Raw genomic sequence first — 144,179 nt, 5'->3', positions numbered from 1 at the left:
AGGGTGTACTCATCTCTCTCCCCCTCTGCTGCCTACTCTGCATCTCCTGGTAGGTAGGGATTTTTCCCAAGTGCAGGGAAACCCTGAAAGGTTTGGGAGCGGGATTTTTTTGCTTTTATAGGCGCACTGAACTCCACAGAGGGGAGGGCTGAGCAGCAGTGCCACGCTGTGCCACAGCCCCTCCAGGGCTCGGTGGGTACCGGCGGCACACGGCTTCGGCAGGGGCAGCATCCCGCGTGCCGCGGGACGTGTCTGCTCCGACGGGGTGAGGTGCTGCCGCCTCAGGAGCCGCCTTCAGCCCCCGCTCTCTGCCCCGCAGGTCTGGGCGGCGTGGCGGCGGCCAGCAGTCCCTGCAAGAAGGCCTGCAACCCTCGGATGGGCAACCTGGCGCACGGGCGGGCGCTGCGCACCGAGACGTCCTGCGGCCGGCACGCCGCCGAACCCTTCTGCAGCTACAGCGAGGACGAGCAGCGGCGCTGCCGGCGCCCGTCGTGCGGCCGCTGCAGCGGGGCCCAGGCGGGGCTGGCGCACCCCCCCGCCGCCATGGCAGACTCCCCGTTCCGCCTGCCCCGCACCTGGTGGCAGGCGGCCCAGGATGCCCCCCGCGAGACCATCCGCCTGGACCTGGAAGCCGCCTTCTACTTCACTCACTTGATTATGGTCTTCAAGTCGCCCAGGCCGGCTGCCATGGTGCTGGAGCGTTCCCAGGACTTCGGCGAGACGTGGAAGCCTTACAAATACTTTGCTGCTAACTGTTCGGCCACCTTCGGGCTGGAGGATGATGTGAGGCAGAGAGGAGCCATTTGCACTTCCAGATATTCGAGCCCCTTCCCCTGCACTGGAGGAGAGGTAAGTCTGCCCGGGATGGGACAAGAAAGCTCCTACTCCAGCTCCCTTTCTCTCTGCAATCTCTGCACCCGTGTTTACGCTTCATATTTCACTGCACCAGCATCTCTTGTCGCACGTATTTCACAAGGTAGGTTAACGTAATTCATTCCTAGGTGATGCAAGCACCGCCCTACCTCTTGCTTTGCTGCGTTCGTAGTCCCTCTCTTTTCCAAAAAATTCCTTTCCTTTCGCCTGGTGAACCCCGCTACACAACTGCAACTTAGGCACGTGCTGCTAATTCCTCAGGAATGCCAAAGAGAACGTCACTCTAGACAGCTGTCTCCGCATCTTGCAGTCATGTGGTTTAAGGTGAATCAAATCAGTCTGACCAAAATGTAACTATGTTAAAATTAGTAGTCACCAGATGGACTTTTAATAGTGACTGCCTTCAATGAGAAGTAGGCGTGTAACCAAAGTAGCTGCTCACCACATACTGAAGTATGGTTCCCATAAACCAGGTTAGCCAGGTAATTTTAGAACTTACACCTTCTCTTCTTTTTTCCTGTGCACACTTATGTGAAAAAAACTTGAAGAAAAGGAAGAAAGACATATTTGCTAAGAAGAAAAATACACATGAAAGTCGGACGATGATCAGAAACAGCAGATAACAAGTGGTGCATTTGGAGGCACTCCCAATAATACTCTTCCCAATGTACAATTGTGTCCTCCAGTGCTGGGGAGCTTCCCCTGGGAGCTGTGGCCATGGGGCCGCCCTCCTGTGTCCCCCCACCCGTGGGGTCGCGTCTCCGCTGACCAGCTCTGGACTTTAAAGGCTGCTCCCTCTAGTGGCCTAATTTAATGAAATTGCCTGAAAGCTTAATCAAAATTTCCCGCTGGACGAACACAGAGAAAGGATAAAATCTGGTTAGTGAATCGGGAGATCACTTACAGCATTCTAGTGTCTGCTGAGAATTGGTTTTGAGGTGAAAGTGCAATCCTTGAAGGTCAGCATTCACGTTAAGAAAAATCATGTATTCAGACCCCTTTACAATCATTTGTGGTTACCTCCAGCCATGCTCTGGCTAGGAAGCCGCTCTCTGCAGAAGTATTGAGAGCTGTTTGTTCTCTAAAGTGCATCTGTTAGCTGTGTCTCAGGAGGCAGCCAGTGTCTTGCTCTAGGAGAAGCTGTTCCATGCGCTCATCAGCTGAGAAACGAGGATCTCCAGACCCGTCAGACAGACCCAGGGTGACTATTCCATTACATTTTAAATCAAGTGGCTGGTGAGAAAATGTGCTATCTTTATTTTCCTGACAGCCTTTGCTTGTGCCCCTGAAAAGCTGCCTAAACTTCCTTTCAGAGTGCAATATAGGGGCTTACAAGAAAGGTGGGAAAAGACTTTTCAACACAGCCTTTTCTGACAGGACAAGAGGCAACAGATTTATATTGAAATTGATTTAGATTGGAAATAAGACATTCTTTGATTATGAGGGTCATGAGGCACTGAAACAGGTTGCCCAGAGAAGCTGGCGATGGCTCATCCCTGGAAGTGTTGAAGGCCAGGTTGGATGGAGCTTTGAGCAAGCTGCTCTATTGAAATATGTCCCTACCCATGGCAGGGATGTTGGACTCGATTTCATCTTTGAAGGTCTTTTCCCAGCCAAATAATTTCTGTGGTTCTGAATCAGGGCTAACTACAGAGTAAGACCTACAAAAGGAAGGATGTATGTACACCAGTGGGAATTTCTCAGGCCCTCAGTACTTGTGTCCAACCACCTGAATCATAAAGTTATGCCAGCCTGTGATGGAGGGCAGGGAGAAATCCACAGCTCTTAGGCCAGCCAGTGGGACTTCTCTTGGGTATATGACTTGTGTGCTCCTTTTTTAGCTTTCCAGGGATTTTTACTCAGGGATGAGAAAGCCAGGGCATCCTACTAGGCAGTATTTGCCTCACTGGTATTGGGTCCTGTGTTGCACCATCCTGGTGCAGTTTTCATTGTGGTCACTGCCCACCAGGATGTGCTGTCCCTGTACACAGGATGGTGTCTGTGTCTGGAGAGAACCTATACAAATCCTGTCCTTGGACAGACTCCTCTCTGGTATAGTGCAATGTGGGGACAGTACAATCAAGGTCTTGTGTGTAGAAACCAGTGCCTGTCTCAAGAAGAAAAGTAATTTGGTGGTGTTTGATGCATCTGCAGTAGCATGCTGCAAAGCGAGGCTATGTACTGAGCATGCTCTTGTGGGACCTCTTCTTTTGGCATCACTTTAGTCTGTGTTATTGCAAAGAAGCTATGAAAGTCAAGAGCATTTAATTGTTCCAAGTTTTAAACAAATATTGCATCCAAGGAGCTGGAGCATAGAAGATTTTGTTCACATGGTACACTTCAGTTCCTGCACTTAAACACCACTTCTTACCTGCAAAGTAATAGCAGCAGGTCTCCAGATGGCAAGCCTGCATGCTTAGCAAATATCACATTTAATTTACTACAGTGTGCCGCATTCCAGCAATTACTAGTAGCTGCCAATAGCAACATGTATCTGACCTAAAGAAACATCAGAGTTTTGTGTTCTGTTTGGAGTTATGTTGTGCTTTACTCCCACTTTGGTAGCACCTAATTTCAGACATATGGAAACAGTAATTTTGCTTGAAACAGTGGTTTCAAATATGCAGTCATCCAACATGTCAGCGTCTGAAGGGTATTACTCATTACTCTGAAGGGTATTACTCATTTTCTTTAAAGCACAGCCACAGATTATGTGAGTGCCACTGGATTTCTTTTTTAACTTTTTAGATTTTTTTAAGCTGTGATGCAACAACTGTAACCCCTGATCCAAACCATGTGTCACACTGTCTGTATACTGCTTTCTCACACTTCAGACATGTCAACGCCACTTGTGCATTTCTGGGCACAGCGTTAAGGGCTTACAGGATTTTGCAGGATGCTGGGGTCTCTCTACATGCTGTTGGCAGCTCACTCACGACTGTCTATCCCCTTAGATGAGTAGTTTGTCTCACGTGAGGCCTCAGGTGATGGTGACTCACCTCAAGTATCACTGGAGTTTGGCACAGACCTATGGCTTGTTGGGCTGGTGGTTTCTGGTTTTACCCTCTGTAAAGAACAGGCAGTGCTGATCCACCTGCATGTGTGCTGATGGTTATGGTGCCAGCAAGCCCCGATTCAAGGCAGCAGTATGCAGAACCCCACAGCACTCAGGGGCTTAGGGGCTTTTTTCGCTGTATCACCTGTCTTAATTTGGGTCAAAGGTGTATCTGCTTCCCTTTTTATTAAAAAGAAATATCAGGCGTTTTGCATTCTGCCCTCATCATCATGAGTCATTCCTTAGATGCCTACTTCAATTCTTATGACAAAAATCCTCCCTCATCAGAATTTGCCATGTTGCTGTTCTTGAGGAGATTTATGATAGTGTAGAAAACAAGCTGACAAGCCTCTAGGTTCATTTCAAAGACCCAGGCCTCAGAAATGCTGAAATGGCTCTGGGACATGCCTTTCATCCTTCTGTAGCAGTGTGGCTCTGGGCTTGCCTTTGCAGTGGTGGGACTGGGGTGCTGAAGAGCACTGGGGGAGCGATACTTTTGGAAGGCGGCACCACACTGCAGTCACCTCAACTGGGTGCCACCTCAGCAGTGGGAACCGGATGAGGTAATTAGGTCACACACCATGTGTGACACTTGGATGGTCTATTGATGGGCAGAATCCCCTCATCAGGGACTTGGCAGGTCCCTGCTCTTCTTTGCTACCTGTCCCTAATGCTGCAAGTCCATCGGACATGGTTATCTCTGATGTGGATGCGGCTCCAGCCTGAGGCAGGCAAGAGATGGAGGATCAACAACAGCCCAGTGGTGTGAGTAGGAAGGAAAGGACAAATTTAGGCAGAACTGCCAAGCAAAGAGCTTGGAAGCTGTACTGATATCAGGAACACTGCACTTAAATTCCCTGGGTTTGATCTAAATGGTTTTCTTGGTGGAAGTAAGCCTGAGTTCAGAGGTCAGCATGTGGCCAGAGACCTCAGGGGATCTGCTGAGCTGAGCCCATACCAGGGCAGCCTGGCTGCAGTCTGACCTCGTACAAAGAAGAGCCACTGTTTCAACAACCAAAGTAGTCAGTGATTTCTCTGCAGGTATACAGAAGCCAAACAAACCAACTGAGCCTCTCCTCAGTAGGGAACAGGAAAGGAGGCAGAAAGTGGGTACCCACCTCCTGCCCTGGCATCCCAACCTTGGTACAGCCAACCTGGGTTTCCAGCTAGCTTCAAGCATCTGCCTGTTTGAGGAGCTGGATTTGCAACATTGTGAAGGGAACACATTCCCTTGCAGGGAATAATTTCAAATCAGCTGCATGCAGTGAGGTCATTGTAGACTTCCCCTCTCTTATATAGTGCATTAATTGTTTCACAACAGCAGTTTGTTAGCATAGGCAGAAACCTCTAAATGTTAGCCTTGCATCCACCAGTGTTTTAAGAGAAAGGCTATGGCCAAGTTTTAGCCTGAATCATACAAAAGTGCTACAAGTGCTGAGTATTTTTAGTTTTTCAGGGTGTAACCCTTCAGCCACGTTATTGCAAGGGAAATCAGAACTGGATTCACCAGCCAAACACAATCTGATCTAAGTAAACAAGATGCAGAAATAAACTCTTTCAGCTTCATGCTCAGACAGGAATACTAATTTTACTAGTATGCATAAAAGGCTATCTTCCCTCCCATAGTTCAGATCATATTAAAATTTCCTTTTCAACACACTAATCTTAAAATTATCCTTGGCTAGGGATCATTATTGAGGGCTCATCCACAAGGGCCCCTTAGCAGATGTTAATTCTTTAACTGTGAGTGAGAGTGACTGTCCACTCTGCAATGCAATTATCTCATTCACTTTACATTCCCATCTGTGGTCAATTCAGATTAGCTCGCCTGAGTGTCCCCATTTAGACAAGTTCCAGGATAAAAGGGCTTACTGAAGCAGAGTCTCCTTGACAAGATTTTAGTAAATTAGTAACTTATTTTAGTGTTCATCGATTCAGAATACTGCTAATAAATCTCTTGGAGACCTCAGCTATTGTTGCTGTTTGCTATTTATAGAAGAGGCATATTTGCAGTTTGACTATATTCCAGCAACAAATTCTAACATGCTTTTAACTTTTGAAACGTCACGTTACCACTGTTTTGCTGTGGGATGCGTGTCTTACTGAGCATTTTATTGATCTTGTGCCTTCCATAGCGGAAAAACCTTTGTATGTTTTGCCTTGCTCTGTTACTGCATGCAGCCTGCTTCTCTTCCATGAGGATTTGGACACCAGTCCTACTGGTTTTACCTGAAATTAGCTGCGTAGAGCAGAAGTAAATTGCGTATTTCTACTCAGAAGTCTGACCACGACAGACAGCGAGTGGTTTTAACGCTCACTGCTGAAACAAATAGGAGTTAAAGATGGTCAGTAACTTTTATTTTCGAGTCCTGGTTTTGGGTTGTAGAAAATTCTGGTTGGGTTTTTTTTTACATTCTCGGCCGAATAAGCTCGGGTTTCAAGCTTATCATTGTTGTCTTTAACTAAAGCTACATTTTAATTGTGCTGAGGTCCTTCAAGGACCTTGTGGGTAACAGTTTTGAGTTCAGCCACTTGCAGGTCTTTGCAAAGAACCTGGGCAAATATGCGAGAATAACCACAAAACAGCCTGGGATGTCAACCCATTAGAGGGCTGCAAACATCTTTAATTGTCCTGTGCCACTGCCATCTGCACAGAGAGAAAACAAAGGCCCAAACTGATGAGAAGGAAAGAGGGATCCTGGCAGGCGCTGAGCAGTGCTCAGGATGTGTGAGGACATGCTTAAGGAAGTATGTTTTCAAGTCCCATCTCTACACTTTGTAGAAGTGCACTTTGTAGGAAAAAGACCTCTTTATCAGCGTCTTCCTGATCATCCTATTTTTGGAGAAACAGAAATTGTTGGGCCCTGTTCAGAAATGCCATGTTCAAAGGAGAGTCTGTTCAGCTTGGCGTGGTTGGGGTGATGGCCAAATCCTGTCCAGCTCTTTGCATTATTTCACTAAATCTAGCAAGACATGGGGACTGTTGTTTCATAAGCTCAAGCATAATGATTTCTAGGGGAATAGGTAATGAGATGATGTAAACGAGGCTAGGCTGGGGTCAATAAAATTATGTAGGAGCCTAGAAATCCCAGGCTGTGACAGCTGGCAGTAGCAGCACACCAGCAGAACACCATCTCACACCAGTCACCTTGCTGATGGCTGTGGTGAAGTGCATCCCTTGGTTTGGTCCTCAAGTTTTCCTTCCTGCAGGGAAGCCCATCTTCCCAAGCACTGTGGGGAGTTTCCAAGCTGGTGCAAGTTTCCAACAGTGGAGAAGAGGAGATTTGCCCTTTAAATAATGGGGCAGGAACAAGCAAATCAGGGGGAAAGGGGAAACTTTAGCTTAGTTTCCACCTGTGCCTGGGAGGACAAGAGAAAAGGGCCATTCTGGGCATGTGTGGAGGTGAACCTTTGGTCTCTGACAAATTTTACCATGAAAGATACTTTAGAGTTCGGTCATAACAGGGCTGGCAAAGCAGCCAGCACCTTCCTTTCAAGTTTTCTCTATGTGGAGTACCAGGCATGATACTGCCAGATCTGTGGGCCAGGTTGTGACAAATACCTCCCCCTCTCCCACGGGCCATCCTAGAGGAGTGACACGTCCCCTTATGAGGGCTTCTGGATGCTCAGCATCTCGGAAGGACTAGGGCATGTGAAGAGCAACCTGCCCAATGATCCCCTGCATGATTTTGCCCATTGCAACTAGCCCATAGGATTGTCTCCGTCCTGAATTTCCCAGTGCTTTTGGCACTTGGGTGTTGGCCCTTTGCTTGGCCAGTTCTTGAAATGCAACCGCCTCTGGGATGGAGCATAGCCAGTGTTTAGCAGTGTATATCGGCAGTCCCCTGTTTGGAACAGCAAGTTTCTAACAACTGCTTCTGGATCGACCTCCAATTACGGCTAAAACAAATTATTCTTTGAAGGGAACTTGACCAGTCTGTGAAAGGGGGGATATTGTAGGCTGCCAACAGCAGGAACGAATGGGTCCCAGGGCTCCAGGAGACCCTTTCCAAACTTCTTATGTAGGACGTGAAGAGCACTGTACCCACATGAAACAAGAGGAGTTTGGATAGGCAGAGTTTAATTCTCTAAATTGGCATCTGGCCTTGTTAGCAGGACTATTGCTTCCCTTGAGAAAAGCGCCATGGGATTTTAACGGTGCCTCCGGAGCCTCTCTTCAGGCACTGCACCCCACTGCTTCATTTCACAGTTCATTTTTGGCATGAAGAGAAGGCTAGCTCACTTATTCAGCTCCCAGTTCTCTGGCTGGAAAGTAGGGCTGCCATGTTTCTCTTTGGGATTCCTGGATACAACTGGTTACATGGGAAGCACGTAACCTAAAGCAGTGTATTGACATGTCTCAGAAGTTTTGGATCAAAAGCTCATTTGAGATTAATTGCCATGCAACAGTGGGTGTCGGTGTGAGATATCCACTCTAACAACATTCAAAATCCTACGCAAATGGTGAAGTTCTCAAATTGTCCATGGGTAACATTTCACAGGAAGAAAAGAGGTTAATGTCCAGAACCCAGTTTACTAGATGCATATTCTATGAGTCTTTTGCCACCAGTCTCTCTGCAGCATCCCTCATTCCAGTAATCAAAATCTATAGCTATGGTTTGAAAGAAGGGTGCTGTTTCTTGTGATCTTTTTGACCATGTGTAGTTACATATAATTCCAACAGGTGTTCTTTTTCCTGGAATGAAGTGTAGCTCATGGTAGCTGGGTAGTTCAAGTCAGTCCTATAGACAATCCTATAGACACAAAGCCTTTTCATTATAAACAAGAGCAATTGAAAAATATTCATGGAATTTTGTTACTCTTAGGCTGAAAGAAATCCCCTTGATCCTTAGGACCATTGCAGATACTGAAACACTAACCTGCTGCCTTTCAGGCTTTTGCAGTGGTGTCTTGTGCTCAGAAGCTGTTAAAGAGGTTATTCTGCAGCTCTGGGGAGTGAGCCAGCTTTTCTTACAGCCCTGCCAATGAAGAAGCAAGTCCAGTCCTTTGTTTGGCTCTTTGGAGGTAGCTCCAGGTTTTGGGGGTCTTCCATATGCATAACAGGTACTGCTGGCAGGCCAAGGCTGAGAACATAAATCTTTTATGGGGATAGGGAAAGGAGGGGAATTGGTAGAAGAAAGAGTACTAAAATATCATCTTTCTTGCTGATGGGTCAAAGGACTTCATATCATCAGCTGAGATGGGCTGGTTCAGTTTCCTGACTGGGCACAGCCTTGGAAACGGTGATTCTAAAGATGAGAAAAAGGCAAGACTTGTTTTCCTTGATAGTTCACAGCCAATGATATCATGCATCTGGAGGGTTTTGTGAACCAAGAAACTGAGTGTTCCTGTCTGTTTGATGAGCAAAAGTAGTGGTTAAGCAAAATGAAGCCATTATGGAATAAATTATCAATTATTGAAGAAGCAGTATTAACCGGAGATGAAGAAGTCTAAGAGGTTTGAGCTGTAGTGGGATTTTTCTGATGAAAAGTAAGAATAATACTTTTGTGATCGTTGACTGCATGAAGACAGGAATGACTGAGCAGTGTTTCATTTTCATCTAATGAAATCGTGTAGTTGAATGTTGAAGAAAAGCTGAGAAGGTGGCTCTCATCTGGCTGATGATTGCCAGAGATTTCAAGGATCCTGGAGAAATCCCAAGGCTCTTCCCTAGCTTTCTTTGTACCTTTTCCAACCCCTCACTTGTCAGCTGCTGCATGTGAATTGGAGCTCTTCCTGCACAGCTCCTCACTCTTGAGAGTGGCAGAAGAATGCTTTGAGTTTCCCAAAAGATAAAAGTTACCTTGGTATAAATTAATTTGCAAGGACTGATTATTTGAAATAGTTGGATTTTCCTCCTGAAGTCTTTGTAAGATTGCATAACTTTTGAATGGTGAGGCAAGGGATGATTTGCCTCGATTTATGTCCTGAAAACACTGCAGAAGGGCTGGAGGCATGGGCTAAATGCTGGCTTGTGTCAAATTATATGAAGGAGACTTGTTAAGGCTGCTGCAGGAGTGCCATTTCTCCAGCATCGCAGGGACTGCTGGTGGTGGTACACAGTGGGTTTCTGTCATGGTTGCCTGGGGATGTTGATCAAGTGCCAAACACTGTGGTCTGCAAGATTCCAGTGTGATCTTACTATCTCTGATGGTCTCCGCTCTGCAGTGGCAAGGCAGGTTTTCCAGTTTCTATTGCTGTTTCACCTCATCCAGGTGATGCTGAAGTGTGCACCAGGGAGGCAGTCAGAGCTCTCCACTAGAAAAAGAGGCTCTTCTTCCCTGCAGTCCACTTGGTCTGACAGGCAGAAAAACAAAGAAGTCTTTCAGAGGATCTAGTGGGTAATACCTGCTCAGCTCAGGCTGGTGAACTTTCCACACCATGTGATTTATATGCAGCATCTGCCAAAAGCAGATTTGTCCTTTTTTAGCCTAGAGTCATTGCAATGAACATAGCACAGAGATGCACATTGGTTTCTCTCCTAAAATCTTGTTGCTTGGTGTGGTAATATATGAAATAAGTCTGTTTTGTCACTAGAAAGTACTAGCATTGTGGCTCTATCAGCCTTCTTCACAGGGGGTAGTAGTAGTTGAAAAGGCTTGATTTTGTGAAGCAGTGAGATTGTTTTCTTAAAACTTTCAGGAGCTTAACGCCTTTAAGGTGTATCTCCAAAAGGTGGTTGAAGTTCGACAGTGGTTTCAGGGGTTTTTAGAATGGACTGATGGGCAGGGACATGGATACACATGCAGTGCAATGGCACAGGGCCTGTTTCTGTAGGGAGCTGACTTTGCAAGCAAAATGTTCCTCTGCAGACACAGCTCTTCTCTCCAGGACAAGCCAAGGAGAGCCAGGCAGATTTACACCACATTGATGCAGAAAATCCCAGAAAGTAAAATACTGACCAGGAGGATAAATGCTAGTGTAGAGTTGCACCCTTGATACTGAAAGTGGAAGACAAAAGAAGCTACCTGCAGAGTATGTGTCTCTCTCAGAAGGCATATGAGGGCAGGGAATCTGCTGGCTGCTGCCAGCACTAGGTCTGGTGTTCAGACCATGCATTTGACTGAAGGTGTGCCTGAGCTGCTCCTGCTGAGAGAGCCCTGTTAAACCAGGCAGCTTCTGTGCCTGAGGCTTCACACTGTAAAAAGAAAAAAGATCCCCAAAGGTGTCAGGGCAAGTAGGACTATCCCTGTTCCCCAAAGGTACCAAATTAGAGTCATTGCTGCAGCTTGAGTCTCGCTGCATGGCACAGCACAGCTTGGAAGTCAAGACATCCTCATAGCAACAGGAAGACAGTCTCACCTCAGCCTTCCCTGCATGTTTGTGGTGTGAGAAGCCAAATTATTCTTTCCTGGGAAGGCAAGGGGGGACAAGCACAGAACAGTCTTAGCTCCAAGGTTCCTCTGCAGCACTGAGGGTGACTAAGCAGGGGTGTGGAAAAGAGGTGTGAGAACACTCTCTTTGAAGGGGGAGTACCTGACTGGCATTGCATTTCTGCAGTTAAATTTACATCCAGCTCCATCAGTCAGGCTTCTGTGGTGATGATGAGCTTTTTGCTTCCAGTACATTTCTTGGGCGGAAGTTGAAAGCAGACACTGTGGCAGGTTGACAGTTGGCCCACAAGTTGCATCATAATTATTAATATTTTCAGTTACACATTTCTACAAACCAGTCTTATTGCTCCCTGGGAGCTTTCCATAATGTTTACCAAGAGAATTGACTACTTATAACTTTAACATCTATTGAGCAGGAAAACTTAATTGCCACAATAAAATTTCCCTACTAAGCTTCTCTGAACAAGACCAGCCAAGGCTGAAAGGAGTTGCCACCTTTGGGTGGTGCCTACAGGAGAGTTCCTGGGCTTTTGGATGGGCTGGGCTGGCTGTGGAGGGAGGTGCAGGAGGACGGGGTGCAAGCAGGCAGTGGCTGGGGGATGGCAGAAGTGTACCACGCAGCAGATATAGAATGGACTATCTCAGCTTGTGCCATTGTTTGAAGTGACAGCCAAGGTGTGTGAGCACAAGCAGTTGTGAGGCAATGCTGGGCACACAGCTGGGAATCCCAGGACCAGGATGTCAGAGACAAGGGCTCACTTTCACCTCAGCCCCAGCACCAGGCAAGTAGTGCCTAGCCTCAGCTGCTTGTTGTGCTTGAGGGAAATTTTTCAGGAGGCAAAGGGCTGATGTTCTGGACGTGCTGGCGGAGCTCCACCACTGCATTTACTGCCTACATATTCAGAGCCTTGTCCAGGCACTAAATAAATCAGATCACTTCCACTGACGTGGAGATTCCACGAGGCCCCAGAATACAGGCCAATTAAGCACTGCAGACTCCTAATGCAAACTTTAACTTTTCTGTTAGACACTTACTTAGACATCATACGCCCTTTTGTAAAGTGGTGCACATCCCTCATTGCTTTTGCTGTCTATCTGGATAAGACAACAAACTTTGCATTTTTTTAATTCATACTGTTTTTTCTTTTGTTCCTGTAAAATGCATTGGAAGGGATAAATCTACCAACAAAAATCAAATAAATCAGTACTGACTTTATCAAATGCTCCTGAGCTAATTACATAAATCACTAATATGGATATGTCCTTATTGTAGAGTACTTTTAGATACGTTTTCATGCATCCAGGTCAGACAATACAGGATAGAGTTCATCAGTCTCTTTTGGAAAGAAACCACGTCTCACTTCATGCACCCTGGTTTTCATTTACAACCAAGTAAAAATATGGTTATGTTTTTATTACTTGTTTATTGCTTTTATTTCTGCTGTGTTCCTGTTTGTTGGCTTGTTCCCACGTGTGTATGATTCTTGACTCTTCTATCCATTTGTTCTCTCTGTAATTTATGGATGTTGCCGCTTCATGAACCATCTCCTGCTGCCTTCCTGACTAAGGCCAGGCTCCCAGTTGGAGGTTGGAACGTGGCAGCTCTGGCCAGGCGCAGGGACCCAGGGAAGGGGCACATGTACAGCAGCTGCAAGACCCTGTGCAAAGCTTCTGTAATTGTGCCCGTTTCTGAAGGTCTGTGAGGAAGAAACTTTTTTGGGATCACCCATGTCTCTTCAATGTCACAGGCATTTGTATCCCAAAGGGTCCCACTCCATTGCTCTGGACATTTGCATCTTGACAAAAGTCCAGACCCTTGCAGCTGCATTCAGTGGAGGTGGGCCGGTGACTCATTGAGAAACCTTTGCTCCTGGCAGTCTTTCATTGGTTTTGTTGACTTCCTCAGGCAACTTTGATTTCACAGCCTATTTTTTTACTGTCAGAATCATTCCTTAGCGTTTTCCTTCCCACTGAGGAGACATATATATAAATATGTCCTTTCATTGCCTCTCACTTGTAAACATATTAGGGTACTTCTTGCAAAGGGACTTCTTGTATTTATATATCAAGGTCATTGTGGTGCAAGTGGTTACTTGAGTGCACCACATCCATGGCTGCTGCTTTATTTATATACAGGGCTACATTACTGCATCAGTGCAATGGTGAGGAGCTCAGGTTCCTTCTGCCACTAGAACTTGTGAAATAATCAACAGAGCAAGAGTTGCTCATGACAACCCATAAGGAAATCAAAACCCTGTGGAAATTTATTAGAGACTGTCTATGTAAAGATGTGACCAGTGGTCTGGTTGAAGGGCAGAGCATTTTTACTCCATGGCACATGCAAGGTACTGTGGGACAGCTTGTCCACTCCTGCTCCCTTGGAATGGATTAGGCTTCCCCTGGGAATGGAGTGGGCTCCCTCCTGCCACCAACATGCATCACACTAAGAGGGTCAGGTGAACCTGACCCTCTTGAGGCATAGCAGTGACATTCCTCACTTAGAGACTGCAGACTACAGCTCCTGTTTGGCTGTGTAGAGAGACTACCACCATGCCAAAAAAAAAATCTCTTTGCAACTTTTAAACCACTCCTCAATTGATGTTGCTTCATGCAAAGGTTGCTTTTATAGCACATGGGATCCAACAGCATCATTCCACATGTCACAGAAGGAAGATTACCCCAAGGACTAGATATTTTGTTTCTTAGCGGTTCTGTTTGCCTCCTGGTTTGTGACATGAGTTATTGCTAGATACTTAATTTTAAATGGAAGCTGAGATAAAGATTCGGTTCCTGAGACTGTATATAAGAAAAATCCCAAATATTGTAACATTTTTTGTGAGCTAGCAACATTGGGAATGAAAACATCTTTCAGATAGGATATAATATGGATGTAAAACACAGAAATGCAGGAGTGCTTCAATGTATTACTTCTGACTTGTTTTACAAAATATAGTATTTTAATTAGTGCATACATTTCAGAACTGCTGATGGAAAGATCAGGGCCTCCCACACTGCTGTCATACATGGGGCTGACCACTGCATAAGTCACATCATCTGCCCAACACTGGCTGTGGTGCTGGGTTTTGATGTTTTGTTAGAAGGCCTCATACACAGAGACAGACTTGAGTGGGAAAGACAGAAGTCTGGTGACCCTGGGATAATTACTGGTGAGGCTTGCTGCTGACAGAGTGGCTGGGGGCCACTGTGCAACAGAGTTCTGGCTGGACAGTGGCACCAGGGAGATAATGTGTGTTGTAAAACCACATCATCAGATGCACACACATGTTGACAAACTGGAAAAATTCTTTTCCAATTCTTCCTACACCCTTTCCCTACACTGCTAAAACTAAACAATATTTTGGTTGAGGAGACCTCTGACTGCAGTAGCTGGGAGTTGCCACCAGAACCAGAGGTGTGAAAACCTGGTCAGGTCTGCTCTGCAAACCATGGTTCATTAGTAGAGAGGATGCTGAAGCCCTGTGCCCATCCTATTGGTGGGACAATTGCATGGAAAAAGCTCAAGAAGAGGTAAAAGCAGGAAATCTGGCACTGCAAATATGTGTTCGTATGGCTGGGCTGCTGGAAAGCACAGGGGTGCAAACCCATGACGGCTGTGTAAGACCAGTGTGGCCCCAGTGACGTGCAGACTCCTGAGACCAGCTGGGATGAATTAGTGATGTTAATGACTGAACAGAGAAATCTTGCTGGTAAACACATCCTTATCCTTATTATGCAGTGTCTGAGGGCTTGTAGAATCCCAGCTGAATCTGCTGTGTCAGAGCAGAAGATTGCAATTTGTATGATACCCTACGTATTATAATGACCAGTTAGTATTTCGTTAAAGCAGGGCTGCCAGGGGATGGAGGGATGGGGATGTTCACTGTCCTGGCAGCACTGAGACCAGGCTCACTCTGTTACATGGCTGCAGGGCACAGTGTAGATCCCCAGGCCAGGGCTGCTGGGCACAGCCAGACCAATACAGGACAGCCAGGGGGGAGCAGCTGAGAGCTCGAAGCCCCTGGGAATTACAGATAGAGCTCATGTTTAGCATCACTGTTTTCAAGTAGCCATAAAAAGAAATGTTTGTAGCATTTTAGGGTCTGAGCAGGAATACTGGCTCCATTGAAATCAGCAGCATAACTCCCCCTGAATTCCACACAGACAAGATTTAAGTCTGTCAGCGCAGAGGCACTCAGGGTTATTGATTTCCTTGCTGCGATTGTCTTTACTAGAATCACAAACATCAGTCACATGCATTAAACAGGGATAGATAAACAAGGAAAACTGAAAACATGAAAGTCTGCAGCTCCATCTAGCATAAATTGTTCCCATTTATATAGTTTCTTTCCTGCTCTCATCTGAATTAGGACAAAGAATTCTCTGAGATGCAATTTATGTAATATCAAGAAACCCAAAATGCTAGTTTTTACCAAAAATTCTTGACCCAGCATTTTCTATCAACTCCACTCAAAGGAAATCAATGTCTCCAGTTTGGATTTTTTCCAAAGAATTTTCTTTCCATATATGAAAGCATCTTGTGTTCACAAAACCATTAGCAAGTAAATGTGATCAGAATGGCATTGATCTAAATTTGGGTAAATAGCAAGCCTTGGGTAGAGGTGCAGGACTTGATAGTTGGGGTTCAGTTTGGTTTCTGTTGATATCCGGTTTATATTTTTATTTTAGAGAAGAACAAAAAACTCTGTATATCCATGAAAGAGAGGGGGGAAAAGACCTCCTTTGAAATGTGCTACTGTTTATTAATACCCCTCACCGAATTCAACACTTTTGCACGAGGAGCATGCTCACCAGCCCTGTCCTCTGACCACCTTTCCTGGTTAATGTTCTGCCTTATCTGTGTCTTTCTGGCAGAAGATGCTCAGATACCTTTGGGAGGGAGTGTTTGCAGGAGAGCAGTGCAGAACTGCAGCCATGGTGTGTTTGCCAGCATGCAACGCCCAGCTCGAGGGCGGCCGAGCCCTGCCCCAGCGTGGCCAAGCCCGGCTGTCACCAGCATGCTGGGGGCAACTGTGCTTGGCAGGCTGGCGGGGCACGCAAAAGCATGCTGCCACCATTCAGCTCCAAAACAAGGGCTATGTCTCCTTCCAGGCCGACACAAAGCTTCCTCTGGCTGGATTCTGGCAGCTCTGGAGAAAAGCCAGGTCCCAGCCGGGAGCAGTGCCAGCAGCGGTAGGGCTGATGGAGGCAGCAGCTGGTAGGCAAAGCCTGTGGGCAGGCCAGCTGGCAGCACTGTGGTCATTATTTCCAGGATCTGTGGATCCTGGTCAAATAAAAGGGAAGCTTTCATCAGCTGAAGCGTATCAGCCACTTTCTTTGGAAGGAGTGGATTTAGGGGTAGGAGGCTGTGATCCCTGATAGCGACAGCAGCAAGTTGGTGCCCTGCCTCTCGCAGGGCAGGAAACAACGGTCACCTCCTTGCTGCCTGCAAGAGGCTGGCCAGCATTTTGGGTGGCATGGATGGTTTCAATGGGGCAGCACTGTAGTTTGAGGAGGTCTTAAGTCACTGCTGGGAGTAGTGCATTGAGTCGTTAGGCTGCATCACACCTTCAAGCACTAAAGTGACTTGGTAAAATGTTGTCTATAATTATTGTAGTTCATCAAGCTGTTGATGACTGTTCAGTGAAAAATTACTTAACTATTCAGAAAGTGTCACTGTAGATTGAATGTACCAGTAACTAATACATGTCATAGTTGTTTTATGTCAGTGGTAGTCATATAAAGTATATACTGTTTCTTATTTCTCATTGTAGACAAAAGATAGACCAAAAACTTTAAAATAAGCCTTTTCAAGAAAATTGGTTATTTTTATCTAGTGCTCTCAATATTCAGCTTGAGCCAATATTTACCTATTCAATCAGACTGAAGTTAAAATAAAGAATGAAAGATAAGTATTTGTTTAAACTTTGGAAGCCCTCCTCTTTCTTTTCTTTCTTATCTCGGTTTTCTTGATAATCAGCTTGCTGTCACTAATTGCCACACCTAATTACTTTTCCACTAGGAAGCAGCCTGGGACTGATAGGAATCAAATATTTGGAAATGTGAGCTATATTTGCTTAAAAATACACCCATTCTGGGACAGGGAATGTTAATGAAGAGTCCCCCACATGCGCATCACCCGGCAGAGTGCTGATCCCTGTGCTGGGCCACACCACATAGCAGGGGCGCCCACCTCTGATTTGAGTTAATGGCAAAAAGTCACTTGACGCCCATAAGGTCCTTACTTTTTGTGGTGAGGAATGTAAGGGATCATGGGGGGGTCACCCTGTGCACACTGATTTGGAGGTGGATTTGCTGCTCCCGCCCCTTGCAGAGGGGGAAGAGCACCATGAGAGCCTGGTGCCTGCCCCCAGAGGGTGCTGTCAATGCCATTCCACCCCATGGCCCACCCTGGGGCTAGCTGACATCTTCCTTTCTGCTTCACCCACTGTGTTTCTCTGCCCAGGTGATCTTCCGAGCGCTGTCACCACCTTACTCCGCGGAGAACCCGTACAGCGCGGAGGCGCAGGCCCTGCTGAGGATCACCAACCTGCGGGTGCGGCTGCTGGAGCGGCAGGGCTGTCCCTGCCTGCCGGCCAGCCCGGCCCCACCGCCCCCGCCCGCCCTGCACTACGCCATCTACGACTTCATCGTCAAGGGCAGCTGCTTCTGCAATGGCCATGCTGACCACTGTGTCCCCGTCGCTGGATTCAAGCCCGTCAGGGCGGCTGGTGTTTTCCATGTGGTATGTACATGCATTGTGGGAAAGCAGAATTTTAAAAATAGTGAAGAGTATATATGGTATGGAGTATGGTGTAGATCCAAGTATGTGGTATTTGACGTGTGATGCCCTGGATTCCAAAAACAGTGAGCAGAAATGGTCTTTACAAAGGAGGTGGTCTCCATGTGGGGCTGAAGTGCTGAACTTCCTTTATGTCTTGGTGTGGGACTCTCATTCTTCAAAGGTGCTCCGCAGTAATTTATTTATTTCAGCTAAATCTTTAAAAATAATTAAATTGCCATCTTTCCCCAAATGCTAACGTGCAATAACACAATATCTAAAGGATAAAAAATGCAAGGCATTTTGGCAACAAAGAAGGAGGAGAGCTTCTCTGAAGATATGAGGCATCATGTGACTACCATTGCTTCTGGAGGATCCAAGGATATTGGGTTGGGTCTTGAACCAAGGGGATAGAGACGGGTTTTGACTTATGGGCTCATGGGCTCATGGGCTTTCGATTGCACTTTGCGATACCCTTCTCTGGATAAAAACCCTCTGCTCTGGTTTCAAGGGGACTGCCATCACAAGACCTCTGAGCTCAAATTCCTAAGGACCCACCAAGACTTAAACTCCAGGGAAGCAAGAGCTGCTAATCCATAGGGCAGGTGATGGTCACAGTAGTGACCAGCACATTGGATGTCTGTGGCGTGGTATGCCTGCACCCAGCCAGTCCAGGGACACTTGCTGCCCCCAGCACATCTTATCCTTTCTGCTCATCTAGGCTGGCTCTGAAAGCTCTGGCTTTGCTGGCAGAGGAGCAGTAGGGAAAGACGGAGCAGCCAAACATACTGCACTGGATAATGTTAGAAAGAGAAAGATAAAGAAAAAAAGAAGGCAATTAGTCAAGGTAAAGAGTCCAGCTCTTTGAGGAGCTCTCATTTCGCTTAAATTACAGCCTCAGACATGAAGCAGACAGGATGTTTCCCTTCTAATAGAGCTAGCCTTGCAACATCTTGAAAATATACCAGTTTGAAAACATGCAGCGCTGTGATTTATAAGACTGTTTCAAGTAGCACTGCTCTGCTTTCTGCAGATGTCCCCTGAGTGAAAGTCTTTGAAAGGAGCTGATTGCTCAGGATTATTTTAGTGGGATACAATTGCATGAGAGCGTGGCCTGGAGCACCACTGAGAGCTGCAACAGAGCCTGCAGCCTAACAGGCTTCCTGTACAGCGACCGCCTATGGCAACCATAGTGTGCAGGTAACAGGCAGTGCTGTGGGAAGGAAACAAGTGCCAAAATCACACTGAAAACAGAGCAAGAAATAGCAGCAAACCTCTGCACTGACCCTGAGGGGGAAATTCAACTCCGGTTATAAATGTTTATGTGGCAGGAGTCCCAAAGGTGACGTTTCTACAGAGAGGCTGATTCATTTTGCTGTGTCATACTGTGTTTTACTTACACTTCATCCTGCATGTCCCGTGAGGGATGTGCCAGTGTAGGGGTGACATAGCCCCATGGTTTGCAGGGAGGGTCAAGGCATGGTAAGAGCTTTCTTCTCCCAATACCACTTTTTCCATCATAGACCTGGGGCAGTTTTGGCTGAGCCTAATCCGTGCCAGGCTCCTGTGGCATGAGGCTACTGCTATTTGGGGACTGCAGTATCACCTGCCTTGTGCAACCCAGCCTGGGGTTTGCCAGTGCATTGTGTCAAGATTGGAAGAGAGAATTATATCCAAGATGATAGGAAGAATTCATCACACACGTGAATGAACAGAAAAGGGATGAAAGATTGAGATGTCAATGGCTGTTTAGGTGGTAGAAGTCAGAAAACTTCTGAAAAGAGAGTAGGATTTCAGAGAGTAAGCATTTTTATACATTTCAGCTGAAAAACTCACAGAAAATATGATTCTGAAGAATTATGCCCAGTCATTCAAGAGGAAGATGGATACTTCTGTATGGTCTTACTGTAACTCTGTCTACCCAGAGTTTTATCAGAACCATCAGTGTAAAATTGAAGTCAACAAAAGCAGGGAAGCACAGCATCATTTCACAATGTGATTATATAATCTGGCTCTGTTTTTATGCTTGTGTGGACAAGAGCACTCCTGAAGAATATGCTCTAAGTTAGAGAGTTAACATCAAAATTTAAGCATGTTTAAGATCATTTAATTAAAAAAACCAAACAACTTTTCCAAAAAATCTATATGCAAGTTTTCTTAACTCCCCACTTGTTTTTAGCCTACAGGCAAAATCCTAACTGCAGCCTTAGTTTCAGTCCCTGCTTGGCCAGCAGAAGATCCAGATGTGATATATTTATTTTTCTCTTGGGCTGCTCTGAGCAGTAAGCCAGAGTATCCCAGCAGCACTGGGCACAGCTGCCAGGTCTCAGCCAGATCTCACAAAGTGACCAGAAGCATTTCAGCCACCTCACTCAGAGACGATCTGACCAAAGAGCATGGGTATGTGATAATGCTGGGGGCTGCTGCTCTGGCAGGTTTGATGTAGGATCCTGACCCAAGGGGCCAGCATGGTCAGCTTGGGACATGGGCCCAGCCTGCTGCCACTGGATTCCTCCCTGTGTGTTTTTTTCTTGCGATCTCGGCAAATAGTGTGTTTATAAGGTGACAGTTTTGAAGGTAAATATTGTGAATGGCTGAAATGAGGCTACAAGTCCACTTGGCCATGAGATAATACTTACCTGGGACACCCTCAGGGTATGGGGTTGGAATGCAAACAGTGTGGCTTCATGAGCAGAGGGGCTTCTTCTGCCCTGGCAGAAGCAGCTCTAGCTTCATCTTCTGGGGTGGGGAAACCTCCGTCTGCAATCTGTCTGAGTCAAAGTTAAATTTTACAGCGTCTGAGAAGAGATTTGTTTCTGTGTCCTCATCAGTGTCTAGCTGCAAAACTCTCCATGATGCTCCTCTCTTCCTGGCAATTCCCACACCTACTGTTTCTCCTAAAAGAGAATGGAATTTGTGTGGGAAAACCCTGGTTTTGTTTGAGTGTCAGAAATGCCATGTCAGCCTTTAGATGAATTCTGAATATAGAGATGGAACTTTGGCTCTAGCGGAAGGTATATTTCCATGAGCTCCCCAGAGAAGACCTGGCTGCCTAGGATGGCAAGGGCTGCTCCTCATGGGTATTGTGATCCTGACTGTCCCTTGTTGTGCACCTGTTTGCAACAGAGAACTGTGAGGTTGATACAGATACACTTTTTCTCTTTCATACTTCTCCAAATTTATTGAAAGGGTCACTACTCAAATCTCATCAGCAACAGCCCAATGCATACCCAGGAAAAGATATAAGTGTACAAACAGACCTCCTACGTTACCATGCTAAGCAGTTGATCACTTTGTGAGCTGCATTACATGGCAAACCACAAATATGAGCAAACAAATGAATTCAGATATATAGGAAATCCCTCCAGATCTTCAGTGGCCATGAGAAAACTGTTTTTTCCTCTGATCTGTGGCAGAGAAGCTTCTCACCCTTTGCCAGTACTTCTGCATGTGGAGCCATTGCACTGCATGCTTGGCCTCTTCCCAGCTAAAGCATCCCCATGGCCTGCTTGCAGCTATGGCAAGTGGCAGGCAAGAGGAGAGGCAAGCATCGTGCAAGCCTGGAGATAAGTAGGATCTTGCAATTTAGGACTCCAAGGTGGGGAAAGCAAACCCAGAGATACCTCACCTAGGCTGTGCAGTTCTGTCTCAAGGTGAGAGCTGGAGTTCATCCATCTCAGAGACTCCTTGGCCCTCCCTGAATGCGGATTCCTGCAAGATAGCCAGCTGATCTCTCCAGACTTCCTCCATAGTTATGAAGGTTGGGATCCTGGGTGGACTAAGATACTCGGCTAAAGCACTTCTGTGTAGTTAGGCAGGCTGAATATTCCCCCCCGCTTCCCATGTGGCCAACCCAGTGACTGTTGTAAATTGTTATCATGCTACTGACATCAAAAGATGTTCAAGGTCTTCCAGAGCAACGCTGACAGAAGCCTATTGTACAAGGAACTAAAAAACCCCACCGCACAGCCCCCACACCCTGGACAACAAGCTTTGTATTCTTTCACAAGAACGAGATAGGATATGAGAATTTTCTCATGCATAAATTTGGTTGTCTGGTGCTTTGGGAAAAGAATACCTCCCCATGTGCTGACAGCCGCCAGTAGGCATTGGTTCTAAAACAGGCACAGCAGTTCGAGCACAACACAGTTTAAAAGCTATGGTTAGAGACTCAGTGTAAATGCTGCCATTTTCCCTCAGGCTAGTATCATGCCTGTTTTCCATGAAAGTTAAAAAAAAAAAAAAAAAGAGAGAGAGAGAGAGAAAAGAACACAGTTTTAGCGGTTGCAAAAAGGAAATTCTATTAAAAGCAGTTGCCCCTCCCAGCTATTTAGACTGTTTATGCTATCAGGTCTTTGGGACATCAATTTTCTTTTAGTGGGCACTTGTGTTGGACTCCATATAGTGGGTGAGTTCTTACAATAAAAATCAATTCATAACAGGTGACTGAAAGCATTTTTACCCCAATGCAGCATTCTTTATCACTGTCCAACATTTTGGAACATGATAAATATGGGGAAAAGGATTTTATAGGATTCAACTAAAGAAAAGGCCCTATGTATTTGCGATGTGAAAGGAAGCACTGGAAGGTTATAATTTGGCAACAAAAGACCCTGGAAGGAAGCATGCCCTAGCAACTGTCTTTGTATAGAGAAATCAGTTGCTCGTTTATCTTACAGAAGGCAACTTTTGTAACACTGTTTGCATTGTGCCTTCTAATGACTGACATTGTGACAGGGCTGTCAAGCTAAGAAGGGGAACAGTGTGAAAGTGAACTGGGATATAAAGACCCCATGACAAAATGAAAAATGTTATAAGAAGGCCTTGCTGCTTAAATGAGTCAGGAGCCGTGTGAATGCTTAAAGGAGTGAGACATACTGGGAATTGTGTTTGTGTACTTAGTGATGCTCCATAATGATCCTAGTGGGTACGCCTTACAACTATCTATAAGTTGAGGCAAATGAAAAGGGAAGAAAATATGTGCTCTTTCTCCTGTCAATGCACAGGGATCACATTCTGCCTTCAGAAAGGTGCTGAGATGCTGGAGAAATCCTGAAGGCCAGGTATGTCATTTCTCCAGACTACCTTGTGTCCTGGCAGAGCTGCTGGGCTGGTTTCTCAGCCCCGTCTCCCATCTGCTCCGTGGCATGACAGGGTATTTGCATGGCAGACCAGTCTTGTGAGTGGCCCTCCTACAGCTCTTACAGACATTAATTTTGCCCAGTGTAGACAGGCTGTTGGCTGTTTTTCACCTGCTGCCACTTTTCCTTGTATTACCCCTTCTTGTCCTATCTTTCTCATATTTCTAGCTCTCATTGTATTTCTTTATAACTAAAAAAAATGCATGTCTACCTGTGAGCTGCAAGAAAGGGCTTGCTAGTATCCACTTTTTTTTTGTTGTTTCCAATGCATAAAAATGTTTGCTGTCATGCTGGAATTATGTAAAAGAAAGAAAATATTTTCTTCAGTGAGATAAAGCCAGGCTGGAGAAACATTTTATAGCAGAGCTGTTTTGGGTGGTAGTCATTGTAAAGCTATTCTAAGAGAACAGATACATCAGCCTGAGGCAAGGTTCTTGAATCACCTAGGTGTGACTTTTCATTAAACTTCTGTGAAAAAAGGATATGGAAAAGAAGGTACTAACTAAATGGTTGCACTGAGAAGCAAGCTGTTAAAGACTCTGTTTCTCTCTGCTCCCTCGGTTTGACTGCCCATTTAGCTGTTTAGCTGCTTCGTTAGTGGGTCTGCACCCCACACTCTGCCTGGCTGAGAGGAACTGGGGCCACCGTGAGACCTGAGGGGACCTTGGAGAGACAAAGTTTCCTCAGCCCATTTAAGTAGCAGTGCCATAAAGGCACAGCACCATTGGAACTGGGAAACCTGCTGCCTTATCCAAAGCTTACTCCCAAAGGTTGGAGTCTGGATAGCTGCTTCTGAAACAGAAGCGGGGTCAACCAGGCCATTGCATCCCAAGCCTCTGCAGGTGTTCGCCCAAACATGAATCCCACTGAGATTATGAGTCCCCAGCCCTGCAGCAAGCAGGGGCACACAGGTTTGCAAAGTGTACATTGCAGGCTGGGCTACTGAACAGCCATGCTAGCCCTGCCCAGGTGAGCAGAGGGCATGTGGGATCCACAGTGGGATCTGCCCTTGGGAGGGAGCAGCTGGTGGAGGCTGGTTGTGATAAACCCTGAGGAAAGGAAACTGCAAAGCAACATCCTTATGATAAGAATGGGAAACATGTTCCTCCTGGCCAGGACAGGACAGCACCTACTGGGTCAGGCAAGAGCCCAGGCCTGCAGGGCCTCTGTGCTGGTCCTGTGCTTGCCTTTACGCAGACGTCAGAATCGTGCTATTCTGTTATTTTTTAAGCTTTTCAGCCAGACCATTTGTTTCCTTTCACCCAGGTGCATGGCACCTTTACGAGCAATCAATACCAGGACTGTCATGCCATGCTCTGCCTCTGAGTCTATCTAGATAAACACCAGCTGGCTTGATTTGCATCATATTCAACTTGGCTCTTTTGCAGCTCTCCTTACCACAGCATGAGAGACCACAAGCCTTCCATTGCTGCAACAGTTTTTTAATTATATACAACCTCTTTCCTTAGAGTTCACATGCAGATTAATATTAATATGTTGGTGCACAGCTATTCAGTGGTTTACTTATTAGCTCTGCATGCCAAATTATTGGTGGCACAGCAGATTCTTGGGATAACATCCTATTCTGTTTTATTTTCACCCACCTTCCTTATTTCAGCAATGCAGCATGCTCTATTATAAAGTACTTGGGCTTTCAGACAGTCCAAGTTCCTGCTCTTTGGAACCACGAATGCTCCTTGGTGGGGAATTTTGCTTTGCTCTCTGCTGGTGTCTTGGGATGCTTAATTCTTTGAGGGTTTCTCAGGTGCTGCTGAGTTTTGGATGAGTTTTTGGATTATTAATGCTGAGCAGCCTCTGGATGATTGATTGGGTCCCCACTGATTCCTTGTGTGGCTTTGGCAAGGAGCAAACTGAATTTGGATGGCGAGGCTACAGAAAGGGGGAGCACACATCGCCACAGTAATCCCAAGTGTTCCCATGTCTGAGAAAATTTGTGTTTGCAATTCTTCTCCCATGTCCTTCTCACTTTGGCGTCATGATTGCAAAAGCCCCAAAGGACCCCCTGGTTTTGACCATGGCACCCTCTGACTCCTTCTGGTCACTTTCCCTTCCTGATCATATATTATGTAAGGTTCCTCTACCCTTACAGCTGGGACAGTCCTGTGAGGAAGGATTTCTGGAGGATATCTCTGGTCACAGATGTGGTTCAAGCTAATACAACATGTCTAGCCCTAAACACTCAGTGGCCAAAGGGCTTGCAAGAAACTCCTACCAAAACTGGCATGAAAGAGTTCCAGCACACTTTTAGTCATCTTCTGTTTCCATGCAGCTGTGTGTGCTTTTAAATGTGTGTGAAGAGATCCTGTAACATTGGTTTGTGTGTGGACCTTGCCTAAAAAATATGAGAGGCAGAAATTTATTGACAAGTGGTAATTTAGGAAAGGGAGGTATCTGAGAGTTTGAAGAACATTTTATTGGTGGTAGCAAAAATGAAAATATGAAAACACATGACACACTTTGAGAACTAAATATACCCTCTGGAAATTTGTTGTTTCTTTCCTATATTTACTTCTCATTCTTTTTAGACATTGGCACATATTTAAGCTTATATCAATACAGTAAGCCAGACAGACCAAGTAGTATCTGCAGCGAGACCAACTAATACCTGTGATGAGGCTAGATAGCACTGAAAACATTGTTAGCTTAGTATTTTCACTTTAGCTTAGATGCTTGTGCATTCTGTCTCCATCTGTATCTATCCATGGCTTACAAAGCCCTGAAGTTGCTTGTCAGCATTTTTTGATGATCTGACATTTTAATAGGGCAGGAATGAATTCAAGACATTTTTGAAAGATCTTGCTAATTTCATTTCTGCTTAAAAGTCTTGGAAGGACTTTCCAGGTCAGTTTTGAAATTTTATCTGTACTGGTTACATTTGACTCCTGCGAGATAGCAGCTGAAATCTATTCATTACAAATGAATAAATCAAAAAGTCGTCATTAGCCAGGAGTGTGTGTGGTGTGTGTGTGCACCTAGGTAACAAGCAGAAGCTGTTTACAACATGTTCAAGGTCCTCTTCTGTTTTGTTTACTGTTCAAGCTTTTCACAGGAACCTTTTTGTGGCAGCCTCGGCAGCAAGTCATGCAGTTAGGAACAGCACACTTGTAAAACCACAAGTTAAACTGTGTGGAAGGCAGCATTTTCCAGTAGCAGTTAAAGCCATAGCCCAGCTCCAGGCTGGATCAGCAGGCACCCCAACCACCCTGTGTTCCTTTTGATGCCAAAAGCAGCTGGCAGCTGGTGCAGCTCTGTTGGTTTTATGGCCAACTTGTGGCATGAGCACAGGGCCATGCTGGCAGGACAGACTGAGGCCCCCGGCTCGATCATGAACTGCAGGGGAAGCCGAACCATGTATTTAAAAGCAAAATGTGGAGCAGAGTAAAGCTGCAAGCACAGGCACATATCAAAATAGCTACAGTAGGTAGCTACCTGCCATGCTTCATGGGAATAGGGCAGGGCCTTCAGTCTTGCCAGCAGAGCCATGCTGCTGCAGAGCTTGATCTTGTTGCATCCAGGCACTGCCGGGCTGCTCGTGCCCTCTGGCTACATCCTGTTTTCTTTGCATTTGCCAACAGGGTGAGTAATGCCAGCCACTGACAGGGCAGCTGGCACCAAGTGTGCTGTGCTGGCTTTTCATCTCTAATTACCCTCTTCCACTGGGCTGTCTAGCTATTAAATTATCTGTCATGAACATGTCCGAGTATAGTCAGTCACGGGCCTTGTGCTATCCTTGATTCTTCCTTTGTGGGGCAAAAATTCTGCCTAGCATGAGTAGATATTTATGTTTCAGGGGGTTGATTTTCTTTTCTCTCATACTTATTCATGCTGGAGATAGCTGGACACACAGAGCTGGATGCTGAGATTGTAGGTGCTATTCCTGCAGTAGTGCAAAGGTGTATTCATGTTTATGAGAGAGAAAAAGCGAAAGGTTTTACAGTGTTTCCCAAGAATGCTTTGAATCCTGGAATTTTTTAATCTCTCCTGGAAATTCATGCTGCATCTGGAAACTGCTACAGACCCTTTAGATTTCAAAAAAAAAAGGTATGACTATACAATACCACGACACGCAGATCTATACGTACGAACCTAACTGAAAGTGTAACGACAGAATATTTGCCCTTGGCTGAACTGGGCATCATGCTATATCCCTCCTTCTAGTCAATGCAATAGCATGTAGCTGGCATGCTATTTCCTGTGCGTGGGCATTGCTTGTGCCCTGGAGACTCTGGCCTTTGCTGTGGGTGATCCTTGCTCTCTTTCCCCTCCTAGGTGCATGGGAAATGCATGTGCAAGCACAACACCGCGGGGTCCCACTGCCAGCACTGTGCCCCGCTCTACAACGACCAGCCCTGGCAGGCTGCCGACGGCAAAACCGGAGCCCCCAGAGAGTGTCAGTGTAAGTAGCCAGTCAAGAACGGTATCCAATAGGCAGCGCATCCTGAGGTGGGGGGGAGGTGCTTTCCAAGCAGCTCAGTGAGTGAAGAACCACTGCCATGTCCCTGCCCAGCACCCACCACATGTTTGTGTGGCAAGGACAGCCCTGTTTGCACAGCCCCTCACTTGGAAATCCTCATGAGACCATGATGTCTGTTGGTTTTGCCTTTCTCTGGGACCCAAGTGCATCTCCTGGGGATGAGGTCTGCTGCTGTGGGCAGACTGCAGCCTGCCAGGGTACCTTGGTTGTGACAAGGGGCCAGACTTGTCCTCTCCATGGACACCACTGACAAACACGTTTGCAGGAGGTATGACTTTCTGCAGCTGGATGTGGGCTCTGCTCACCCCTGGGCATTGAGGGCAGAAGGAGCCATGGGCTCTGGAGATTTGAAAACCAGTTCTGCAGTGCCAGGGAGGACGCTTAGGGTGAGTGCTGGAAGTAGGGGAATACAGAGGTCATGGGGCCATCTGCTTCAGTAAGAGCAGCAGTCTAGTCAGCAGGGTGCTGAGGACTAACCACACCACCCAGGAAGGTTTGCAGGCCTGCTGGGTGCCATCCTGCCTTGCTGCAATGCTATCCACACATAAGCTACCATCAGCCTGCCTCTGTGGGCTATGGTCATGCTCACTGCAGTATGAATGATCCCTGAGGCAATGACAGTGAATTCCTACTTCCACCAGCAGCATTTGATGAGCAGGGATTGGCATAGGTCTCACTTGACCCCTGACTTCAGTCGTGTGGGCATGCAGACTTCCTCCACAGCCAGCACAGGGTAAGGAGGATGCTTGTCCTCTCTCACACACTTCTCCTCCACCTGCCTTTTTCCTCCATCAACTGCAGGGAACATCCTGACAGCACCCCCATGGCAGATGTTGTATAGGGAAGTACTGATTTCTAAAGCTGGGAGGGAGGTAGGACCAATGAATGTGGGTCTCTCGGTTCTGGCCTGACCACCTGTGGCTGTTCATGTACTGGAAAACCTGTATTGGAAATAAAGAGTTAAAGAAAATACATTTTCTTAAATGTTATCTCCAGAGCTTGGGAAGTGTAGATGAAAATGTAGTGATACCTCTTGTATTTGAAGGAATAACAGGTTCATAGGTCAGGTCCCCATTCCAAAACGTGGTTTGAGGTTTTGTGTCTCTTTTCTATAAATCAGTATCTTTCACTGCCTTAATGAGTCTTTCTGTTCCCTTTGGCTTCGCCTCAGCATGCAAGTGTAATGGGCATGCCGACACCTGTCATTTTGACATGGATGCGTGGCTGGCATCGGGCAATCGCAGTGGCGGTGTCTGTGACAACTGTCAGCACAACACGGAGGGCCAGCACTGCCAGCGCTGCAAGCTGGGCTTCTACCGCGACCTCAGGAAGCCCTTCTCTGCCCCAGACGCCTGCAAACGTAAGTCAGTCACCTTGGACTAGTGAAGGGCTTATCAAGTGGGAAAGTGTCAAATGAAAGGTGAGATCTTCTTGCTCCTCCTTGGAGCAATCTTCTTGCTTCAGTGCAGGACAGGGAGCTCTTTGAATCCTCTTTGTGATACTGCTTGCAAAAAGCAGTGGTGATATTTGCAGGGTGAAAATCTGCAGATGCTGTTGACAAATCTGTCCCAAGGATCCCTTTAGCCTCAGGGCAGGGGAAGAGAGATGATTCATTCACTTTCTCCTATTGCTATTTTTGGAGAGGAAAAGCTGCCTCTTGTTTTCATGTTCTCCTTGTTTGGTGATTGTTGCAACCTCAGAATCAGGTTCCTCAGCCAGTGGGGGTGAATCCGATAAATAGTATCACCCACCAGTTCGTGTTTGCAGAGCAGCAGGTGGGTATGGAAGGACAGACAGGAACACCAGTTAAGTGATATTCCAGAAGGTGGAACACTGAGGAGGCAAAACTAAAAGCAATGATTCAGGCACATGTGAAATTAAATCTTTCCCAAGCAAAGAAGCAATCCAAAAGCCATGCTCCCCAGGGACCACTGGTGACTCACCATGGGGAACTCCGAATCCCCAAATTATGCTGAGAACATTATACTGGTCAGCTAAATATGAGGTGCAGACATGCCCTCCTCTCTGAGCCTACACCTGCCCACTGGCTTCACCACATTTCTTCTAGCTGACTCACTTACTATGAGGGGGACCTTCACAAGTGACAGAAAGAAATCCAGCTGACACCCTGCCTGTGTCTTTTGAGGAGACACTGAGCACATCTCTCGCCTCTCAAGGAGAAGCACCTGCACATAAAGGAAGAGGGAACCCTCCTGTGGTGGGGAGCTGCAGCCCAGGCTGGGAGGCTGTGTGAGGTTTCAGTTTGTTCGTTGAGGTCTGCTGGGGAGCAGCTGCTTTTGTCCTGCTCCCTTGCTGCACATTATCCTCATGAGATTCCCGGCAGCCCCACCAGTCTGTTGCAGAGGTCCTCCTCCTCTCCACCTTTCACTCATTGCAAGGAGGGGCAGCAACAGCTGAACTGCCTGTTTTACAACCCTAGTTCTCTTTATGGAAACGGAATTGACCACAGTTCTCCATTTGTTGTGTAAATAATTACTTCACTGCTGTAGTATGTACACAATAATTCTTTTGAACAGTGAATTTAATGACTTTAAAAAGTTTCACTACCTACTTGTATACATCAAAATTCTAAGTCTCCTCTGTAACATCAGATACTTTCCCTCCTTAATTATTGGCAGAACTTAGGCAATGAACTTTAGTTTTGGAGTCTCATTAGGAAAAAAACAGGTTTAAATCGTGCATTTAGACCCAGAGCAGGGGCTATATGTTTTTTTCTAACTCAATGATTCATCCTTGCTGATTAAAAAAAGAATGATTAGTATGAATTGACTGCTGGTAGATAATGCAGGACAGAAGACTGAAATAAATGCTGCATGGGTCCCTCAAGCTCTGAAACATCATTGTACTGTGGTTCTGGTACCTTTGCTAGGGTTGTAATTCCTGATATTCTTTACATCCCAGCTCCCATCAGGGAAGAAAATGCAGTTTTCTGAGGCCATCAAAGACAAGTGAAGCTTTGGCACTGAGTTGAGTGTGGTTTTCTGGACACCTAAAAACACCACCCTTCACCTTGGAAGCAGTAAAAGTGGCCTCTATCTCCTTTGTCACCTCATTTCAGTCCATTGAGGGGGTGGAGTTTCATGAGGGATTCATTGTAGGTTTGTGCCAGAATGCCCTGTCCATAATCTGTGGCTGTTTGCAGGGTCCAAGAGGAAGTCAAATGGCACCTCCTGGGCTGGACAGCACAGAGTTCCATTCCTTGCAAAGCCAGATGGAAACAAGAGGTCTCAGGACATATTGCTGCAAAGCAGCCCCAGCTCGAAGGGAAGGCTGCCAGCCCTGTGCACGTGCCTGTGTGCAAGTTAGACCATTGCTAATGAAGTCAGGCAGTACATCACATCTTTAACTATGTGTTAGCCAAATTCCAGGGTTCTTGATTAAAACGTTTCTCCCTGCCTTTATGAGCCAGAGGAAGCTGTGGATATTAGATGATTAATGGGTATTTTTGTTGACATATGCCAGTGCTTGTTTCTCTTGGCTTTCTGCATTCATCTCTGAATCACTGGCCCATGGCATTCCACTTTCCACATTCAAAAAAAGAAAAAGTATGCCTCCATTACTCCCTAATGCAGTAATCCGGCTTTATGGACCACTAGATGTTCATGAACTCTGGTATTTAAAAGCCAAAGATAACATATATTTACAAGAACTGTAAGACACTCTTGAGTATAGTGAGAAAAAGTTTACATTTATTGAGAAAAAGTTTACATTTATTTACCTTCTGCATTAAGTACATCCACTTCATCACTCTTTTTTTTTTTTTCTACATTTATGAATTGCAGAGCGTGATACTCCCTCAAGTATCTGAGGAAGAAAACTTTTCCTAGCACAAACTGAATTCCACAAATATAGGGATTATCTGAATGCTTTCTTTTCAGAGACCTTCTTACTGCAAACTCCCAGATGATTTCTCTCTGGGCTTTTCAAACCCTCACAAATACATTCCTCCCTAAGACCCCTTCACCTCTTCACTTCTGGTCTCCTGCTGCCAGGAATGCTCCATGCACCCAGGGACCCAGCACCTCAAGGGGGAGATGGCAGCTGCAGGCCTGTAGAAAATGACTAATGGCTGTTAAATTAAATTATATAAGATCAATTACAGCCTATGCCTGGAACATTTCCAAGGACCATGCCATAGTCTGCAATAACAAGGGACGTGCATGGAACCCTATTATTCTTTCTTGGGAAGGCCATGGCATTGCCTGCTTGTTTCTGGCTCAAGACACCATTATTGTTCAAACACTGAAAATTTAAAAATACCTAAGTCAAAGTAAATAAAAGAGTTGTTAAACCATAATCTTTAAGGATACTTTAAAGATTCTTGTAGGCAAAGTGTGTATATAATATTTGCTCAGGGGTAGGCGTGTACCTGATAAAATGAAACATTCTGATGTTTAAAACACCAACCTGATTACTCTTTCCCCCCGTCATACCTATGAGTCCTTTTCTTTCCATCTTCATGAGTTTTTAAGCCTCAGCTACAGTATAATTGCAGACAATAAAACTGAGTATTATAATAGCCAAATTTATTTTGCTTTTCAGCTGTAGAGTTTTGAGAGTAAGTATTTGTCATTTCCAAAGGTTAGCTGGCAGCCAAGAAAACCACAACAGTATCACCAATCCAGGGTAGGGAAATCCAGTTCTGCTGGCATCCCACTCACTGAATTTCCCTCCCAGTCAGCATATGCAATTCCAGGACAGGCAGCTGTTAATTCATATGTGCATGGAAGTCACATGCAGAATACTGCTATGTAGTACTGGCTAGTAAATTGGCATTTTTAGCAATGCTGCTTACAAATCAAAAAACAAAAGGATCCAGCTTGTGGAGGGTTTCTCTTGATCCAAGGCTGGGGCCCAGCTATTCCTTCTGTTGCAGGAGCTCCCTTGGCTGTGGAGACTCCCAGCCTCCCTGGTGGAGCAGCCACGGTGCAGGAGACAGGCACCTCACACTGAGGGAAGCCTCACTCTGAGAGTCTTACACTCTGCACCTGTGCATCCACAATGAAATGCTATCCAACACTGTCTGTAGCTACTTTTTCTGCTGCTCAGCTGCTCCTCTCACCTTCTTGGATGTGGGTCTTCTACTACCTGTGCTACAGTGAGGTGCAGATTGTGTGGAAGGAGGAAAATGGGGTCTAAAACCAACACAGCACAACTGCCAAGGAGGGACCAATAGCTCCCGCTTTCAAACATTGTATAATCAGTCCTGCAATCTTTTCCTTCCTGCCCTTGCCATAGTATGGAAGCACTCCATCCTTTTCCCATGCATTTCTTTCAAATGTGGTATAACACACTCACATTTGAGCTCTAGAGCCTCATTTCTGTTCTTGGTGCATAGCAACGGGTTTCACTTTATGTCTGCATTGCTCAGCAAGTTCCCACTGCAGCCCATCACAAACATTTACTGTGTTGAAAATTTGGCCCCCAAACCATTCAGAATAATGCCCTTTAGTGTCATCTTGAGCCTTCACCCAATACCCAAGAGCAAAAACCTTCAATTTGCCAGCCACCATTAGAAAGCAGATTGGCACCTTGGTGGCTCATTGAGGAGCAGCCAGGAAGGATGGGATCCCTGGAACTGAATATGCAGGTCTGTTAAAAATTACCAGCCTTTACAACACATCTCTTTTTGTGGCTTTTATTAAAAAGTATAGCCAACTACATTCTCATTTTTAGTTGTCTTTTTAATTGCCTATGAGCTTGCTGCTCTTTTTCATAACAGCTTTTGTAAATTTAATATTCTTGTTTCACCGAAATGTTGCCACTGATGTTAAATTTTGTATTTGAAAAAAGAAGTGTGTAAAAGAATTGTCTGAAACATAAAAGCTCCAGCCCCAATGGGGTTGTAGGTAAAATTCAGCTGAAACCTGACCAAAACAGGACCAAATCTCTGGCTGAGCAGTGGGTTTATCTCATTAACTGGAGGAGAATAGAAGAGCCTTAAGTGCCTGATATTTCCCCTGAAGGGCCTGAGGAATGCCAGAAATACCCTCCTCATCTAGTAGGAAAAGAGAGCATTTGGCTATATGCATCATGTGTAAAACACTTCACAGACTTCAGGAGAAAGGTATGCAAGTTTCAGTGCACGCTGTTGAAAACTATGCTATTAAAGGTACCAGAGTTCACTGCCTGCAGCTACTTACACAGTTTGTGGAGAGGCTTTCTAATCTTTTAATTTTATATAATTATATTTGTTTGCGAGTGGAAGGGTTGGGGAAAATTTGGGGATTACTTTGGCAAAGATGTTGGAATCATAATCGCCTCTAAGTTAACTGCCAATATTAATCTATCCTTTAATATTTTGAAACTATACTCCAGGTATGTCAGATTCCTGAAACCACAAAAATGTTGTCAGAGCAAAATTAAATGTATGCGTGCAGCAATAAGTATTTTAAGAGAAAGAAATATGTTGCCTGTAGTGGCTTTCCTGCTCTATTGCCTTCACAGTTGCAAAACAGAAAGACTGATATTACAGTTTAGTGAAAATCAGGATTTTCAGGAAAAATCCTGAAAAATTTTCAGGAAATTCAATTTTATGTACATGAAGCTTTGGGCAAAGGTCTTTCAGCAGGGAATTTTTTGCCATGATGTGTAAGGCTGACTGTACCATGTCCTGGTCAGAGAACCAAACCCTGAGGTGGGAAGAGCACAAGTAATCCAGTTACTGGTCCTTTGGGCCACAGCATCACCTGCTGACCTGGCCATATGGTCAGGTTTGGCTCATGCTTTTGATAACTGTATTTCTGTTCTTGGAAAACATTAACATCTTTGGGGGAAAGTAGCCTTGCAACAGACATAAAATATGTTTGTGTTAAAGAAACAACCCCTAAGGAGTAGGTAAGGAAAACTTCACACCACCTATTTTAGGGCATCCTTTCTGAGAACCCAGTATGTCCCAGCACACTTCTAGTGCATTGTTCTGATGCAAGGGGCTGTGAGGGAGAAAATAAAGCAGCTGGCATTTCTGATGTGCACTCTGCAAACCTGTGTCCTGGAGAATATGCAAAAGCCTATCTCTGAGCTGTCAGTTTCCTCATTCTTTTTTTCCTAATGTTTTTAATTGATGGTTTTAAAAATCAGACAGAGACAGAGACAGAGGGGTACTTTTTGCTCAGCCTTCACTTTAATTAAAATGACGGTTCTGAGGGGTTTTTTAACCTCCTGGATGCAAGACAGTTGTTATTACTTTAAAAAGCAATTATGACCTGATTCATTTTTTGCAATGAAGCACCCACAGCCACTTAAACATCACAACGAGGCAGGCACATCCCTCGGTACTTGGCCGGATTAGAATCCAGATGCTGCAAGGAAAGTAATGAAGGTCTGTTTGGCAAAACTTAACACGACACCAGGGTAGGTTGACTAATTAAAAACTAGCTCACAGAAGTTAAAATCCTACAGATTGCAAAGGGAGACTCTGGTCAGATTTGTATGGATGAGGGATAAAAAAGCCCAGAAGCCCCAGAGGTGTCCCTAGGCAGAGAGGTAGTTTTTTTCCTGTGCCTTTGTGATGCAGAGGTTGTGCACTCAGAGATGCTCTGTCCCTCACGGTGTCTCTCCCCTGCAGCTTGCTCCTGCCACCCTGTGGGATCGGCCGTGCTCCCCCTGGGCCCCCGCACCTTCTGTGACCCCAGCACCGGCGACTGTCCCTGCAAGCCCGGCGTGGCCGGGCCCCGCTGTGACCACTGCCTCCCTGGCTACTGGGGCTTCGGTGCCTACGGCTGCCGGCCCTGCGACTGCGCCCGCAGCTGCGACCCCCACACCGGGGACTGCCACAGCAGCAGGTGAGCCGGGGGGGGGTCTCACCATACCTCACCAAACCTCTGTGAACGCAGTTCCAGGGAAGCCTCTATTTACACATGGCAAGCAGTCTAAAAAGTATCCATTATATAAAATACTTGGGGTTTGGTATGGCCAAGAAGTGGGGATAGAGTGGGAGCTGAGGCTGTGGCTCCCTTGACTACCTGGCACACCATGGCAGGGCACCAGCGATGTTGGAATTTTTGCTCTCAGTGCTGGTGTTAATGTATTGGGTATTTTCCATAATCTTCACAGTTGTTTCCTTTCCACAAGTGAAATGTGGGTCTCAGGGACATCTGAATAAGAGGAGACCGAAGGCTTAATTTTTCTGTTGTAACTCAGCTTATGTTGACTGTGGCTTGCAGTCAAGCTCTGACTTATAGAAAAAAGCACATTTTAATAATACCCCACTCTCCAAATCTGACATGTTGCTTTTTTTTAACCAGACTGAAGGTATTTGTGGTATATAAATCCCTATAACATAGTTTAAACCCAAAATGTATCCATGATCCTCTCTGACAACACTCAACCTGTTCACCTTCCAAAACTTCCTCTTGCATTTACCGTCATGAAGACACGCAGTCACATTCTGTCTGAAGGATGGGCTGGTAGTGGCCCTGCTTTCCACTGGCTCCCAGAAGAAGGCTGATCATCTCCCTTTCCCCTCAACAGCTCAGATGTGACCTGGCACAATGAAGCACCTCCTTTCCAGCCAGTGCTCAATGAGAGCGAGCCCACCTGGGGCTGGGAGGATGAGCAGGGCTTCTCAGCACTCCGGCACTCTGGTAGGACTGCAGCTTTGTACTCTGTGTTCCTCCTGCCCAATCCCTTCCACCAGCAGCCACTGCAGACCTAGTATTCTTAACTGACTTGTAGCTAGCACCCTGGCAGTTGCAGGGGCAATGGACATTCCCTCACTAACATGTGGAGGAATGTCCTTGTGGCCACCTCCTTCCCCTCCAAGAGCCAAAAGGAGCCTTATGGTTCATCCCATCAATGCAAGGATGTGCAAACCCATTAGGTAGATGCTCCATGCTGAATGCCTGTACCCAGCATTTAGCTGTTGTAAGGCAAGAATTTGCAGTCCTGGCTCTGAATTTCAAGGCTGAAGGCCCTCATGTTTTACTTGACCATCATGTTTTAAAGGTATCCTTATATTCCCTAAAACTCAACAAACTAGCAACTTTATTCAAATGGTGGGGTTTGCCACTTCACTGGCAGGCAGTTAGGGGATTTCTAACTCAGAATTTATTTCCCCAGTACCCACAACAATTTTGGCATCACTTGCAGCTTATGATGTGATTTGAGATGGTCTAGCATGCAGCTGGGGAAGTTATTTCCCTCCTGTGTTCCCAGTCTGGGGGAGGTGGGTGCTACATGAAGGTTGGCGCAAGGCAGGCTGGCCCCCTGGGGCAGCATCAAGCTGTCCTCCCTTGCAGCTGCTGCATGCAAGCAGGCAAGCGTCATTTCCTCCATTTTCAGAGAGTGGCTTGATAACATCTTGAAGATACAATAATTGAGTTAATTGAGGGGAAAGCTCCATCGTTTGTCTAGGCGATTTCATTTTAAACGTAAATAAGTATATCATGTTATTCTTTGTTCTAAGATCACGGAAGTCATTAATCTGCCTTAACCTCTGCAACATTTCCTTTTAAAATTTTGTCTGGTACATTATGGTGTGGAAAATACCACAGGGAAAGATAGGCATGTTATTTGCATCCCAAGGCAAAATAATAAGGCCTTTGTTTTCCTTCTCTTCTGATTGTAAACAAGGAGTAATTGCCCTTGGACTAAGAGTCTATATTCACTCTCAATCTGAAAACAGTTGCAAATTTCTTTTTTTTGCATGAGGCTTGTGGGCCACTTGAAAAACCTCTGGCAGTTCCTGGGCTCTGCCGGCAAATGCTCCTGGTTTTCAAGCACAACTCACAGCCAGTTGCTTCCTTCTTTTTCCCCAGGTAAATGTGAATGTAAAGAGCAAGTGTTAGGGAATCCCAAGGTCTTCTGCGGGATGAAGTACACGTATGGTGAGTTGTGGGTGAGGGGGCTGTAAAGGGAGGTGCTGCAAGGCAGTGCAAAAGTGTATATAAAGCATGAGAGGTGCTGTGTGTGCACTGCTCCATCCTGGCAAACCCACAGGTTACTTAGTCTAAAGGCAGATCTTCAACCAAGATGTATAGGTATCATGGTAACAAGTCAAGGTGGGTGAAGCATCTCGTTCTGTTACCCATCTCTCTTGCTATCAAAACACCCTTGTACGAAAATCACAGGAGGACAAGAGCTGGAAGTGTCCCTGGGAGGTTGTGTAGGTCCAAGACAGACTATAGACCACTGTTAACAAAAATGGGTCACTGAGACACTGTAGATGAGGTGCCCTAATCGGAATCCAGAAATGACTGAATCTGAACGATACTGAATGTAAGGAGGGACCATGATCACCACTCCATGGATGAAACAATTCCAGCAGCTGCTGGGAATTTCCCCCGTCAACAAAGTTCAGCTGTTGCAATGGGATGATGTATATTGTCTATGTGGCTCTTGGATTTAAAGGAATGAGAAGAGGCACTTTGTTTCCCAAGACCTCCCTGGTGTGTGCCACTGAACTGCCTCCTTCATTCTGTGGCAGAGCAAGGAATGCTCTGTGCAGCACTCCCAAGGAATCTCTTGCAGGGGTCTCTTGCACCTGTTTCGTCTCACACTGAAGTCAAAAATGCACAGAGATAGCCCATACCTCTGCAGGCTGCAGAGCAACCCACAAAGTGGAGTTCAAGGGGCTGCCAGTTGTTGAAATGTAACCCTGGCTTAGTGATATTAGGAAAAAATTTGATTCTGCTCTGTTTTGCTTCCCAGCCATGATAGTAACTGTGTTTAATCTCGCAAAAGATAAGAAACTTGAAAAAAAAAGTCACAAAACCTTCATAAATCTTATCTAAAGTGCACTTATGCTTCCCCCCCCTTTCATCAGTCAATATGTGAAGGTGTCAGCTAGAGTAGAGAGAGAGATGAATTACGGGGCTCATCGTGAGCTTCAGGAGGCCACACTGTGAGAGGCTGCCCTGAGCTTCCCAACATGACTGTTGAATAAAGCACCACCAAATGGGGATACCCACCAGTATAGGTCGGGGGGAGGAACTGAGCCCTGAGCCTCCACCACGCAGGGGCCTAGCAGTGGAATGCCAGGTGGTGAAAATGTGCCTGTGGGTATGAGTGAGCTCAAAATACTCCCTGATTTGCCCAGTCCCCACCAGTGTCTCACTCTCCTCCACTGGATTTGACAGTTCTGCAAAGCAGCAGGTCTGGCACCAGGGTGGGATGAGGCTGAAGCCAGCAAAGCCTCCTGGTCCATCCCTAAATCCAATTGATTTCCAGAAGTACTAAGGAACAAAAAGGGTTTGCTGAGCTCTGGGGGAAAATTGGACTTCGTGCCCTCATGGCAGTTCCAGGGCCCATGGCCAAAACAACTAGCAGCATTTCTGCCCATGGGGGTGGGGATGTATGTGCTCCCCAGCAGCTGCTCTGATCCTGGGCTCCACAGCAAGGAGCACTGGGCTAACTCTGCTGTAACAAAGCAATTGTCCTCACTGCTTCACCCAGACACCAGCACTAGACCAGGATTAAAAAAAAAGAGAGTCCTGTAAATAGTTTGTATATTCCTGGTTTTGAATTCCTGTGATTCCAGTGATCAAGACGAAGATTTTGTCAGCTCATGACAAAGGCTCACATGCAGAAGTCAGTGTGAAGATCAAGAAAGTCTTGAAATCTACAAAGCTGAAGATCCTCCGGGGCAAGAGGACACTCTACCCTGAATCCTGGACTAACAGAGGCTGCACTTGTCCCATCCTCAATCCTGGTAAGTTTGACTCCCTGAACAGTACATCCCCACCACATATACACAGATTTCATTCCTGACCCTCTATATCCCCTCATGCCAATGGGCTGAGATTGCAGCCCAGTGCTGATTAAAAATTATTGGCTGTTACATCACTTGGATTCCAACAGCAATCTCCATCAAATTGAAATTTCGTAGAGAAAAGTTTGGTTCATCCTATTGACTTTAAAACATACAGTTGTCTTTATATAGCATAGTAACAGGCCTTCAGGTTTACCAGTCTCTGTTCCCAGAGGGAGGGAGGTGCACGTCATGCCGCAATTGCATGATATATCTTTCAAAGCTAAAGCTAATTTGAATCCATAAAAACACATTTAAATCTAATTTGAGTCATGATACTGCACTGAAGTTCTAATCTAAACTCCAGGGAAGATTTCTCTTTGAAAGTAACACAAATTTACATCTACATTTACATTTCATTTACATCTAAGATTTGGAAGAAATTTTCTTATTCAGTGAGGGGAGACCTCCACAGTTTTTTCCCTTCTTCTTTCACTGCAATGGAGTATAACCAGTGGTGGCTAAACAGTGCATATTCTTTCCACAAGGTGTATACCCCACTGGGAAATTGGCAATGGAAGCATTGATGTAGGTGCCGAGACGTCCCTTTCATGTGCAGCACTAGGAACCAGGGGGTACAGGGCTGTCTGTGAGGCTGGGTAGTGCAGGAAGGTTATTCACTGATGAGGTGTTTGCAGTCTTCTCTCGTGCACAGGAGTGACTTTCTGGTTTTGAAGGAAAGCTGCTGGGATGGCACAGCTGTAGCTAGGAAGTCTTGTCTGGTGCAAAGGTCAGATGAATCAGCAGCATTAGGTAGGGCTCTACTGTTTAAGGCCAGTAAGACTTTGGATATTGCTGGAACACCATAAATGACTAATCAAATAGCTATAGCTGTTTTGTTTTTCCATATGCAATGAAAACACAAGCAAGAAAGCCCAGACGTAGCTGCCTTAATATGAACCCGAAGAAATGCAATGGAAGCTGTCCAAAACTGAGCCTGCAGGGCAGCCCCACACCTGACACCCAGATTTACCACTCGACTAACTTCAGAGGAGCTTCACTGATTTTCCCCAACAGATGAAAAGACAGCATTAATCACAGAATCAATGGAGGTCTCTTAGGCAACAACAGAAAGGTGGATATGCAACTATCTTTAGCGACAGTCCAGGTGTCTGACACATATGGTGTTACTCCCTTGTTACTTACTTGCCAGCTCTCATGATATACTCGGCAAAGCTTGGTACGGTTTTGAAATGCAGCTGCTGGTCCCATGAATATAAATTAGTCTCAGCCTTCATGTTGAAAAGAAGTTGTGAAGTTTGTTGCTAATAGGAAACTTGAAAACATCCATTGAGTGATTCTTAAAAATTCAATAATGTCAAAGAGGGGGAAAAAGGATCCCAGATATCTCTTTTTAAATTCATTATTTTCTTTAGCTACCACATTCATTTCTGAGTGGCTTGCAATACAATATTAGCAGATTCAACCCTCTATCACAGTAAGAGCTTATGGCCTACACGTGAATAAACCAAAACCAGCTGGATAAAAAGTCAAGCTGACGTAAAACAATTTTCTGACATACAGCTATAATGGAAATCACAGCCTCAAAAATATAGAGGAGTTTAAAGATAAACATAAAAGTAAGACAGATGTGTTTTTATAGTATTTTACAGAAGTAAAGGGATATTAAAAGAAGACTAGGCTCTTAAAGACTCTGACAAGAAAAAAAAAACAACCTCCAAGCATTTATCAAATCTCAGTGGGCTATTTTCAGATGAAAAACATCCTTAAGTTCCTACAAGGGGAACCCTTCCACCACCCTTGCACACCTTCTGCTCCACACACACACAGAGGCAGATTTTGCTTTTGGGGGCACAATGAGCAGAAAGATTTAAAGGTCTTGCCTGTTTGCAAGGTAAGAAGAGCCCATCTCTTCCATGGCTCTGCCAAGCACAGTCTCAGAGAGGCAGAGAGCATCCTGCCAGGGCAAACTGCACAGCCTCAAGTCCTGGCTTGTGGCATCTCAGTCATTTGACTCATTTTAATTTTTCAGTTCTGTAGCATCAGGTTGAAAATCTAGAAAGCCCTACACATTGAACAACCACAGCAATATTTGCTTGCCCTCTGAGTGTGCATAGCATATTTCTCTCTCAAGGGAAATAAATCTGGGAACCCTTGAAAAGTGATGTTTATAACAGCAAGATTGACTTGGCCAAAATTAACGTCTTGTGAAGGGTGATGCTGCCACACGTATATCCTGTGTTTGCTTGGCAGAAGAAGAGGATGTGGGTGCCCAAAACTTCAGATAAAGTAGAAAGCAAATTGTATTGCTTGACCTTTAACTGAGAGGCCCCCTCCCTTTGTTCTGGACCGCAAAATGAAAACCCAAGATAACACAAGCTGTAGCCAGGATGGAGTGGGATGACTGAGAGCGCCGGGGAAGGCCCATCTCCTGTGCCTGGTTTGCACATTGTGCTCCCCAGATTGATGCTAGAAGGAGTGGGTACAGGAGGGGCCTAATGCTGGCTGTACCCTAAATGTGCTGCAGTAGGGTGCTGACCCTGGCAGGAAGCTTCTCCTGCCTTGAAAGGGATTATCCTCCTTATTACCCCATTTATGGCACATTTGTGGCCCATTTAGGCTGTTTGGATCTGTGGCAGTGTTTCTTTAGATAATTCGAACCAAAGGCTTAACTTTTTCCCCCTCTTTAGCAGTTGTTACCTGGTTTCAAGCACTGTTTTGAGCTGTGTCCTGAAAATCAAGTGCAGACTTGGATGCCTGAGGAAAGACCTGCAGCAGGGCACTGCAGGGACACACTCCTGCCCTTTCTATCTGTTTCTGGACAACCAGTTAAGGCTTTGTCAGACCCTGCTGTCATGTCTCTAAAACATCCGGCAGAGGCAGAAATTAGCAGTTCTTTTCAGTGTGACAGCCACTCCTTCGGGCTCTTCTTGGGTATTGGTGCCAGCAAATTTAGTGTTGCCTCTCATTGGGGTCTGGCATGCCTTTGCCTCCAAGGGGTCACTGGCCACTCTGAGCAAGATACCAAGCACTGGACCATCCTGCGCTGTTCCATTCCTTGAATTTGCTGAACTGATTTCCAGACCCAGATTTATTCAGGGAGAAGTGAGTCAGGTGGCAGCCAAATGAAGGTAATAGCAGTTCCCAGAAGAGGTATAAAAACTTGCAGTGCCTCTGCCAGAGTTCAGCTTTCATTTTATATTTAGAAGCTAACAAAATCAAGTTTGTGTGCTGCATCTCACTGACAGGTAGCCACAGAGGTTGTTTTGCCATAGATACAGATAGAGCAATAGATACACAGATATATGTGAGAGTCAATATATATAAGTATTTCTTTGTGTAAGTGCTTTTTTACAAGGGACTAGATATCCAGGCTGACTTTGCAGCTCAATAAGCCTCTTAAGCATGGTACTGTGGAGTCCCTGACCTCTTTGCTGGTTTGCAGGCTTGGAGTATCTTGTGGCAGGACACGAGGACGTCCGAACGGGCAGACTCATTGTCAACATGAAAAGTTTTGTCCATCAATGGAAGTCGGCTCTCGGAAGAAAGGTCTTGGAGATTTTGAAAAGGGACTGTAACTAGAGGTGTGCAACTGCCTAGGGCATTTCTTTGTGCAAAAAATGCAACAGCCTCCACAGAGAGAAGACCTCTAGCATGAAAACTGGAATGTAAGAAAATAGTGCCAACACATGTAGTCAGGCATTCAGAGTTGTAGGCACTGTCTAATTTAACCCTTTCTGGCCAATGTTCTTTCACCTGCCTATAGCTTCCTTGTCAGGGCCTCACCCTGAGCCCTGCTTACCATTATGTTGAGGGAAACAAAAGGAGGGGTGGTGGATGCTTGTCTCCCTCCAGTGCAATGTTGGAGCAACTCCCATGAAGCCACTGATCACCCAAGACTAAACTGCCACCCTAGAAGAGCTACTGCTGAGAAGTAAAACATTGCCAGTGCCACTAGTGTGGATCCTGAGTGAACTTCCAGGGGCTCCCAGGGGATGCTGTGGGGAAGGCAATGGCCACAGCGGTGGTTAGGTGCTGGCACCAGCGTGGCAATGAGAACTACTCTTTAGAAATACCCCCTTAAAGGTTAGGACATGGCAACCATCAAAGAGAATTGGGTGCCACTTGCTTTTAACCTGTTTGCCCTGCTGAAGGTTTCAGGGGCTAGATTCTCTGCTGATGCTGTTGAGGAGAGAGCTGCTAGAGTGAATTGAATCCCTCTGCCTTGTCACAGGTGTGATGCAGAGGCCAGCTCTTCACCCACTGCATGGCTGCAAAGAAGAGCCTGCTGCAGAGGGTGCAGCGTCTCTGAGCTTTTGTCCTTGAAGTGTTAAAAAATGAACCTAGCCCTAATGTAAATATTTCATTGTATAAAGCACTTTACTACCTGCCACTTCACGGTGTGGGAAGTCTAATCGTGTTGGGGAAAGAAGAATTTGAAGGTGGCACATGAAAAAAAAACTCCCTGAAACAGAAGCACTCCTGAAGACCCCGCAGTTGGACAGCATTAACAGTATAAAGGGAATGGCCAGCCTGGCACTGGCCACTCAGAATATCTGAGAATGCAATCTGAAAGATAAAGTATTTGCACTGAAGTCCCAGCTTTAGACCAGCACTTGGACCCTGTGGGCAGGACTCCGGCATGACTTTGCAAACAGAGTGAGGAGGAGAGACTTTGAGATAAAAATGCAATTGCTGGAGGAGAAGAAACTCCGACTGCAGGAAATGGAGTGGATGCAGAGAACGGAAAGGACTTGCATTCACATATCACAACCCAACGATTCATGGTGGGCCTGGAGTTTATTTTATTTTTATGTTAGTATTTAAAACTGAACATTTTATTTGTTTTCTTCTGTGTTATTGTTTGCAATAAATACAGCCATTATACTTCCTCATTAACACCAGTATGAAATATAGCACAGTTTACTGCAGTTTTCAGCACTAAAATACATCTTTTCTGCAAAGCATCTTTAAACCACATTGCATAGAGCGTATTTTGTTCGTGAGTGTGAGGGGAAAGAAGACATACAACACCAGAAAAGTTACTAGTCTACCAATCCACTTTACATATGTATTTTTCTTTCAAGGTCCTGTGGACTCACAAAAAAAAAGGATACTATTTTGGTAATTTGTTTTTGTATCTCATGTATGTAATAAATATAATATGATTTCAACATCTTCTTCTCCTGTTACTGTTTATGCCAATGGCAGCAGGGTCCTCATACCTGCACTAAACAGCACAAGCAAAGATTGCACTGCATGAGGAGAAGCTGCCATGGGGGATATTTTTCTCTCTGGCTGGGGGGTAAAATGCAACACGTGGTAGAAAGCAAAATAGTATGGACAGTTCACAAAAATCCCATTTCACCTCTTGTTTTGGGAGGTTTATCAGCTCTTCTCATAAGAAGGGGAATTATACCAAAATACTTTCAAAGCTGGCCAGATTCTTGCCTCCACACAGGCTTGAAGGATGAGCTGCAGAGCAGGTACTTAGGAGAAGCAAGTTGGGGATGGCAGAAATAAGGTTTGTTCCCTACATTTGAAACTACTAAGGGGAAACAAAAGGCTGTGGGAAACAAATGCTGTGGCAAAAGGTCTACAAAAACACTGCAGAGTGAAGTCAAGCATCAGAAATTAGTGGCCAGGGGGTCAAGACATAATCCGCAGTGTGGGCAGCAGCTCCCTGGGTGGGTGGTTAATCAGTGACTACGGCAGCACCCATCTCCCTGGTGGAGGAGAGTGCAGGGACAGGCTCTCCTATGGAGGCACTCAAGAGACCGAGGGCCTCCAATAGCTGTTTTGATTTAAAACTCTGCATTTACCTGCTTGACATATTTTTAGCTTCATTTTATTTTAATGCCACTAAAAATACATTCGCAATGGATAGCTGATTCATGTGACCTTGTGAAAGCTGGAGGGTGCGATCTCACCGTCCCAAGGCAGCACTGTAGGAAACCAGGATGGCTTTGTCAGCAGTGCTCCTTACAGCATCTTGTCTGACTCCTGTCCTAGCCTTGGAGCTGGGCACTGATGGCTTTATGGAAGAAAGGGGTTAACTTCTGTGGAGCAAATCTGCCCATGAGAAATTTCTGTCAGGGGATTTTAGCTGTCAGAAGTGTCCCATTACCAGGAGTGGGTGAGCTGGATATCAAAGAACCACAGAATTGGTTGGGTTGGAAAAGACCACTGATATTGAATTCAAGCTTTGACCAAACACCACCTGATCAGCTAGACCGTGGCACTAAGTGCCATGTCCAGATGTTTCTTGAACACCTCCAGGGATGGTGACTCCACTAGCTCCCTGGGCAGCCCATTACAGTGCTTACCTCCTTCCTGTGAAGGAATTCCTCCTGATATCCAACCTGAACCTCCCCTGGCACAGCTTGAGACTATGTCCTCTTGTCTTGTCTTTTCTTGTCTCCTTTCAGGTTGTAGAGAGATAAGGTCTCCCCTGAGCTTCCTTCTCTCCAGGCTGAAAAATTTGAACTCCCTCAGCCACTCCTCACAGGATTTACCCTCTAGACCTTTTCTATCCCTCTATTCATATGAGATCACAAGATGGCAAGCCAGGCCCTCCTTAGCAAGAAAAGCTTCCTTGGACACTAAATCTTTGCAGCTCAGTGAGTTAATGGAAGCAGCCTGCCTGATAAGCTGTTTAATGCCTGGTTTGTCTGTTTTATCCCCTCTGGTATGTGAATGAGAAGAGGATGTGTGTCTCTGCCCACCTGAAGAGTAGATGTATTGCTTGATGATTCCAGGAGTAGCAATGCCTTAACCAGTCCTTCTGCGTGACAAAAATCTGTAGCGGGAAAACCAGCCCAGTCATAATCAAAGCTGGCAACAGCACCCACAGAAGGGTCCTTTCTTCCAGAGTTGCCCCACTGATGCAGACAAAGCTGGCAGCTGAGGCCAGGCTGCCCTTTCTGGGATGTACTGCTTCTGTCAAGAGGTGAGTGCTGGATTTTCAGGAGCCAAAGATGGGAATTGCCACAGTTCTCCCTAGAGCATCCTCATGCTGTCCTTACGCCTCACCTACACCTAAAGAACAAGTACCCCCCGGTGCTGAAGGAAGCATGATGGAGTCTTCCTTTTTCCAAGGCTGGAGGCCAGATGTAAACAGTGGCCAGGGGTCAGTGATAGGGGCTGGGGCTGCCTGCCAGAGCCCCCATGCTCCTGGTTGTCTGTCAGCACTGCAGGAGTGAGTCATGCTGGTAACCTGTGCTTGGCTGGAGGAGGTAAGGCAGGTGTGTTGGAACCAGCTGCCCCCACAACACTGACCCTGGCTATACACAACAATACAGCCCCTCCAGCACAGCAACTTTTGATCCAAACCTGAACTCCTCCAAGGCACTCACAGGACACCTCTTTCGCACTTTCTGGTGGGCATGAGCACTCCACTCTCCAGCATATGAGCTCTCACCAGATGCTTTGGCACAGAGAAGGAAACACCTGGCTCCAACTAGTTTTCAGTGCCTCCTTGCAGTCTCCGAGGCAAATCCTGTGCTGTATGTACTGTCAAGAGCAGGCCCTGTGCAGAGCCTTTGTGACGGATACCTCTGCCCAACTCATTCATCAGGAAGCAGGAGGCAATTAGGTGAAGCATCTGCTTTTATTCAGTTAAAGACCATTCTTCTCTTTGGATGGCCTCAACAGACATTACCCACGCCTATGGCTCTGAGTGCAAGGAGGGCCAGTGGAGAAGCCACCTGCAGGCCTAGCCACATCCATCCCTGCAGCAGCAGCTGGCCATGGATCCCCAGCAGCATGCGCCCCTCTCCTAGGAAGTGCTACTGATGGGAGCCTCCTCAACCCAGACCAAGCCCTGTTGGGCTACAGAAGTGCTCCTGCCATGGTGCGAGGCTGGAGAGGACTCAGGGCTGTGCTGCCTGCATGTGCACAGGGCCTGTCCAATCAGCAATTGCTCACCCCTGAGGAATGCAATCTTGCAGTTACAGTGGAAAATTACAGGCGTGTTTAGTATAGTTGCTCCAGCAGGCTAAATCTTATGGGATATGATCATGTTGTTGAAAATGACTGAACATCTGGGACTACAAGCCTGCCTAAATGGAAATCTGGGCTGGTATGGGTAAACATAACAATTCAGGAACAACTAGCTGCAGTATGGGGTTTTTTTTTTTAATCTTTATTTTTAGTTATAGTATTGACTTCAGTTATCAACACAGGATAGAATAAACATCTCAAAAATGTCCGGTAGCAGCTGCCTCAGCATCCACAGGAGCTCTCTCTCTGATAAGGCTGGAGGGGATCAGCTGTCTGTGGGCCTTGTGGGCTGATGTGTTGATTTTTAGATGACGGTGTTTCCAAAGCATGCTCTTACCCAGGGGTCACAGCTTATTGCCGCTCTTTTCCCACAGTTCAGCACAGAAACTTCATGAATGCCTTGTATTGCTTCAAGGGAAGGCAATGATGCCTCAGCAAGGCTCAAAGGCTGGGAAATACACTATATATGGGAAACTTGTAGGCATATGGAAAATGTTAGCATGGCCAAGAGGCCAGTGTGCTGCAGCAGGCATTGGGAGAGCCACTCTCTGTGTCTAGCTCATCTCCTCACTTCCCCATCACTCTCAGGGGTTCTCTGGAGCCAAACTAATGTTGAACATGAGATGTATCACTGGTGTGATGCACTCCTGGGAACACTTAAGCCCAGTCGAGTCCTGCAGCCCATGTCATCATGCCCAAGTTCTGTTGCAATGCCATAAGCAGTTCTACGTATGTCCAAGTACTACCTGGACACTTTCTCAGCTGCAGAAGATACGTAAAAGAAGTTTGCCAGGCCACTGAAAGGTCTAGGGGGATTGTGGGCATGGATGAAAGTGTGTGTGTGCATCCCCATGCTCACTTCTTCATTTCCAAGATGGTGCTTTCTCTGCTCATGTCTCTGAGCTCCCCCTGACTAGGCATGTTGCTCATACTGACTGCATTTCTTTCCTTGACCTCTTGTCTCAGACTTGTACATACACATTTAGTATCGTTAATTAGCACAGGACATGGCTTTTAAGCCATCTGGAAATGGGGGCTAGCAAAAGGCCCTCAGATCTGTATGAAAATTGCTGGGAAGAATAAAGTTCCTTCCTAAAGCAAACATTAGTGAAATTTCCCTGAACTGACTTGCCATGGACATGGATATACGCATCCCTTCTAGCAGGTGCAAAATGCAGCCCAGCTCCAGGCTCAGGACACATGCCAAGGTATATGAACAGGTGAAAAAAGATCAAAACCAACAACCATCCATTAGGCTGGTATTAACCTGGAGGAAAGGGCATTCCTCACTGCATTTCCTGTGGCAGATTGACACATGACCTCTACCTGGATCAGTGGGAGATATTTCTCACATTATTACCTCCAGATGTATAGGTTTAAAAAATACGTTTGCTTTCTGACTCTGCTGCTCATCAGAGCTTTCCTTGATTTGCATCAGGATCAACTTGCATCTGGACCTCAAGCATTTGTGAAGCCTCTGTGTGGTCAAATCTGCCACGTAATCTCTGCTTGGGCTTTCTGAATAGCACCTGTAAGAGATCAGAAAATATTTCATATACACAAATAAGGAGAGATTCACCTCATCTAACATGAGGTGCTGGTGGCAGATGGTGGTTGGGACAGGATCCCCCAATCCCCCCAGGGTTGCAGAAGAGACCCAGGAGCACCCTGAGGGGTCATTACAGTTCTCAACTGCCCCACAGGGTCAGGCGAGAGGGCAGAAAGATGCACAGATACTTGCATAGCTTGAGGAGCATCAGCAAGATCCTCTTGGCATTGAAGCAGGGAATTAAACTAAGCTTAAGGGAAGTTAGAAGGAACAGAGGTCCAAGCAGGGACACTGTCACCTCTGCAGCTGTGGGCACATACAGTGACAAGGGACCCCAGCCACAGGAGACAAGGAAGCCTCAGCATTTGTCCCTTGCTGGGCATGGCTGCCTGGACCTGAGCAGCTTCTTTCCCTAGAGATCTACAAGAAGAGGTCATTCCTTGACCTGCAAAGCAGGTCCTCAGAAAGGCCCCCAGAGCTGCTGGTGTGACTGGAACAGGGAGGCCAATTCAAGGGAGTTTGAATCTGGTCATGGCAACACATGCAGCCTGCAGTTGCCTAAGGGGGTTGAAAATGCTCATGTGGAGCTGTGTGTGAAAAATAAACGTGCCCAGAGCCACTCTGCAATGTAAGCACCCCCATCTGTGCCATCAAACACCTCTGACACAGACATTTTGGGTAGGATGCTGCCCCTGGGCAGCCCCCAGGCCAGGGGCTCAGGCGGGATGCAATGGTGCAGGCCGATGCCACGAGCCGACAACTCTGCGCTACAGATTCTCTCACCTTCAGCGCCCGGAGAAGTTCCAGCAAACTGTGTCATTTATTGGCATGTCTGTACCTCCGCAGAAGCAGCACATCCTGCCCCGTGACTTGGCCCTGGCCGCAGCCAACATCTACAAAGGCAGGAGGAAAAAAAACAACAACAAGAAAACAGAAGCCAAGTTATGCAGCAGAAGGGAAATAAAAATATTTCCCTGGTCGCAGCGGGTGACCGGCAGAAACCCCGAAAGGCACAGTAAATACAATGTGCCGCGGCTCGGACAAACAGCCCGGCCTCGACGCTCCGAGGAGCGGCGGCGGCGGCGGCGCTCCAGGGACCAGGGGCAGCGGCGGTGCCGGCGGGACGGGCCAGCGCTCCCAGCCCCGCTCGGGGACATAAACAGGACGCCCCACCTCTGGCTGATACCGATCAGCCGGACAAGGCAGAAGAGGGAAGAGGCCGGTGCCTCGCTGCGCCCCGGTCACCTCTGAAATGACAAAGCGTTATTGCAAATGACAAAATACAAGCAACGTTGCCAAGAGCTTCCACACGGACGGGCCAGAGGAGGAGGCGATCCGTGGGAGCTCTGCCGCAGACTGCAGTGGGGTCTGCTCCCTTGCCTGTGCTCCATGCTGGCGACTATTTAGCACATTAAAAGCAGTAACGACCGAACTCTTCTGAGCAAAAAGCATTTATAATTGGATAATGGCCGCTGAGCATCAGTAGGTGGGTTGCCTAAAGCCTGAAGAAAACCGTGAGGATTTTTTTCCACCCACAGCACTATTATGAAGCTGACAAGGTCCTGCTCTCTGCAATTCCCATTAATTTTACTGCCTGACCTTCAAGATTTACGACAGCTTTGTCTGACATTCACAGGGCAGACAGGTATTGTTACATGCCGACGTAACCCAGGTAGCAGCCACGGGTTGTTCTCCACAAATGACTGCACTCCAGTCATCTTTGGAAAACTCCCTACGTTTGTACAGGGAAATACTAAATAAATGAGAATCGCTTTAAATTCCAGCGTCCCTTTCCACCCTCAGGGAAACACAACACATGCCAGAGAACAGAAATCACTGCTCATCCTGTATTCAAACAACAGGCTAGCTTAAATCCTTAAAAATCCTTGAATACCCAGCAGATGATGAAATATGCTGAGACCATACCATACCTGTCATTTAAACCCTCTATGACTTGAAAAAATCAAGTACACTGCAGTTACACTAGCCAGGGGCAAAGGAGGAGTGACCAGCTGGCATCCTCATTGTTTTCCTTCCAGGACTCTGATTTCTCCGGCAGAGTCTTTTTTTATCCTCTATGTTACATCCAAAATAGAGAGAAATCAAAAAGAACTAAAATAGCAACAGTACAAGAAAAAACATCATCAGGAGTTCCTGTTCACAAGGCCATCCTGGCATTCATCTGGGGCTGTTGACATATTTAATAGTCATCCAGTCTCTGCCAGCTGGATGCCAGCTTCAAACTCGACCCCGCAGCTGTGATAACTTCTTGCTTCATGCTACAATTCATGCACTGCTATTTTTCCTGCGGTGTGTTAGCAGCGCAGCTTGTTCTGAGGATCAGGTTATCTGAAGGCGTCCTGAAAAACAGACCTACATGGGTAATCTCCAAGTTTCCCTCACCTGGGGAAGCAAGGAGTTTGCTTCCATGTTATGTTAAGGAAGGTTTTTTTCTGAGTGACTGGTAGCAAAGAAAGTCTATTGCTTTGCTGGTGAAAGAATATGAGTGTCACCATCATTTTAGTACAACTTCTGTAATGTTATGAATGTTTCTTCATTAAACTGAAGAAATATTTTAATTTTTATTATCTACAGTCCATGGAGATACGTCTTCCCAATTCCCCCTCTCAAGCTGGTGCAGAATTGCACTCTGCTGGTGGATGCTGGTGCTGGGTTATACTAATTGCTGTCCAAAGAAGTTTTCTCCCAAAAGACTGCAATGTCTGAGGGCTCCAGGGAAACCAGAGTTTGGGGGAGAAATGTTGTCCACTTTGTCTTCTTTGGAGGATTTTGTTTTCCTTCCTTGGCATTACTTGGGAGCAGTGTGAAGCTGGGCCTTCATGGCTAGCAGTGCTCACGTGGTAAGACCACCACCCCTTCCACTTTCCACAGACAGAGGCTTTGCAGCCCGTCCCCTCTACCAGCAGGCCACTGTCAAGCAGCAGGTGCCACAGGGTGGAGGCAGAACTCACTGTCTGGCTGCAGAAGCCCCCGGCCCTGGGAACATGTGCTAGCTCACAGCCTGCCGGTGACAGCTTATCTACCATGGAACAAGCCTGCTGGGAACCAGTAATATACGGCACTTCAAATTCTCTGGTTTGAATCCACCCACCTTCCCATCCTTGGAAATGTTCAAGGCCAGGTTGGATGGCACTGTGAGCTGCCTGGTGTAGTGGGAAGTGTCCCTGCTCATGGCAGGGGGGGTTGCAACCAAATAATCTTCAAGGTCACTTCTACTCCCAAACCATCATGTAATTCTGTTTTCCAGCACACATGAAAGCTGTCACAAAACATAAAGTGTGGCTTTGGAGCCCACCAAATGCCACTTCTTCTAGGCTTGGGGCAGGGGGACATCCCTCGGTGAGGGTGCAGACATCTGAGAGTCAGTAAGGGTCAGATTTTGCAAACCAGAGGTGCTACAGACCTCACTCACTGCCGCCAAGTGGGTTTATCCTAATGACTCACAAGTTGCTAAAAGTACCACTCCCACTGCAATTTTCTCCTTGCCACTCACTGATTAAACATTATTTTAATAATAAGCCATAAAGATTACTGACTCTTCCTTTCTCTTACCATTAAGGAAATGGTCAATTGGTCAATTATATTAAGCATCACGAAACTCAAAAGAAATGAGATTCCTGTTAAAGGATCAACTGTTTTGCCCTTCATAAACTGAGAAACAACCTTCAGGTATCGATTCCCAGCCAACACAACATTTGCATGTGTTATAAATAGATACTAGTTTTGCTGCTCCTCAAGGCTGCAGTTACAGCACTTTCCACTGCAAACCCGCTTGAGCTGTGGGATTTGGCCAATGATTCTCCAAACCTTTTCTCATCAATGAAACACAAGGGTTTTTTGAGAGACCTGGTGCCTCCACATACTTTTTTTCCCTTGATGCTGCCATGCATCCATGATAACTTTATTAAGCAGAGAAGGAAATAATAAAAGTGACTTATTGTAGCATACACTGGGAAGGATTTTTTTTAATGCAAATGGTACACAATAAAATCCATTTTGACACTGTATTACATTGTGTGACAAGAGAATGAACAAACTGAGATAGCAACTGTTCTGAGCAAACAGACACAAAATAACACTGTTAATAAATTTTTTTCTTGACTTTGCCTCCCTCACATTCACAGCCTTGGAGCCCTCCAGTATCTTTAGCTGCTGATACACTGGCTGTTGTGTTTGGTGTGACAGTGAATTCCAGATCCCTGTGCTGTGCCTGTCCCTCCAACCCTCGCTGCCCTGGGAACGTCCTTCCTGGCACTGGCTTCTGTCACATCCTTCATGCAGAGCAGCACAGGGGCACCTTTTCTCCCACGTTCATGGCAGTTCAGCACACATTTTGGGGGACACTTGCATGAGCAGCAGCTGTGCTGGGGCAACATCCCTGCAGGCAGCAGGGGCTGCTGGCTGCCATGGTTTTTGGGTGCCAGGGCAGTACTGCTGCTGAGAGTGAGCACAGGGAGCTTTTCCAAACAAGTGACTGCACAAAACAGAGACAGGAAAGGAGATGAAGTGACAATAATGTCCAAATGGAACTGAGATGGTTGCTGCAGGCAGAAATGTCCCCACTGTGCATGAGTACCATGCATGGGCACTGTGAGTTTCTCAGAACAGAGCATCTAAAAATATCCTTTTACAAAGAGAAATGGCTAACATTAGTTGGTGGCAAGGAAGAATCTGCATGAAGACATCAAGTATGGCAAAAACCTGGAAGTGAGCAAAAAAGACAACCATTAAAATAATAATGACCACCTCAAATAACCTAGCACGAGCTGGCAGTCAAGGGCTTGAGAGAGCTGAGTATTTGTGTCTTGTTTTCTTTTCCAATACAAATCATCCAGGCACATTACAAAACACTGAAAGCTTGCAGTTCATGTTTAGTAAGCATTTTCATTGGCAGGTATGGGGATGCATGTTGGGCAATCTCTGAGCAGCAGTCTCAGCATGGGTGCTCAAAGACTTGCCCTTTTTCAGCTATGCCTCTTGGTTTAGTAAAAAGTGTCACTCCTTGATGAGTACCTTTTTTCACCTCTTCCTTTAGACTATCACGGACACAAGGCTGACTTGATGGCAGTCCAAACCTCAGCTCCCTAAAGGCAGAGATGAATTTGTCCCCACCAACGCCTGACCCCACCTGGGCCAGGGGCTGACTCCCGCCCACAGCCAGCCAGGCGCCAGCTGGGAGCAATGTCTGCATTGGGAATGGCTCCTGGCTGGCACCTCGCCGGCCCTGCTGCGGGCAGCCGAGGGCAGAGCTCAGTTCCTCGGGTAGATTGCTGCACCAAAGGTCTGCAGGGCAAATTGCACCACACTACCAGGCACTCTGCAGGAGGCATGGATGTGCACCCATGGGCCTGCAATTTACATTTAAAGAATTAATAAAAATTCCAGGCTAGAGAGCTTCTGTGGAGTTTATAACCTTGACATTTTTTTATCACCCCCTGCCTTGTTTCTTTTCCCCTTTTTAACCAAACCAACCCACACAAATTAGTATTTGAAAGTATGCAATTAGCAAGCTGCTCCTGCAGCTATGCAGTTCTCCTGCCACCCAGTTTCCCAATGGGGGGAAATCAACAATAAAGAACAAAGAAAAGAATTTGCTGCCTCATATTAATGACTGCTGTTTGAGGACAGCATTTGTATTTTAAATGAATAGCTTGCTGAGGACAAAAAGGTCAGAACTGCATTTTATGGTAGCGATAGAATAGCAGGAGGACAGAAGAAAGGCGAAAGCTGTGAGCAGACAGGCGGAACAACACGCTCAGCTTGCTGGAGAGGCTGGGAGCAGCACCCGGCCACGCTGAGGCCACGCGTTCAGCAGTCAGAATCCGGGCGTGGTCCTGCAAGGTGGGAGAGGAGAACGCGCATCCCAGCCAGCTCACTGAGGTCTGAGGCGTATGGCATGGTTCAGGCGTACAGCTCAGCCCAGTGATCCCCCCCAAATCCTTCCCTTCTGCAAAGCCATATGCATCCATCTCCTTGGAAATGGATTTTTTTCATGAGCTCTGAAGCCCTGATTGTGCATTGTACTTCAAGAAGCTGCCTATGGATACAACAAGGCCCTGCCAACATCCAGCAAGAAAACCTGTGCCTTTGAGTGCAGCTACCTGGGAATGTAGCCTTAACATCTTCAAATTGTCTGAAGTTAAATCTAAATTGAGAAACCCAAATAGAACCTGATGTTGATTCAAGTATACTGCAGAACTCCAGACCGTATCCATGGGTATTGATCAGCACCTTCCTGAGAGCTGAGCCTGCTGGCTCTTTGAGGCTTCAGGAAAAGGTGAGCCAGTACGGGACAATTTTAACTAATAATATGCAATCACAATGAAATAGTCACACCACAGCTGATGACAAAGCTAGCCAGAAAGGAAACACAAAGTCACCCAAGGAACCCTGAGATGGACACTCCACTGGGGTGTTACCTGAGCAGCCAACTTACAGCCACTTTCTGCGAAGCTGTTGAGAGCAGTTAGAAGCTTCTCCAAGCACATGGGCTTGTGCCACTAACCTTTCCTGGTGTGAAGCAGCCCATGGTCCCACTGGGCCACAGAGACTAACTGCATCCCTGCAGGCTGTGTCTGGGATGTATGGCTCCCTGCCAGACCCCTGGGTGAGAGGTGCCACACTTGGCACCTGCAGGACACCTGCCCTTCCTTTGCCCAGGAACATCCCCAGCCTCCTGAGCAGCCTCCCTGCTGCTCTGAACTGTGGCACTGTGACTCTGCAGCTCCAGAAAGGACCAAACAGCAAAATCATATTGGTACACAGTCAGAGAGAGGGCAAAATCTGGCGCCTTGCCTCCACCATCCCTTATTTCCAGTGGTTTTATTCCTGGTGCTCTACAGTGCCCTCTTCTCTTTGGGGTCGTTCCTGTTGCTGCCATCACCTCCTGCTCAGTGCACATCTCCTGGCTGCATTAGCAGGAGCCCACAGTGGCCAGTCTGGTCCTGGAGTGTTTGCACCCATTTAGGGCCTTCCTCAAAGGAAAGATGGACCTCTTGCCTCAGCGTCAGGGCAGCTCTGACTCCAGAGCAAAGCTTTTGAGGAAAATGTAGGGTGTGTTAAAGCTGAGTGGCTGCTGAGCTCTCTTACTGACTATAATAGGACAGTGAATAACTTTTCATTAAGTGCATGTTTCTGGCAGTGTAACAAGCCCTTACCTGCAATCGTGTGTGAAGCAGAAATGGCCTAAAGGCATCACACCTGAAGGGAAAATTCCAGGCCCTTCAATAATGTATTAACATTTTTAGCATACATTCAGAATGTTTAGTGCAGTAGGAGAAACATGTGTTCGTGTCTCTGGTGCCTTGGTAGTCCCTGAGAGACAAGAAAGAAGGCTGCAGCTTTCCAGCAATGACTTCCCAGCATGCATCCTTCTTTTAAATATTCAAGCCAGGACAGAAATCAGAAAATGGGCTGGAAAGCAATGATGGCTGTGCAAAGAAATGCACTTTGTGAACCAGAGTAGTTAGGAATGTGTTCCTGGAAAGAGTGACTGTAAATCTCTGAGCCAGATAAAACTGATCCTCTGCCATTCTGACTCCCCTACCCATGATTCTCCTACAGCAGCTCAGAGATGCCTGAGAATCACTGAATTGCCCAGCAGCTCAGAGATGCCTGAGAATCACTCTTGGCCTTTCTCCAGGCACTTTGGCTATGAAAAGAAACAGCTAAAAAAGTATCTCTTTAAATAGGTGTTCCCATGGTGTAGGTTAGTCCTTACATTGATTAGAGCTCACAAAAAAACACACTCCAGGCAAGGAGGGGTGGGAAAAGGTGTTATTTCAGGAATCATCACCCAGTAGGATTGACAGGCTGTTAATTGACTATTTTTGCCTGTTATGGAGCTGGAGAGAAAGAGGTGCTGGTGTTGGACAGGATGCAGAAGCAGCAAAGGCTTTACTGATTTGTCCTTCCACAATGGCACCCGAGGCACAGCGTGGAGTCCTGGCTCAAGAATCCATAGCAACAGTGGCCAAGCATGACTGGGGCACGTTGCTCTGGGCTTCTGCATGGCACCAAATGCACCTGCAAGAGCAGCTAAGAGGTTGTCACAGCTTCATCAGGATTTGCTGAATGACCCCAGGTGCTGGGAGGGGCTGGTGAGCCCTGGCCATGACCCTGGGGCAGGATTTCCACAGCACTTCCAGCTGCTGGAGTGCCCCCGAGAATAGGTGGCACCCTGATATGCAGCATTCCTTCCCCAGTTCTGCCACAGGCTTCTGGTGGAAAAGAAGCTATTTTGGCCTTGGCTTTCAACTCACCTTAAAAACCCAGTTTGTTTCTGGCTTACAGGTATCAAAAGGACAAAGATGCATGGATACGGGAAAACAACTTCAGAGATGCACCTTGCAAAGATGATTTCTGTTTTTGCCATTTTTCAGTGCTTGTACCAAGGTTTCACCAACATACAGCCCAAAAATCTGCCTGGAAATGTTCTGCATAAACTGTGCCAAAGTTCAGCAAAACAAGTTTGCCTGGCACGAGCAAGAGACTGGGAGCAGGAATTCTTCAAAAACGCTAATAATGTCTCAAACTATTTTTTTCCTTAGCTGGGAAATCATTCTGCTTGAAATAGAACAGGCAGGAAGATGGTGGAGAATTTTTATAGCAGTCCCTGAGCCACAGAACATGAGCCAATTTGGTTCTGTTTGGGATGGCTTAGAAAACACTTTCAGCCCTCTTGTGTAGATGAGTTTTCCATTTAGTGGAAGGGGAAATAGCAATATTACTGGCCTCTGCTTGCACTGTCAGCCTCTGTACTTCCATAGAGATGGAGACACAGAATTTGCATCCCTTTTCCATCACATCGCATTAATGTGAATGAAACACATTCGCAGTATGTAAATAGAGGACTTAGCGCAGCAACTCTGCTTGCATGAATAAGTCTTTTAAGCTCCTCTGCCCTTTCTGCTCCATGGCTGCATAGATAAATAAAGAAAAGGCCTTATTATATTTGTGGTGGCTAAAATTAAAGGTCTATGCTAAACAAAGTAAACTAAGCCTTCGCACTCGTCCCCTATCACTTGCTTGCTGCTCCTTAAATCCCTTTACTTAGGTTCTATTAACTTGGTGGGAGAACACCATTCTGGGAGAGTGTTAAAGCTGGAGGTGCAGTTGTGTACTGACAATAGTGGGGTCCTTGCCAGATATGAAACCCAAAGGCACACAACTGATGTGCTGCATCCCCCATGTTCACATAGAGAGTGCTTTATCCACATTATTTTTATTGCTACTGAGATTATGTTAAAAGGGAGAGAGAATCTGTGACAAATTTTCAGACTTGAAAGCCCATCTAGTTTTATATCCCAAATATAAATACATTATATTGGGATATAACTGTCTGGGTAATCTGGAAGAGGATGAACCAGCCACCCCTTGTCAATTATGTATCCATCCATTCCTACAAGCATGCATCCATTCAGGTGATGGCTGACATGTTTTTTGGAAGCAGAAAAAGAAAGGAGAGAGTGAGGAAAGGCTCCAACCCAACACTGCATCCCACATGCTGCAAAGCACAATTCTGCCCTTCACATGTGCCTCCATTCCCCTCAAGGTATCATCCCAGTCTTGTCCACAGCCAACTGGAGCACTGTATTGTGCACCCCCACTTTTCCCAGAGCCCTCCCAAAGCTCCTGCAGTCACATCAGAACTTTCCTTCTCTCCAGATGTCCCCACTTCTCCTCCTTCAGGTCTTGGCCATCACTCACCTTTCTCCTCCACACCTCCTTAGTCCTCCTGACCTCTCTCCCAGTCCTGCTCCCCAGGTGTTTGGGAAACATGGCTGTTGTCCCCTCAACTCCCTTGTCGTCCCATAACACTGTTCCTGCCACGGCTGGCAGAGTCACCTGGTCCGTCCCTTGGTGGGCTCACAGATCCTGTGTGAGTGGGTGAAATCCCAGGGTATGGCACCATGCATCTTCCAGGCAGCTCCACAAGACCATGGTCCCACCTAAGTGGAGTCAAAGTTTCTAGGGGATGCAGAACTAGAGCTGGGATGCTGAAAGTCCCAAATTGCTAACACTTACAGACATGAGAGACCTTTCCTAACATTTGCCTGACCTCTCCACCACGGCCTTACTCCTTTGTGCCATGACAGTCCTCTCCTCAGGAAAGCATGTGGCTTTCTTTCAAGGAGTGGGAGAAATTGCAGGGTCTGTGCCTCCAACCCTGTGCCTTCAGTCACCTGTAAAAGGAGTAAAATTAGAGGCTGAAGGTCATGACAAAAAAGATGCTGGGAATGGGTGGGATGAACATCTTCAGCATGCCTCAGAAAATCACTGAAAAACATACAGCTTCCCTGGGATGCTTCAAATGTTATTACTCTTCAAAGAGAGGAACCCAACAACTAAACCAGGGTCTTAGTGTTTTCTGCAGAAGGTGGGTGCCACCCCTGGGTAGCAACCAGCATCTTTCTCTCCTTACTCCTGCTGCCTTTCAGCTTACTGCCTGCTCCCAGCAAAACCTCCCACTTGGCAAACCTTTGGATTTGCAGACTCAGAGCAACTACCATTTACTGCTCACACATGGCTCATATCACAATCCTCCTCACAGAAATAGCCCTGTAGCCACAAGCTTTGCTGTGTCTTCAAGGTGGTCAGGTCCCCATCAGACCAGGATGTGCAGCACAAAAGAAAATTCAGTCCATGTTTTTATCATTCCAGTAATTCCTCAGGGAAAGAGAGCCATCTCAGTGTGTGGGCAGCCAAAGAGTCAGCACTCGAACCGGCTGAAAGGACTTCATCCTTTCCACACTTGCTGTCCTTGCAGCAGAAATATTCCTGCTGTGCTAAGGGGATTAAAAAGATGGGTAGCCAGGCACTAACAATTAAGAGAATTTGAGTTCAAAACACCTTTGAGTTTTCTTTTGAAAGGGCCATGTAAATTCACAAATGATTAGCATATAGAGATCAAAACTTCCACATTAGTAAACACAAAAAATGGACTTGGCACTTTTTCTTAAACAAAAATGTTATGAATGTAGTGGAGTTTATTTGTAGGCCAATGCATTATGGTAACAGAACATAAACTTTTAGGGCAGACAGTTATCTGGCATAATAATTCTGTCTTTATTCATTAACAAACATCATTAAATGTGTGCTGTAGACACCAATATAGGCAAGTGTCGGGTACAGTGGCTTCTTTGTGAATGAATCGTCTTTCTCTGAGAACTAGACCGCCGATAATTAATTATCTCAATGTCTTTGATCTATTTACTTTGCACATATTTCATCTGTTTTGGTTTGTTACTTGCATTTCAATGACCTCTCACATTACGGAGCAATTCCTTCTGTTGGGAAAATTGCCTTTCCCTTTCCCATGGGAGCAGAGCAGTGGACTAACTGCTTCTCAGAGATGACAGGTCCATTTTTTACTTCTGTGAGGATGACTGCACTGATTTAAGGAATCTGCCCATATACAGCTGAGGAGTTCACTTTGATCCTGTGAAGCCTGTGCGTGCATATATAGCAAACTGCAAACCCTCTTTGGACTGTGAAGCTGTTTGCCTGTTCCCTCAGTTTTAAAGTTTAAATGTGAACAGAAATGGCAAAGGATCACTTTCGTTAAAGATCTGTCTCCTACTCATAAAAAGCAAGATCATCTCTATTTCTAACTACTAGTTAAACACTTCATTGTATTTAACATGGTAATGACAGTGCGATGGGGTGTGTATTGATTTGCCATAGATTTTCCCAGGAGCAGTTTTATTAAGTATTACATATTGTGAACTTGAATTTTAAAAAAAGTATCCTTCCTTCCTTCCTTCCTTCCTTCCTTCCTTCCTTCCTTCCTTCCTTCCTTCCTTCCTTCCTTCCTTCCTTCCTTCCTTCCTTCCTTCCTTCCTTCCTTCCTTCCTTCCTTCCTTCCTTCCTTCCTTCCTTCCTTCCTTCCTTCCTTCCTTCCTTCCTTCCTTCCTTCCTTCCTTCCTTCCTTCCTTCCTCAGTACATCCATAGAATCCATGTGGGATTTTTTTTCAGATTATTGGGATTGAAACATCTTGAGGAGTTTCCAATTCCTTCCTCCCACAGGCTGTTATTTCTGACTATCTGGTGTTTTACTTTTAACAATTTATGCCATGCATTATATGCTATAGTAAAGCAGACCTGAGGAGAGACTAGCAAATATTTTACATACTTTTGGTTTCCACTCTTGGAAATCAACATTGAAAAATGTACATCAAGCAACTTTAACTGGAATTACTGAAATCAAATCAGAGTTAATTTGGCATCTGAAAGCTAGGGTCGAGTCCAGTTGTAGTTTGCTATAACCTTGCCCATTCTTATACAAAACAGTATTTCAGACAAAATTAGTTCTAGGTTGATCTGTACTGGACAGATTGAGCTCAAGACAAGAACAGTATATTGCCAGAAGACAAGTTATATCACCTCATCACTGCAGGAGAGGGACAGCAGGGGTCTGCCAAGGACACTGGAGTGCCATTCACACCCTGTGTTGGAAGGCCAGGGATTCAACCTCCCACCCTTGAATGCTGCTGTGGTTTGAATGTAACCTGCGTCTGTGCTCCAGCATCATACTGTCACCAGCCCTCACTGGTGTTTGCCTCCCTTCATGGTTCTTCTTGCAGGAAGGGCCAAGTTTGATTGGTTTTGCCTTGCAGGGTGATACTAGGGCATAAACAACATTTGCTCTCTTTTAGGTTGTTTTTTTTTATTGACTGAACAGCTGCCCTTGAGCAGCACCATGAAGCAAATTAATTTGTCTGAGCTGATAAAGTGTAAAATGTATTGGACAAAGAGTGCAGCAAAAGGATGTTTTAACAAAAGCTGTTTTGTACTTGCTTTGAGCCACCATTATACCCAGGCAGAGAAAGGAAGAAGAGGTGGCATCCCACTAGCACTCCCAGCTCTGGACCTGAGATGCTTGCAGCCAGACTTGGGGTTGTCCTATCTGCCACTGCCCCACTAGTCCCTCAGCATTACCTTGAGAGGCAGCAGCCCCTGCAGTTCTAATCCCCTTTTCTTCCACTTTTTGTGCCAGGGAGTGGCCAACAACCAAGGGCTGGAATGCCAGTGCATTATATATCTGACATGGAAGAGCAGTGCTGGCAGCATTTTAAGGCACTCTGCAAGAGGCAGTCTTTGAACAACGCTGTGGGAAGTATCCTGCCTCCATTCATCAGGGGCTCATGCTTAGGGCACACAAGTGCCTTGCCCAGAACCACAGAAAGATAAGTTGGGGCTTAAAGAGGGCGAGATTTTGTCTTCCAGACCCCAGCAATCAGACTAGCAGCAGGCAACCTTTCGAAGTCCTGTACCATGCTGGCATCTTCAGACTATGTGCACTGGGAAAAACTCAGCAGGAACTAGGAGGGTCATGGCTTTTGGCACGACCTAGCCTTCTCAACAGCAAGACCTCAGAGCCCCTTATAAACACTTCTCCAAAGATGCCATAGTGCCCCATCCCTGTCTTGCAGTTACTCTGCTCTTTCACCATGAGCATGTGCTGCTATGATTTACTTCACACATTAGACCACACAGCTTTTCCACTGAAAGGAAAATTTAAAATCTGTGTTCCTAGTAGGAGAATACAGCTGTGCAAAGAGGAAATCTCATCCCCCTGACTCCTCAGCTCAGAACTCAGACAACATTTTATGTCTCTTCCAGGAAAACAGAAATTTGTGTTTACTGCAAATGCTTCCTTTTACACTCATTCTATGTCGTCAGTTGCAAAAATCCCTTCTAAAGTTTAATATAAGACCTCAGCTTGAGACAATTCATTAACTCCTATCAGTCTTCCTTTTTTTTTTTTTAGGAAGAAAAACTCAGGCCCTTGCAAGGTAACTTGCTTATGTGGTTATCTCAGACTGCCCTCTTATGGCAAAAATTTTAAACTGTAAGTTTTCTTAGGCTTTTCAAAGGTTTTGCAAGTTCAGTTACTGAAAAGTCTAGTCTTAAAAATTACTGAACAATGAGAGGGAAGAAACCATGGTTGCCTGAATGATTTCTGTCCCACACAGGTCCTGTGACAGAGTCATCCTGCCAGTCCCAAGCACTGCCAATCCCCTGATCAGCAGCTTGGCCAAGACCGGTACCCTTGTATTTGCCCATCCTTCCTCCTCGTGCAGGAGTATGTCCAGCCGGTACGTGTCTTCAGGAAGTTTTCTAACACGCTTGTGCTTTACACAAACATACACACTGCTCTTCATGTATATTAGAGAAGGCCCGACTTCTTGGAAGTGTGGCTTTCATGCAGGATGAAGGCTCTCAATGGTCTCCAAATCCCTACAAATGGAAGGATTTTCTGAAAACCAGGGCCAGCTGTGACAAGGTTTTGCTGAAGCCATCGAGGAGCTCTGCCACGCTACGGACAGCTCCAGAAAACCCGGACTGAATTACTGGCCACCAAAGTGATCCTAAAGGCCGCCTCAGCTGGCTATGGACAAATGTGTGAATGTTGCAGAGCTCTGCATGGAAATGAGTGGAAATGAGCAAGCAGGCAGGGTAATCTGCAGCCTCCACCCCAGCTCTTTGATGCTGCTTTGACCACTTTGGTCCTGGCTGCACCTCTGCAGGGAACTCATCTTGCCCCATACACGTTGGCCTCTTCTGTGATTGAAGAAAGACACATGCAAAGGAGCTTCTCGCCATTTTAGAGCAAGGGTGGGGAGGAGTCGACCTAATCTGTGCATTCACGTTATCTATTCAATGTACAAATGCCTTAAAAAACCAGCAGTCACTTCAAACATGCAGTGTATACAAACAGTAGAGAACCGGAGAGCGCACTTTCACTGCCCCCTCAGCCTTCACGGTCCTCGCTGCGGTGACTGGCGGGACCCTCGGAGCCTTGCTGTGTGGCACTGACCACGTCCAGCCGTGATTCTTCCCCGATGTTCCCAGCCGGCCTGGGGCGCTGCAGCGCGCTCGAGCCCTTCTCCATCCACCCACTAGAGGCCAGCAGGAGGGTGTCCCAAAGCCAGCTGCTTGTCCCAGCCCGCAGGCACGGCGCATGCATCCGCCCGGGGATAAACACATCGAAGTCAGCAGAAAGCAGTCCGTACACATGAGAGCAAGGAACTGATAGCTCAGGTGACGTTTTGGTAGCAAGGTCTGGCTCGGGAAGGAAGCCAAAAGAAACTGCTCTGCTCCCAGGTACTGTAGGCTTAAGCCACCTACTGCTTTCTTCAGTGCCCTTCAGTGCCCTTGGTTTTTTATAGCTGTGTGACAAGGAAAAACACCAAGGATGTCACCTGCGGTGTAGAGACCCTTGCCAATTGCTCGAATTGCCAGGCAGAGAGAGGAAATTATAGAGTCAGCATTGCTTGTTCTAACAGTGACCTGGAGAAAAACTGTCTTTCATTTCCAGCCATGCAGAACCAGAGATTATTTAATCCACAGATCTATTTACATTCTCCCTCCAGCACCAGTGTGTCGGAGGAACAGCCCTCTCCTGATGGCAGCAACTTACAGGCTGGGGAAGGGACATACATCACCTCTATGATCATACAGTCCTCTGGAAGAAGTTACTTCCTCTTACAGCTGATTTATAGACAGCCAGGTAAGTGGAGTACAGGAACAGATACTTGACTCATCAACATTTTTTTCAGTCCCATTTGGCTCCCAGCTCTCAGTGTATGTTACTTTGCCTGAAGTTATGAAGCCTCGGTGTGACCTCTTTTATTTAGATATTCAATCTGGAAAGTCAATACCCTGTGCTTTTGATTGCAAAACCAGGAATCACACCTGGTTAATGCATTACAGTCCTGCATGGACTGAGAAGGGAGCCCATTAATAAGCACAAAACAGCAGCTTCAAAACTTTTCTATGGATTTGACATGAGAAACAGTTATATTGTGTGAATGTCAGCAAAATACCTTCCCTCAAAATTAGAAGATTATAAACAAGAAAGCACTGAGTTACCCCAAGACCAAAATTCAATGCATGAAACCAGTGAGGAAGCAAAATAAATAAAGTCTGGTTCCTTTCTAATGAGCAGGTGCTCCTGCTGTGAAAACTCTTTTCCCCCAGGAGACACTCGCTTACCTGCTAATTCTGCTTGGGAAATGGGGCTGCATTCCCTGTAGTGACTTATTCTAAGTCATTTCTCTCTCTCAGCCATCTGCTTCCCTGTGTGCTAAGTGGAGATGATCATCATTGTGTTTACTGCCTTACCTATCTTGGATGATGGATTGCATGAGCCTGAGAACTTTTACAGGCTCCATTTCACTTGTACAGGGAAGGTAACATTTGAGGTTCTACTTTCCAGGCTGCCAGCTTCAGTCCATGAAGCCCAGAATCCAGTCCCCAAATGAGTAAGTTTGAACATGACACAGTAAAGAACAGCTGTGTCAGTGCTGAAAGACACTCTGCATAGTCCTGTGTGGTTCTCTTTCCAGTTGTTTCCTCCAGAGCCACTGTGAGTGGAGCTTGCCTCTTGGTCCTTGTCCTCAGGCACCCTGAGATTCAGCAAACCCTGATGTTTGCACACAGGTCCCAAACACCTTTTTGCCCCAGTCCCTGAGCCAGGCCCTCTCCCCAATCCATGACTGCCTCAGTGAACCTTTAAAAAGCTCCCTACTGCCCTTGGGATCTTGCAGGCTGAGGCACAGATTCTGTGTTTTCATTTTTCCCAGCTGTTTTCCCTCACATGTGGTTGCAGACAGGCAGCAGGATGTATATCTTCCTTCATCCTTGACAGAGCAGCTTGGAGCCTCTGACAGCCCTCTGTGGAGGGCATGCAGCATCCCATGCCTCCTGCTGTTTCAGAGAGGGAGAGGAAGCTGTGCATAAGGTGTCCTGGGTAAAGAAAGTTTGTAAAAGGACCTTTAAATCATCCAAACTATTAAATATGTGACAATTACTTTGACTACATAATTCATTTATCTTCATTCTCTCCCAGTAATAAAGTGGGTGTGGCGCAAGCAGGGAAACCCCATGCAAAATTCTTAAATTGAGGACAGCCAATTCAATGCAGTGTAATTGCCACTCATAGTGAGGATGAGGAGTTGCCTTTGCTCCAGATTAACCTCTCATCTGGACCAGCTAGGTTAAACCTGTCTTTGCTCAGCCTCACCCAGCAATGCTTGGGTTTATTCAACTTTTTCACACACGCTGACATCCAAGACATCTGAATCATGAGATGTTGTCAGAGCTCCAAATGAAAACACACCAGAAAGACAGCATCCTTCCCCCATGAGGTAAGAGGAAAATGTCTGCTTAAGCTGTCTCAGAGGAGCCTGTACAGATCTGGCCCTTGGTCTTCCACACCAGGGAGTAGCAGAGGTATCTGCGGACCCTTAGAGGTTAGTTTATAACCGAATGAAAGCAAAGTCTGGACTTCCTGAAAAATGTTGGTCAGTATTTAACAAAATTACAAGGAAAAAAAAATTGCAAGCTTTTTTCAGTTTTAAAAATAGCTCTGTTAACTGAGGACATGGATAAAAATGGGCACTTTCTGCAGCCTCAGTGACTGCCTTGTTTTCCCTACAACAGTCTAGATGTCTTTGCAAATGCTCACAGACTCCTGCTGGTTTTACCTTTTGTTATAAATGACAATTTGAAAGCTCTTCCCTGTGGTTGCCGTCCTTCTGACCACAAACTACCTACAGTGGTTACTACTGGAAAGCCCCAGTTCTTATCACCAGTGACCACACCATTTAAGGCCTGGACATCGCAATTTGCTGCACAGCAGCAGTCTGGCAAGTCCATGTGATGCCCCTTGTGTCATGCCCAAGTCACCACAGGATTTATAATTAGAGCAGGACATGCCTGTGGCATTGTGGTGAACACTATCTACAACTTCCTTTCTGCTGCTACTTGCAAGAGGCTGCTGCTGACATAACCAAGGACTATAAGCCTAGCTGAGATGCAAGAGCAGTGTTATTTTCTCCATCTTCCTACTTCCCTGTCTGTACTGATGTTTATTTCCCTTGCTTCTGATTTGCTCTAAGTGTCTCAGTGGAGGGACCATCTTTTCATCCTGCTGCAGCAGCATCCGTGACTGTGAGGCCCCAGCCCCTGCTGGACACAGTGGTAAGACAACAGTTCTGTGTCAGTGACGAGCATTCTGCCCGTGAGTCTGGAGAACAAGCACTCTCCAACACAAAAAGATGTTTGAAATAGGGTTCATGAGGTGTACAGGAGGACCTAGTTCAGTGCTGTATTCCCAGGTCAGTGTATGCCCCAAGGAGGGGCCTACCAAAAAGATTAATTGTGGTGAAAAGCCTGGGAAGTCAGAAAGACAGCCTTGAAATCTAGTCACTTTTAAAAAATCAAAGTGGTTTCTGAAGTCATGCCTGCCAAATGCCCTTTACAACAAGCAGTGATTTCACAATCTTGTTCTCCTATTTTATTGCAATTTTTTTCACCTTTATTTCATAAAAAGCTTGCGTGTGTGGTGGGGCACAAAAAAACCCAAACAGCCAGAGAAAGGATACACACAGAAAGTCCACAAGGTTGTTGAAGGTTTGAAGTAAACAAACAGGAAAGACATTTCCTTGAATTGCTTCAGGCTCTAGTACACTAAGGAGGTAGTTTTGCCCATATTAGGTGAAATTTTTTTCAGAACTGAGTTTTCTACTGTAGTTTCTTAAAGAGACAGCTTGAACTTCTCACTGCCCACAAAGAGCACAACTTAGTCTGCAGTGAGTCCTGGTTCCTGATTAATCTGGCAGTAGAACCACAAAAATTACATCATCTCCTCCTCTACATAAACTAGAGTGTCACATCTGTTTTGTAATCGCAATTGCAGTTTTACGAAACTTTGCCGCAGCAGCACTGGGTGACTGTGCGGTAAACTGTGCTAAATGTCAGCATTGGATAACTAGAAGTTGTCATAATCCTAGGTTAGGCTCAAAAGTCAACACTTTGTTTTTACATTTTTCCCTGTAAGCAACAAAAAATTGAGGAAAAAGAAGCCTCCAAAAAGTTTACAAAAAGTGAAACATAAATGTGAATTATTCTATTGCCATTATTATTAAAATAGCATCAGGTATTAAAAAAAAAAAAAAAAAAAAAGTTGTTACAGGAAGGAAGAAGTGTGCCTTTACGTACAGACCCGTGGGAGCAGGTATTACAGCCAGGGGCTACCCTAGGGGCTGAGGGAGCACCCCTGCTCCTGGATCTGACCACTCTTCCCCTTCCCTCCTCTTGTTCACAGCCAAGGCTTGGGTGAGCAAAGAGGTGGATTTCTGAGCTCCTTCCATGGGGAAGTCCAGCCTTCACTCTGTTTTCCTGGCTCCTCCCTGACATCTGTGGAGGGAACTTCCACCCTCTGAGAAAACATCAATAATTTTCCACCATGTTTCCAGATGTTCATTATTTTTCTTTCGTCTTTATGTAAGGGCTTTCTGAATGACACGTCAAGGTTTGGCAAGCCAGCCAGAAGAACTTACTGGTACTTAACCCCATGCAGGTGAAGCAGCCCAAGAAGCATGACAAGTATAGTAAATGAATATGATACACTTCCTCTCCTATCCCCTGTGTCTATATCATCCATTTGAATGCAGTCTCTTCACTCTAGGAACTTCCTCTTGCTGTGCATTTTTGCCATGCCTAAAGGAGCAGGATGCTGCTGTCAGTCTGTCATCTTGTGGGGGACAAACGTGTACATGTACATGGGCACGCACTGATCTTCCATCCAAACCTGTGAATGTTTCCAAATACACAAATACTAAGGGAAAATAAATATATGAAGCATAAATCATCCTTCAAGACCAGGTCTGTAGTTCTTGCAGATCCTCAAGCTCCCACTGAAGTCAGGGGAAATACTGTAAGCACAAAGAGTGCGTGCTTCATTCTTTGCTGTGTGATGGGCTCAGGTGAGGCAGCTGTTGGCTCTCTGCCCCCAGTGTTTCAGCAGTAACAGAAGGGAAACAAAACAAAATGTGGTCTAAGCCCCTGGAAATGCACAAGTAGATATTAAGAGCTGAGGTGGAAGAAACACTTTTTTTTTTTTCTATGCCTCTGTAAGGTTTTATGGTCTTTTATGGTCACAGAGTGGTTTCTAGGTAAGAGTTATCTCAGCCATGACACATTTGAATTATTTGAAAGTTGGTAAGTCTGGTGACATTTTTATACAAAACTGTTTAATTCTTGCAACTAAGAAGCTGAAACTTTCCTGGTTGTTTTTATTGTTTTTTTTTTTTTTTTTTCCCGCCTTCTACTGCAACTGTTTTTTTCCTGTCCCGAAGCCCACATTTAAACATGCATGAGGAGCAATGTCTGGCAGAGAATTGACTGATCACACTGCAAACATGTCACCAGGTTTCCACTGGTTTATTTGGGGAAACTGTTTTCGGGGGGACTGTGTCAATAGCAGACCTCTTGCTGTCTCATACGGGAAGGGTTTTTGTCTGACGCTACTGTGGGAAGGGACCAGGGGAACCAGAGGGCCCCCATAAACACCCTAATCCAACCCGATGGCAAATTCTTATTTCCTGGTCTCCCCTTATCTCTATCATCCTCTTCATATGCTTGTCTCACCATCTCTGAATTGTGGATACCATTTAATCTGCTGTTCTACAGGCAGGAAATGACAACAAATTTTGGTTTTACAGGTAGTTATCAAAAAGCAACTGCTTTTACAGCAAAACTGTCCTTATTTAATGTGCCACTTTGGCATTCTGGTTTTGTTTCCTCTCTGTAATTTTGTCAGCAGGGGAGAGACATATAAATTTCCTGTGCATACTGCCAAAAGTTTTTGTCCTCGAAAGCTCAGATCAGCAGGTAGCAAGCTGAAGCTGCTCGGGATCCACACAGGAGCGGCAAAATCAGCGCCGGGATCTGTACGAAGCAATGAAATAGTATTAACTTGGTAGAGATGTGATTTAGGAAATGCCTCGTCGTTACATATCTTAGAAGATAACAACCACAAGACCCGCAATAAAAAAAAAAACCAAAACGTAATAACAGCAATAGTGTCATCTTTACATTTTAAGTTTAAAAAAAAAAAATAAAAGCCCAAAACAATCTTTCATTGTTTCGCAGGCCAGGTCTCTTGCAAGTTGAAATAAAGTACTGGAGCAATATACTGTTCTCTAGGGGTTAATGTTACATTAATCAGAACTGACAAGCATGAAAATCATTCTTTGTTGTCTTTAAATTGCTAATTTAAGATTGAAATCTAAAACGCTTGAGCACTGATCGTTAACACTGACGCTCAAACAAAACCCAAGTAAAATCTTCTCTCCTATGGGCCACTAAACAATTGTTTTACATTTGGTTGAGAAAGCAAATGCAAAGTCTGTAACTAAATCCTAATGTATCGTTTAAGTGTTTCAATTCACAGGCTTTCTTTGGCTAAACTTCAACGAATTGTACTACAGTTTAATTGAAAAGCAGCATTTGCACAGGCATTTACATCTGAAGGCAGAAATAGTGGCATTGTACCATGTGGTGCAGTGGCAGCAAGAATTCCCCCAAATCCAATTTTTTTCAGTTTTTTTGTTGTTTTTTTTTGTTTGTTTGTTTGTTTTTTGTTTTGTTTTTTGTTTTTTTTTTCCAGTTGCAGAAGTATTGCAAAGAGCTGATTCTCAATTGAGATACTGAGCAAAATCCGAGATACTTAGTAACAAGAAGCTTATTTAATAAGCTCAATAAAGTTTTGAAAATGTATTAAAGGGTCCGACCTCAGTGTAATGGAGACGGACACCAGATAAAATCCAGGGGAATAACACACCATCAACTCTACGGCTACAAAACTAACTAAAAAAAAGGTATGTAGCAGTAAAACAAATAGACAAGCATGTCCTTTTTCTGCTTATTTAATGGAATTACAGGCTGTGTTAGGGGCCAAATCAAGTCCAGTTTCTTTTGCCAGTTTGAGTATTTGAAGGTTCAGATCTATTTGCAGACACACAGCTCCCACCGAAGTCCTTGGACATAGGCATTCGCCGCTGGAATAAGCTGAAGCTGAATCTCCAGGTCGGTTGAAGCAAACTCTCTGGCTTAAATCCATTTAAGTCCAAATCAGTGCATCTGTTTTGACCTGTTCCCTTGTGATGAGGAGGGCGGAATAAAGACATCTGTGACAGAGTCACTCTCTGTGTGACTGTACAGATGCTCCAACGAGAGGATGAGAGCAGGAGAAGGGCTGGGGGGGAAAGCAAGCTGTGCCCTCAGTCTCTCTGAGGAGCCAGAGAGCTACAGTAGCTGTGATAGCCAGCATCCAGAGTGAAGAATGTCACATTTATCACATCTGAGCACTTCGCCTTTCTTTGCAATTACAGTAAAGCAGGGTTGAGCTATGCAGACATACTTCCCACATCCATTGACCTCGATGGGAGATCCATAGCAAATCTTAGGGCAGAACCTGCTACACAAAAGACGTGTTAAAGACAGAAGCACTGTCATGCAGAACAAGCTCTTAGAGTAGAAGAAAAGGACTCAGCATTTGGCCAAGGAGAGGGGTCATGCACTGAGGGTGCTTTGTATTCTGGGAAGGACGTGGGACGGTGACTCTCCAGGCTCATGGGGAGCAAAGGCAGAGGAATATAGGATTGAAGGAAAGTGAAAATGCAAGACATTCTGAGCACTCTCTCATCTGCCAGCCAAATCCACAATATGAAGGTTTTTGGAGAGGAGAGCACTTATCTTTCCTTCTGGTTGATAGGAGTGTAACATTGTCCTTGAATTAAGAATTAATTGGAGCAACATTCCTCTCTTTGTTAACCCCAACATCACTAAGAAATCTCCTTCTGCTGTCTAGACTCAAAGTCAGCTCAAATCGAAGTATAACCAAATCAGATATCCATCATGTGATATGCTCCTAGAGCAGGACTCAGTGGAGCAGGTGAAGAAAATACTGACAAAGGTGTTTTCACCAGTATACTTTGGATTCGTAGCCATAAGAGATAACTCCTGAGTCTGAAATTTAAAAACGTTTTACCCTGTACACTTATTTTTACAAGCAGTGGGAAGATTTGATTTATATAATTCTGTTGCATTTAATTCTACCTCTTGACACTTCCAATGCATTTTTAGCTGTTTTCTATGAAAGATTGGCAGAAAGAGGACCGATCTGATTACTTTTAGTAACAATATTTGTGTTACAGTTGGAACTCAGAAGCTCACCAGCAGCACAAGGAGAACAAGCCAAATAGTTAATAATGAAAAGGAACTTTAAGAGTCTCACACCTTCCAACTAAAATCAACGGCAGATACCTAAACAACTGTTTGTTAAATGTTCATTTCTATTTCAAGCTCTTTAAAAATGAGAAATAATAAGCAAAAAAACCCCTACCCTAAAAAGTCATTCATTATTTTCATGTATTTAACATTGTTAATAGGCCTTCAAAGCCCTGGGTCCAAATACATCCATACTGTTTAATAATTTTACCCATGGAGATAGGTTTGGCTGCATTTGTCTGGCAAAGCAAATATGAAGAAGTAAAGGGAAACCAAATGGGAGGAAGAAGGATGGAATAAGCATGGCATTAACCTTGACAATGACAATTTTCACTCAAATAAGTATTAAAGTTAGTATTTTCTGTTTCCTTTATTCTTATGATGAAAAGTATGGAAAGTCTTGGAAAAAATTCTAGTGATTCGTAACATCATATGTACACTTTACAATTTTTGTTTCGCTTTTAAATCTGAGTATTATTTGAAAGCTCAGGAATCATCACAAACTTTCACCCCATTTTTGAAAAATGCGTATTTGCAAAATACTTCTGTGTTTGGACCCAGCTGAAGTTTGCCAAAATGAGTAGGGGTGGGATCCAGTATGCAGTCAGACACCCAAACACAAGTGTCCCCACACAGGCTAAGTGCAGGATTCAATTGCCTAAGGATAAATAAGGCATCTGTCACCCCTGAGGCATCTGGGCTGGGGAGAGACACCCAGGCCCACAAGCAGCTCCAGGAAGATTTGGTTCTTCTCAGACTCTCCCTCTTACCAGTCAGCCTCCAAGGATGCCTCTGAGCAGCAAAAGTGGTGTCTCCAGCTGCTGCTCCAGAAGGACATTACAGTCCTGCAGGTTACATCCCAGGTGGGTTAGCCCTGAACATCTCACTCCACAGAAGTATATCAGATATGCCTTACACAAGCTCCCCAGCCCCCACCCCCAGCCCTACTGGGAAATAAAATACTTAGTTCATATGTAAACACCAACATGTACGAGTCTTCATCTTGAACTGAACTGCAGCCCAAAAGCTTCACAGGCGCTGGAGAAAATCCTGTTATTTTCAGGGTTACATGCAGAATTTCTCTTTGAGCCCTGAATCTGCTTATAGATAAATTGAAGTGTTTTTTTTTTTTTTTTGGTATCAATAAACATGGCAAGACAACGAATTCCCACTGCAGATGTTGCATGAAGGTAAGCATGCAAATGTTCCCCAGACAGGCAAATACTGGTGCATATATGTATTGAGCTTTTAGATACGCTTTCCAAGATTCACCTTCTTTTGCACTGTTTTAAAATGCTCCCACTGTTTAAGAAAATAAAAGTTTTCTATTTATCATCTAGACTGAACTAGAAAGCACCAAGCTGCTCATATTAACATATGTAAATTTGTGATTTATTATCACTCCCCTCATGTCATCTCTTTTCTGTGCCTTGGATGTGCAATTAATTCCATGTAGTTAATCTACAGGCCCATCTGCCAACATCTACACAGGACACGACTGTACTGTTGTAAAAGTAACAGAACAAATTTCCTGATCACCAATATTGCCTTGTGCTTCAAGGAAGCGGGCTGGCTCTCTGGCTCTACAGGAGGAGAAATGTCATACAGGAGTGCGGGTGCAGGCAGAGTAAAAGCAGAGCAGAGACCTCACATGCGAGCACTGTGGCTGCCAGGATGACATCACACCCTGCATTACCCTGCAAGCACGGGGACACACATGAACACCACTCCTAAATGGGGAGCTGCAAACAAGTAAGTGTTGACACCAGCAAGAGCAAAAGATGACTCTGTGTTTGTTTAAAGCTCGCTTTCCTTTCTTGGTTTCACACATCACAGGAGGTTACTGATTCCTTAAAGTAATTTATTACATTTGCTTGCTTCTTGACAATATATTCTGTATCTGTCATCCATTTTTATAAATACCCAATGAATTTTAAATTAAACTACATTTGGGAAATCAATTTCAGTCTATCTCAATAAATCACAACATTCTAGCTGTAATGTCTGGGTGGTGGAAATGACTTGAGTCTTATTAAGTGTCCCTAAGGCTCAGGAATTCTCTTATCAGCCTTGAATGTTTTTAAGGTGGATGTTACTGAGAAGAATAAATACATGACTCAGAGGAAGGCTAAAGGGAGGTGAAAAATTTTAAGTGGAATGACACTAAAGACACACATGAAGCAGGGCAGATATTGTAAGAGCAGCACATAGCAATTCAGTGATTTATTTGTTCTGCCAAAGCCAAATCCCAGCTCCAAAACCATGTTTTCCAATGGATTAGCCAACATGGCAGGAATGGAGATTGAAGTCTGCCTTAACCCAGCAAGGGTATGAAATGTGCTTAGTGAGTATCAGCTGAAATGTTGTCCATTAACACAGGGAAACCACACACAAACATGAAGAAAAAAATTCTAACTTTATTTTGCATTAGATCAGGTACTTGCAGAGATAGCAGAGACATGGCAAATCTCTGTTATCACTGGAACGGGGTTTGGACACACGGGCACTATTTGATGAAGGAGAAAGGGGTGCTAGAGAGATGATTAGACTACAAAATTTCAAATTGGCATAAATAAAAACGAATTTTTGAGGATCATAATCACTTTGGGAATAGCTGCTTAAAGCAGCCATTTAGGATATAAAGGGAACCGGTGACAAGGCCTTAGGCTGTGTCTGAGTGAGCCACCGGCTGGGAGTGGGGGTAAGTATGTGCATGGCTGAGAGCCACCACTTTCCATGTGCATTGCCGGCCTCAGCCCTCCTGTGAGCAGCCCAGATCAAAGTCTCCGCAGGATGCTTAGGAAAAACAGGATGTGGGATTCTTTCTCAGTGCCCTGGATGGTAATACCCTGAGCCTCACCTACACTTCATTCACCCGGACAAGACCTCCAAAGTGTGCGGAGGCAGCAGGAACTTGAATTCCCTCTCGAGGCTCCCGGAGCTGAGGAGCCTGGGTGAAGGCAGCCTGCAAAGGCAGCTGAAGAGGTCGCAGTAGGGATGGCGAGTCAGTCTGGTCTTGAGAGCAGATCCAACATCCACTTAACCAATGCACAGACACACACAACTGCATTGACAACATGAGTGTGAGAATAGTGTAATAGGATTCCAGCAAGAAAAAGCATGGAGGGGTTAGTTTGCCAACCATGACTCAAGAAGAAACTGCTACTGTTAAAGATAGGAGATAAGAAAATAGTTGACAATTTGACAAAAATAGTTATTTGAAAATTGTTAAAGTTGTCTTAAAACCCCTAATAGGGATATGCAAATACATGGAATCACTAAGCATGAACAATTCCCATAAATATTTTGATTAGGCAACAGTATTTCTCACTTTAAAGTTAGAAGTTTGAAACAGATTTGAAGCGTGGTGACTTTATCTATATACATTTTTTATGAGCTTCTGAAAGCACCATGATAAAGTGACCCTGCAGACAAATGGAATTGTGCCTCTTGGCCACATCCTGCTAATACCATCTCAGCAGCCTCATCAGAAACAGAAAGAACGGGAATGCACCACTGGAGCACTGAGGCAACCAGGGCCTATAGTTTTAAACGTTTAAACTGAAACACATTTTCTCTGATGATACAACTAGAAACACAGAAACAGATGTGCAAGATTTTGATGCTGTCATTAAAACATCCTAATGCATAACTGATCCAAAATATGGGGGGGGGGGGGAATCTGAAATGCTCACACTCTGCATCAGACCACTACTTATTTACTGTGACTAAGCAGCACCACACACATCACAAACATGTTCTGCAAAGGCCAGCAGCACCACGAACCGACCTTGTGAGCAGGTTCACATACACCACAAGCCAGCCTGCTTCAGCACGGATGCAGAAAGTGATGCTGCCCAGCCAGGAGGGGGTTTTCACCAGATTCCACTTGTCCCAAACACAGCGTGCCTGTACACAAGCCAGAGCAGAAGGCATGCACAAGTGTAAATTAATTCAGTGCTGGCAGAACTGGAAGGCAGCTAAAACCAGTTGGCTGCACTTCAGAAACTTTAGTTTTAAAAGTATCAGGGTAAAGAGGCATCAAACGTAAAAACCAGGACATCTGTAGGACGTGAGTTTACAAGTCCTTTCCTATTTAAGTTTCTGTAATGAAACCTGAGACTGCAAAAGTACTCAATAGATGGGTAAGAGGGCCCTGATAAGAGATTGGGGTTTTTTTATCAGGTGAGCTGCCTTGCAGAAGTTTCCACAAACAACATGCACAGAGATATGGTATGAAGGTGTTTCATGGGCTAAGATCCCCGGTACGGTGTGTGACTGTCACGTCCAGGCGGCGCCCAGGCCAGAGATGGCTCCTGGCGGCACCTGCGAGCCACTGGGCGAGGCCTGGGGCGCAGGGCAGCGCTCAGCCCACAGGGCTCCCGCTGTGCTGTGCTCGGACAACGACGCCACCGGTGACAAATTACGGGTGAAAATGTAGGAAGGAAATCTGGACACCCACTCCTGGGGGGCCCGAGACGCCGCTTCTTCCCGGCCGGGTACAGACCCACCTCAGGGCAAACAGGTGCCCCGCGGGCACAGGCCGGGGCAGCGGCAGCTCCTCGGCACCTCGGGAACTGGCTCCCGGCGGCCCCCGGCGCTCCGCACCAGGCTTCCCGCGCCCGGCCCGGCGGGACCGGCCCGCTCGGCCCGGCGGGCGGAGGAGGTGGGAGGAGACGTGGGAAGGACTTCGGTTGCCACTACAAATCTGGTGACAGACCCGCCGGCGGCACATGGCGATGGGCAGGTGGGTGCGGGGCGGCGGCAGGGCCCGGGGCGGCCGCGGGGATGCGGCTGCCGGGATGTCGGCGGCGCTGCCCCGCCGCCGCCGTGCGGTTCCCCGCGGCCCCCCCGCCGCCGTGCGCTCCCCGCGGGGGTGTGGGGCGGGCGGGGGCGGCCCGCGCGGCACTGACGTCGCGGAGGGGCCGCTCCGAGGCGGCGGCGGCTCGGGGCGCCCAAGATGGCGGCGGGTGAAGGGTGCGTGCGGGACCGGCGGGCGGGAGCGGCAGCGGCGCGGCGGCGCTGCCAGCCCGCCCGGGGCCGGCCTGCGGGCAGCAGGTGCCCGGCGGAGGGGAGCGTGGGGCGGGAGACAGCGGCGCCTTTTTCCCGGGGAGGGACAGTAGCGGCGGCGCGGTGCCTGCGGAGGGGCACCTGAGGAGGGGGCGCTCGTTGTCGCGGGGGCGAGCCGGGCACGGCACGGCGTGGGGTCGGGGGAGCGGGACCCTGGGACCGGCCACCTCCTCTGGGCAGCTGGGGTTCTGCCGCCTTCCCGCCGCGCTCGGTGTGCGGCGGGGAAGCCCTGCGTGGGGCCCGCTCCCTTACACGTCCCTGAGGGGCCGGGAGGACGTCGCGGTGAGGGAGAGCGCGGGCAGGAGCGGAGGGCGGCGGGGAGCAGGGCCGGCTGCTCTCGGCTCCTGCCCGCTGCGGCCAGAGGCGAAGTCGCGCCATGTCACGGAGCGCCGGGAAGCGCCGGACCTTGTGCGGGAACGGCACCGCGGCACCGAGCCCTGGGCCGGCCCGGCCGAGTGTCTGTACGTGCCGGGGCTGTCAGAACACGAGCTGTCAGAGCAGTCAGAGATGCTCCTTTCTCTAAACGGGAAGAAATGTCAAGTGTAACTTCAGATCAGTAAGAAGTGCTTTGTTTTTCGTGCTTGTGTTAAAGTGCTTCAGTCTGTGTTGTATGTTTATCGTGAAGTCTCCACTGCAGGAAACGCGCGGTTATTTGCAGTAGTAGACGTCGAGTGTAAAGCTGTACCGCTGGCTGTGGTGTCCTCGGGTAAATGGCCACTTCTGGGCAGCACGCTGCATGTCCATTCTTTAGCTGGTTAAAAAAAAAAAAAAAAATCGAGCAAAAACAGTTAAATGGCGATCTGCACGGCTCCAAAGAAGGGGGACTGGAGGGTTTCTTGTCAAAGGCTGTTCTGTTGGAAATAGGAAATAATTCACAGAATTTCTTTTTGAAGTGCTACTTTGATTTCAAGTCTAAATAGTTACGCCTGCAGGACTGTACTGCAGCTGGAAGTTACACACATAAATGTGTCGTTAAATTGTTTTCTTAAAGAAAACTCGTTTAAAAAAGCAGTACATCTGCCCTCTAGTAGTGTATTTGTTATCTAAAACTTTAAGTACCCATGATTCCTGTGTTTTCAGATATTCAACAGGTATTCTGAAACTGATGAAAATCAGTTGGTAAACTAAAAGCCGGAATATAAATGGGGCACAAGAGCACACACACGTGTATATATAATTGTAAAATTCTGTACTGCATTTCTGGTCTATTATTTGAGACTTCTCATTTATGTGTCAGGGATTATTTACACAGGTCGTGACTAAAATACATTCTTCTGTTTGTAGTTACGTTTTATAAATTTATCAGCTGTGAACATGACCCTTTAATTGTTAAAATAATGGAATTTTTTTTTTACATGGAACAGAAATGAAGGAAAACATCAATTTTCATGACTTTTGAGTTGGTTTTGGCATCAAGTACATTTTCAGCTCATGAATTATCCAAAAATATACATTTTGCCAGCCATTCTTGAGTGGAACAAAAGGAATGAGTGTGTCAGTAAGGTTGAAATATGGTACAATAAAAAAAAAAATCCTTTTCTGTATATCTTTGTTTCTAGCTTGTGAAACTTCGGTGCAAGAAAAAACTTCTGTGTACCTCTCTGTTTCCAGACAACTTAATGCTTTCAATAGTACTATTCTATATGCTAGTAGTTGTTATTTTGCTTACTACTTCAGCTCAGGTCTGTGGTAAGAACACAGAGGGGGGCTTGATCTCTGAAGTGCTGGTCAACTAATTCAAAGTTTCTTTGTGTGTGTGCACAGAACTGAACCTCAGGAGAGAAGAATGCAGAAACTAGGGCTGAATAACTTCCTTTAGGGAATTTTAACATCGGAGCATGAGATTGTACTGTTTTATTCCAGCTGCAGTTTTCAGGTGTGGGAATGAACACGCAGGATTTTTCCCATTTCTTCCATCATTATTTGTCACATCACTCCTGTTTTTACCCTGAGATCTTTTGACAAGTTTTGGTTCTAAGGTACAGTTTTTAAACGTTGTGGGTTGATGCAGTCCCTGTACTTCAAACATTAATGATGTCAATGTGCTGCTTGACATTCCTCTGAAGTTTTCTTGGTCTCACTTTTGTACTCTTAAGCGTTTTTGCCGCGTTTTGAGATATTGCTGTCTTTTTGACCAAACTGCATTTTGATTCCTTTACTTTTTTTCAAAGAAAGACTTCTCCCATGCTAAGATGTTTCCTCCCCCCTCCCCCTTCCACCGTCTCTTTTCTCCACACGTCGACGTAGGTGGGAAATGTCATGCTGGCTTGGTTGCTGCTGGGGGAGCTGGGCTTTAGGTTTTTCCCTTCGAGATGCTGATCTGGCGCTTTCGTAGAATTGTGCTGCTTTTGCATGAAGAGCTTGAATGTGCAGCCCTGATTTACACAGTGGCTGTCCACTGAGGACTGCTTTTGTCCTCAGCCCAATATCTGCTCACATTGAGGCATGTAAGCGGTTTGAGTCTTGAGAATGTTTTTAAAAGTGTGAAAAAACCAATCTGATCATACAGTATTAGAAGGAAGGAAAAATAAGGCATAGGGTTTACACAGTGCCTTGAACAAATCCAGAAAGAGTTGACCTGTCAGATTCCTCTGACTGACAGCATTGCTGTGTGTGACAGCCCTCTGGGGAGGCAGGGTTTAGTGGTCTTTTCTGGTCTGCTGGAAAGAACTCTTACTAACACGTTATGCAGTAGAATCTATGTATGTTAGCCAGCACAAGGATGAGTCTTGTCCCTTAAAATTCTCTATACCATATTTAATTACTGCAGCACTCTTTACACACATATTACTCTCCTGAATTTTATCCGTGTTACAAAAGTTCCTCTTAGTTGTGGAAAAGAGGTTGTCTGAATAGAGGACACGAGATAATGCTGATTGTCTTATTTATAAAGACAATATAAAAAGCAAACTTACTGTGCACAACTATTTGTAAAAAAATCTGATTGGTGGCCTGCAGATAAGATTGCCTTTTAGAAGGAATGAATGTTATGGGTGCAAGCAAGATGAAAAAGTAAAGCAAGCCATTACTTTTGTGCTCTGTTGACCATAGCACACAAGGGATCTCGACCTCCCCTGATGCACTGTGGCTGGTACTTGATTTGGGAGCTGCTGAATGGCTCCCCAGAGGTCGTGGTGCCTGAAATCCTTTGGTGCAGTCAGTATGGACTGGAAACAACTCTTGGCTGGAAGGAATGAGAGATTAATATGGGCATGTAAAACTGTGTACAGTTTTTTAGTTTCTGTACAGCTGGTTCAAGCTTTTCTTCATTACAGCGTAAATTCTATACAACATGTGCAGTGCAGGGTGTGATTATGTGCTTAGAGAGTTACTGCAGCTCTTATGTTGGTGTCTGTATTGTAACATTTTAAAAGGCACTAGCCATGGGCCAGTTAACCAATCAACCCTCTTGGCTGAATCTTTTAACAACAGTTTTTATCGAAGTAGCAAATTAGAGCTTCTTTTCCAGCCATCTGCAAGCTTTTACCTGTTTACCTTCCTTAGTGGTGTCATGCACATTAGGATTCCCTTTGTCTAATGCTTATTTTACACTAAATATCTATTCTGTATTGAGTAACCTATTCTTGTGTGCTTCATAACTGTAGAAATTTATAAATATTAGCATATTAGCATATTTAAGGCTAATGGCTGGAATATAGTTTTTTTGGTTCTATCCAGGGTTGTGTAAATCACTCAGTACTTTAGTAGTATGGTTTATTTACCTGTAAAGCACAGAATCCAGGACCTTGATACTGTACAGCCTAGGCCAGGTCCAGGGCATGTATTTGTAATGGCAAAATCATCCCATTTGGCATAGGTTGAATATTTGGTAAAGCCTTGAACTCCTCAGATGAATTAATTGTTTCGTCTGGCAAGCACTGTGCATATAGGTACTGGTGCTGTGTGCTCTTTGGCGCTTCTGGTCAGTGATGTGGTGGGCACAAATGCCCCAGATCAAATGTAATCACTTCCTGATGCTTCATAGCACCGTTCTCATTTATCTCTGGATGTTATATCTAAAAGAGATATTCAGAGAAAATGGTAAAAACAAGAATGAATCACTGTCTCTTTAATTTTTTGCTAATCAGAGGCTGTTTTGGGTAAATGTACCTTATAGGAGGAAGCAAAAACAGCAGCTGTGAACAAATAAATGCAACCATACAAACTTTATAAAGGATGTAAGCCAGTGCTAGCCAGATTTTTAAATGATTTTTGAAGACCAGATTTTAAAATAATTTTTGGATTAGAAAGTTTTGATAAAGTTTGTGGTAACTGATGTAGATACTTGCTGGTATTTCTGTCTTAAGAAATCAAGTTCTGCTTTGCCAAGTTACTCTTTCAGAGGTGTTAGGATGGCATGTTAAAATGTAGATATTTAAGATACATTATTATAGAAATGGTATAACTGGCTTGACTGAGCACACAGGGGCAGTGGTTTAATTAAAGGTATGGATTAATTTAGGGTTTGAGTTGTATAAAGCCTCATTTGTCTGAACTGTTGGCACTGTGTAAACATAATAAATTTAAGGGAACTTTGCACTTCTGCACCTCTGTGCTTAGGGGGTTTGAATTAATAGGAGAATTTTGGAATCACAGAATGGTTTGAGTCTCAGAGGATGATAAAGATCCTGTAGTCCAGTCCCGTGCTGTGTGCAGAGACACGTCCAGTTAGACCCAGGTGTTTAAAGTCCAATCCCACCTGGCCCTTAACAGTTCTAGGGATAGGGGCATCCACAGCTTCTCTGCTCTGAGCAGCCTTTCTCACTTTAGGTTGTGTTTGTATCCAAACTCTGTAACAGCATCTCTTAATGAAATCAGTGCCCCTTGATAAAAAACACCAAACCAGGCCCAAAGTGTAGCTAGTATGCTTCGGTCCTGAGCCACAAAGCACTGGAAATATAAACAGTGGTATGCAGGCAATTTAGTGTGAATGTGGAACTGCTGTTGAAGGTGTTGAGTGTGTGTGTGGCTCCACGTGACTGATTTCTTTCATGTGTTTGGTGGGACTCAGCTGGATGATGACAATGATCTTCATCTCAATATGAACTTGGTACACTGACTCCCGTAAAAGGGATCCAGTTTGATGTTTATGAACTATAACTTTTTTTTTTTTTTTTTTTAGTTGCAGATTGAAATCTCATGGGCAGAAAATAGCTTGGATGATGTGTTTTGCCAGCCTATCTCTGCAATTTCAGTTTTAACAATGGATAAGTGTAAGCACGTTGGACGTCTGCGACTGGCCCAAGATCACTCCATTCTCAATCCCCAGAAATGGCATTGCATGGACTGCAATACCACGGAGTCTGTGTGGGCGTGCCTCAGCTGCTCGCACGTGGCGTGTGGCAGATACATCGAGGAACATGCACTAAAGCACTTTCAGGAGAGCAGCCACCCAGTGGCACTGGAGGTAAATGAGCTCTATGTTTTCTGTTATCTCTGCGATGATTACGTTCTCAACGACAACGCAACCGGGGACTTAAAGCTCTTGCGGAGTACACTGAGTGCAATCAAGAGTCAGAACTATGAGTGCACTACTCGAAGTGGGAGGACTTTGCGTTCCATGGGGACAAGTGACGATTCCTACCTTGCGCATGGTGGTGCCCAGGCCACGCTTCGGAATGAAGATAGGATGTTCACGGCTCTCTGGCACCGGCGGCGTGCGGTCCTTGGCAAAGTGTTCCGATCGTGGCTTGAGTTGACACCTGCTGGAAAGAGGATTTTGGAAAACGAAAGACGTCAGGAGGAAGCAGAGCTAAAAAGGGACAGAGCTAGGAAGAGAAGACAAGAACGAAAGCGTGAGTTGAAAGCAGAGATGGAAAAGATGCCTCCGAGAAAGAGCAGTCGTTTACAAAATCAGATTAGAATGTCCTCTAAACCAGAACCCTGCCCTCAAAAAATGTCACAGGACATGGAATTTTTGGCAGAGTTGAAAGAAACATATACCTCGGAAGAACTGAGATTGAAAAAAGTGAGTGACTCTCCAATTAAACGAAGGCCTACAGTGACTCCTGGAGTAACAGGACTGAGAAACCTGGGTAACACGTGCTATATGAACTCTGTCCTGCAGGTATTAAGTCACTTACTTATTTTTCGAGAATGCTTTTTAAAGCTTGATCTCAACCGAACTCAGGAACTGCTGGCAACGGCAACCAATGGTAAAACAAGATCTTCATCTAAACACCTATCAATAGCTGCCTCAACATTACACATGAATGAGAACCAAGAGACTGTAAAGGGATCATATTCTGTGAGGCGGCCTAGTTTATCCTCTGGATTAAGTGGAGGAGCATCAAAAAGTATGGAACTTATTCAGCCCAGGGAGCCCAGTTCAAAGCATATTTCTCTCTGTCATGAGCTGCATACTCTGTTCCAGGTGATGTGGTCTGGCAAATGGGCACTGGTGTCTCCTTTTGCCATGCTTCATTCTGTGTGGAGACTAATTCCAGCCTTCAGAGGCTATGCCCAACAAGATGCTCAGGAATTTCTCTGTGAACTTTTGGATAAAGTACAGCAGGAACTGGAGACTACAGGGACCAGATACCCAGCTCTCATCCCTGCTTCTCAAAGAAAACTTATAAAGCAGGTTTTGAATGTGGTTAACAACATTTTTCATGGACAGCTATTAAGTCAGGTATGTTTTATGATTACTTTTTTTCAGGTGTTTAATGATTTGTAGTTCTAGATTTACTTTAGTCAGTCAGGGATGGACATACTTCAAAGGTTTATACATTTATAACTATTGAGGCAGGATGGTGAGGATGTATTACACAGTTTCAGAAGAAATACTAGACAATTTCAATGGAAGCTACCCTGCAGCCCTTCCACTACCAAAACCCAAGCAATTCCAACCCAATACGCCTGTTAATCATGAAAGTCTTAAATTTGTTACTACTGAGAAATACTTTCATTTGCTGTTAAGTACCAACTCATTTGAAGGAATGAAGAATGTACAACTTTAAGTAGCTGGCTTATCACTGTGGTGCTACTAGATAAAAGGTGTTAAGGAAGGTGTTTGTCTTGTGTAAGTAGAAACTGATTAGGTAATGGATGTCAAACAGGGTATTATTTCAGTAAATAGCTTGAATTTGAGATTGATTACCAGTGAGTAACTGCATGTCATGATTTTATGTACAGAAATACTAATATTTCTTTTCTATTACAACACAAAGATATAGAAGGCTCTGTCAACACAGGAACCAAATTTGTGGGGTGGAGGCAATGGTGGTTTTCCTTCTTTCTGCATGACGACATTTTTTTTCCCTACTTCTCTACCCTGTTAAGTATTTCAGTGTGTTTACTGCTATTATGCATATCCCAACTGTGTGTGTGTACAAATGTCTGAATACTGACTGAACAAACAAATGCTTGTTTCTGTTGAATTAATCTGAAAACTAACCACAGTGAAGCAGGAACAGAAGTTGGGAAATTCCTGGCTCCTGGAATGGATCTGTAGTATACATGAGTATGTTACTGAGGGAGTTCGGAAGCATTTGATGAGTATTGTGTATAAAGAAAAGGCTTAACGCAAAAACGTCTGTTTCTGGTATTCTGACTGTTTGATTGATGGTTTAATGTTTTAATATGTAAAACTGGAAATCCAAGTGGTTTTTGACTAAGGTAGGATTGTTCACTGCTACGATACACATAAACTTCATGGGAAGGTAACAGGATTGTTTGCAGCGTATGTCAGTCCTCAGTCATTTTAGGTTCTGTGAAACTACAGGAAACTGTTAGATCTATCAGTAAAACTGGATCACCAGCTACCTTCTGTATGGCCCAGTGTATGAGCACTTCTGTGGCATACTTCCTTTCCTTGGCTAGTACATATCTTGTATCAGTGTTGCACAATTGGAAGTGTGTAGTATATTATGTCATGAAAGAGTTTTTTTGTTTGAAAATTCCATTCCTTTCCAAAACAGCAATTTTGTCAGCAAAATAAAGTAATTTTTTAGGAATACTGGCAAAGTTTGCTTGCAGTGCTAACCTTACATAATTTATTGCTTTGATAAGGATTTCCAATGGTCTAAGGACCCTCATCATTTCAATAATAACTACTTTCACATATTTTTAGCTTTATGTGAAGAGGTATCCTCTGATTTCTGTGGCTACATACAGCTCTTACTGCAGTTCCTCCGTGTCTGTGTGCAGAATACAGCCTTGCAGATGAACTCAGGAGTGCCTGAAGTGAGAGGAACAAGGAAAAGAGTATTGAGGCTGTTATCTAGTAATTTGTCCCTGGCTCATTAGGCAGTTCCCACGGACTGTTCAACACTTTACCCCTCCCAGTGTTCCCTTTGTCTCCTGCCACTCCTTTTTTTTAGTTTAGTCTTCACTTGTGGTTTTGAACATGATAAATATTACAAGGAAAAGGTAAGCCTTGAAGATTTCTTTCTTGTAAAATATATTCAGGTCATCTGAATGTATCTGGTGTTTGCACATGGAAAGATGAACTTTAAAAACTCTGTGAGGCAATTGTTTTCCTTTCCTCAGTAGGATTCCTACATCATAATTTCACTAGGTGTTTGTCAGAACGGCTTTAGTGAAGTTAACAAAAAAGGCAAGAAAACATCCATGGAGGACTGAAAAAAACCCCCAAACTTCTTGCTGTGTCACTGCATCTTGAACAGTGTTAGCTCTTAAAAGCAAGGAGTGTGTGTTCAGTTCTTACAGGCTTAACTTTATCTATCTACAAGATAAAGTAATACCCTGATAAATATAGTAATAAAAATGAAGTCATATGTGAGACTGTGACAGTATTACAGTTTCTCTCTAGAAGATAGTTGGAGCCGTTCCCAGCTGCCCTTATTAAAAATGAGACTGGATTTTAGTCTGGTGTGTTAGGTTACATCCTACTCCATTGAAGAAGGGGAATTGGGAAACGTGTTTCAGTGCGCAGTTGCCTTCCATTTTAAAACCCCTAAAATGTTACCATACTTACTGCCCCGATGTACAGAAAATGTAAGTTCAAGATACTTGATTCTGTGAGATACTCGAGTGCCATGAAGTCAATCTCCCTGACCTTCAAACCTCAGGAATACTATGAACTACTCTTGATAAAGTACACAGAGGATCCCTTACAGTGCTGATAAGCTGTTTGTTTACTTTGGTATCACATTACTTTCACATGTGCAGCTAAACTTCCTCCCCCTTTTTCTAGTTCTAATTTAACTTGAAGGGAAGTCATAATCCTGAGTTAGCCATCAGTCTGTTGCTATTGAAGTGCTGCCTGGTTCAGCACTAACTGAATTGAGGATGTAAGATTAAGAAAGCAGAGAATTGACTGTTTGAGAATCTTATGCAGATTACTTTTTGATAACTGGGAGAAGTTTTGGATAATGTCAAAACAATTGAATGTTTTATATGAGGTAGTTGGTTTTGTTTTGCTGTGTTCTCAGCTGATTTAAAGTAAGTTTTCTTCATCTGCTGCTTGAAATATTATACTATTTTATGGAGTCCTAGACTAGGTAAGGGGTAACTCCAGGAATAGCATGAGCAAATTGCCTCTTTTTTATTTTATATTTATTCTAATACCCGTTTCAGGATTTCAGCTTTTTACTTTGCAGTACTGTGAAACTGCAATACCTGGTACATCTAAGAGAAGGTAAGGTCTGCATTGTAGGTGCAAAACCCTTCCCCTCTGTTCTGTCTTTTCACATGCTAGTCTTCCTGCAGTGATTGTCTGGAGAAAGTGGCTCCTACCTCTCAAACCCATTGGGACTCTGAGGAGATCCCAGTATGTCTATTAAAATCCTGGTTATTTTCAATCCCTCAGTGCTTGTACTCTTGTGGAAGGTACTTACTGTCTCCTGTCCTCAGTCCTTCAGTGGGAAAGGAGAAATTGCTGTGCTGTGAACTCCTGTGGCAGTGGTAAACTGACCCACACTGGCTCACAGATCTTTAAAGTACACTTTTAAGAGCTCAAGTATGTTCGCTGTTGTCTCAAGAGTTTTTTGACTTGTGTTTTTTTAATGGTACCAACTAAATGGCACAGTGTGCAACAATTTTTGAAGTATCTTTATTTCACCTTTGTCCATAATAAGCAGGGAAGAGGACAGGTGTCTTTCTAAAAATCCAGAAATTGAAAGAGCAGATTTTATGATGTGCCACATGTACTCAGAAATCATATGAGCAGAAATTCTTGTACGAGGAGAAAATCCACCTTGAGCTTCCTTCTCTGGGCTGAACAGTCCCAGCTCTCTCAGCCTTTCCTCATAGGTCAGATATGTCCAAGGCCTTTCATCATCTTCCTGGCCCTTTGGTGGACTCAGTCCAGCATGTCCATGTCTCCCTTTTTCCTGAGCACTGGGCCCAGCATTCCAGCTGTGTGGGAGCTGAGGAGAAGGCAGGGATCACCTGCCTGGACCAGCTGGTGGTGCTCAGCTCCAGAGGCTGTTGGCCCCCTTTGCCATAAGGGCACGTTACTGGCTCATGGGCAGCTTCTACCCCAGGCCTGTACTGGTGCCTGGGTGATTCCTGACCAGGAGCAGGATGTGGTGTTTCCTTTTGTAGAGCTGCCTAAGGTTCCTCTTGTCCCATTTCCCAGCCCTGTCCCATTCCCACTAGGTGACAGTGTCCCCAGCCAGCCTGCCAGCCACTCCTCCTGCTTTGTGTCATCTGCAGACTTCTCTGAGTTCACAAAAATTGGCTCCAATATTTTTCATAGTAATGTGTGGTGGGATCTAGCTTTTGAAAGCTCTAGGCATGCTTAAAACTTCCTAAGCAGTTTGATTACTTCCTGATCATTTTTAAGATGGAATCTGAGGAAAATGGTTCCCCCTGCCCCTGCTCAGCATGGCAGGATAACAGCCATGCAGTGATCAGAGAAATGAATATGCCAAGTCTCAACCAGTGAAGTGGGTTCTAACCAGGGTAGTAGGTAAACTATTCTTAAAGCGTATTTCAGGACAGATTGTCTGAGAAAAGGGGAAATATGATTTTTGAGTTGTTTGAAGTTGTTTTGGGCATTATGATGTGAGTTTGGGGAAGAATGCTGAAGGTGATCTGTGTACTGCTGGGTGTTAAGTCTGCCACTGAACAGGCTTTTTAAAAGACAAGAACTTCAGACAGGTAATGGGAGGATTTGCACTTAAACCAGCTGATGTCATGTATACTGATTTCTATATTTTGGTGTTAGTCTTTGTGCTTTTATGTTTAGCCTGACTTACAAAATGATTATCAAGTTCTTTTCCAACTAGATGAAAGTAACATTTTGAAGTAATCTATAAAAGGCCATTGAATCACAGACCACAGTTAGCTGTGGTTATGCTTTATGTTATTCTGCTTAATAGATAAAGATCATTTTGATTATGGTGTATGCTTATGACTGCAAAGTTCAGTTGGGTTTTTTTAATGCTGACTGTCATATGAATTCTGCATTGTAGCTGTATTTCAGAGATCCCCTTCAAATTCAGTTACTTTCCTGTGCAAAAATTGAGTTACTAATCATTATATATACGTCTCATCTGGTGAAAGCACAAAAATGGGACTGGCTATTTTACTCTTCTTAAAAACAACAAAGGAAAAAAATAGTTGGGGCAGAGGTGGTTAGAGTTTTCTTTCTTCCATGCAAGTGCTGGGAGCATAGGCAAAACAGTTGATGATGGAGTTGGCTTTTTCTGCAGCAATATGTTAACTATTTTCTTTAGCTGCATTTACACTGAATGCCATCCAGGGCAGTGGCTGTCCATCACGTTATTGTGGCCACAATGATGCTTGTCTGGGTAGTCTCCATGCTTAGTTTGAATCAAGCAATTTGATCCAGCTCTTTTCAGTCTGGCCTTTGGCCCATGATTGAATACTAAGCCTTAACCAAACTATTGTATTTAGTACCCATGTTTCAAGGCATGAGAGGGTGGTCAGGGCAGAACATAAGGTAGAGATTTCAGACTAGTTAAAATCAGTAATTTACTTTGCTCTAATGTGAACTTCTCATTTGCTTTGCTATAAATGACAGCATTAAAGCTTCTTGTGATAGCAATTCTGAACTATAATGGGAATTCTGAATTATAATATGAAGTCAAACTGTGAATTTATAAAGTATAATCATAAAGATAGACATCACTAACAAGATTGCTAGAGTAGATTCCCTTCCCTATTATTGTTGTGAATATTTATACTACACAAAGTTATACTGGACAAATGCATAAAGTTTTTACTCTTTGAGTTCACGTTTGGAGTTCTTTTCGTTTTGTGTTTTATAAAATCTCGTCTCACGCAACCAACTTTTGAACAGTTTTTACAATTTCTGCCCCTCTCATGGAGAGGGAAAATCTGGGTTGCACTGTGTGAATGATAATGGAGTGTGAGATAAAGGAGACCCGTTTAGGACAGAAAGAACAGTGATGAGAATGTCATGAAGCCAGTGCCGATGGACAGGCCAGTGTAGATGGATTCCACGGAAGGCTGGGAATCCTCCTGCTTTTTGAGTAATCTAGTTGGTAAGCGCAGGCCTGGCTAAGTAATGGACTTCCACCCTGGTTGCAGCCGTGCTTGGATGTCCTTTCCCACCACGTCCAGGAGCAACGAGCGCACAGGGGCTGAAGGGGCTGGGCTTGCCCGGGTGTGTCAGGTTACCGGGCTGTTGGCAGCTACAGAAATCCCAGAGTTTAACTCAGCTGCACTGAGGACTGGCTTGGATTTGAGGATATGAGTGCAGCTGTATATCAGTATATCAGGGTTTTGTCCCCACAAATCAGCTTTGCTCACAGTTGTGTGACGAGATGAGAAACAGATTTCTTGCATCTGTTTGTGTTCTTCAGGTTTTTTGACTGGCAAAATTGGGTGCTGGGTCTATTATTAATTTCTTTTTCGCTGGGATAGTACTCATTAGCTACTTGGGAAATAAAATCTTAATCTAGATTATTAATATAATACACTAAATTTAAAACCTCAGAATGGGTTAAAATTATCTGTACTGAGGTCACGTGTGTTCTACATCCTGAGCTCCTTGATCTTAAGTGTCTGTTTTTGCGCAGCAAATTCTGACGTAACTCATCAATTAAATAAACTTTTGGCCCAACAAAATTACTCATTTGTACAGCAGAAATTTATTAATCATTCTGCGTTTAAGCTGGAGTGTAGTTGAATTGTGGCCAAACATGCCATTTTGTCTCCTGTGTCTGGATTTCAGCTCTGAATTACTAATAATTTGTGGCTTTGAAACGTTGCCAGATGTTAGCACTTAGAAAAGACACTCCTGACAGTGTAAATTAAAACAGAAGAATCTCCTCTTTTCTGCCATGTAGGTTTGAAGTTTTGTTTTCTAAGAACAAGGCAGTGGCATTTCCATCTGAAAGCAGTTATCAGGTTTTCTAACTGCACTGCTGAATGTTCATGCTGGGACACAAATCCACATGTGCACTAGGTGGCTAATGCAGAGATGGAGTATAAGCGGTTGCAGCTATTGAGTGCAGTTACAAGAACACCTAGGAAGAAGATAGCATGTGGTGACAGATAGGTCCTTATATAAATGATCATGAAATAACAAAGCAGGGTGAGTAATTACCTAAGAGCAAACCTTCAGAGGGAAACAAAGGAGCATCTGAACACAACTGGGTGTGCTTTCACACTTGTGTAGGCTTACTAACCAAACTGGAGGGAACGACACTGAATTTATGTAGAACAGCAGCAGCATCAAGGGGTTCCTGTGAAATAACAATCTTTGGGTGTCACATGAATTTTCATTCCTTTATTACTATGTCTTTGTGTTAGTTGTTCCAAACAGCTTGTGGTATTTTCCTAAATAGGAAGCATGCAACACCTAATGTGTTGTCTTTCCAGCTTAGAAGAGCTACTGCTTTTAACTTATTTTCCTAAGTATTGAATGTTATAGTAAATTATTGCCGCCTGCTGTAGTATCTGCATTTTCCAGGTTGACTCACTTCGCTTCTTTACATTTTATTTATGTTATCTTACTGCTTGTCCTTTCCCTAGTGTGACGATGGATCCACTTACTGAAAGAAGAAATAAATTATTTTTCCCTGTTAATTTTTCTTTGAAGATGTGTGCTTCCTAATCCAGGCTTCCCTGGAAGACTTACAAAGTAAGAAGGATATGACTTTAAAATCCCCAGCTGTTCCTTTTTTCATTTTGTTTTTCTTTTTTGTGTGTGTGAGTTTGATTTATTTATATTTATTTTTAAATTAACCTATATTATAATTTCTCATGTAAATTTTCCTTTTGGAGAAAAGACTCCTGAGACTTCACCAGCTGCTTGCTTTTGGACAGTCCCAGACAGAACATTTTGACACTGTTTCTATTTCTCAGTAAAACATAAGAACACGTACTTGTTTGTGGTAACAGTTTCGGACATGCTGCTTCAGAGAAAAGACTTAGGTGTATCATCTCTGTCGTTAAGTGATTTTGTCTTGTCCTTGTTTACCCTTCGGTTATCTCTAGGAAAAAGAATCTCTTTTTAGAGCTATGTTATGGTACATGTTTAGCAAAGTACATTTTTGAGTGTAAGCAGCTGGTGAATATCTTTTTTCCAGGTTACATGTCTTGCCTGTGACAATAAATCAAATACTGTAGAACCTTTCTGGGACCTGTCCCTGGAGTTTCCTGAGAGGTATCACAGCAATGGCAAGGAGATGTCGTCTCAGTATCCATGTCTGCTGACAGAAATGCTGGCCAAGTTTACAGAAACTGAAGCTTTGGAAGGAAAGATATATGCATGTGATCAGTGCAACAGTGAGTAAAGGCAGTATGTACTCATGCATACGTTCTCTGTGTAAAATGTAAACTGACAGTGCAAGTATAGAAGTCTTAAGAGTATATTGCAAAGACCTTCTTATGCCCTGGTGTGGTCACTTGGCAGCTGTTACTTGCCCCCTAGAAGAGGAAATTGTTCAAAAGATGTTTTGAAGTGTGATGCTTCATTTAGGTACATTCTCATGACACACTAATGGGGTTTCTAGTACTCCCAGCTGAAGAAGCCATCACCTTTTTAAATTAAGGTGACTAATGGAAGTGACCACAAGTATTTTTTACTTGCATCGTAATATAATCCTTGCAAAACGGCTCTCAGAGCGTATCCTTTTTAAGGAGGCATGTACCACAGATTTTTAGGTCCACACAAATCTGTGGACAAAACTTAGACTGAAATACAAGGCTGTTACCAAGATTTGTATTGTGTAACTGTGTGTTTGACCTCAGCAAAACGAAGGAAGTTTTCTTCTAAACCAGTTATACTCACAGAAGCTCAGAAGCAGCTTATGGTGTGTCGACTACCTCAGGTTCTCAGATTACACCTTAAACGGTTTAGGTAAGTAGTACCACAACAAAAAGTGTTGCAAACTGACTGATTCAGTCTTGCTCTAGCATTGCTTAGGATCAATGTTGTTCAGCATCAGTTTCATTTCCCTGTACTAGTATGGTGAGAAATAGTTACTAGAAACTTCTTTTTCTTGTTCACTTGAAACATCAGTAAGATATGTTATAAGTAGGGAATTAACTTTTTGGATTTCAGATACTTGCTACTTTAGTACCAAAATTATTTTATCCTTTTTTCAGTCAAAACATACTAACCCTGCTCTGAACTCTATTGGTAAAAATTAATCTTGTGATATCTTGAGGTAGATAAGGATGCTCATAATCACTAATGCACAAACCTGGACAGTGTTCAGTGGAAGTCTCAGATAACCTTCCTATGTGTAAATACATAAACACATTTAGCCTCAGTGTAGGGAAGTGGACACTGCATCCCTGTGATCTCATAGCCCAACATCAGTACCATCTGTCCCTCAAACTGAAAATGAGACAGAATAAATGAGAAATACCAAAGAGGTATAGCAGGTGAGAAGTACTTCCTACTCACCACTGCACAGATCTTAAAATGGATGTTTCAGAAGATGAGAACAGTGGGTACCATAGACACATTTAAAAGGCCTTGAAATGAAGAAGTGAAAGAGGAAGCCTAGAAAAAAACAAACCCTAGCATTTATTCTGTGCACAGAATAACAGTGAAAATTTTATGTTATGTTCAAACATAATTCAGAATGCTGTGCTCTTTCTTTAAAAAGTAAGCTTTCATTTCACTTTCCAGGTGGTCAGGACGTAATCACCGTGAGAAGATTGGTGTACATGTTAGTTTTGATCAAATGCTAAACATGGAGCCTTATTGCTGCAGGGAATCCCTCAAGTCTCTCCTGCCTGACTGCTTCATCTACGACTTGTCTGCTGTGGTAATGCATCACGGGAAAGGATTTGGCTCGGGGCACTACACTGCCTACTGCTACAATTCTGAAGGAGGTAGGAATCAGCTGGGAAATGAGCACTGAGGGAGAAAGGGGTGTTCCTAATTCTAAACTGATACAATGTCTTTTCTCAAAAGCAAGAGGGAATCGATTGTAGCTGATCTGCCTGCAATGAGAAGTGCAGCTCTGTAGACCAACCAGTTTGTGTTTCAGTGTATTCTAGCTATAAACTCTTGTAAATCTGAGGAAGCTAAGCTGGGCTTCTGAAACATTGAGGCAAATAAACTGGATCAACTGAAACAGTTTACTGTTTGTACACAACTCATTAAATGGGATCAAACACTAATTAATTATTAAATATGATGCAGTTACTTAAAATCACTGTTCTGATGCCTTTTTTTTTTTTTTCTGGTATATTTCCTTATTGTAGGATTCTGGGTACACTGCAATGATTCAAAACTCAACATGTGCACTATGGAAGAAGTATGCAAGGCTCAAGCCTACATTTTGTTTTACAGCCAACGACTTACTCAGGCAAATGGACGTGGTAGATTCCCCTGTCCTAGCACAGCTGAAAGTCAGCAGCACACAGAATTAGCTGGCTGTTCCAGGGACAACAGTAGCAGCTAATCCAAAGCCAGTTAACTGTGTGCATGGTAAAGGTTTAAATTGTCATAACTATGTATTTTTAAAAGGAAGTACAGTATTGTACTTTTTCAATGTTTATATAGTTTTGTATTAGTTGAAGTACTCTTTACAGTGGTTAGCAAAAGTTTTTATTGACAATAAGTAACTTTCCAAGTACCTAGAATTTCAATACAGCTATTTTTTTAAGGAAGAGATTGCTATGTGCATTTAACTTTTACCTCAGGCTATTTTTTAAGCTGGTTTTGTATTTTGATAATATTTTTGAATTGGTTTAGAAAATTTACTTCAATGGGCAACTGATATTTTTCTGGTTAATTTTCTGTATATGCTTGTGTACATTTTATAGTATAGTTCTAATGATACCATGATTCTTACTGTCTTGCAGGAATTGCTACTAGGTCTTAGAATATTGACATTCACCAGCAAGGAATGTTAAAACATGTCAGATAGTAACTGAATTTTTTGTAGGCAACTTTCTGTGAAATTATTTTGCAAGCTTAAATGGCTATACTGAAGATACACTGATAGAATTTCTTAAAATCTGAACTTGAGGAAATAGAGCATGAAGTTATTTTCATGTAAGTATTGTAAGAGGAATGTTTAATAACACAAGAATGTATCTACCAAGACTTGCATGTTTTAGCCTTAACAAACCTGACAACTTAAAACTTAAGTGCCAAGTTCAAAATAATTTAACAACCAGGGGCTTTTTTTATTCCAAAAATTTTTGAAGTTTTCTTAAACAAAAAAGAAAAACACTCAGTAAACCCCCCAACAATAAAACCTCACTCACTCACTCACTCACTCACTCACTCACTCACTCACTCACTCACTCACTCACTCACTCACTCCCTCACCCCACTGTCATTGCTACAAGAACATTAGCATCCCTTTCCTTGAATTGGACCAGCTTACTTTAAGCTGTAGCAAGCATAGTCTGTCTCACTCATCTCTGAACAAACAGCTGATGAAAAGCAGCTGCAGTGTTTGCATGAAAGCATTTTCAGTCTGGTTTCATTACCCACAGCTGCTGTACCTTATACTACATGGTCCTACCACTAGCATTAACAGAACTGTGCAGTGAGGAGAATTTACCAAGCAGGAATTATCAATCCTCGACATAGGGTAGTTAATGCCAATTAAATTTGAATTGTGAAGTTAGTTATTTTGCGTAAGTCCTATGCAAATTGTTACCTCATCTTCTGCAAAGTTTATACCTCAATAAAATGCCTTGATATGGTCAGAAAAGCGTGTGTATACTGGAATCATTTCCTACACTTTCGTTACGTTTTTAAGAATTATCTTTAGATTTTGTCTAACAGGGGATATGGCATTAACTATACAACTGCTTTGGCTGTCTGTCAGTGATTTATCAGCTGGTTTTATGAATGACTTTTGCTATCATTTCTGTTTCTGAAAGATGCCATCTTATAGCAAGGACATAGCCTCAAATCTCTAACTTCTTGGTCTTGTGCTCATCCTAATTAAGTGTGCAGAACAGTTCATGTGTTGGCTTGGGGAATTTTTTGGTTGGTTTGGTCCTTTGTGTTTTTGGTTTTTTTCTTTTTTTTTTAGCCAAAAGCCATGTGCTGAAGTGAGTGATCTGACAAATGTACTTGTTATGGCTGTTCAGTCTTTCAAATACTTTCTCTACTGTCCTTGCTGGTGAGGAAATGAATGTAATTTAAATGCTCTTTTCTACTTACAGGTAGAAAATTTGCCTTTCAGGCTTCTGGTACTTTTTCTTCCTCCAAGCACATCTCTTAGGAGATCCATAGGGGTCTTCAGAGACTCAAGCATTAACGGAAGAGTCTGTCTTTGGATGGGTTGAGAGCAACTTGGATGTGAGAGTTCATTAGTCTCAATCGTCACCATTAAGCACACACTCAAGTCCCTTAGAAGGAATCTTACCCTGCCATCTTAACTAGAAAGATTACCTGGGCTGTGCTTTCATCTATTCCCCTGCATTGCAGCAATGATTGCTGAGTCTCAAGGCTTTCTCTTTTCTGTGAAAGACGTCATTAGCTCTGCAAAAGCAAATCCAGCTTTCTTCCCATTGCTGCTCTTGGGTAGAACAAGAGAAGGGGAGGAGAAATAGTTCCAGTCCTCCTAATCAAGGCACTGGGGAGGGTAGAGATGGCTGGTGCTGCAATCCACCACAAGGATGAGCTAATTCAGGTGCTCTTCTCCCCAGCTTCTGCTTCAGTTCTTAACACTTAACTAGTTCAGGTAGTAGCTCTGCACCATCTAACCAGATGAAGGCTCTTGGCCTCTTTTGCCATAAGGGCATGTTACTGGCTCATGGACAGCTTCTACCCCAGGTCCTTCTCTGGGCAGCTGCTTCCCATCCAGCCTGTGATTCCTGCCCAGGAGCAGAAGCGGTGATTCCCTTTGTAGAGCTGCATGAGGTTCCTCGTGTCTCATTTCCTGGGCCTGTCCTGCTCCTCTTGTGTGGCAGTGCCCCCAGCTGGTCTACCAGCCACTCGTCCTGCTTTGTGTCTTCTGCAAACTTGCTGAGAGATCACAGGGATGCAGCACACAGGCCAAAGAAGCCTCACCTTAAATTGAAAAATAGTAAAGTAACAGTTTCCAGTCCCAGGTGGTAATTGATTTGTGCATCCTGACAAGACCTGCCTTCACTTTCCTCTAGTATTAGAGAAGACTTCTATAAAGCCCTCTCCCATTTAAGGGATTCAGAGATTTAGTCTTCCTGAAAGGAAAAAAAAAAGGTAGTTTCAAAAACTGGGGACACAGGCACTTCCAAAACAGCTATGTAAAAAATTTACTGTTCATCTGAACTGCTGACTAGCCCACACAGCTTTTGGGTTTTTTCCTAGAGCCCTGTACCTTTGTAAAACAAGGGAGATGTAAGTATCAGTAGAAATCAATAGCAAAGCAAAGCTAAAGTAAGTATGACTTTGAGTTATATGAGTTGGGTGCCTGTCATGACAAAAACACAAGTGAAAAATGGTGAGTCACAGCAGCATTGTCTGGTTTTTCTTTTCCTTTAAAAATATGGAAACATTCAGAATTAGAAACACAGAAAAGCCTCTTGAATCCTTGTAAAGAAAAAAGCAACTATGCATAAGTCTTAAAAAATTATAACTTGCTTCAAAGCATGCCATGCTTTTCTCAAGCTACAGTGTCTTTATCTCTAAAAACACCTTCATGAAAGTGTTTGGACTGAGGAAAATATACTGCCCACCTCCCATTCTGGACAGCTGACTGATGTTCCACAGAAGGCTGAGTACCAACAGTGCATAATCCTGAGAAATGAATAACAATGAAAAGCCTTTTGCCCTCTTTTTTTTTTTCCCCCTCAGGAAAGGATTTGGCAAAATTCCTCTATCTCCACAAACACCAGCTGTAAAAATCAAATCAACAAATTCCAGTTACACATGCCATCATTAAGTTTCCATACCATCTTATTGTGTTTCTGTACTGTTCTGAAATACAAGTAGTATTTTGATGCGTTGAAGTGAACACGACATGACGTAGTAGAAAGTCGCAGGGGCAGTTTCCTTGCTAGAAGAACAGGAACTCCCCACACGCCCTATTTCAGCCTCCTCTTTGAAATGTTATAGTTATACTCACCCAGCTGTGGTTGTTGTACCCACCAGCCCTGTCTTACTCACATCTAAGAGGAGAAGCATGGTAGTTGAGTCTAAAATTAGGAAAATCTTAGGCCATGCCTTCATCAAAAGGACACATCACTCAGGGTCAAGGTGTACGTGCTCTAAATGATGTGTCCCACAAGGTCTGTGTGAAAGAAAGCTACCAAGTAGCTTCTGAACTCTGGCTCCTAAAAATTTCTACAACTATCACCGTTTCTGGTGCTGCATGTAAAAGAAACAAGATTACCCCATCTTCTGGGTAATTTGAACACAGACTTCAACATCTAGCTCAAAAGTCTTTTGGTAAACTTCTGTCAAGGGACATGAGAGCATGGTTAACTTACCAGACAACACAGCCAGGACTTTCACCACTTACAGCAACAGGAAAAGGCAGCCTGAAGATCATGAAAACAGCAGGATATTCATTTATTTTAAGGAGAGAAATAGGGCTTGCCTTGTATACTGCTGCGCAGGAAGATGCAGGAGGGCCAGCAGCACAGGACACTTATCTTCAGATACACCCAGGTAAATTTATGGGCAATAATCACCACGCTCTGCAAGTATTTTTCTGAGTCATTTCTACTGCAGCTCGTTATGCATGATTATCAGCCTCCACACGTGAATTAACAAACAGCCAGCAAATTAGAAAGTTGAGGCCATACTCCAAACTAACTCTGCTAGTCTAGGTCTATTACATTCAGGTTAAAAAAAAAGGGGGGGGGGGGCGGGGAAGAAAACACATCACTGATCTCTAAAACAAAATGGTTTTAAATCAGTGAAGTTAAGAAAGGCTTAAGCTGTAGAAACAATACCAAGTCCCACTGAGCTACTAAACAGGCACCTTCTAGAGAGAAAAGTCTGGAAATTGCCAATAAGCAGGCAAGAACTGAAATAGATTTGTCTTGCTTGTTTCTAGCTGACTTTGTACAAAAATAGGTGAGCTGGAAAGCCAGCCAGGCTACAAGAACCTGCTCGTAGCACGTCAAGTAGTGCAGAAGAGTGTAGTCTTGTTAGCCTAAATGAAAAGTGCAGCAGTAATATACCCAGCAACCCCACTCACCAGAGATTCTTTCACTTTGCAATGCACAACCTACACTAACTACTGTTTTTGGGAAGCTGAGACTCATATAACCACACAGCTGCATAAATTCAAATTGATTGCTGGGATGCCAAGATTCCCAAACAGCAACAGCAGAAATACACACCTCAGTATCCCATTTATCCATTTCTGCAAGTTTAAACAATATTTGTAATTGGGGGGAAAAACCCACCAGCGTCTTACTATTTTTAAACTGTAGGCAGTACATGACACTGCTCCCCTGTAAATTGCCACTCACATAATCAGGTTTGAAAGGAGAAAAATGCAGCTTTTACCCAAAGACAAGAGGACAAAAGAACTGATATTTCTGAGTTAATATGAACTCTTCTATTGAGACAGGCTGTGACTGTAAAGGAGCAGGTGAAGTATTGCCTAAGCACTTATGTTTAAGGCACTGTTACTGACCTGTTAACAGAGCTGTTGTTTTTATCACCAGTAACTACTGAACATTTTAATATGCAAGTAATGAGCTAAAGATACAGCACTGGAAGACATACTGCATACAGGCCTGCAGAGCTGTGGGATTTAGTTTACCTTTACAAATTAGATTCAACAGTCAGATTTCACTGCAGCAGAAAGACAGATAATGACTTTACATCAAGAAAACATCAAATGCTCCAGATTATTTTGCCTGCATGAAGTAACTTTTAACACTCAAAAATAAATAGTTTTTCTTGTCCCCACCACTAATCAAACGTGAACTTTAAAAAGACAGGAAATCACATGAAATTTGACTCTGTGCAAGAGGACGTGCCAATGCCAAGATTACGTAGGCCCGTACACTAAAACTGAATTGCCTTCAGCCTGAAGCTGCATGTTGATGCCACCAGCTGCATCTGACATGTTCTAATACAGCTGAAGTCTAAACTGAAGATTGGCACACTCAAAACCTTTACCACACACTTTACTGTAGTTGTCACATTTTGTCCTGTAAAATGTTGATGACTTCTTACCCTGTATCCCAGCACTGACAAGACTATTTAAACAAGCATGAAAGGCCAAGTTTCATATGAAGGGTTAGGCAAGGTCCAGTTTCGAGACAAGAAATGGCAAATCAAGTTTGTAAAATATTTAATAGAGCAGTTCCCCAGTGGGACGCCTGACCAGAATCATAAACCAGACTTCTAAAAAGTATATATATTTTCAGATTTGAAAATTTATCTTTATTTTTTACAAAATGGATTCCAGGAAGTTTAAAAGGCAGTATCATAGAGGACTGGGGCGCAGAAATCAGGTGTAGTCATTCAAAGCATTCAAGTAGGAATATGATCATATAAATATTTGAAAAGCATCTTTTATCATAAATGTTCAGAACAAAATGTATAACTCATTCCAAACTAAAAATTGAGCTTTATAGCACGTATTTCCCTGAACAGAAAAAATAAGTAACTTTTGAAGTATTTCTAAAGGCCTGAAAGCTTTTTCCATGGTTAGTTACAATTAGAAGACTTGCCTTAGATTAAATTCCTTCCTTTCCAAATACGGAAAGTATTAACATCAGTCCACTGTTAAAACAGACAAGGTGTTGCAATTCTGGTATAGTATGTTCCAAGAAAGCCTAGAGTACAAAGGTGCTGAGGTGGCTCTGAGTTAGTAGTCATCTCCCCTGCTGACCACCTCCTTGCAGGTGGGGCGCAGCAGGATGGTGTGCTCGAACTGCGCCGTGTAGGAGCCCTTGATGTCGCACAGGGGTGGGTAGGGGTCCACGATGCCCAGGTCACACAGGTTCTTCAGCGCCATCAGGTATTTGCTCTCCCCCAGGCGATCCAGCCACCGGCGGCAGAAGGCAAGAGTACCAAAGTTTTCATTGATAACGTTTAGCAAGTGTTTCGCTCTTGGAAGCCTTGAAGAAAAACAAAACAAAACAAAACAAAAAAAAACCAAGAATGTGTTGGAGAAGAAAGAGGTAGCCCCAGCGTGCATTCACTACAGAAATAAAATACACCAATTAAGAATAAGGTTAGATTGCAAGGTCTTTTCAGACAGCCTAGACTTGGGATGTCTTTCTACATCAGTCACATACTCTCTTTAGAAAATAAAGTGCACTCTCCTCCTGCAAACAGATATCCTTCAAAGCAGACTGTGAACCTTTCTGCAAGCTAAACTAAATATAGGGACAGGAATCTTACTCTTAAAAAATAAAAAGATATTTCATTTTATAAAGAAAAAGAGAATTCTTCCTGATCCAGAGTGGTCAATAATCTGAACTAATTTTGGCAGGAGCTTGGTGGTTTAAAATGCTGAGTTTTCACTTCTGAAGTCAAATACTCAGTAAGCTTTTTATTCACACTTCTTACAATATACAGGCCTAAATATATATATATTTATAGATCTACTAAGAACTAAGCTTATTTGCAGTCAAGCAGTTCCTTTGCGATCTTTAGTCTAATTCTTCCCATCCTCTCTCACATTCCTAGTATGTGCTATGGAAAAGTCTGTTTCAGAAAATACGTTGCACTCCTAGAAATGGCAAAATGTAAACCCAGTGAAACTAAAAATGAGTAATTTCTTAATTTTACCGCAATACACTAAAACAAAACTTCAAAACTCTCAAAATATCCATGAAATAAAACAGACAGTGCAAACAGTTTAATAGTTTCTAGGAACAGTAGTAAGACAAAGACTGTGGCACACAACCACAGTACAGACATTTACTAAAAAAACCCACTATATATTTAATACACAGATGAACACACAAATATAATCTATACAGTACTAATCACAAAAAAAATAATGGTAGGAAGGTGGTTATAAAACCAATACAAAATTCTGAAAACGTATTTTCTCCATTTTTGGTTTCTTGGAAATAATTCCATATTGTTCCACATAAACAATCAGTGTATTTTGTAACAATGTTGCTAGTACTGCCCTTTGAGTCCTCTGACAGCCTATTAATTAGTGAGAACATGTACTGTATCAAGTTTGAACCCCAAGGGGGTGCTAGCTCTATCAAAATACACCAACAAAATCCAACCTTATTGGCACATGCCCCACATCGAAGTTCTTCATATAATGAGAACACTCCATATCATCATGAACCACGCCTTTTCCTGTGCTACCAAAGGTTTCTATAGCATACACTTCACCTTCCTAAGGAGAGAAAAAAGGAACACGTTGCAATATGAAGATGTGATTCTGTGTCATTGTGATACAACATCTCAGTACTACCACTTCTGAATACAAGTAATTAAAAGTGAATAGATTCAATTGCCAAATCAATGTAGAAAAAAATTCAGCATGGAGATTTGACACATTAGAATTACAGGTATCTCTGAATCATCAGCTATTTACATTAGTACCACTGCATTTCAAGCCAGAAGCATCAGCATGTTTCTAGAAACAATTTCTCAAAGTACTTTGCAGTTAAAACATTGTCAAGGCATACATCTAACATAGCTATGCAACTACATTTGCTAACTGGAAGTACTTCTGTGCTATTCAGATGTAAGTCCTAGGAAATGGATAATTTAGACATAGCAAATAGATGTCAATTACAGACACTTATTGCACCGATGAACTTTCTGCCCAATTCCTACAAGAATTTTCTGGCAACAGGTGCTAGTATATACCCTTAACCTGCTCATTTCCATTCCACAAGATGAATTTCTTCAAGAAATGAAGATGATATGTATCTGCAAGGGCATTATCAAAATTCTAGCCAAGAACATACTGAAATGCCATTATACAAACTCATTTCTGCAAAGTGCATTCACACACCCTTAATAGCAGGACTGTGACAGGGACATAACAAGCTGGGGCACCAAACACTGACAGACAGTATGAGTTGCATTGTTTATTTTATTAAGTTACTTTTGAAGTCACAAGCCCAAAATAAGCCATATGAAAAGCAGTAACACAGGCTTCAAATTCAAGACAAACTCTTGAAGATGTCCCTGAATATTCAACCGACTCATTAAAAAAAACACAAAGCCTCAAAAACACCCACACAATGCTGCCACAAGATTCACTTAACACCCACTTTTTCTGAATAAGGATCATCAGAGGCTCTGTTAGTCACAAAACTCCTTGAATTGCAGTTTGATACTAAAATTAGCACAGTACAGTAAGACCTTGGCTATGCTTCACATTCTTCATTGCCAAACTGTGTTTAATGATGTAGGATTATGTCCTAAGTAACCTATAGAAGCTGAAGAAATTTAAAAATGTCTTCACCCCAAAACCAAGCCATTAATAAGGTCAAACTAAGGAGAACACACAAGTTTTTCTATCTTCCTTTTCCAATACTCTTAATCCGTTTGCACAGTCTTGTAGGTAAGATGATAGTTAAAACTTTCTCTTTTTGCGCACATCATAGGTCAACAACTATGATCCAAGTTTTGGGTGATGAGAGTGAGCCTACCTCAAAAAAACAATCCTGTCCAGACCACACTTGTGCCTATTCAGCTCTTAGAAGTCTTATCTATCCTGACAGACTTACTGGTGATCATTAGTGATGAAGCTTGGAATGAAATTAATGGCTTTTTGTCTCAACCATCTTTTAAACCTTATCTCATTAGAACAAGAACTTCAGTGAAAACGATGGCTAAATCTAAGGTTCCATGTTTGAAAACTGCTGTCCCAACTCGGACTTTGTCACATCATGTACAGCCATTGGGCTTCCCCTGCTCCAGAACACCATCCAACCAACATCTTTCAACTGGCCTCTCACATTAACTACAAATGCATTTAATTATTTTGTATCTACAGAGAAAAACTGCACAGGACGCTTTTCAAGAAAAATACTGTATCTAACTACTCACAAAAAGTTATCCAAAACTACACTATGGATGTATTTATCAAGAATTACCTGAGTGAGAGACTATTTCATTACAGAAAAAACAAACAAGGAGAATGAATGACCTGAAAGTCATTCAGGAAACCTGTGTTTTCCTGAATTCCAGTTCACCCCTAAATATGAATTTCTGTCCTTTTCCATGCTCCTAAAATGCAACATTCCAACACTCCATTTAATAATGTATACATACTGAGAAATAGATACGTAGGAGTTTCAGTAAGTATTACTATGGCATTCAGATTTTAACAGTGCTAGGTTTCTTTTGGGTTTTTTCTTTGGTGGTTTGTTTCTTAAATAGCAGGGTTCCAAGGCTCCAACTCCAGAGAGTATTAGATACTTGAACACTCCAGGGCTAAAATGAAGAAGCCACTGAGGCAAAACTACTCCTGTACAGGAGCATTACACAGTACAGCAGTTATTCCACTGCAATTATTCACCAGGATCACAAAAACTACAAATTGAAAGTGCACAGGAAATATTATTCTTGCAATGATACTGGGGAAATTTAACAGAAAGAATAAAGAACTCCACTGACCTCCATTCTTGTGGCTTCTCCTCCTTTCACAATGGGAACTGTTTTTCCCGCATGTATCCTGTACGGCCCAATGGAGTGTCCGTTCAAATTGCGAATTGGCTTCACTTTGGAAGAAAACATTAACATGACAGGCAATTTCCTAACAAATGGTAAACCTTTTAGGGCAGTTTGGTTTGTTACCCCTTATTAAAAGTACAATAATGAGTCATCATATTGCAGAGGAACCAAACACAGAACTATCGACAACTTGTACAAAAATCAGCCAAGATACGAGTTAGTTTTGTATGCTTTAGCAAGGCTTCATTATTAAAGAGCAGCAACTCCAACAGTAATAAACGTTTATTAATAAAGCCAAACAGCGAGTAACAAATTATCTGTACAGGTCAGAACTGTTGTTTAGCATTCATCTTGTCTGTTAAAGATACAATACTTAGAAGGATAAGCTATGAACATTTCTCCAAAGGAAAGGCAAGCCAGCCGTAAACATGTATTTATGCACAACTCAAATCATACTTTTAGCAGAAAGTCTTTTCAATATCCTACATCAAAATCAGTATTTGTACAAATCTATACACAGATACACACTTCTAAACAACTATCCCTATATAAAGAAAAGAACTTGCCTTGGTATGTTTTGCCATCAATTTCAACTTCGTAAGACTCCATAACTTCTTGTATGGCCTCTCCCACATCACAGAGACGTACATCTATTCCAGCACACTGAAAAGGAAGTGCAAATATAAATGGAAAATAATCACAACATTTACTGAAAAAGACTCTGCAAATTCCTTAATGATTGTACCTTTATTCCAGTATTTGTGGCATCCTTTACAGCTTGTAATAATCTGTCATATTTTGGATTGAATGTGACTGTAAAAGCACAGTCAATAATACGACCTGAAATCAGCAAAAGTTAGTTAGTTTCACAGCACTCGTGCTGAACAACATTCTCAAAGTTTTAATTAATAAATGAAAACTAACCACTAATATGTGTTCCAAAATCTATTTTGCAAATATCATTGTATTGCAGGACTGTTGGATCTCCAGCATTGGGAGTGTAGTGGGCAGCACAGTTATTCAGAGAACACCCCGTAGGAAATGCAAGACCTGCATTTAAACCATTCTCCTTTATCAGCTTACGCGAGCAGTCTTCTAGTTTTTCACTAAAAGGCAGAGGGGAGGGAGAAGAAGAGAAGAAAATAAAAGAACAGGACAGTTGTCATTAGTATTTCTTATGATGACTTCAAATAAATCAATGCAAGAACAAAACCTCAGAAAAATATAAAAGCAAATGTTTTTATGTCAAATCAAACTATTTGTATGCTAAGTAGACAGACAACCCTAGGCTGAAAAACATAGGCACAACACAACAATCTTCAGCTCTCTGTGTTGTTTCCTCTACCCTTTCTTGGGCAAAAAGGAGTCTTCTCTATTGTTTTTATTCTAAGATTACAATATTTATCCTTACAAGCATATTTAACCCATTCTTCCTGAGCAGCAGAGGTTAGACAACCAAAGTTTAGGCAAATTAAATGTATTCTTTACAATTACTGTGATTTAAAAGGCAGTGGGAAAAAGGAGGTAAAGCTCCTCATTTAATAAAAATCTTTGATTATAAAAGGACCTTAAAAAAAAAAAGTGATAACTATGATAAAATAAAACCTTGTGAGACTAGCATTTGTTTTTTGGTTTTGTCTAATCTCAAGATGCTAGCTACTGCAAATCCACAAATACATGTCCACCGGTGCATTCTCCTTTAGCGTCAGTGAATGAGGTAAACTGCAGCTCACTGCAGTGCACCAAACTGATTTTAAGAAAGCCAGACAAATATGAAAAAGGAGAGAGTATTTTAAGGAGCAAGGCCCCATAGCCTGAGGTACCGTAGGAAGAACAGTCATGTTTTGAGAAAATGACTGCTTAGAACAAACTGTGTAATTCACTATGACAGATTTGTTTCACCCAGACTATTGAGCTGCCTTTCTTTTACTTTCCCTCATGGTATATTATGTCCTTCTGTTATCCTAGCACAGTTACCTTGGGGATCAGCTCTCATTAGCTTTCTTACTATCCTACTCTTGTCAGCACAGTTCTCAGTCACACCAGGCTGAAAGCACCTGATTTTGGAAGCTAAACTGTTCTGGATCAGTGCAGTACTTGGACAATAGATATTCAATCTAGATAAACTGAAGGACAGAAAAAGTAATAGTTGGAAGAGTCACAAAAATCAGTCCAGGCTAATCATTTCTTTAAACTTATTTAAATTCACATTCATCTGAATCTATTTGCCCAGTTATTTCTTACTAACTGAGAATAATAAAAAACCCCACTGTGCTTCCACCAGAAACATCAGCCAGTCGATGAAGACTAAACATAGTCCAAGCCTTCCTGCCCTGGACTGAATACACAGCCATGCTGGTTTTATGCCTCTCTGCCCAGTCCCAGGCACAGACTGCACCTGCACTGCCCACGTGGCATTTCATGACAATTCTGGCAAGTGGCAGCAGTGCTACTCCTATTGCTGCTTCTCCCAGCACTGCTGCAGAGTAGCAAAGGCACTGAAATCTAAATGAAGCATATAATCTAAGTAAGTGAACGTCATGGAAAGCTTAGTTTAAAATTCAGTATAATCCCAGGCCCTGCAAAGCTGCATAAGCTAGAAATACAAAAGGAAACTTAAAGGAAATAACTGGCAACACTGGTTGTGTACTTCAAACACAAAACTCTCAACACTCATTACACAGTGAATTAAGCACACAAAACAGAGACTAAATCTCTCCCTCTCTGGAAAATGAAGGAAAATCTACAGCACAGGTCTTCCAGAAGATGTGTGTCCTCACCAGATTTCTATCATTGTCATTCCAGGTTTTATCCAGCTCATAACGTATTTCCTCACTTGTCTGTGTGCCTCTGCAGCCTCCCGAAAATCATTCCAGATTTCCTCACTGGCTTGGTCTAATGCTTTCTTTTCTTCACTAGTTGTTCTCCAAGCAGCAGTTCGCCTTGAAAAGAAAGGAAATGTCTCAAACAAGTTAGTATAATCTCAGCAGTCATTACATCTTCTGTCTAAAGCCTGCGAAGTGTTTATTAACCAGTCAGGGCTACATTCCCCTGCGTAACAGAAAAGATCTTGATTTATACAATTTTCACAATAAAGTTAGCCTATTAAAAAGAAAAATCTATCAGTACCACAGACTAGCAGCTATGAAAGGCACTAACATCCGACCAAAGGCCCAGACAAGCAGGTTACTTGAAGGATGCCCAAGTTTTCAAAGAGACAGAACAGGCATATAAAATTCATATTAATGCCTGCAACTCCACCTTAAGTTTATCAGGGCAAAAAACTGCAACAGGCTCTATTCATGCAAAAAGTTTTTTTTTTTTTCCACAATCTTATTCATTCAGACAGCACTGTTCCTGTATAGAGATGAACCTCAGCACTGTGGTGTGGCTGCTTGGCCCAGAAACTGTTGCTGACACAGACAGTAAGCATCTTCAAAATGTAACAGCTTGCAGTTCCAGTATTATTTTCATTCATGCTCAGTATATTTAGGTAATAACATCTAACACAGTGCACGGTAACTATGACACATGCCAGAATGTTACTTTCTAAATAGGTTGGACAGTGAATTAACGTTTGTTATGGAAGAGCACCACTCATTCTGGCTCTTTGGTAGGTTCTTAGAACAAATACACAACGATTTTTTAATACAGGGCTAAGTATAAGATTAGCTTTGAATATATTTTGCATTATGCAAAAACCCAATGCAACTAAGGTTCCATGAAAGCAAACAAACAGAAACATAATTTAAGTACTCCAACAACTGTCAGAACTTAGCCAGAAACTACTCTAACTACAAAGTGAGATAACCCTTCAAATGGTGAAGCTGCAGCCACATCATGGTGCAAAAAACCCTAGAGATTACTCAAAGAACTCTGTACATGCTCTGCAAGACAAAAACTACAAAGAACAATACACAGCTACACATGCTGCCAGGAGGGTCTTAAAAAAAATGGGTGGTGGACAAGATGGACCAAAGATGCTGAAATACATTGGTTTTCAAGTTTTGAAATTAATCCAAATGAGTCGATTCTAAGCAAACAACTGAGTACACAGAATGTAAAGGATTCCTTTGTGAAATCTAAAGGTGTAGCTTTTTACCTGTTTCATAGACATGTAACTTAGTTCCACTTTGAGAGTTTTCTTTACAGCCAGAAAACAGGTACAAGTGAACCAAGAGACTATGTCCTGCAGTTTTGCTGCATTTTGAACTAAGAATATATAGTCACATGCAAATTTGTAAGTATATATATTTATACTGAGTATTTCAAAAGAGTTGAAAAGATAAAGGAGGATTACAGGCTATTCCATAAATCTTTCTCAAGATGATCAGAGGATGCAAAATACTTTGAGACCCTTTAGCTTGCTTCCAACTGAACTTTCTGCTCCTTTTCAGATAAAAGTGCAAAGGAGAAATCCCACATTTATCTTTCTGAGCAGTTTTCTTGCTCCAGTAGCAAGCATCACACATACTACTCTTAAAATTTAACTCAATCTGGCAAATTCTACCAAAAAAAGGAAGCAATGGGCTGCAAAACCCGGGCTCCTGCACTGCCACGAGCAAACTGGACTTCAGCCAGCACAGTAGTCACTGAAGATGGAAAAGGTGCAGTGCAGAAAAACACTGGGGACAGAGACTCAAGGATCCTTTCAGACTGTTCTGGATTCCAGCAGCGAACAGCCCGTGGTAGCAAGAACTGCTGACTGAGTCTGGGCAGCTGCTCTGCCATCTGTCACAGACTTGGGTGCAAACTCCAGCAAACTGGCAGGAAGCCATCCTCACTCTGTCTTACTGTGTTTCAGCATATACTCACCTCTCACAAGTCAACTGGGGGACAGAACAGCCTCTACATGTAAAAACACTGCATCAGACCCAAAGCATTTTGCTGACAAAGCTTCACTCCTGGGAGGTTAGGACGGGAGGCAACAAGAATTTCTGCTAGGGCCTAAGCACTTTAGGACACATCAAAAGTCAGCTGGTCACATGAAGGCCTCACACCAAACATCAAGTCCTCCCACAGGTACATGAGGTAACAAGCCTTTGGTAGTTTCCTAATGAGCTGCCTGCCACCTGCCAGCTTAAGAAATTCAAGTCTTGCTCTAAGCCATTTGGTCCAACTTTTCACTCCAGATCACAGCCTACCGTTTTCAGCAGTACAAATCTTTACAGGATCACACTGTAAACTAGATTCTAGTGATCAAAGAATTCCAGAAAACAATTTCCCCAGATTATCTTCACCCAGATAATCCCGTCAGACTGGAGGAAAGGGATGCCATACAGAGGGACCATGACAGGCTTGAGAGGTGGGCCTGTGTGAATCTCATGAAGTTCAACAAGGCCAAGTGCAAGGTTCTGCACCTGGGGTCAGGACAATCCCATGACAAATACAGGCTGGGTGAAGAACGGATTGAGAGCAGCTCCAAGAAGGATTTGGGGGTGTTGGTAGACAAGAAATTCCACGTGACCCAGCAATGTGCACTCAGCCCAGAAAGCCAAATCACACACTGGGCTGCATCAAAAGCAGCGTGACCAGCAGGTCAAGGAAGGTGATGCCCTCCTACTCCATTCCTGTGGGACCCCACCTGGAGCACAGCATTCAGCTCTCGGGCTGCCAACAAAAAAAGATGTGGAGCTGTTTCAGTGAGTACAGAGAAGGGCCATGAAGATGATCATGGCTGTAGCACAACTCCTATGAAGATAGGCTGAGAAGAGTTGGGGCCGTTCAGCCTGGAGTAAAGAAGGCTCTGGGGAGACTGTATAGCACCCTCCAGACCCTGAAAGGGAGAGCTTTTCTCCAGTGTCATGTAGTGACAAAAAAAGGGGTAATGGCTATAAATATGTTTAGATGAGAAGCTATGGAGAAATCCTTTACTGTGAGGGTGTTGAGGCACTGGAACAGGTTGCCCAGAGAAGTTGTGGAAGGTGTCCCTGCCCATGGCAGGGCATTTGGAAGCAGCTGATCCTCAAGGTACCTTCCAAAGCAAACCAATCTGTGACTCTGTAACAGCACAGAGGCAGAAATAAGTAGGCAGGGTCAAGAATTCCTTAATTGTACTTCAACAAAACTGGTGTATCATGAAACATTGCTTATTTTCTACCATCCCAGTTGTATCATTTCAAGTTCCCATGTCTTCAAGAAAAAAATGCAAGCTTCTAAAAAAAGACATACTGGAGATATAAAAACGTTAAACCTGTTAGTCTGTTGTCTATGGAAGTATTGATTATCTGGTGTTTTTTTTGCTGAAATTTGAATGACACCCACTTCCAGCTGAACTTCTCACACAAAATACACAATTGTAAGTTGATGAGAGGTAACTTTAGAAAGCACATGACATCAACAGTCAAGAATAGAAGTGCCAACTCTTAAAAAAATCAAAGACAAAACCCTACTGACCTCAGCATGAATAAGACATGGCACAAAAATGCTCCACTAACATATAAAATGATGCTATTACTCAGAATATGAAATACCCTGGCATTTATGTCAGCTAATAATTTAAGTAGTTGTTTATATTAGGATTATTATTATAAATACTTATTATATTAATTAATTGTTTATATTATGTTACTATACTAAAGTAGCATACTAAGATTTAAATATTTAAATTAAGAAAAAAACTAAAGCACATATTTACTTAAGCACATCAAATGAGGAGACTATTTTAGGTTCCTTAGAAGTGTATGTTCTTCCTCCATAGCAGAATATCACGGTACAGAAAAGATGCCCCACTTAAATCCTGTTATGAAAGGAGGTTTGTTTTAGGGCTTTTGTCCTTTTTCTTTTCAACAAATAGTAGCTAAACTAGAGCAAATATTTTAATCTTCAATAGCTGAATATGTATTAGAGGTGCAAAAATAGTGTGTAATTTGTTAATAAACTATGTATGTGCTTAAGTTGTTTACTATCTAATTTCCTGGTTTACTTAAATCACATTCTTATGAACACGGCACATGCTGAATACTTAACTCACACATTAAAGAATCACTTCTGGATCAGCTATATCAGATAGCTGTCAGAACTATCTTGACCAAACTCTTCATTAGCACGCTGATCTTGTGCATGCAAACAAGGCAGTCATTTATAAATAAAATGGAGTACATCTCGTGTTCAGATTGAAGTAATGAAAAAGAAGAAAATGCTTCCTTAAAAGCAAGTTTTCATCTCATAAAAATGAAACTGTATTATCTGAACACAATTTACAAGGGTACTGGACTCTTATTAATTATTTTACTTACATTCTATGAGAAACAGGCATTGACTTTAAATAACCAATCGAAAAACATTTCAAAGCCATTTCATTCTGAAGAAAAAGTAATTTGAAACTAGACATTGCTTTCAGGCATACAAATATTTACCTACTCTCTCCCTTTGGTTTAAACTATTTTTTCAGAACTTTGATTCAATATTTCCTGGGAAGTTTCAAAGATCTCAGTAATACTCAGTCTTTTCATCCAAGTTTGCACACAATTCAAGCTAATTCTATGCCATGCAACCTGTGTCTCTCAGTAAAATATGACCTTCCACAACACTTCACATAGGAAAAAAAAAATCAGAAAAACTCATTCAAGTTGGTATGCCCTAGTTCTAACAACGCATAAAGAAAGAGTGGTCTCCTGTAAAAACATAAGGATGCAGATCTCTGTTCCAGTGAACCACTGGAAGCTGTTGCTTGTTTAGCAGAATTGCACATTATTCCCACATCACTATGAGTTACAAAAACAGGTGAGGTTACAATAACTATATATTCATTCCAAGAGAAAAAAGCAAAGTACAGAATATAACATGCAGGCTTTTAAATTAAATTAAGAGATCAACATGCCTCTACCAAAAAATAAGTAAGAAAAAGTTGGCATCTTGATGGTCACAGAACTGCTGCATAATAGTGTCTCATCTCCCTGAGTTTTAAACCTTCTTCTAATTCAGCCAATGTTTTTCTTACAAGCTGCCTACTGAAAATCTGTTGGTACCTTGGGTCTCAAGGGCCCCCTGCAATTCTGCTCATACTGGCTACACCTTAATTAAAAGGGTAGAGAAAGACAAACATTTCTGGCCTGAAGACTTGTAGTCATTGAGTTCCTGGATAATCCAGTTAAAGAAAAAAAGGGCAAAACCCACAGTACATTACTCATTTTGTCCATTTAGTTGTACATTAGTATTTTTTTCAGCACATCAAAATGAAAGCATTTATTTATTAAGCTTAAAACACTCACCCATCTTGAGTTGGTGGATATTCACACTCCTCTCCCTTTGGGAATACATTGCTGGGAAACAGATCACATATTGGAATAGAAGGTGGATCTGTCTGGACCTTAGCTGTTGAGTATAATTTAAGGAAGTGTTACACATAGGACTCTGGAAATACTAACCATCTTATTTCAACTATAAAAGTTAACCAGCAGAAGTTATTTAAGTCCCCTTAACTAGAATCTGGGCTTCTACCAGGACATTTTATCACAATGCCCTCATATGACTTTATTTAGCCAATGCATGCCCTCAATGGTATTCAGGGATACCAGAACGAAGACAACTTGGCCAGACTTAGCCTACAAAAACAAACTGCACCCCTGAATTTGTTTCAGCTGCAAGAACAGCACTTGCACACACTTCATATCAAATATTCACACAGTCTGTGTTTTTGGGCTTGATACCTACGTCCTTTCTTCTTTTTCTTCTTCTTCTTCTTTTTCCCAGTTGCTCCATCTCCTTCACCCTCTCCATCTACAGGAAAGAAAGTCCTCAGATGAACATAACAATCTTAAAAGAACCAAAGAAGTTTGAACAAAACAAAAACATCCGGACTATCTGGAAACACTTCTCTCGCAGCAGAAGTTAATGGATTAGTAGTCAACCTCCAGAAGCTGCCACCAAAGCATCAGCATTTTCAGCCCCTACACCAAACACAGACCTAGGAAAACAGTTTTGAAAGTTGACAACAAATGTATCACCAGAGGAAAAAAAGAGAGCTCAGGCAAAGCGTTTTCAGAAAGTCCTACTTCATATTCCTCTGTTTTCAGGCAAACAGATGCCAAGAGTTGTTGAAGGACACGAGAGAGAACTGTATTAGACACAACAGCTAACAAAAAGCTAGAAACTACTGCTTCCACCCCTTCTTCTGAACATCTTCTGATGCTTCAGCTAAAAGAACTTACTGCATCTGGAAAGATAAAGACCCCAAAGAAGTAAAGATGACAGCACTCTAGGCCAGGATAAGTTTAATCTTGAGATAACAGGGAAGGTCACAAACAACTCTCAGCAAAACCACTGAATGGGTCAAGCACTGGAACAGGTTTCCCAGAGACGTGTGGAAGATGCCATCCCTGGAAATTGACAGAGTGAGGCTGAATGGGGCTTTGAGCAACGTGGTCTAGCTGAAGTTGTCCCAGCTCACTGCAGGGGCTTGGACCAGATGACCTTTAAAGGTCCCTTCCAACCCAAAACATTCCATGAATCTGTACCAGTGGGAGATTACCAGGGAGCACAGCAGGTAAGCACCAGGAATCAGCCACACCATTTACAGTCACATTTGAGAGGTAACAACAACCTTGCAGAGTTCGCATCTGGCTGCATCTAATGCCTACTTACTTCATATGCAATATCTCAGGTGCTATCGGCTACCTAAACCTTCTGGCCCTAAACACAAATTCTTTTCAAAGTAGACATGTACTAGTCATCTACATATAGAACATTTTCAACTACAGCAAGAAGTAAAATGAAAAGAACTTCTAGAATCAAGTCAAAGAATTCAATTTTGAGTGTATTTATGCAGAAGCTTGTATTGAAAAACAAAACCAAACCAAGACACTGACCAGCTGCTCCAGTCACCAGATTTCAAGCCTCTCATGATGGTCAATATGTCAATATCATTGGCAATTTTATGCCATGGTGAGTGCTGTAATCCTGCAGCTGGGGAAAATTTCATGTCGCTCCTGTCCCTCCCCAGCTCATTTTGGCACTAAGTATCTTAATTTAGGTTTCTGTAAAAAATTGCAACTATAAATATTTGTATCTATAACACAGTCTGAAGCTACCAGATTCTTAATCAATCTGTATTTCATAGGTAACCAAAATCCTCACCAGTGCAGATAAATTTCTTTAAAATGTGGTAACTTTGTCACATTTGTCTTGACCTTGAGCAGTGCCCAAATCATTCACAAAGAAATTAAATAGACATACTCCAGTTCATTCACCAAGTGATTTTTGGAATTTTTTTTAAATGGCTAGGCCTAAACTGAAGGGGAAAAAAACCCCAAACCCCAGCATTTCTTAAATATTGTTGCTGTTGCTATCTGCGTATTGTTGCTTTTTCACACATCAATGCACGTGAAACTGCCCACTGTGAGCCAAACTAACCCTGTCTGTGCTTTCATGTCCTTGAAGACTACTGCAGACTAACTGTGCTGCCAGAAACCCAACCACTGCATCTGACTGATACTCTGTCTCCAGATTATTTGGCTGCTAAGGGAGAAAACAGTCAACCAGAAATGCAAGTTCAGATCTTTGCAAAACAGAGGTCCAACTGTGTATCACTTTGGTACAGCCATGTCATAACTTAGCACAGCAGCATGCAAAAATGTTCCAGAGCAGCATATTTTAACATGGCAAGGGAAATCCAGAGAGCACTTCCTAATCTCTCCTGGAGCTGAAAAGTTAAAGAGCCTTCTTTTTGAGGCCACTCAGTTACAGCTTATCAAGAGGGGGAAAAAAAGAAAAAAGGGAGCAGGTATTTTATTGATTTTAATCGAATGCAGCATGCCTTAAAAAAGAATTCTGAAAGTACACAATTAAGATGGCAAATAGTGAGAACCAGTACAGGCAAGAACACAGCTGTCTTTAAAAAAAAATTAATTAGTTTTAATTTTTCTGCAAAAGTATCAGTTTTACTAAAAACACATCCAAGTCTAATATGTGGAAAAAAAAGAAGAGTATTCATTCAGTCATGGCATCACTTCATTTTTTTATGCCTTCAAATACTGTAATACAATTGCTAATACTGTAAAAAGGATAAGAGAGCACAGCATTTGATCTGCAACTACCATTGTTATTTCTCCTGAGATAGAACTCTAACTACTCTAATGATTTCAAAGATTTCTTTTCACTGTATACAGTTTTCACTACCCTCCTCAATACTTCTTCCTCAAGCTGCAATGATGGGAAAGCACATATTGCATTAATTTCAACACCATAACCTGAAAGATACCACCAAACAAACCACTGGAATACATTTCTACACAAAATACCTGCATTAAACTTGATGCTGCAGATTGGTAGTGGCCAAAGATAAATTTGTCACTTAATATGTCTCAGCACTCTGATTTCATTTTTCAAAACTTCCATATCCAATTCATTAAAATGAAATTCTGGAAGGACAAATTCCAGCAAGTAAACTAAGAAGATTTCTCAGTAGACTGCTCAAAGTGCTGAGCCAACTTTATATGCTAATAATGAAAAATGAAACTCAATCACTAGTTTAAGAAATGGGTTTTCTTGAAAAACCATTTCTGTTGAGAACAATTCATCAAATCAAAGGAAACACAGCAGCTTTATCTGATATTCCTACACAAAACTGGACCCAGTGTGGGTTTCAATACAGACATTTCCAAGGTTCTTGCTTAGAAAATCAGCTACATCACACAAGCAGCACACAAAGTGTGTCTTTGCTTCTGTGTTAATCTTCCCCCAAAGCAATATGAATGAAAAATTTTAAGTACAGATGAGCAGGTTTCAAGGCAGTGGTAAAGACTGTAAAACTTATTAATTAAAATGTTCCCTTAAAATTTTCTCTGTATGTTCTGTTTTAAGCCAAGAATAAGAGATCATCTGGAACATAAATGTCTACTGACCATGGTAATGCAAGTGAGATTGATTTATAGCTCACTTTACCTCAACCTAAACATTTCCTTTCAGCAGGTAGATCCTTGAAGACACAAACCTTTAACAAAGCTTGTGTTCCTGTTATTTTTTTTATATGTAAGCTTGTGTGACAGCAAAATCCTTGACAAAAAGTAGAAAGTACAGATAGCTGCATTTCACCTCTCCAAAAAGAAACGCAATCAAAATCAAACCCAGAGAGACATCTGTAAACAGCCTGTTAAAAACGAGTCTTAGAAGAAGCTGAAACTGGAAATGTTAAGAGAAAATGAAAGTTATACTTGCCATCATCATCATCATCTTTTTCTTTCTCCTCCAGTGCTTGCTTGTCCAATTGTCTTGCTACATCATCAAGAGCACCTTCCACTTCTTTATCAGTTTCTTGTCCTGTTCATAAAGTTAAAATATGCCTTACAGTAAAACATTAGCTCCACATCAGTGACCAAAAGCCCCCGAAATTTTATAAAAACATTATGTTGTACTCATCCTACAGACACCTGAGCACCTAATGCTTTTTTCTGTCTTAAAGCAGCCCCAAAGTGTTAGGCTGTAGGACAGTACGGTGATAGGTGCTATTAATAAAACCTGCATATAAAGGTAGATTATCCTGACACTTCTGGTTACCTTTTTCTGCTAGGATAACTAATTCTTCTTTCCATAGCAGGAGCCTGCTCTTGTGAGATAATATGGGCGTGAAGCAGATAATTATAAACGCACAGCACGATCATCGCTAACTGATGGCCTGCTAAAACAAACCCAAACCATCGCGCCTTCACGCTATTTGCCCAGACTTGCTCCAGCTCTCTCCGAGTACTTGGGAGGGGTGCAGAGCCTCCATCAGGCGGGATAATTTTTACAGCAGTAGTCTTACACCTTTCTCCCCTCGGGGCACAGGAGAGGGTGAGGGCAGAGGTGGCTTCTCCTGCGCACACGGCAGCGGGGAGGACACCCCCAGCCCCAGCCGAAGGGCAGCAGCATCCTCCGGGCACCGCGGGGATCCCCTCAGCCCGCACCGCTGCCACGGGCCGGACTGCGGCCTCGACGGCGCCCCGCACCCGCACGCCGGGACCCCAGAGCCGCCCACCGCCGCGCCCGCTTCCCGGTGTGCCGGCCCGCAGCCCCTCACGCCGCGCAGCCCGTCAGCGCAGGGTCGCGGCCCGGCCCCTACCCGCGGGGCCCGCTCTGCCCTTCTTCTTCTTCTTGCGCTTCTTCTTGGCGCCATCCTCGGCGCCGAGCCCGGCCGCGCCGTCCCTGTCCTCGGGCTCGGGGGGCAGCTCGCCGTTCAGGTGCTGCTCCGGCTCCTCCGCCCGCCCCACGCCCGCCATGTCACCGCGGCCGCGCCGCCTCGCGCGCACGGAGCGAGCCGGGTAGAGCGGCGGGGCCGGCGCCACGCTCTGTGGTGCGCGCGGGGCACGCCGGGACGGCGGCGGACTCCGCCGGGAGGGGCCGGGAGGGGGCGGGAGGGGGCGGGCCCGCAGCCGCGCACGCGCCCCGCCGGCGGGGTGCGCTGAGCGCCCGTGAGGGAGCGGCGGGGGCGGCGCCCGGCGCGGCCCGGCTGCGCGGTGCGATAAAACGTGGGACGGGGAAATCTTGCAGAAACAGTCCTTGCCCTCAGCGGGAACTGCTGCTGCGTTCCCTTACGGCGTGTCAGATTGTTAGGGTTTTACCATTTGAGGGCACTGAGGAAATGGGGCTTACACGAGAGATAATTGGTGTACAGAAGGAAAATAATACAAAGGGGGGGGGGGGGGGTGGGGTGGAATCACTTGTTCCAAGTCGCAGAGAGCAAAAAAGGGAAGATTCTAATACATGATAAAGGACATTGCCTTTCCTCCCCAGAATGACTCTGGCACCATTTATAGTCACTTATACCATAGTTAGTTATAGCACCATTTATAGTCACTTATATCTATAAGACTCCACCGATTTTGTCTGAAAACGAACCTTCGCATAAACCTCCTTTCTTTGAAAAGGTGGGCTGAAAATAAATTGTAGAGTGGTGTCACAACTCAACATAGAATATAATGAAACCCAGCAGAGTGCAAGCAAACTGTGGGTGAGCTAGAGGCAGCAGGATTAGCCGAGCATCTCTGCAGTTTGAGATGGTGTTACTGGACCCAGGCTGTGTTCATCAGGCTCTCGGGGAGGAGGGCACATTGGGCAAAGCAAAGTTAAGCAGTTTCCAGGCTGTGCTACTTCCAGACCCAGAATTAGCATCATTTAGAAGAGAATACGGATAACTAAGAGGGGAATAGTGTGGTAACCAATGTGCAAAAATAGGAATGTTCTAAAAAAAAAACCTGCAAAGTGGGAGTAAGAAGCTGGCCTGACTGCATTGACAAAGTAAACATTAACAGGAACAGGCCAACAACTGGTTCCACGTTCCCCATCTGGCTGCTTTTAAGAGGATCCACGCTCAGAGAGAGAGTGACACATCTTTTAGAATGCCCTTACCAGCTCAGAGTTTTTTGTCCTCCTTCTATTATTACCAGTCAGCTGTTCCTAGCATTTAAGACACATATTAATGGGTGCTATTTTTCCCAATTGCATGCTATACTGGACAGCATGATAAGGTGAAAATATGGGCCAGGACATAGGCCAGGAGAGAGCTGTATGTACCATTTTTAGCTGCAGGTTTTTGTTTTCTCACTGTTCGTTTTTCTTAACCAACCTCCCAGACAAAGGCAGGCAGTGGCTGGGGAATTAAGGGAAGGGCTGAATGCAGTCCAAAACATTCAGCAGGATTTGAAACACTTTCCTGAAAGACAACACAGAGAGTCACCTCCTCTTATTTTTCTTCTAAGGAGACTGCTCCAATTGTGCTATTTTCCGCAGTTATGATCTTCAGAGAAAGACTTTTTTTTTTCTTAGGGTATGTTATGTTTTCTTTCGTGTTTTGTTTTCAAATCTTGTGTAAGTGTCAAGAAATGGGGAGTGGAGTGGGAGAGCTGTCTCTGACAGCTGTGGGTTCATCCTGGAAAGAAGGTGAGCAAGGACAACCAGGGTGTAAGTGGCCTGCATCAGCCCCCAGAGGAGTTGAACAGCGGGATATTTGTTTCTGTTTGTATTTCTGGGACTGCTGCCATTATTTATGTGTTTATGACACTTTCATTCTCCTTTTCCTAGCTTAGGACCATAACTCATAGTTCTTCCTCAGCTATAAAAATTCACTGAAGTCAATGGGAAAATTTTTGTGACTAGAGGTTTAGTATTTGGCCTAAATGCTGGAAGTAGACAAGGAAACTGTTTCCTGCATGAGAGCAAATATGGCTTATGGAGTCTAGAAGGAAAGATTATAGGGCAAAGCATTCTTGTACTTCCTCAGCCATCTCTAAACTTTTCTCATAACCTAGATGAAGGAGCGAGATCAAAGGAGCAAAACCAGACAAAAAATTCACATTTAACTCTGTTCACTGTGGCCTTCTTTCCACATTCCTTAGTGATTGCTATTTTTTTTCCTTTTTCCCAAACACCAATTAGATTATAGCCTGTCAGCCTTAATCCAAACATACTGCCTTGCTTCAGCTGGTGTCCTAACATCTGTGTCCCTTGGAGGACAGGCTTCAAGGAATGTGTGAGTGCTTCTGAAAAGAAGCAAATTTCATCTCTCCAAGTGGTGAAAGTCACCGTGGGAAGCACAGGCTGCTGTGTGTGTACTCACACTGGGATAAGGCAAATGCTTCTCAGTTTGCATCATTAGATGTATGTTGTGAAGTGTAAAAGTGAGTCAGCTTATGGCTTGCATTAGGACATGCTCCTGCACACCTGACAGCACATCTCTGTGCCTGTGCCCAGTCTTGCTAAGGGATGAAAGGCTACAGAGGGTGAAGGGTCTCTACACTGATGGTTTTTTTAAATAATTTTTTTTGGTGTTTATGATAGAGTCATTAAAAAATTATAAAAGCATCTTTCTTGATGTACTCACTGAGCCATAACTGCATATGAAAGCAGTCTTGTTTTTCAGATAACAAAGAGAGACACTGTATATCCTCAGAAATAACTCTAGGTCATATCTCCTGAAAACCCTAGTTTAGAATGGTATGAACCTAAATGATCAGAAAGTTATATTTTGAACTTGAGATTTCTAATATGCTGATGTGTTAATGTATTCCCATTCACACAGTGAAGTTTCTTTTCTTGTCTGAAGGAAGTTTTCAAGACCTCACACAGAAAGTAATTTCTCAGCTTCACTGTTAGCGTGAAAAGCACTAACAATTTCCTTTCCACAGCCTGCTGACATAGCAGCTTTCCTCTGCATTGCTCCACCCCTTCTTCATCCTGGGGAGTAATGGAAGTCATGTTTACAGCTGCAGTGCTGGAGGCAGTACCTGGATATTTCTTTCACCAGGTATTTTCTTTTATATCCAGGATAGTCTTCTGTTTCACCTTCACACCTCCTCCAGTCTTAGACTGGAACCAGAACCAGTCATTTATTTTGCTGTAGATGAAAACTAGAATGCAAGAGAAGGGCAAGAAACAAGAACTGTTCTTGTATTTCACTACACGTCTTCCCCCTGGCTTTACTGCCAGGTAGTGGTGTGACACCATTAGTGGTGTGAGCAAAGAAGTTTCTGTCAACTACTTTCTCAAGGAAGGCACAAAAATTACCCCCAAGGTAGATGTGGCCAGGACAGAGCAGGAGAGATGGGGGAAGCACAGGGCCAGAACTGGCACTCTGCCATGCAGTGTGAGTAGAGACAGAAGAGTGGGAAGGTGACAGTGTCCTACATCTAACCCTACCTCCTTGAGCTGTGATACCTCATGTTCATTTCTGCTGCCAGCATTTCATGAGTTTAATGTATTTAACTTAAAAACCTTAAACAGTTAGTTGTATAATGCCCCATGATGGCTTTTTTCTACTGTTTTGGCTTGGAGTGAACAACAGCACATTACTGGGTGCAGAGCTCTGTAGATTCCATGAAATTCATGTGTGCTGACTGATGTACTGGGAGCCAGTGTTCACAACATTCCTCTGGGGTGTGACTCCCCAGGATAGCTGGGGTTTTAGTTCAAATCTCATCACATTTGCTTTAAACTGATATTTTTGTTCCAAGGGCAAACCTTGTTTTGCTGAACTTGCTTTGGAATTTCAGAAATTTACTCCAGATTTTTTCAGTGTATGAACTTATTTGTGTGCATTCAGAGAGTGAAAGAAGCTACCATTGAAACTGGAAAGGGTAACCATGTGGTTACAGCTAAGCTTGCTTGTGTGTCGGAGGCTTGAAGACTAAGACTTTTCTTGGTAAACTTTCTTTGTATTTTAGATTTTAAAACTCAAAAGAATTGTTAAGAAATTTTCCACATTGGCAGGCCTGTAATTGTAATAAATATTGCCCTCTCCAAGCCATGGAAAATCACAGTTTCCAGACTGGGGGAAAAAAAACCCAAACAAACCCAACAGAATATAGGATAGATAGAATCAGTAGCTCCTGGAGAAGATTTTTTTAGACACTCAAAGTTTTATTACATTGAAAAGTTCTTTGCATGTGACATCTAAGAAAGGAAAATTTTGTATTTGATTACCATTCTCTGGGGCAAGAGGAAATAATTTTACATAGGAGAGAAGAAATCGATAACCATGTTAAATTACATTGTGTGGTACTTCAGCAGGTGTAGTCCAAAGCAAGTGCTGTCAGTGCAAGGATCCTGGTTTAGCACTGGCTGAGCTAAATCTCCTCATGCTGCTGTGCACAGGAGTTTCTGAGCTTGATCTAGGAGTGTCTTCCTTGGGAGGAAATGTGGCTCAGTCTCAGCTGTGCAAAGGCATTCTGCCAGCCAGCTCACATATGACTGTGGCAGCAAAGATAACCAGTCTGTTTTCTGAGGGTTTTAACTGCTGCTGATCCCACTGAATAATACAGCTTTCTTTTTCTCCTCAGCCCAATTCAAGGCAGGAGTGTCATCTGTGCAGAGGAGCATACAGGAAGGCTTGAAGAAGCTTTCTTAAAGAGTGATACAAGAAAAGAAAAATATCCAGTTTTATGATGTGTCCCTGTGTAAAACCACTATGGAGGGTTCAAACCCACGGATCTGCCCAACATCTTGGATCCCACAGGCAAATGAGAGCTCACCACTGAACATATTAAGTCTGTGTCTGCCAGCATGTTGCAGGAACTTAGAGAAAAGTTGCAGCTCCTTGCTGGGTATGAGACTGGTAACATTCTAACCTGTAGCTGGAGAGAGCTCAGTGAGCAGATTGGTTACCATAATTAGCCCCAGAAGTCACTAGTGTACAAAAGTGCAGGAACCAGGTGAAGCCAAGTCCCAGAGGATGTTGAAAGGGGTGGTCTTGAATCCAAATGTGCAGAGTGTGAAATCACTGCCATTGGAAGAGAACAATGCAAGAAAAGCTTTGCTTTACTAGCCTGCACTACAGAGGATAAAAGAAAACGTGTCTCTTGGAAGTAAAGGTAAGGTCATGCTGTGTAAATGTGCTGTGTTATAATGTTTGGCCTCCAAAGGGTAGAAAGCACTTTCTGTTAAGTCTACACTCTCAGCTGGCTGGTTAGGCCAATATGCTCCACGTTATAGCTTGTTATACTGCAGTTCTTTGCATAGCAGTGTTTTAGGACATGATGAAATAACTTTGCAGCTGAAGCAAGAGGTACAAACACTTAGAAGAACAAAGCCAGTGAAACTGGGCAATGTTTCAAACCATTTATCAAAGCATTTTTAGCCTCCTCTTTCAAGGTGAGTGATAGAGTCATAACATATTGCGCCAGCAAAAATATTTGCATCCAGAGCATTTCATTCAGCAAGTGTAAGTAATCCTCAGTGCAGAACCATAGGTCGGGCTCAAGCCCATTCTAGCTGTCTAGGTGCTACTCTTCCTCTTTAAAAACAAAACAAATCAAAGAAAACCCCCAAAAGGAAAAAAACTTTGGGGTTTATGTTTTTGAAAGCAGACTCACCCTTCAGTGTATGATCCTAAGCACTGCAGTCTGTTTTCTTCCTGTCTAGCTCTTGCTGTGCAAATTGATGCCAGTCAGGCACCTGTCACAATCAGCTTCTCACTCTCATCCAGCATCTCTGAAGAAAGAGGTAAGAGTTATATGGCTCTTAGCAGAGGTGGGTAGAATTATGCAATACCTGAACAGCTATTCTGAATGTCTGATTTAACTGAAGTATGGATTAGCATAAGGGAGAAATTGTCAAACAAGAACTGTCCTTGATTTTTAGATATAATCTTTTTTTAAATATCCAGTCTTTCTCTGATTATCTCTAATCATCTGCCAACAAGGTTTCCTACAGATCTGCAGATGCACTACTCTTTGCTAGTAGAATACAGGGTAACTAACTGCTTTTAGACATTGTACTAAGATTTTTCCTACTGGAAACCATCTGATCACATATATTTGACATAATTCCACTTTTGCTCTAAATGGAAGAACTAATGGACTAACTGAAAAATTCTTCACAAGGCATTATATCAGTTCTGCCTAAAACATGCACAGAGTTGATGACCTGAAGGGAAGAATTGATTACTCTGCACTGATCTTTTGATTTCTTTAAGGACACTGCCATGTTAAAAAAAAAAAAAAAAAAAAAAAAAAAAAAGCATTTGTTCATTTTCTTCCTAATGCTGGCCATGAAGTTGGTCAGGTGCCACTGGGGCTGCAGAACTGAAATTCCTTGGCTGGTGAAGGTTAAAAGTGCTGCAGAGATATCCAGCATCCTAGCATGGAGGATCAGCTCCATAACCAAATAAATGGGCACTGAAGGAAATGATACCATCTCTTCTGATGTTTTCTGAAATGTGGTGTCCACTTCCTTCTGGCTGTAACAAATCATTTCTGAAATGCTCTGGTGTAGAGCTGCATGCTCTTGGTGTCTCTGAGCTATTGAGTTTGCAGGACTATTGTTTCCACCCTTAGCTCTTGTGCTCACAGGCAGCCTCTTCTATGTCAGCAATCTCCAGTTTGTGCACACTTCCTTTCTGCACTCTGCCAGTGCACTGTATAGTCTGGCAGCTGTTGGAGTTTTCTTAATCACAGATGAGCACCTAAAGGGTCAAGACAAGCAATTTCCACTAACCAGTCCATACCCTTTCCTGGCCTTTGGGAGCTCCCATTTGCTTGGTCTGTCATCACAGGTTTATTTTCTTAATTTGGTAAAGGGAATGCCCAGCAGCAGGTCATGGATTTCTTGTGTCTACAAGCCTTTCCCACTAAATTCTTGTTTCTGAATAATTTACTAAGGAAAATGTACCTCCCATAGTGCAGCTGCAACCAGAGTTGTCTTACAGGACAGGCTCTAGATTTCTTCATGCTGCTTATATTTAAGCCTTCTATCATAGTACAAGATAGCCTTAACACCCTGGAGGATCCCCGCACAGAACTAGCCAAGGGTTTAAAATGTATGGTAGCTTCCAAATACACCAGCCATTTTCTGATTACCATCTAGAGTGCTTAAATGGTATCAAAGAATGGAGGAGGTATCAGGATAGTTAAGATTTACACTGCCTGCTCAATTCTCCAAGGAAGAAACATTGACCTTTATATAGCAGGCTACGTTTAAATGAAAAAAATGTTTGCTGATAAGTAATTATTAGTTACTTACAAGTTATTAAAGTTAACTTGCATAATTTTGTATCTGCAGCACAGTTTCTGAATTTCTAGTGTTATATCTTGCTATTTAACTGACAGTTCCTATGCACTGGCAAAATTATAAGCATATTCAGATTTAATCTTAGGTGGAAAATCATCATTCATAGTAATAGGTTTAGTGGTCAGTGGCTGTATAAAATCAAGCAGTTTTCCCATGTGTGAGGTAGAACTTCTTTTTTTGGCTGGCCTCTGTATGTCACCTTCCAATTGCTATATAATGTGTTTGCAAAGCCAAGAAAAAGAAGAGTAACAAAAAATCTTATTGTTTGGGGCTTACACAGGAAACTTCATTTTTTCTGATTATTTAAATGAGTGCTGTTGTCTTCCCACCTATGAGGCAGATCATGTCTTAGAATTACCTCTTTTAGAGATCTCTCTGAAATGTTTCTGTCATTTACTCTCATGGATTCTGGATCCTGGCCTGCAGTTGTTACAAGAAGAAGACAGAGCCCATCCAGACACTGAGAATACCAGAGACTTTCTGTGGTGCAGCTGCTCTGGGCTCTTCCATATTATCACGTTTCCCAGAGCTCTGAAATCATCTGATTTAATCATCTGGTTGAAGATAACTTTTATGGCACAAGTAGATCATGAGGTCTCCCTGCAAGCAAAGTGTTCCCTTTCATAGGACCTGAAATCCTTTGCAAAGGTTTGCAGACCCTGTTGGCCCATCAGGTTGGAAGTAAAATGCTGCTCCTGATACTTCTATATGCTGATGCTGTCACCAGATTCCTGTGTTAGTGCCATGAGAGTTGGCTTAGTGCTCTTAAATATTTATGCTTAGCCTGGTCAGCAAAAAGTTTATACTGAGCAATATTTTATGCCAAAATTGGAACAGCAAGAAAGATTGCCTTGAAGAAATAACATTACTTTGATTTTTATCAGCTGATGTTTTACCTAATTCACTTACCTCAACATTGACCAGCTTCTGTGCTCATTTTTTCCTTTAATGGTTTTGTTTCCGTAATGCTACTGTGATGACCTGCACATTTTTATAACTGCTTCAGGACTAACAGATAAAAGTCATGGAGGCATGTGCTCATATAGACATGTAGAACAGTGCACAGAGTGTCTGATTGAAAGGGATGTCAGCTAAAGGCAGGACTAAATAAATGCCTCCTAGGTTTGGGTTAGTTTAGCCAGCCTCAAACTCTCTCTGCTTCCTTCTCAAGATCAGTCATGGTACTGAAATAGATATAAATTTGGCTGTTAGATAAAGAAATGTAAAAATATTTAAATTATTGTTTTTTCTCAGAAAGATGAAGTAAACAATAGCAATGAAGAGCTGCGCAACAGGTATATGGAATACAAGGTGGTGAAGGTGAAGTAAAAAGAATTGGATGGACTTTCAAAGTTGACTGCTATTTACAGTCAAAGGATCTCTACTATGTACATGTGTAGGTTGGTGTGGTCATTTCTGGTGCCAGCTTAACCACAGGCAACTTACATGTTCTTGGACATCTTTCTAGATCCCTTTCTATTTGAGACTAATGTATTTAATAATATTTACCATCAATGTTTAAAAACCTCCTCAGGATTCTCATGTGAAACACAATCTAAAAGATTGCAAGATCATATAATTCCTTGTAGAGTGGTCTTAAGGAAAGGTCATTGATGAAACAAAATAGAAATCTGCTGTTTAGGGCTGATACGGTTGGTGGAGGGGAATTGAGAGATCAGCAGGTTGTGCTTAGTCACATGGGTGGATTTTGTCTTGAGAGCTGTGTTCATCCTCCATTCCTCCCAAACCTGCTTGTTCAAGGAAGGACGTGACTGGGTTAGTGGCTTCACCGATCCATATGCACCTGGACCCAATACCCAGGATACAGAGCTGATAGAGAGTTAGTCCCTGTGTTCTCTGCAGAGGCATGTAACAGAAGCCATAAAACTAGAGAATCCTTGATTCATTTTAGCTGTCCTCTGAGCATCTTGCTGTTTGCCAAAGCTCTGCAAACTTCCAAGGTGGGTTTCCATACCAGTATGTTTAGCCCCTATCCAGGTCTCATTATAGTTGGAATTTGCACCCCTTTTGGACATGGCAGCATTTGCCTTCCTAGCAGGCAGGGAGGTGCACTATGAGCACAAATTAGTGCAGAGAGCATGAATCCATACAAGGATATGAACAATGTGAACAATAATGGACATGAGAGAGGTGATATGTTGTGCAACCCAGCTTTTTTCTGCAGCCTGGAGTCATATCTTAGTTGGGTGTCTGACAATGGGCTGGGTTTACTTTGGTTGATTGCTTTTCATCTACACTCTTCACTCAAAAACATAAAGCTGGGCACAGTCTTTGATGGCCAGAATTTTGCTCAGACAGATGAACAGTCCATGGAGAATTTGGCATTGGAGGATATTGACTAGGGAAGAGGAAAAATACCACTTCTATCTTGTGTGCAAGTCAGGTGGAGGTGAAGAAACATGGAGGGGAAGGATCTTGTCCCCTTTACAAGTCCCTTCTAGGAGTCAAATGCCACCATTTTTTCAAGCAGCCCCAAAGCACTGTGTTATCCAAATTGCTAAGCTAGACGGGAATCGCTTTGAAAAATGAACTTCCCATTTGTTGTGAGGACATGATGCACTTTGGCTTACTAGAAAATTTAAATATACAAAGGATACCAGCAGGCAATTGGGAGATAGCCTTCTGGGTGCCTGGAATACATGACATGAGCTCCAGATGGATATTTCATGGAGACAAATTGCAGGCACACTCTTGTCTCATTCACCACTTCTTAGTGCCTCACAATGCATCATATAGGTGATAAAAAGAGCTGATGAAATGCTATTTGTTCTATAGATTGTTCAATTATAATTATGATTTTTCATATTAAAAATAATTGGTGTAACTTTATGGAATAAGTGGGGCTACTGACCTAACCCCGAAAAGTTTACATACAACAAGGAACTGAGATATTTGTGGGTCACCACCAGCAAATACTTGCAGTTGTTTTTCTCCTCTAATTAAATGCATCTGACTTCTGTAAGTCTCTTCCTGCTCCTTTTTCCAGTCTGTTTTCAATAAGGATAGAAATTAAGACTATAACTGTCTTTTTGAGATCTTAGTAGATGCCTGTTTTAAGAAGAGTAATTTAAAAAGTGTTGCTCATGGTTTTGTATTTTCATCTTCATTCTGTTTCTTTCATTCTCCCAGGTTTGTGTTATGCCATCTTGCTAAAACAATTGCAAGGATTTGTTTGGATGCTTATTGTTCTATACAGCTTTCTTCATTTTGAGGGTGGGTCTCCTATTAAAGGGGTCTGTTGTTAAACTGCAGGATGAACACTGGTATTTTTTATATCCTCTGTGTCAATTTCAGATGCAGCTGTAAAAACAGATCCCTTCTTGTGGGAAGGCAAGCACACAGGTGATTTCCTCTGAAGATTCAGGCCCACCAGACCTTGTAAATTGAACATCAGCATTTTTCTTCTGGTTAATGTTATCAGAATCCATGTTACTCTTAATAAATATTAAATAAAGAGACATAAAAATGTTGCTGAAGTGGCCAACTGAGGGCTTATACATGCATGACACCTACATGCTATTTGACCTTATTTTTTCTTCCTTTAAATTTCACAATAGATTTTAAAGTGGTTTAGAACTCCTAGGAATTAACTAGTAATTGGAAATGGCATTAATATCACAGCATTTAACAGAGTTTGGTTTTAATTTGAATTACTAAACCAAGAATTTAACCCAACTCTAGTCTGTTTTACAGGGATAAAAATTTATACCTGCCTCACAGATGAAGAGCAGATATGCGAAGTGGCTCTTTAATTAAGGACTCATAGTTCAAAGAGAGCTTCTTGGATTGTGTTGGCTTCACTGAAATACACCAGGAAAAACAGGTTTTGTATTTCAGCTTGTTTACAGCAACAGCATAACAGTGATGCTTAACCAGGAAGGAGGTCTTGTGACTAATAAAAATGAGTGGTCAGAGAATGGAAATGGCCTTGGGATGGCAGGCATGCCCAGCCAGGTACAGCACAAGTAGTATTTATTGCTTTACTTTTCTTGCTGTTGTTGTTGTTGTTGTTGTTGTTTTTTGGGGGGGTTTTTTTGGTTGTTTTTTTTTTTTTTAATTTCACATCTTCTGTTCTTTCTGAGGTGTCTTAATTGCAGGGAACATGATGCTTGTATTTCTTTAGCATATCATAGAATCAGAGAATTGTTTGGGTTAGAGGGAACCTTAAAAATCATTGAGTTCCAGCCCTCCTGCCATGGGCAGGGACACCTTCCACTAGAGCAGGTTACTCAGGGCCCCATCCAGCCTGGTCTTGAACACTTCCAGTAACGGGACATCCACAACTTCTCTTGTCAGTCTATTCTTTACAAAGAACATCTCTCTGAACAGCACCTACATGAGTGGCTGTCTTTACCTCTGTTTTACTCCAGTAGCATCTTGGCAAAAGATGGAAAAGCAAATTGCCTGGAACTGTTTTAATTCAGGATTTCAACAGAGGTCCATCCTCCCAGCTGAAAGTGTCTTGTATATGTCTTTTCTGAGCTTGGGAAAGTGAATGAGCTGTTCCTCATTTTGCTTTTGGGCATATTCACTAGCAGGCAGTTGTTTGCCTTACTTCAGGCCTCATCCATTTACCACTGAAGTCCATGAAAAGGCTCTCACTGCTTTTTAGTTACCAGAGCTGGTCCTAACATGCTGCAAAAATTCCAGAAACAGAGGCAGAACTTTTGTGACCCCAGTCAGTAAGTGTGCCTTCAGGCATGGAGTTTGTAAACAAACCCATTATTTACAGGGGTTGCATCAGTGATTTTTAAAATTCCTGCTACCCACTACAGAGCTACTGGCACTGTGCCTAGTATTTTATACCAGGCCTACATAAGGCCCTGATAGAATGACAGGTATCCAAACCCATACTCATTTCTTTACTTGGCTCATACTACCAGGCTGGCAACTGGTATAAAGGAATAACTCCAAATAAATGGTGATAAAATTCTGAACAGCTGCCATGACTGTTTCATATAGGCAAATATTCTTACTGTGACTTGTTTGTTTGTTTTTCTGTAAACTGATTTTTCTTTATTCTGTAAAATCTGCAGACATATTCAGATTTTCATGATATTCGAAAATTTCATGCTGCTTCTAGTGTTTTGGTTTTCACTAAGTCTGCAAATTTGAAGGCATATAATTATTGAAAGAGTTTGTGTTATCAAATACAGATTACAGAATGTTACAGATCATAGAATTTAACAAATATATAAAATTATTTTGATGTTTTCAGGAGCCTTATGAAAATGTTAATGAGTCTAGTAAAGCTGTTAGTTTTTACCATAATATTTGAATGGGTAGGACTGCCAGAGGCTGGAAAAGGCTGGTGCAAACTGACTTTTGGATTAAAAAGCAACAGTTCCAAGACCCCTGCTTGGTATCACCAGGGCATTCTTCATGGTCCACGTGCACAGACAATGCTAAGGGCTTTAGTGACCACAATTTCAAGAAGGAACTTTGTATGCACTAAAATGTTGGGTGGGGGGTTTTTTGTGTTTTTTTTGTTTGTTTGTTTGTTTGTTTTTACTGGGGTCTAAACACTGTCCAAATCCTGCCCACTGTGGTTAAAGGGAAAGCAAGGACTAGGGGTTCCCAAGTCTGTCCATGTCTGACTCCACAGCCTCTGCCTCATAAGTATACCTGTCCTGAGAGGTAGGAGAGGTCAGGTCTTCCTTGTATACAGCATCACCTTCCAAAACATGCACTGTCTCAGTACATTTACCTTAGGCAGAAATTATCAGACAAATGTTGTCTGTCTCTGTCCACAGTTCTTAAGCTACAAGCTAACTTTGCAGGATTCAAATGAGAATGACAGCAGTAAAACTTGTTTGTAGACTTAAGCCTGGAGTAATTGATGATTTCCTTACCTATGACCAACTGTCTTGGATCACCCTTTGAGACTTCAGTCTGCTTCTTCCATCCAAACATGAACATGAAAGCTTGTTGAAGTTAGTAAGTATTTTTTTGCCTTTTAAAGTTAGTGAATTCATCATAGTGAGGATTGCAGGGTGCTTTGCAATGAGTTTCTTCTACAAGTAGCAACATGAAGGTGTGTGCTTGTCTTTGGCACCACTGCAGGGTGCAGCTCTTCCACAGTTTGAAGGGTTGGTGTGTTGTAACTGCTACAGGATTGCATTTTGTGAAGGCTGTTTAAGAATATTATTTTCTCTGCAAACTCTGGAATTGATGAACTTTCCCATAAAATACACCTCCCAAGTTTATTTCCTTTTACATGTGCTAACTGCCTTGCCACTGACCAATGAAGTTAAGAGCTAGAGATTAAATATAAACTCCAGTGGATTTATGCCAATGTCCACCTACTATAGGTCTGGCCCAAAGGGACAGTTATTTCTATGTAGTTAGGTTCCTATTCCTGCCTTTTTTTTTCAGTCTAGTTTCCTTAATTATTTAATTATTCTCTATTCACAATTTTTGATTAAGTATCTACCACCCTACATCCAGTGTATTTAGGTGCAGCCAGAACACAACTGAATATTCTTTTTTCTTCTGAAAGGATGGTTAAATATTATCTGTAGTTTATCTAGAATTCTCTGATCTGCCAGAGAAAATACTAAGTATACTGACTGCCCATTCAGAGGTGGCTATAATTTCCTGTGATGCTGGACTTGTGGGTACTGAATGAAGCCCCAAGGAATCCTGATTGATTTCTTTCTGGTCTTCACTTTCAAGCAGTGTGCTATCTGTCCATTTAGGTTAACTATCCAGCCAAAACTCTACATCTTTATGACAGAGGCTGTCTTATAGTTAGGTTAAAACATGCTTTGGTGAAACAGATTTTTTGAGTGATTTGCCAGTCAGGAAAAATGTATTTATAAAACAGTTGGAAAAGAAGAAAAAAATCTGTGAACCAAGTAAAACAAAACTAGAATTCTGTTTGTTTAGATTTCATTTCAATCTTCCTATTATGTATGAAACCATTTAGCCTAGAAAAAGTAAAAATGTGCATTGCATATAGGGAGAGTGTATACATCTTATTAATTTGAAGAGTAATTTTGATTTACTCCTGAACTTCTGGGAAATTCGATTTTTCAGTTATTAAATGGCACCTTGTAAGATATCCACAATGTGTAGCTTACAGGCTTAGATATTAGAACATAATCTATGAAGCTACTACTACTAACACCACTGTATTTAGCAAAAAAACTCCCAACTTCTCATTTGCAGAGCTTTCTGCTTACATGGGCAAGGAAACAGTCTAAATGAGGGAAGATAAACTAGTAGCTGAACATATTCAAAATCTAACCTATCCTATCCTTTATTTGTTTGTAAACAGAAATTCAAACTATATTTCATAAGGTAAACTTCAGTTTTTTGAAAATAGATATGGAAGGTGATGTTTGCTTACATCATAATATCTGTAGTTAGTGGCATTTTAAATTGTGACTGTTATTTCATTTTAGATTAGCTGGAAACACCAAAAATGGTCTAAACTTTGTGATGAATCACAATTTGTGTTTGTTCTCTGCCCTTTGTTTCTTATTAATGATCTTTCCTCTGAATTTCAAACAGCGCTTCTTACTTATAGTCAGAAAGAACCTCTCAATTAATATTCTTCTCTTCCAAAAATCAAAGAATCTTTTTTTTTATAGCAATAAAACAGCTCTAGTTTTTTTCCAGTTGTCAGCAATCCAAATAGTTAAAGTATACAGCAAAACTTCATAAACCAGCAAATATTTAATTGCCTTACAATGAAATCAGTGAGTAATCGTAACAGGTGTGATAAGCACTCTCTTTAAATTTAAACATAGCTGGTGATTGTCTTTCTTCAAGAGGTGGATTCTGAGACTAGTACCTTTGTTTTTGGAGTCCCATTAGTGTCTGCTTTCATATATGTCTGTGAAGGTTCTGCAGCCCAAGAACTCTCCCACACTAGACATGGTCATTATGAGGAGCTGGGTAGTAGGCAACATAATTCATATCCTGCTCTGGGCTACACCTTTAGATACCAGCTACTCCTTTCAATTCTCTCTGCCCTAAGTGAACGTAGCAGAACCAGAGATCATTAAAACCAGTTAGAATGCCATTACCTGTCATTTAGTAGTTCTTTGCATCCATGTTTTCCAGTAGCATAAAATACTTTTCTTCAAAACTGCTATTATTTGGACAAACCATTGGAAAAAATCAAAATTTAGAGGAGATTAGAGTTCATGATGAGAAAATTCTTCTAATTCTTGGCTATGTAGCTCTTAAGTATGTTTAGCCACAGAATCTTCGTATTAATTTCTTCTGAAAGGACTTATGTAATTCACAGATGCAAATCTGAAAAAGATTAGTATTTGCAGGATTTAAATTACTTGTCACACTGTCTCATGGTAGAATCGCTAACATTTTTAGAGAATACAGAATGTTGGCATGCAAACCCAGATTTTGTTAAAAAGAAGTAAAACAGAATTATTATTGCTGTGATTCTGTAATTGTGCGGTTAACTTTCACTATTAGCTCTCCATTTTGTATTATGGAGTATGTGAGTTACATTTATTAGTGCAAAACCACTATCAGTTCCCCAATCAAGGCCTATTTTGTCATTGATTTCAGGAGCGGTGGTGTATTTTGGGAATTGACTGCATACACCTTTAGAAAATGTCTGACCTTCCTCTGCAGCCCGTAAGGAAGGGCATAATTCAGACTGCAGATGCTCTCTCAATTAGCTCAGGTGTGCAGAGATCACAAGGGAAGAGGAAAGAGAACAGCCAAACTCCCAAGTAAGAAACTCCTCTCCTTATAGATCAGATGCTCCTCCTCACAGCATGTAGCAGGAACCATACTCTACCCTTTCAGGTGAATGAGGGGGACAAGGAGAGGAGATAAATTGTCTACTTTTCCCCCTGGTCACTAACTGGTTCTTTTCTGACTGTTTCCTTATGCCACACAGTAAGAATTTACACTCTTTTTTCATGAGGTGTTTTTATCAGTATCTCAGAGCCTTCATATGACATTCTAAAAGCTACAACAATAATGAAGCTGCAGTTGTGAAGGTTTGGAAAAATGCCCATATTAAATCTTTAAATACTATTTTAGAAAAGAGGATTAATTTTTTTGTATTATCAGCCACATTTGTGATAGTAGTCTCCAAAAAACTCTGTTTGGGAGCAATGCTTCTCTAAACCAGCATTTGTGAAGACACAAGCCTGATGTGTCTTGTGCTTGATTGATGCTCTCAAGTGCCACCACCTGACAAGTGTAATATATAGAAAATCTAAGCTTCAGACTTTCTTTCTCGGAGTTGGTTTAGAGTCATAGTCATACTACTTTGTTTGCCTTCTTAAAAATGTGTAAGGGCAGTCAGAAAAACAGAGGGAATATTGTTTACAGCATCTTTCCTGAGTCCTTTCATTTTCAAGTACAAGATGGTCTATATTTGATTTTAAATAATCTGCTAGTCTCAGATGAATGTCTTTTCATTCAATCCATTAAAGCAGAGGTTTGCAATACCCTTGGCAATCCTCTGAAACCTGACTTCACCCAGACATGGCACATCTTGCTAATGCAAGTTGCTCATTTGTTTCATTCTGCCATTAAACATTCCCTTATTTACTGTTATTTTCTCGTGCAGGGCTTCTGTTTTACTGAATAGTAACATCAAATCAGAGGAGCTGCCTATGGCTGGGCTCTATGTAAATCAGAGAAAGCACATACTGCGCGCCGTTAATTCACCGTAAGGAATCTGAACTAAGCTTGAACAATGAAATGGAGCTTGGCTCCAGTGCAAACACCGCTGGTAAAAGTTTACTAGCAGTTGATTTCTGCATTTAGTTAAGTAGTTCACCTGTTCCTACAAGCCATTGCACCATTGCATGGGATGAACTGTGTGTGGGTAAGAACAGTAGCAGCTTTTCAAACTTAAATAATCCTCAGCTGTCCTTTATGTTGTGTCTGCAGGTTCTCATAACAGGACAAGGTGACATGACTTTTCACTGCATCTTTGGTGGCTCAAGGTTCCCATGTGTCTTTGAGGCAAATCTGCTTTTATTGATACCTTTCCTATGGGTGAATAGCAACAGTGGTTTTTTTACAAGTTCCACAATGTCTAAAAATGAGCAAAATTAAAGGAATAAGAGAGGAGTGAACAAGAACAGAGTGGCAGGCGTTTATTGATGACATGATGTCTTCATTAGAGGTGTAAAGTTAAGGCTCTGGATCTTGGCATCCCTGCTGCCTGCTTTACAGGACCAGACAACCTACAGAATCCCCCCAATTTACAAAGGACTTCTTAAACAAATTCGTCTTCACCACACTTGTAAAAGACAAATAATACCAGCACACATAGCACATTCATGTGAATAAAAAAATGGGTATACTACAATCAACTGCCTGAGATAAGAGGTGCCTGTGAGACCTTCAGATAATCAGGGAGTAACCTTTGAAGTCTGCTCTTGGCTGCTACCAAAACCCGCCTGGTTAGCTCATCTAGTTAAAGCACATCCTTCTTCCTCCTGCTGGCTGGATTTCAGAGGCTGTTTGGGCAGGAGCCAGGGGATCTGCAGCATTCCTGGCTGCATCAGGCCTTAAGAAACACCTGAAACGCTGAGATGGCTGCACGCCTTGGATAATAGGGGATGACTGGGCCTAGGCCTCTCATTTATAGAGACAATTTTATGCTACTCTTCAATCTGTACTTGATTTATTTGTTAATCTAATTTGGTAACACTCCCCCTGATACTTTATCTTTCTCGTGGCAGGGACAAGCTGTGGGTGACATCCCAGGCTGCTTAACCTACTCAGCTTTGCAGAATTATGGGAGAGGAAGGAAAGACGTGCAGCTGAAGTAATCATCAGATTCCCTATCTGCCACACCTAGAGTTTGATCACCTCACTGACAATCAAATGTCCATTAAGGAGCAGATCAAAATAGTCTGTCTCATCTTCAAAAACAAACAAGAGCACTTGTGAAGACAAAACAAAGCAGCTGTATGAAGGAAGAACAAGAACAGAAGTATGCCCTGTGCTCAGGTGGGTTTTACCAGATGGTAGATAGTTTTCCAACACACATTTAAAAACTTCAAAGTGGCTTTTAAAAAAAAGAATTTTTTGTTTATCTGGTTGCTAAACTGTTGAAAAAGTTGTCTCACCAGAAATGTCAAATGGGCACCAAATCCAAATATGTGTTCTACAGGAAATTAGGAAATTCATATTAAAAAAAAAAAAAAAAATCCAGAGGAGAACAGAAGTTTAGAAATACAAGATTTTCCTACCAAAACAATCCTTCTGTTTCTGAAAACTAAATAGTACTTGGATCCATTTCTTTGAAGATGGAGTAAATTGCCATTCTTTTTTCTGAAACAGCTGAGGGAGTAACCCTGAACAATCCCTTAGTGTAAAGCAGGGCCCAAAAACCTGAAAACCTGAGAACTCTGTGGCAGAGTACCAGGAAACTCTCTGGTATGTGTGTGATTTCTGTGGCATTTGGGACCCAAAGATTAGTAACCGCAAGAAGCTTTTGCTTCAGTTGAGCAGAAATCTGTCATTTGGTAGCAGTGTGACAAAGTATCTTTTGTTGTTGTTTGGTTTCCACGAATCAGCACTTTCTAATAAAAATGAGTGAAAAAACATTCCACACAGAGGCATACTGCTAGAAAATTTCAAACCAGATCGTTTTCCTTACAGTCTAAACTTAGTGAGTAGTGATTTAATAAAAGACAGTCTTCCCTTCACATGGCCAGGTACTAAGGAAATACACAGCACAAATTATATTTGTGTAAGTCTGTATGTAGAAGGACTAGAAATATGAGCAAGTTAAAGTTTGGAAAGGTAAAAAAGGAAAATATAAGGAATATGATGAACACTTTAAAACAAGGAATGGGGGTTTTTTGTGTCAATATCCCTGAATTTTGACTGTTACCTGAAAATTTCTCAATAGAGTTAACACTGGAAGTGGTAGTAGAGACTGAACAGGCATTTTTATCATCTTGGTGTAGAGGGCATGACAGTAATAATCAGTGACTTCTGTATTCAAAATATTCCACTTGTCACTAGATATGAGTGGAGCTGCACTGAAATTTAAATGTTAAGAGGATTTGAGTCTGCATACATGCAGCTTCACTACCAATTAAGGCATTCAAGTTACTTCTTTTATTATGTCCTATTTTTCCAGTTCTTGAGAAACTGGTCATACAGAAACTATTATTTCTGATTTGCATTTTAAAAGTTAGCACAGAAGAAGTGACGTTCTGGCCTTCATGAAGTCTTTGAGAGCATTCCCATGCGTTTCAGCACAAATAGGATTTTTAGCCCAAGAATCAAGAGCTAAATCTGCATTAAATATCTGCCTTTAGGGGAAGAAAGTAAGGATGTTTTCAGACCTAAATTTCAATGCATCAGGTCATTCTCATTCCACCTGCAAGGGGCAAGAAACACATCCCAGTTGCCACAGCATTAGAAAAGAAATATGATTTATATGATCTAGCCATCTGTGTGCACTTATCCCCATTTCTCATCCCCATTGCTTCATCTCTGGCAAAAAGTCTTGATGTACATCATTCAACAGCATGTTTTAGTCTTTTAAAGAGTAAGAAACCTTCCATTTTCCAACACTGAGAAGTACTCATCACAAATCAGGAAAAAGTGTAGGATGGAACATGCACTGATACTAGTTTTAAGTACTTATATAGTTTTCATACGTGATCTGGAAACACTAGAATTTTTTTGTAAGAGATTAATTTATAGGTAATTTATTCCATTGAAGTTTTGCATGCGAAGTGTACATTGCATGTTTTGAAATACATTACTGTTGTAAGACTCTGAAGAGAGGATTCTCCAGATCTTGTTCAGCCCTGTTGACAAGCTGTTTACCTCTGTTGCAAGCTCTTATTAGGCTACAAAAATGCAATCATGTTTTGCATTGCACAGAACTGCATTAAATTGGATTTTGATAATCCCCACACCTTTCCATAAACACCAGCACAAACACTGTTTTGCTTGGTTATTTTAGTTCCTTTTTCCCAGTAGGAGAGAGCACCCCCTAATTGTTGTCTGGTTATTCTTTGCTCGATTCTTACTAATGGTGAGGAACGTGCACTGCTTCCTGTCTTTGCTCTGTACATATTAGTACCGGCCATGGCAATAGAACAGAGGTACTTTTAATCATCCTGTCAACTTCGCTACAGCAAAATTAAGGCTGTTTTTGTCACTTAGAAACAAGCCATTCCTGCACAAAGAGAAGTTTCTCTACATGACACCTATCTGTGATCAACCTCTCTGTCCACTGGGTGACACCAGCAGCCTATCTGACATTGTTAGCTGCACATAGCACCACAGAATACACATCGAGAAGATTTAACCACAGACCTTCTTTTTTCCGGTAACACTAGGAGCATTGTCTTTCCTCTCTGGTGGAAAAGTGAGATAAGTTAGTACGAAAACCAAAATGCAGGGAAAAAACCTAAAACATCTTCCAAACCTACTATATTAAGTTTACAAGGCTGAAGGAGACAAAGTGAGAAAATACTCCATAAAATGCACAATGTACAAACTCATTAAGAGGACGTGCTCTAATATGAATGACCCAAAGCTGATGAAAGTGATTGTGAACAGCTTTGAGTATCTCACGTAACAAATTACTGAGATGTAGTTTGATTCAGTCCCATGTTACCTTTTTTGCATTCCCATATGGAAATAATTTATCCATTTTGAAAGAAAGATCGTGATAACATGCAGTTTTTCTGCCTGATAAAATGGTTAATCCTTAGAACAGCTTACAAACTACTTTTTAAAATAATTTAAAGACATTCTCAAATATGGACAACATTTTAGTTTGATTTTGCAGTTGATTTTGTAATTTTTACTTTTACTTTACGTGTAATTTACTTCTACAAAGATTAGCCACCAATACATGCTCGATTTTCGTCCTCCTTTGATACAGATATAAACAAAAGATGCATGAGGAGTAAAACCTAAAACCTAATATCCTGTCAGCAGGGTCTTAATTACTTGTTTTAAAAACTGAATGGTAAGGGCAAGGTGGCTGGTTCTTTTGCTTCAACAAGAAGCTATTGTTTAAGGAAAAACTGAGTTTGTTTTTAGAAGGAATGTGTTAATAGTCCTTCCTATCAACACTCTCAATGTCTCTCAGATGGTAAATAATCAGCCCCTGAGCCTATTTCACCTGGTTACAACTCCTATGGCCTTCCAGCTGATAGTGAACATCCCATACAAATGGAGCTCTCTGCTGTTTCCAGGGGTGCGTTCAACCCATCTTCAAGCAATTCCAGACAGACTCACCCAGCTGTTCCTATGCTCAGCTGGAACAGCTTTAACCTACCAAGAAAGGTAGCAGTTCAGAAGAGTTTCCCAGAACTGGCTTGTTACACTTGACCAAAGCTGTACTGCAGGATACTGACACTCTCTAAGGATAGAAGGGCACTAAGGAAACCTGTCCAGCTGTCCTTGTGTTATTGCATACAGCAGTGACTTGCAAATACCAAAAGAAAGATAAGCCGTCAAATGCAACTCTGACAGAAGTCATAAATTGGAAAGCGTCACAGTCATTTCCAGAGCAGCTCAAAAGCAAAGTAATAAATAATATTCAGAAGTTCTGGATTCTAAAATCGGCTATGGTACTTTTCTGTTGAACAACAGCACGGCCTCTGCTGAAGATCTGGGACTGGCGATTGCAATTTAAAAGTAATAGTCATAAAGAATGAAGTCACTACATTTAGGGTAGACTACAACTCCCCTTTGCTGTATTTCTGAAAAATTTGTCATGTGCCAGAGATGACAAAATTTCAGGTCACACTTGATTGTCTGGAATGTTCAGAGTTTGTTACAGACAGCTCCACAAGGATTGTGCAATACTCACTAATCGATAATCAGTTGGTGTATGAAATTAGTAGTCTGCTAGTCACTAAGTGCAGAGTAATTTATATGGGGAGAAAGAATCAGAATTATTCATAAAGATGCAAAATGGAAACAATAGCTATAAACACTGAAGTAAGAGATCTAAGACTCATTCATTGACAAATCCCTGAAAACTTTTGATCATTCTTTGTAATGCAAGCACGGTGTTAGTCAAAGGGTAAATAAAACATTCTTGAGATTCTGGTACGCAGCATATGACTGTCCTCACCACATCTCAATAAGGGATATAAATATAGAATGGCTGTTCATATAACAAAGGACTCAATAAGCTTACAAAAGAGGCTGAGTTGGGGTAAGAGAGAGCTTTATAAAGCAAAAATGGTGTGGCAAAGGAATAAGAAATAATTCTTGATTGTTTCTGAACACACAGACTGATCAGACACATCAAGGAAGAGATAAATAGCAGATTTCAAACAAAAGGATGTTCTTTTTCTTATAGCATGTCATTAAATTGTGGAGCTCTTTGCCACAGGATGTTGCCAAAAGTGTAAGTGTGTTCAAAATGGAATTAGATACATTCCTGAGGGCTGGCTCTGTTGGCAGCTGTGAAAAGCGATGCCCAGATACAGCTTTTGGTTGAGGAAATCCCTCAATTGTTAATCCTCTGGTAACTGAAGTCCTCTGAATTGTTAACTACTTATGGTTGATATGGATCTCAAAAAGAAGGATTTTCTTCTAAATGTTCCATTTCTCCCCCAGTTACCAGCTGCTCACAGGAACAGGATGGTGGACAACTAAAATGAGCCTTTAGTATAATCCTGCACATCTGTTTTTATACCAGTATGTGCAAGGTTATTGCTTTAATTGGGGTAAGATTTTAGGATTAGGGAGGAGAATGCATAGAGTTCATGAGAAGAAGGTTCTTTACCTCTGAAGTCATCCTTGGCAACATATATCAAACATTTTTGTATATATTTTAATTTGTAAAGCCTCAATGAAGCAAAACTAATGTTCCCAGGAGGGGAAGGTCTCTCTCAAACTGTGTAAAAGATTAAAAACCTACTTAATTTTACATACTTTCTTCTAGAGGCAGATAACTAATTTCCTCTGATCCTTGGAATTTCCTCAGATGATCAGGGAAAAAAACCCTGCAAAATGAAACACAATTATCTGTGTGTCTAATGATTTTAAAAGTTACCCTTAGTACACATAGGACAGAGTCCATCCTTAATTTCCTACTAAAATTATTGTTCAGCTAAATAAATACAAGTGAGTTTAACAGAAGGAATTCATGGCCTCAAAAAAAAAAAAAAGTTCGAGTTTTAATGAACATGTTAGGCAAGAAAGAAATGCTGTATGATATGAAACATTTGCCTTTAGACAGCTTTCTATATAGTCTCTTAGGTGCCTCAAGGAAATTGTTTTACAGAAGCATCACAATAACGTAGTTTCTCCCAGGGGCAGTTGTTTCTCCTGACTGTGGCATGTACTTCCTGCCATATGGACAATCCCAGTCTCTCCCCCTGCCCCCCATCTAGAGATCTTCAGCCTGGACTTAATTCCTGTGTTTTCAAATGTTAGGGAGCTGTGTGTTTGAGGGGCAGGAGGCAGAAGGGAACCAACATTTTATTTGGAAGAAGTGGCTTTTCAAAATCATCATTTGTGCTGAGTTAAAATAACCACCAAACGCCAAACATTCCTGCACTTTTCTTTCCCATAGGATTTTCATTCCTCTTTTTCTCCAAAGTAGATGCCTTTTCTGTGTAGTTTGCTATTTGATAGTCATGCACTATTTGTGAAGAAATGACGAGGATAACAAATGGACCCTACAATAATAAAACACAGTGTGCTTACATCCATACACACATTCAAAACAGAGTGTTTTAGAAGTTTAAGAATGAACTTAAGCCAAGATACCTCTTTCCCCCATTGGTGCATGGAACCATGGTTAAATATCATGAGAGCTGGCTGAGAGGCACTGGCATTAAATGATTACATTTCTAGATGTATAATCACCTCTGGATGGGACTGACTCCCCTCTAGCAGCACAATTCTCAACAACTGCATTTTCCAGTTTCTGGAGCATGTCAAACTGACACCATGATGTGATGGAGAGGGGAAAGCAACTTGAAGTCTAACCCATATCCATGGGTCTGGACATGCATTCCTGTGCTTGAAGAAAGCAACAAGGCTGTGAAACTTGCTGACACTTAGTGTAAGCACAGATGGATTTGGTCCATTAGTCCAGATTCTCCATTTATTTCAAACAATGACAGAGGCCTCTCCAGCAAGCAGCAGAGTGCCTGGTTTGTGCCACTGGCAACCTGCTAAGTGTGAAAACCAGCCACAAGCTCACCAAATGTGTGAGGAAGCTAGAAGAGGAAAAATAAAAAGGAAACAAAGCAGAAAGAGGAGAAAGTTTGCCCTCATTAACAGCTGCTGCATTTGCCATTAGTGGTGAAATCCATACATACCTATAAACAGACGTCTGTGGGGAAATCAGCCGTCCCAGCATAGATGCAAAGCCTGGGATGAAGAGTAGGAGAATCCATGGCTGTTCTCGCCCAAGATATGAATATGTTCCAGACTCCCATAAAGGTTAGGTGAAACCAGTCAGACCTTAACCAATCCCAAACTTTCCCATCCCTAGACAGTGTTGTAGCATGCAGGTTTGAGATGGGAAACATAACAAAGATTTCATTAAATCCAACTTTTCATTGCTGTTCCTAGATGAGTCTAGGTTGAAAATATGGAGACAGCACAGTGATAAGGTGCAGTACACATTTATAACTGGTTGTACCAGCTAAGCTAATTTATGAACATGAGGAACTTCACAGGTGAGGTTTTCATGACACTTTTCCCTTGAAAAACAGAATACTGCCCTGAAAAAGGTGAGGGAAAATTACACCAATTCATTTCATTTCAGCTGATTCTCAGGATCCAAAACTCTTTAAAAGAAGGCTTGATTCTGTAATTGCATTTGCCTTCCAGCCTTGCCAGCTTCTTAAGTGTACTCATTGCGAGACAGGTTAATGCTTTAAGCTGATTCGGCACCTTATCAGTTGCATGGAAGGAATTTGTGCCAGTGAATTTGGACTTTTCTGGATTGAAGAGTTGAATGGGATTCTTCTGAGAATATAATTCAAAATAGTTTCTGCCATTTTTTGCTGCAGATAATCAAGATGACAGTGTTTTTAGTAATTTTTCTCCAGTAAAATAATGCTTAAAAAATAAGCCCAGGATGTGGGATCCTCTATTTATACAGAGAACCTAACAATATACACATCAACTGTTTGTACAGTTTTATGGTTCACAAAAGGTATTTTGAAAAGGCCAGTCAGGAACTTAAAGGGAAATCTATGCTGCTTCTGCTCTTGGTTTCTCTGATTAAGAACGGCATTTTGTTTATTTCGTGATGAATAGTGTACTTGTTTGCTTATTAACCATTACGTTATTCACGATCTCATTCCAAATTATTCAGCCAAGCAGCCATTAGTCAATAACAAATTTTTGTTACTGTCATCCTACTGAACAGGCAATTTGGTTTTCAGTTAGGGCTTTAGTTTAGGCCACTCCAGCATTGCTGAACTTACAAGTTATACTTTGTATTTCACAGATGTGATTGCAATTTGCACACCCCACAATTAAAAGTTGTACATCACCATCACCAGCACAGATAATGTATAATGTGAAAAGGACAGCTCAACCATCTTGTTTGCACATTACCAGCCCAAGAAGGCTGGTACTACAAAACCCAAAGAGATAACAAAGCTTTCATGAAATGTATTTCAGCTATAGTGATTAAATTTAAATAAACTTCAGCACAAGCAAATCTTTTTTTAATTGAACATCTGAATGTGCATGCACATGTACATATGAATTTGTCCAGTTGCCTCTCTAAGGGGCAGTTTGAATCAACAGAATTGTTTTTATGATAAGAGCATGTGGAGTTTGGTAATCCACATGAAATATTCCTCGACAGAAGGATGAAGGAAATTAACCTCAAGAATGACCATCTTGGTCAAAAAACGCTAGGGAAAGAGGACTTGAGATAACTTGAAGACAGCCTTAATTGACTCCTTTAGCCAGCTGGAATGATGCAGAAGGGCACATAAGAGGAAAAGTATGGGCTGGGCTGAACTCACAAAACCCCTACTGTGCATTGCCTAATGTCTGCATTAATTTAATATCTCCAAGTTCCCATTCTCCCAAAGGTTAAAAGAAACCAGGATGGAGATATATATGCTTATAAAACCAACCTAATGTTGCCAACAATAAAACACTTTTTATTTTGACTTTTTTTTTTTTTTAATGTTCTGACATATTACTGCCCAGAAGTTCAGAATTTCATTAGTATTAAAGTTCATCTTTGACCTTTCCCCTTTTTATGTGGAAGAATTAGTCAGGGAGAAAAAAAAACATTCCTCTTTGCCCTGGCTTGCTTATTATGACTCTCTCAAGAATTTCAGTCTGGGGCTATTTGCCAGAACTATGTTTAGCTTTGAGAGGAGAAAAAAGTCTCCTCCCCTCTCCAAAATGCCACCATCCAAATTTATCTCTCAGCTTTTACTTAAGACCTGGGGTTTAAAACACTCTGGATTAAATTTATACCAGTAGGAGTAAAAGCTTTGCTATGCCAGTTTATACTTACTGAGAAAAGTTGACCTTGAGAGCTGCTTGCTAATGAACCTTCTTATTTTATAAGTTCCTGGTGTTTTAGAGGTGAAGGAAGCCAGAAAGGTGTCCTGTAGAAAGTAAAATTTTTACTTATGCCATAAAATGCCAGCCTGTGATAGTCATGTGTTAGAG

General features: G+C 43.1%; 3 protein-coding genes and 1 long non-coding RNA gene across 7 annotated transcripts in view; 2 read left to right on the top strand and 2 right to left on the bottom strand.

Moving 5' to 3' along the window:
• The window catches only part of NTN4 (netrin 4), a 47,828-nt gene extending 3,247 nt beyond the window's left edge, over positions 1–44,581 (top strand). For both annotated transcript variants that reach the window (XM_066183404.1, XM_066183405.1), the window contains exons 2-10: positions 320–849; positions 17,726–18,004; positions 27,472–27,598; positions 28,848–29,036; positions 35,265–35,481; positions 36,170–36,282; positions 37,456–37,524; positions 39,177–39,347; positions 42,853–44,581. In XM_066183404.1, the coding sequence (XP_066039501.1) occupies positions 320–849; positions 17,726–18,004; positions 27,472–27,598; positions 28,848–29,036; positions 35,265–35,481; positions 36,170–36,282; positions 37,456–37,524; positions 39,177–39,347; positions 42,853–42,989 (1,832 nt within the window). In that variant the 3' untranslated portion in view covers positions 42,990–44,581. The remainder of the gene's footprint in view (positions 1–319; positions 850–17,725; positions 18,005–27,471; positions 27,599–28,847; positions 29,037–35,264; positions 35,482–36,169; positions 36,283–37,455; positions 37,525–39,176; positions 39,348–42,852) is intronic.
• Positions 44,582–76,744: 32,163 nt separating this feature from the next.
• On the top strand, positions 76,745–94,840 carry USP44 (ubiquitin specific peptidase 44). Of its 3 annotated transcripts, none has more exons than XM_066183403.1 (6): positions 76,745–76,808; positions 82,254–83,762; positions 91,621–91,819; positions 92,285–92,393; positions 93,174–93,379; positions 93,755–94,840. In XM_066183403.1, the coding sequence occupies exons 2-6, from the start codon at positions 82,335–82,337 to the stop codon at positions 93,952–93,954; spliced, it is 2,142 nt and encodes a 713-aa protein (XP_066039500.1). In that variant the 5' UTR covers positions 76,745–76,808; positions 82,254–82,334; the 3' UTR covers positions 93,955–94,840. The 3 variants fall into 3 exon arrangements, with proteins under 3 accessions (XP_066039500.1, XP_066039498.1, XP_066039499.1); XM_066183401.1 differs by lacking the exon at positions 76,745–76,808 and adding an exon at positions 77,016–77,038; XM_066183402.1 differs by lacking the exon at positions 76,745–76,808 and adding an exon at positions 77,058–77,119.
• A 4,899-nt stretch (positions 94,841–99,739) lies between these two features.
• Positions 99,740–117,360, bottom strand: METAP2 (methionyl aminopeptidase 2). The gene is made up of 11 exons (XM_066183399.1): positions 117,112–117,360; positions 116,229–116,330; positions 112,728–112,793; positions 112,286–112,388; positions 106,853–107,014; positions 104,997–105,178; positions 104,818–104,912; positions 104,639–104,735; positions 104,016–104,119; positions 101,660–101,775; positions 99,740–100,528 (listed from the first exon to the last, which is right to left on the bottom strand). Exons 1-11 carry the CDS (start codon positions 117,266–117,268, stop codon positions 100,276–100,278), a joined length of 1,437 nt encoding a protein of 478 aa, XP_066039496.1. The 5' UTR covers positions 117,269–117,360; the 3' UTR covers positions 99,740–100,275.
• Positions 117,361–122,859: 5,499 nt separating this feature from the next.
• Positions 122,860–141,930, bottom strand: LOC136290225 (uncharacterized). The gene is made up of 3 exons (XR_010721051.1): positions 141,845–141,930; positions 132,605–132,836; positions 122,860–122,972 (listed from the first exon to the last, which is right to left on the bottom strand). It is a non-coding gene; the product is annotated as an uncharacterized lncRNA (long non-coding RNA).
• Positions 141,931–144,179: the final 2,249 nt, after the last annotated feature.

Source organism: Chamaea fasciata, unplaced genomic scaffold, assembly GCF_029207755.1.
Source record: "Chamaea fasciata isolate MVZ Bird 193981 ecotype frontalis unplaced genomic scaffold, bChaFas1.0.hap1 SCAF_5, whole genome shotgun sequence".
In the NCBI taxonomy this organism is placed as follows: Eukaryota; Metazoa; Chordata; class Aves; order Passeriformes; family Sylviidae; genus Chamaea; species Chamaea fasciata.
The sequence above is the reverse complement of the archived record's forward strand: the minus strand, read 5'-3'. Positions and strand labels throughout refer to the sequence as shown.

Coding starts and splice junctions, on each gene's coding strand:
- METAP2 (XM_066183399.1), bottom strand. CDS start 117,268: ATGGCGGGCGTGGGGCGGGCGGAGGAGCCGGAGCAGCACCTGAACGGC. Junction 105,179..106,852: donor ATGACAATGATAGAAATCTG/GTGAGGACACAC, acceptor TCTGCCTTTTAG/TGAAAAACTAGAAGACTGCT. Junction 104,736..104,817: donor CCACAAATACTGGAATAAAG/GTACAATCATTA, acceptor CTTCCTTTTCAG/TGTGCTGGAATAGATGTACG.
- USP44 (XM_066183403.1), top strand. CDS start 82,335: ATGGATAAGTGTAAGCACGTTGGACGTCTGCGACTGGCCCAAGATCAC. Junction 92,394..93,173: donor TTACACCTTAAACGGTTTAG/GTAAGTAGTACC, acceptor TTCACTTTCCAG/GTGGTCAGGACGTAATCACC. Junction 93,380..93,754: donor CTGCTACAATTCTGAAGGAG/GTAGGAATCAGC, acceptor TCCTTATTGTAG/GATTCTGGGTACACTGCAAT.